Source organism: Liolophura sinensis, chromosome 12 (genome assembly GCF_032854445.1).
Source record: "Liolophura sinensis isolate JHLJ2023 chromosome 12, CUHK_Ljap_v2, whole genome shotgun sequence".
Lineage (NCBI taxonomy): Eukaryota > Metazoa > Mollusca > Polyplacophora > Chitonida > Chitonidae > Liolophura > Liolophura sinensis.
Window position 1 is genome coordinate 15,671,752 of NC_088306.1, and position 116,312 is coordinate 15,788,063.

The window sequence follows — 116,312 nt, forward strand, 5'->3', positions numbered from 1 at the left end:
GACATGTGAATAATACATGTACATGAAGGTGATGACGAAAATTTCTACATTGTACAACGACAACAGTGACTGCCACATCGGAAAGAGCGCTGAAAATGGAAATTAAAGTTAAAAAAGGGAGAAATTAAAGTAAAGAAAATATGGGCTGATATACATGTTTATACATGTATATAAGCCTATGTATTCATTACTGTACGTATTTTCTGATGGTGTCACAAATATAGTGATCGAAATATAGACTAATAATATGACTTCAATTTTCGGAGTTACTTACTTTCTATTTTATGTCAAATTGATCTGTGGAACCACTGGATTCCGCCATACAATACTCTCTACTCACTTAGATGCACAGCTTCTCCTAATCAATAAGATCATCACATGGTTTCTATAAACTAAAACGCAAGAGTCTTCAGACCAAGGGTTGCTACTTGCGGAAATTCTATAAACAATCGTTGTTGCAGGTTTTCGTTTATGACGTCACTAAGGACCGTTCTGGAACGGGAAATGCATGACGTTACACGCGTACGTCACAAACATGTCACGTCACTGTGTTACCCATACACAATATTCAACGTAATGCTGAACACAGCATCAAAGTCTGATATTTCGTGATCAGTAATTCTGTTGCAAAACAGTAGATTCAAAGTTGAAAACCTCAGTGCTTACAACTCGTGAATAAAGTAAGTATTGTACTTTGTATGCAAACATTTTACGAGCGACACAATTTCCCATAATTCTTTGCAGATTTAGAAGATAAAAAAAATATTTTTAACTTGACATTTGATTGTTTAGATCCATCCATTTTCGCCGACGGTTTCCGAATATGACCTACTTTTCCTCGGGATCAAAACTCACTGGTAAACGCTTTCACTCAATTTATTTAATTGTTTAAACACTGAGCCAAATAAGAGTGTAATTAGATGTATAACTGTACGTAGAGCTTCTAAAATGTCTGGTATTCCACAATGGGAAGTCTGAAATACCGCCGATGTATCTTGATCGCACTGACACGTGCTGGTATATAAGGAATTTCCCATAACCGATGGTGTTCAGTTTTTTGGGTATAGATGAAACCTGAGTTCGTAATAAACCAACGCCAACTGGCAAGAATAGAAAGAGCTCCCTACCATTCCATACGCAATGCGCGCTCAAAATGTCTATTTTCCTGATGGAATTAAAGCAAATTATCTACAAAGAATTTTATGTGTGGGCGCCGTTAATTGCCTATAGCCATCGAGACTATCAGAACAAGAGATATATAGTCAAAATTCTCTGCCCGAGGCTGGGATCGAACCAACATCTCCTGTGTCCCTTGATTTAAAAACAATCATTTTTTTTTGTTTTCATTTCTTGTTTTCAATATAAACTTTATTTATATAAATTGTGAACAAACGGTCAGAAAATATTAATTTATCGAGTTAACCTCAGTCCACGGGCTAGTTAATTTGAAAACTATGAAGAAACTGAAAACACTGCAGGGAATTTTGGATTTGTGTACAAAATAAAACTATTCGGTTGCTACAAGATCATGAAATACGGTGTCATTAATTCGTTAATAATTTTTGTATTTTGAAGTACATGTATACGTTTGCTGTGATATACAATTCATACGTAAATGTTAGCCCTGTATCTCCCAACTGTCAATGGTAAAAGTAGTCCCCTTGCTCGTTTTATGCTGTTGTAGAATAGTTACTCCAGTCACCCACGGTAACTACATTAATACACACAAAAAATTTATTAAATGTAGATTTCAGAGCGACAAGAAATTTTACCACTTCGTTATATATCAATGATGCGTATACTGTTCGAAAAATGGAGAGAATATTCCATGAAAATGTGTCGCATCTGTTAATAATCATTACATTTAATTACATAAACCGTTCAACAACATGAATTCGTAACCAAATGTTCTGTCTTGTGCCAACCTCCAAACATGCCAATAGCACACTAAAGTTCCTCACGTGACAGCGGTGTGACAGCAGCGTGACAGCAGCGTTACAGCGCCTCAAAACGATATATACGCACAGGCTTAAGTCAGGTGTTAATCAGTGACATTGTCTGGAATTTTGTCATGGAAAACGCCAGGGCGGTACTGTATGATTTATTTATTTATTGGACTGGTATTTTACGCCGTAATCAAGAATATTTCACTTAGAAGACGGCGGTCAACATTATGATGGGAGGAAACCGGGCAGAGCGCGGGGGAAACCCACGACCATCCGCAGGTTTCTGCCAGACCATCCCAAATACGACCGGAGAGGAAGCCAGTATGAGCTGGACTTGAACTCACAACGACGCATTGGTGAGGCTTCTGGGTCATTACGCTGTGCTAGCGCGCTAGCGCGCTACCAACTGAGCCACGGAGGCACCCGGTACTGTACGATGTTTTGACGATTATCACCACACGTTGTAAACAGTTTAATAGTATTCCGGATACGGAATTTTTCCAGTTTGACTTCTTTTATCGCTAAAGATAACAAAACGTTCACAAACGTTTAGTCCATTCATTTTCTCCCTCGTTCGTCTACTCTAAATAATTTTTTTTGTAAAACTTTTTTCTAACCTTCATGTTATAGTAAAAATAGTTGCCTAACATTTTGACAGGTCACATAATACAACAGAACTTTTTTACCCTTAGCGAAAAAAGGGTTCGACCACAATTCCCCACCTTCCCACCTCCATTCATTTACATTTGCATTTATGACAATTTCTAACTTTCTAAGTGTCCTAACGTGTAAAAGCCCAACAAAAATTCTCAGTCGTGTTCTTGGGAAATAAAAATGGTTCCGCTTATTCGATAAGTTCACCGATCATGTCATTTTCTAAAGACATATCCCAGGTTTGACGTAGTTTGGTAATTGTGAGACATTAAACATGCTCCCAAATTTTTTGTTTCCCTTTGTGATCTTAATCTTCGTTTTAAAGTAACGTTTTTCATGCTGGCTTCCTCTCCGGCAGTAGGTGAGAAGGTCTGTCAGCAACCTGCGGATGTTCGTAGGTTTCCCCCAGGCTCTGCCCAATTTCCACCCACTATAATGCTGGCTGCCGTCTTATAAGTGAAATGTTCTTGAGTACGACGTAAAACACCAGTAACTAGTTATAGAACTAGTTTACATTATGGACCTGCATTCGAACCTATATACACTATTAGTATGAGTAGAGGAATAGTATATATACAATAATAGAAGATAGAAAAATGTGTGAGGATTTTAAATCATCAGCAAATTTGTAAATCGTTTAAATAAATAAATAAAGTTACATTTTAGGAATCGTTTAAAACGTCTGCCTACTGTCGTCACAGTTTCCATATTTCACTGTTTCGGTATTCATGGTTCTGCCCGGCTGGTGTCTGAAGGCAAAACCCTGGCATCTACCTAGCAACATTTTATGCCACCTTCAGCTTGTGGGCCAGTGTTTGTCTACAGTGTCTTCTCTAGGGACAATCAGTTTTAACAATGTACAGGTTCCACACTGGTTATCTCACCTTTCATCATCAAGGGTCAGATTTCTTTATTAATGGAGCAAATATCTTCGTGATTGGTCACTGGATTCCAACACATGTTTCCAAAGCCGAAGTGACGTTGGGTGTTATCGATGATTTCACTGGATAATGGTTTCACCAGAAATGAAAACAGCTGAGAAAACTTGTGAGAAACTATTAAAATGTATGATCATCAGACAATTTTATATTGTACAAGAGAAATCTAAGCAACGAATAATCTTATATTATTCAGTTCCTTTGCAATGTATAACCAAAGAAAAAAAATAGGTCTAAAATTAGGTAAATATTGACAGTATTGGTTACAGTGTCGTGTATTTATGTAGGAACAGCACAAGCAGATCCACGAGATTCTTATAAAAGCATATATCGATTAACGTAGTCGATATTTGGTAGGTTTCATTTTGAGATATTTATTACCGCTTTTATCGGTAAGACTTCAATACTAACCCGCTTCATGTCTTCATAAAATACGACCTAGATATTGGGGTTGTCCTTCAGTGTAATCAAGGAAAGAAGCTTGGTCCACGGCAACGACAACAACACAAAGAGAACATGCAACTAACAGTACGTAATTATTTCTTATGATTCTGAATGGAGCCTTTCCACTAAGTAACGTAAATATTCTCAGCTCTTAATATATTTATTCACAATGAACTAGACAATTTTTTTTCACAACGCAAGGAGATTTAACCACAAAATTGTGGACTTATGTACTTGTCTGAAAACTTCATTTCGTGAGAAGCAATGTCCATTTCGTGAGAAGCAATGTCAGTTAAGTGTACAGCAATTGAATATTGATTCAATTTTAGCCAAAGGTCGTATGGTCAGATGCCCGCAAATCTCTTTCAATTAACCGTCAAAAGGTGTGCCACATACGAGGGATAACTTTTTTCAAGTCTTTTCATTATTATAGGAGTAGCTATAATAAAAACAAGTTAGTGCCAAGTGAATGTGATCAATCACCAAACTCTCACCGGGATTAGGCAATCCCCAGATATCGATCTTCCAAGGAGACGTTCTGTTTATTCTGAGCCACAGTTTCGGAACTCTCTCGGGATCAAACTTTCATCAAAATCCGTCTTGTTTTAAGATCTTCTTTTTTTTTTTCGACTGTGCCCATATCATTCAGCTGGCTTCAGTTAAATTCCACAGGCTACCTTTGTCGGATGGAAGTACTCTAGATAACAGACTAAATGATGTGGACGTACACGTGGGAATCATCCCCAGATGCCCTAGTCGGCTTAACAGTCAGTTCTGGAACATGTCTGTGTATCGTGAGCGTCAAGCATTCCATACATTCTTGGAATGAGGCGTGTTTATCTTATATCGATCCATGCAATCTTGCATTACTTGGGCCTGTTAAAACATACCAGTATAGTTTCAAGACATTGGAGAATCCCGCCAGGAAAGGTTCTCACACTGTACCTTTTATCACAAATGTTGAGCTCAAATGTCTGGCAAAGGTCGACGGAAAATCTCATTGCTATAATTACAGATTACAACTATCTGCCATTTGTATTCAACAAAATCTTGGGGAGAGGTGAAAATATTCCACTATACCAATACTAAGATGTCCACACTGGTTTAATTGCCGATATTTTTGTCAGCATGTCTTCGTTAGCATTCTGCGCTTGCCTAACTCAAACAACTTTTGTTTCGCCTGCTTTTGGATATGTCACCATCGCCGTCTTTCACAGCTTTCAGGGTATCTGAGGGTAAGGGTGGATTCTCCAAGGAGTCGTGTGCTGTGACGCCCATGGTGAAGAGATTTTTCCTATGCGTGCAATATTTATGGGATGACGAGAAACGTGGACAAGTGTAACTAGGCACTGGGGGATCCGTTGCTTACTAAAATGATTGGATGTCGGAGAACAGAAGGGGGCCTGCCAGCAAGCCTGTTTTACAAGTGGGTTTCAACTTGGCGGTGCGCGGGGATATCCATCTTGGATACACCAGCATGCATGACCATTACCACGTACTCTGCCGTAGATTTGCACAGTTCCATTGAAAGCCTCGTCAATGTATGTCTTAATGATCCATTATGCCTTTCTCGACAAAAGTGATTCATGCGAGAACCCCAAAGCGGTAGTTCTGTATAGATTGTATTGCTAACACTTCTTTATTATGCACAGTTGTCAATGGGCCGTTGCAGTGTAGATGGATATCATTTGCAAATTCTGTAACGCGTCACAAATACAGGGTTCGAATCTGTGTCATGTCCATTTGTTTAGAACACTTTACACCTGGACCATTCCATTCACCTTCAGTTTCGTGGTTTCTACTTGCACGTGCTCTTGGCCTATGTCTGAAAACACGACACTGCATAGTGATTGATGTATGGACTGAATACTTAAAATTGTATCGAAATACCAACTGCTTATTTTATACTCTGTTAGCTTACTAAATAATCTGCGGTTTAATGCCATGTTGTATATTCTGTAAAGCGGGACACTTTCAGCTTTTTACAAGATACACAACTCACTGGCTTCGGTCGTCAGCAAGCTTTGAGCTTGCAAAAGCTACATCAAAGAACTCTTTGCAAAAAGCTGTAGAGGGCAATGCATTTTCACACTGCCAGCTTTGGACGTGTTTTGTGCTCATGAATTCCCCATTTGCACTCGTAAACATAGGATTCCATCAACATTTTTCTCGGAATATGGAATTACACTTTCACCACTGTGACAGAGAACCATTTACATGCCAGCGCTGTACAGTAGTCTAATGTAGTCTAAACGAGCCACAGATACTCTCAATGTACAAATCCTTCTATAGTCACGTATGGCCTTCCGGTGAGCATTCGGGCTACGTTAAAACCGTCACGTGACCTCATCTCATCGAGTAAAGACGTTTTATCGATCTTAAATCTTTGCGGTCGTGAACACTAACACGAAGTAACATGTTTTATTCAAACTGATCGATATGCCATCCTTTTTAAAAAAAAATGTTCTGGAAGGCGGCGTGCTCTTGTTGGAACTGGAGCACGAATTTCCTGAAATGGCGTAAAATCTATCATTGGCCGTTAGAGACCGCAATAGGCCCGGTAGATGGGCATAAGCGTTACATGGCTTCGGCAATTAAGACGAAAAAGGCGAGAGCCGCATAAGTTACCGTTACACTACTAGGGTAATTTCTTGCGTCGATACCACAAAATCTGGCGCCTTAGTTCCAAATCTAAAAAACTTCTTTTGTGCCCTCAAAGTTTCTACTATGAAAGATTTATGTTAGCAACGAGCTCCTGGAGTAAAAAAATATCGATAAAATCACGTTTTAAATTTTGACAAGGACTAGTTTATACCCGTCTATTTATACAAGTACATGCATATAGTTTTATCCCGCATCTGACAAAATACTATGCCTTTTACTTGACAACAACGGTCACGTAGTCACAATGGTCACATCGCTGAAGCGATTCACCTATACATCGGTCTTCTTCACTGAACTGATGGGTCTTTGCATTATAAATTCATTACATGGTTACTCAGTGATATTATACGGAAATATAGGGTGTCAGAAATCTTCATACTGGGCTCGGCTGACGTCTCTCCCAATATGAGGATTACTGACACCATATATTTCCGTATCCTATCACTAAGTAACCATGTAACTAATAATATCGACTTTCAGCGTTAACGGTTCTCACAGCAGAAACGTGTCAATATGAGCAAATCCTCTTTTTTTGCGCTACTTGTCGCGCAACATGTCTGTCTTGACCTGAGGAGTTATAATCGCGCTTCCTCATTGGATAAAGATACTCTGGGAGGCGTAGACGTCGATCGGTCAGTGAACGTTTGGATGATTACCGTATAACGCCACATCGTCAGTGGGCAGGGAGCCGCCAAGTAGTTGAAATACTTCTGTCTGAACAGTCGGAGGCTGCAAGTTAGAAAAGGACGAGGAATGTTTGATGTCCCCCTGTTTTTATTCTCAGGGCCTAGCTAATTATGAACAGTCGACAGCCCTCCTATAATAAATCTCGGCGCCTAAATAGACATTCATATACCAACCGTCAACCATGATGAACGTTCCCGGTTAAGGCAACATTACTATGGTTATATCACGAAGGTGTCTCCCGATAGTTTTCCGGTCCCATTGCCCCACTTATTTATAGTGCTGCTCTACTGGAAAATCATGCCGAAGGCACCAGCTCTGACTCCCCTCCCACCCATTACATACTGCATGAAACCGAGCTAACCTCTATTTAGTCCATTCCCATTACGCTGAGCGCCAAGTCGTACAGAGATTCTCGTTGTCAAAGTCTTAGGTGTGACTCTTTTCGGTAGTGAACCTCGGATCTGCCATGTACACTACAGATGCTCAATCCACTGCTGCCTCAGCCGGTATGTTCACATAAAGACGACTATAACAGTAGTAGTACAAATATTACACTGAAAAAAAATAAGTTAACCCAATTCTGCTTAAGCCATGGTGGTAGGGGGCGTGTAAATAGCTACTATTTATGCATTTACATTTATTTGATTTTATTTGATTGGTGTTTTACGCCTTCCTCAAGAATATTTCACTTATAGGACGGCGGCCAGCATTATGGTGGGAGGAACGGGGGAAACCCACGACCATCTGCAGGTTGTTGACAGACCTTCCCACGTACGGTGCATTTACATGAAGAGTTGGAAACCTGACTGAGGTAAACTGACAACAGGTCGTATTTCACCGGTTATGTGTGGCCGTTTTCCAGCTATCACGGTGTCGTCGGTGCTCTGGTTTTATTCTCTATGCTATTCGTCTTTAATCATAACATATTTCTGTGTCATATTCCACATAATATACTTAGAGTCTAACAAACTTTTTACGTTGAATTAATAGAGTATGTGTGCTGTAATTGACAGAACTCATAGAGATCGCAATTGACTCCAGGGTTACTGTGCGGCGCTAGTACCCCAAACAGCAGGTCAAAGAGTCCCTTTCAGCCTAGTTTCTACAATAAGTTTTATAGCTGTTCGTGTTCATCGTTATGCATTGAATGAAACTTTTGGACGTAACATATGGAAAACTCTCACCTTTACATAGAGCCTGAGCTTAGAAAAGCTCGTCACAGTCCATCTTCGTGCCGTCGTGCCATTGCTTCTTGCCATCGTCCCATCGCTTCATACCATCACCTGGGACCATCGTGTCACCACTTCCTTGCATCGTGACATCGCTTCGTACCAAAGCACCATAGTCGGTCAAAAATCAGTGTGTTACTGGTGAATTGTGTGTCACCGTTTTGACGAGGCACATCGTGTCATCGCTGCATAAAATCGCTTCATCACTTCGAGCTATCGTCGTGCAATACATAGTGTAATGGAACGATGGTATACTCATGACCCTACCCGGCTTCCATAACACTTTGGATCATATTTTCTGGGTGCCGTATGGCTTAATTGTAATGGTAACGATTGACTGAGGCCATTGAGAGTATCGAATCAGTTACTTACATAAACTTACCCAGGACCTGGAACCACTTCACAAAACATCAGCTTGGCGCAGGAAGCAGGTCCGCTTACTTCAGTATTTAGTATTTAGTATTACTTTAACGATCTGCCACTACTGATGATATTTCAGTGATGGCAGAACTAATTTGGTGACATGAACCCGTTGTCTCACAGGAAAGCACAGTGTATATATACACACACACCTAATGAACATATGAAACATCAAATACACTAACGAAGTATATGTACACCTACCTTGTCGTCATATGACTGAGAAATTGTGGGCCCTAATCTCCTTCGACCTTCGTGTACGACGAAAACCCCAAACATACATACATGCTTCGTGCATCTCAGTTTGCCGATAAATGAATCCCACTATCAAAGAAGACTCACGTTGAATCTCTAGGGCAGCCCGGAGCGATGATGGCAGGTGAGTAAATACTTCGTCACTATATTGTGAAAGTAACATGGTGTGTAGAAAAAAAAAAACGAAGAGCATCAGTTGATCATCTATAAGCCCTTTAGTCTCGCCAAATCGGATTTTTCCCAATTACCTGCCTTTTTCCAATTCTTCTAGGCCTTAAGACACATCATGTGTTTGTGAGCAAAAGTTAGTACTTTTAAAGGATATATTAACTGCTTGGGTTTTATTTCTTAATGTGCTGTTTTGGAAGTATTTTAACGAGGAAAGTACTAGAAAACTGCTCATTTTTTTTCATTAGGGGTAAAAATGGCTTTAAGCTACAGCTTTCCTAAGGTTCCAGCAGGTCAGTTACGGAATTATGTACCCTACAGCCCTGTCGTCAACGGTGATAGCTGTCAAAATTAACATTGCTCAGCTGGTCTCGCGCTCCTTGTAAGTTCATCGGTAACATCATTTCCTAAAACCCATGACTTATTAAACGTTGTAAAATATGTCTCAAAATTGAAAATTTGTGTAATTATTAAAATGTTTTGTTTTTGACAGAGCCCTCTTTATTTTCCTTCAAACAATAATCCTTGTTCCACAGTCCCATGTATCCTTTAAGCTCTTTCTGGATATGTCTTTCAGGCGCTGTTTACCCTCGCTGGGGTAGAATTGTGACCTGATTACTCAATTACATTATACCCACATATGTGTTTAATATTACATTTATTTATTTATTTATTTATTTATTTATTTATTTATTTATTTATTTATTCACTCTTTCAATTTTCCTATTTTATTTATTTATTTATTTATTTATTTATTTATTTATTTATTTATTTATCTGGTGCTATATACCTGATATTGAGCATCTGCATCTGAGTCTTTCGGTGCACAAACATTTCGGCCTAAAATTGCTAGTATGCGACATGGATACATAGTGTGTACAAACAGATATCACATAAAGATATGTTAGGTTTCTCAGGCAATTCAAAGACCATGTAGTACAATTGAGTGCAAAAAACAAAACGTTCGGTCATTTCCGTACAAATTCCTGGTGTGACGTCATTTTACCTCATTTGAGGCTACTATTACATCACAAAACTCCAGCTGACGTCTCCTGTTCAGACCACGTCATCCGTGAATGAGTTTTAGTGTGATTGTGGACGCTGCAGGAAAAATGACGTTGCGCGAGGAAAATGACGTCACTCGAGGAATTTGTACGGAAATGTCTGAAAATTTTGTTTCTGTAAGCACTCGCTATTAGTAGGATTATTTGAAGATCTGAGAAAATTCATATATGGTATATGAATGAACTTATTCCTTTTCTAGGATACGTTTGTTTTTCCATTCATCAATGGAAGAACCTTGGCGGAAATGGCTCTTTAAAGCCAACCCATATAGTATTTGTATAGTATTTTCTAACTCATCGCTCCATGTAGTATTTCCTAACTCATCACTCCATGTAGTATTTCCCAACCCATCGCTCCATGCAGTATTTACCAACCCGTCACTCCATGCAGTATTTCCAAACCCATCACTCCATGTAGTATTTCCCAACTCATCACCCCATGTAGTATTTCCCAACCCATCACTCCATGTAGTATTTCCCAACCCATCACTCCATGTAGTATTTCCCAACTCATCACCCCATGTAGTATTTCCCAACCCATCACTCCATGTAGTATTTCCCAACCCATCACTCCATGTAGTATTTCCCAACCCATCACTCCATGTAGTATTTCCCAACTCATCCCCCCATGTAGTATTTCCCAACCCATCACTCCATGTAGTATTTCCCAACCCATCACTCCATGTAGTGTTTCCCAACCCGTCACTCCATGTAGTATTTCCTAACTCATCACCCCATGCAGTATTTCCCAACCCATCACTCCATGTAGTATTTCCTAACTCATCACCCCATGTAGTATTTCCCAACCCATCACTCCATGCAGTATTTATCAACCCGTCACTCCATGCAGTATTTATCAACCCGTCACTCCATGTAGTATTTCCCAACCCATCACCCCATGTAGTATTTCCCAACCCATCACTCCATGTAGTATTTCCTAACTCATCACCCCATGTAGTATTTCCCAACCCATCACTCCATGCAGTATTTATCAACCCATCACTCCATGCAGTATTTCCCAACCCATCACTCCATGTAGTATTTCCCAACTCATCACCCCATGTAGTATTTCCCAACCCATCACTCCATGTAGTATTTCCCAACCCATCACTCCATGTAGTGTTTCCCAACACATCACCCCATGTAGTATTTCCCAACCCATCACTCCATGTAGTATTTCCCAACCCATCACTCCATGTAGTATTTCCCAGCCCATCACTCCATGTAGTATTTCCCAACTCATCACCCCATGTAGTATTTCCCAACCCATCACTCCATGTAGTATTTCCCAACCCATTACTCCATGTAGTATTTCCCAACCCATCACTCCATGTAGTATTTCCCAACCCATCACACCATGCAGTATTTCCCAGCCCATCGCTCCATGCAGTATTTCCCAACTCATCACTTCATGTAGTGTTTCCCAACCCTTCACTCCATGTAGTATTTCCCAACCCATCACTCCATGCAGTATTTCCCAAACCATCACTCCATGTAGTATTTCCCAACCCATCACTTCATGTAGTATTTCCCAACTCATCACCCCATGTAGTATTTCCCAGCCCATCACTCCATGTAGTATTTCCCAATACATCACTCCATGTAGTATTTCCCAACCCATCACTCCATGTAGTATTTCCCAACCCATCACTCCATGTAGTATTTCCCAACCCATTACTCCATGTAGTATTTCCCAACCCATCACTTCATGTAGTGTTTCCCAACCCATTACTCCATGTAGTATTTCCCAACCCATTACTCCATGTAGTATTTCCCAACCCATCACTTCATGTAGTGTTTCCCAACTCATCACCCCATGTAGTATTTCCCAACTCATCACCCCATGTAGTGTTTCCCAACCCATCACTTCATGTAGTGTTTCCCCACCCATTACTCCATGTAGTATTTCCCAACCCATTACTCCATGTAGTATTTCCCAACCCATCACTTCATGTAGTGTTTCCCAACTCATCACCCCATGTAGTATTTCCCAACCCATCACTTCATGTAGTGTTTCCCAACTCATCACTTCATGTAGTATTTCCCAACCCATCACTCCATGTAGTATTTCCCAACCCATCACTCCATGTAGTATTTCCCAACCCATTACTCCATGTAGTATTTCCCAACCCATCACTTCATGTAGTGTTTCCCAACCCATTACTCCATGTAGTATTTCCCAGCCCATCACTCCATGTAGTATTTCCCAACCCATCACTTCATGTAGTGTTTCCCAACCCATCACTCCATGTAGTATTTCCCAACCCATTACTTCATGTAGTATTTCCCAACCCATCACCCCATGTAGTATTTCCCAACCCATCGCTCCATGCAGTATTTCCCAGCCCATCACTCCATGTAGTATTTCCCAACCCAACACTCCATGTAGTATTTCCCAACTCATCACTTCATGTAGTATTTCCCAACCCATCACCCCATGTAGTATTTCCCAACCCATCACTCCATGTAGTATTTCCCAACCCATCACTCCATGTAGTATTTCCCAACCCATCACTCCATGTAGTATTTCCCAGCCCATCACTCCATGTAGTATTTCCCAACCCATCGCTCCATGCAGTATTTCCCAACCCATCACTCCATGTAGTGTTTCCCAACTCATCACTCCATGTAGTATTTCCCAACCCATCACTCCATGTAGTATTTCCCAGCCCATCACTCCATGTAGTATTTCCCAACTCATCACCCCATGTAGTATTTCCCAACCCATCACTCCATGTAGTATTTCCCAACCCATCACTCCATGTAGTATTTCCCAACCCATTACTCCATGTAGTATTTCCCAACCCGTCACTCCATGTAGTATTTCCCAACCCATCACACCATGCAGTATTTCCCAACCCATCGCTCCATGCAGTATTTCCCAACTCATCACTTCATGTAGTGTTTCCCAACCCTTCACTCCATGTAGTATTTCCCAACCCATCACTCCATGCAGTATTTCCCAAACCATCACTCCATGTAGTATTTCCCAACTCATCACCCCATGCAGTATTTACCAACCCGTCACTCCATGCAGTATTTCCCAACCCATTACTCCATGTAGTATTTCCAAACCCATCACTTCATGTAGTATTTCCCAACTCATCACTTCATGTAGTGTTTCCCAACCCATCACTCCATGTAGTATTTCCCAGCCCATCACTTCATGTAGTATTTCCCAACTCATCACTTCATATAGTGTTTCCCAACCCATTACTCCATGTAGTATTTCCCAAACCATCGCTCCATGCAGTATTTCCCAACCCGTCACTCCATGTAGTATTTCCCAACTCATCACTTCATGTAGTGTTTCCCAACCCATCACTCCATGTAGTATTTCCCAACCCATCGCTCCATGCAGTATTTCCCAACCCGTCACTCCATGTAGTATTTCCCAACCCATCACTTCATGCAGTATTTCCCAGCTCATCACTCCATGTGCTGTTTCCCAACCCATCACTCCATGTAGTATTTCCCAACCCATCACTCCATGTAGTATTTCCCAACCCATTACTTCATGTAGTATTTCCCATACGTGTGAGTATTTCCCAGGATATAATATAAAAGACTAGAGCATAAAGAGTAAAACCCCAGCAGCGACGAGAGCGTGACAGTTGGCAATCGGCCATACGTAACGGATGCAATACTGTCTCTTCTCAGTTTACCTCAGTTAGGGATTTATTATAGCTTTTCATGTAAATACTTAAATACTAGTATAATATCCTAGAACCGTAGTTCAGACAGCATTTGGTAAAAAAAAGAGCAGCGATGGTGACGTCATTGGTCCAGAATTAATCAAAATACTGCATTGTCATCAGATTTTCTGATAATAAAGACTTTCGTGTGATAGAACAGAGATTTCAGTGTGAAAGAAAGAAGACTTTTATGCGACAGAACATGGAGTTTTATGTGAAAGAACAGATATTCTTTTGTTACAGAACCGAAACTTTTGTATGACAGATCAGAGATTTTTCTGTGACAGAACGGAGACTGTCGTGTCACAAAAGGGAGACTTTCGTGAGACAGAACAAAGGCTTTCACCTGGCAGAAAACATTCTACAAATATTTGTGATAAGGTTGATCGATCAGCAACATTTAAAATAAAGATGTTACTTTTAATTCATCAGACACGATAAGGGAGGTTCAAGATCGATAAAACCACCTTTATTCGGTGAGATCTGAGTGGAGTCAGAAAACCTGTGACAGGTTTTTAAAGTGGCCCGGATGCTCACCGGAAGACTGGAAGTAGCTGTGCAACGATCTGTACTTTGAGTGCATTAGGGGGCATTTTAAACTGCATTACTGTAGAGCACTGGCATGCAAACGGTTCTATGTGGGTCACATTTAACTCCATGGTCCGGGGATAAAAGGCTGATGGAATCATACGATTACATCTGCAAATGCGGAAACCTCGGCGCCAAAACATGTGGGTCTAAAGGCGTACCAAACACGCATTGCTTTCTAATGTTTCGCTGTGTTCGTGAGTTACATTGTTACTTTGAGACGGCATTTACTGAAAGTGTCACGCTAAGGTTTGTACCGTGGTGTATATAGATGCAGAATATACATTAGCGGTCTGTTTCATATTCTATAATAAGCTAGATGTGTTAACAGAATATATAATAAATGAGATAAAGGTACTGCGTTGAAGATAACACGTTTCAAAAGGGCCGTCTTTCAGTGTATACAAAAAACTGACTGTGTCGGCTTTAACCATGTTAAATGAAGGATATTATCAGTTTTAATTCAGTCAATAGATTGTCTTACAGTCTCAAACTACAAGAGATCACGCAATAGTATTGTTCATTTTGCAAGGCACAGTGGACAAGTTCCAGGGAAGCCACCAAGCAGACGCTGAAAGGATTGGAGAATATTTGCTGTATTCTTGCCAAATGGGCATGGCCCATATTCGTACTCAGATGTGTTTGTGATGGATTACAGAAACTGCTATTAACAAATGTGATGATCGATCTCAGACCCTGCTTAATAGGCAGTGTATCGATGTAGCTTTGATGTCACGCCAGGGGTTCGCATATGTATCGCCCCAATAGTCAGACGCAGACAATGGACTAGTTAGGCACATACTGATGAGGCTTTGAATGGAACTGTGAATACCTATGGCTAGGGACGTGCTAATGGTTGTCAGACATTCGAACTAGAGACGTTCACAGTGTCTCCGTGACTGAGAACCTGGACGGATACACTCCAAAGCGGCGTCCAGCTTTATCTCGCTCGTGGATTCCCGATAACTAACCCATTACCACCAATCAAAGGCGCTGATCAGATGGGCCGATATTCGACACTGAGGAAATGTTTAACCGGCTATTGGACGTTGATGAAAGCCTTTGCCTCCTTACTCCCTCCAACCGCAGCCGATCCCAACCGACTCATAGACGGGTTTTCCATGTACGCGTGCTTTCATGACTGGTGTTTTTTAATTGTTGTGTTTTCTGGATTGTGAACGCGAGCACTTGCCGGTAGAATCACTATCGATGTTTCGTGTTTAATCTGCCTCAGCAGCTGCGTGGCAGTGACCAAATATTGACTGGAAACGGTTTCATTGCAATACATCGTCTCGTGGGATTACCGTTAATAGAGTCTGTGATTTGTTATTTGGAACCTCGCTTTGCCGTGTTTTATCACATCTTAAGCAAGAATCACATACCGAGATATCGATGGTCTTTGCTTAACGTTGACAAAAACGAGAGCAGAGATCCCGCTAGTCTTGTATAACCAGGCTCGTTGAAATGTTTCGCACGCTGTCGCTTATCGGTCTGTTTGTTGATTGAGGTATATGGAAGCTCCATCCAAGCTATTCTTCTAGTCATCGCTTGTTCGAGGCATACCTGAAATTATCCTTGTTCTGGAGATGTGAAACCGAACAGTACATGAATTACACGTCACAGTAAGTGTATAACTTGACCCGCTGTCGCCACCCAGAGTCACACCTGCTGCTGTGTACCTCTTGGAACTTCGAACGCCCAGAAGAGTTGAAATCTTCGCCTAAAACAGTTTATTTTAGTGGAACCACCTTCAGTGCTGCTAGAAACGGTTTCTCCAGTGCCTACCTACATTGTTCACCATGACGTCACAGCCCATGGCACCTTGGAGAAAACACGAATTCACGCATAAGTTGCCAGGGGAGCACGTGTATAACGGAATCCTCTTCTTTGGGTTCTCGCCCCCAGATACCCTGAGAGCTGTGAGAGATTTTACCGTACGAGAAGACGATGTCTTTATAGCTACATATCCAAAAGCAGGTAAGAATACTTTCTGTAAATTAAAGAAGTGTGTGAATGTGATAATTGTTGAACGGGAGTATTTGACCATGTCGTCAAGATATCTCTACGGTTTGGGACCTATGCACCCAGCTATTGTCTCATTTTCACAATTCCAAATCCCCTACATTTTCATTTCGCATGCACGAGCGCTGAATCAATGGCAAAATGCGGTGCTTGTCTCTGAATGTGATGCTTGATTTCCAGCCTCAAGGGATTCCTCTGCCCCGGTGTTTGCTGCGCATTGGTGTTAATGAGCAGATCGACAGCCTACGTATTGAAGTTTAGACGGTTCTTTTTGAGATCAACTGCCTCCCACCGGTACACCATAAACACTGAGCTCATGATATATTTGAAAAAAATTTCATTTACCCCGTGGTTTATTCCAAGCGCTGTGGTTAAAGCCACCTCAGTCGTCTTATCGATGAGTTTTTGCTCCTTGTTCCCCAAAACAATGGAGATATTTTAATGGTTGGACGACAAGACGTTTGTCTAATTAATTAACTTGCCACATCAGGTGCTGGCTAAATAGCAGACTCGATCTGACAGTTTTCGCCCTGCATTATTTTGCTGGGCATTAACAATAAACAGTCGAAATCGCATGTACATGGGTTTAAAGGAAAAGACAACACTTGACCAAATGTATATATGTGCTGATAAAAGGTTAAAAAGCGTAAACCTTTTTAGTTTAGAGCTCTGTCTCAAGGCACACACCAAAACTTAAAACAAATACAGGGGCCTCGTTCCCATGCAAGACAACACAGACCTCAAGTTTGAGTGAATGAGTGATTGATTGGGGTTTATCGCCGTACTTAACCATTTTTCAGTCATATGACGACGAAGGAATCCTTAGTATGCATGTAATGTGCCTCCTTGTCGCAGGGCGGAATTTCCACCGCTCTTTTATCTAGTGCTGCTTCACTGACACGCCTTAACGAAGGCAAGTAAGGCGCCCAGCCCGAGCCATTACACTGATACGGGTCAGCCAGTAGTTGCACTATCCCCTTCATGCTGACCGCCAAGCGAGAGAGCTGCAACACCCTGTTTTAAAGTCTTAGGTGTGACTCGACCCAGGATTGATCCTGGGTCTACCGCTCCCGAAGAGGACGCTCTACCAACTGTGCTAGCTGGGCCGGTAGCTTAAGTTTGAACATAAACTACAAGAACGGTATAGAGGATGGTGAAATGGTATTCTAGTTTTTTAAACTGTTTGGATTCTATGTTGTTTTACATTTCTTATCATTTGGATTATACTAATATGATTACAGCGTCAGGCTCATCTAATATGAATAAATGGCTATACGACTACGCTACATCATATAGTAATATCACATGTCTATCGTAATACGTCCTAAATAATACAGGCCTAATTTGAGGTACATGGTGTTTAATACACATAACTGGCCGAAATACGGATTCGATTTATTACAGAGACCTGGCCATATCTATAATATATTCACGATTGGTTGCCTGGTAGGCTTCCTTTGATGAAGCCCGACACGAAAGGGGCGGTGCGGAGACTTGCCGAAACAAATATGTCACGAGAATTTCATCTGTTTCATCAATCTTTCTGTCAAACCGAAAAATACACAGCCTTTTTATTCCGCCTAAAACTTTTAGGGTATCAGTGTTGCTGGAACATACAGGTACAGAGGCCAGTAAAAGGTATTGCCCGACATTTACAGTCGTTCGGCAGCTGTCTCACATATTTACTTGCAGACATGGATGGCTAAGATGGTAAACTTTAGATTGCCAACATCTTAAACACAACCGTGAGGTTCCAAAAACAAGGTTCTTCAAGGGTTTCGCGTAATGTTAAATACAGCTGACGTCTTATGCAAATTTCGATGTTGAGACTTCGATTGATACATGTACATGTGTAAAGAGCACTGGTTAATGAATCTAAATACGTTATTTTCGTAACTAAAGACTTAAGCAGCGATTGGTTTGCACGTTGGTGATTGAATAGGTCACGGTTTAATGTAGATCGCATATGACGTTAACGCCTCTCATTTCAAGAATACAATACGAGATTACTCTTCCAACAAGTCAATTTATGCATAAATCAAACATAACGTGCCTCAAAGGCAAGACATCAGAGGAATGTGTTCAGAAATATACATCATATTATTTCTTTTTCACACTTTTCTTACCAAGACATTTCACACAAATCAATTATTTTCCAAGGTGGGCTTTTGAGACAATGTTTTTAGAGGGTTTTTCACATTTTTATTTTGAGCGATAAAGTTCAATGAAATTTATTGGAATAATCGTAAGGTAAAGTTCACCACAGATGATTTTACAGGAAATAACTGGTTTCAAATGTTCCGTAGGCAATAAGGGAAGTTCTTATAATAAAAACTGACCTCCAATTTCTTTATTATCTTACATGCTTTGTATCTGGCAAAACAATCTTCTAAAAAACAGTAAATGAAAACAGTTTTGGATACAGTGTTGTGCGGCGCTTCAAATGACACTGACTCTGTTACATCGCTTAGGTTTACTTGGGCATCAGTTTGGAATACAACTTACAGGAGCAAAACAAACTATTAGTCTATTGTCTATAATACTTCAACCTGACCACCCGATTGCACAGTTGCTAGAGCATCCGCTTTGGAGCGGGTAGAGTGTCCGCTTCGGTAGCGGTCGATCCACGGTCAATCCTGTCACACCTAAGACCTTGAAAGATAGATGAGGCACTAGATAAAAGAGAGGTGGAAATCCGTCCTGCAACAACGGAGGCACTCTAAGGTTTCCTTAGTCGTAATATGACCAAAAATTGTTAAGTACGACGTTAAACCCCAAGCACTCCCTTACTCACTCACTCAACCGGACCAAACTAGTCTTCTGAAATGAACATGGACCCGCTAAAGTTAGACTACGGATAAAAAAAACACGCACCTCGAAGAATAACATCGAATCGAGGCTCAGGATAAATATATCGTCTCCGTTGTAGATCAATATCTTGGGAAGGACTTATCGCGGTAAGAGTTTGATAATCGATCACAACCACTTAGCACTAAATTGCTTTTATTATAGCTAATGCTACAGCAATCAAAGGGCTTGATACCAGTTACCTCGCGTTTGCTAGATGACAATTACTATCGATAAGGCAGGTGGCTCGATGGTTAATAGAAAGAACTTTGAGAGCATTTGACCATACTTTCTTTCGTGCAAAGTACATATCCCAACATGGAGGCAGGGAAATTCTATTGCCTTACATTTAAACGATATTACCAGGAATCATGGAACCTTAAAAAAAGCCCTGTCTCTTTTTCAAAATAAAAATAAAGGTAGCAAACACTTTCTTCCATGAATCTATATGCTAGTAATATGTTAATGTAGCAACACCTTTCATGGATGGCACGGTTTCTGCTATGAAACTTTCGATGTTAAGAGGCGAATGATGAATCTTCTTGTTAAACAAACGTGTTTTGTCATGAAACGCCCATTACATGTGTATCAGAAAAATCACATGTGCTGTCAAAGACTACACATGCTATCTTACTGCATTCATATTGTTTATATCCCCAAAACTACTACAGAGATACGGAACGCACAATGTCCCTCACTATGTCTCATTAAGAGACATTTTATTATCCGGATAACTTCCTGGTGTAATTGTGATATTTCATTCACAGACAATAGTCCGGCCTGTAAAGCAAACCACGTAGTAAAAACTTATTTCCAAAGTGTTTGTTTTTCGCCATAAGCCTTCCACAACACACATGTACTCCGTCCGGGATTCAGTCCCTTATGGTAAATTACTTTAGTTGAAAATTATACTATATGCAAATTAGGTGTTCATAACACCAAACATAAGCCTATTTAAAACACATTTCAACTTTAAAATTTGTCCGCAGGAACAACATGGATGCAGGAAATAATCTGGCTGATCATGCACGATGGCGATTTTAAAGGAGCCAGTGAGACGCCTGTTTACTTCAGGTCGCCATTCTTGGAATTCAAAGATGAGATCTTGAACGAGGTTGGTTTAGAGCTGGCCAACCCGATGTCGTCCCCGCGAGTCATCAAGACACATCTTCCTTACTCAATGATACCACGACATTTACAGCAACACAGCTGTAAGGTAATAAGACTTAAGATTTATTTGGAGAAACATGGCCAAGCCAAAGAAAAAAACACATTTTTAAGCTTGTAGCTTAGAAGCAATAACTGGATTCGAACCGGTGACCTCGCTGGTCTAATACCAATGGTCTGGAATGAATGTTTAATTGTCCTGTCATTTTACGGCAATGGTAACAGATGGTGTCGATCGTTAACGCGTATGTATAATTCAGTTGTTGGTGCAAGATATGTGGTGGAGGAATTGTTTCCTTAATTAATTTGATACTTGCAAAAACACTCATCTTTGTTATTTAAATGTATTTATTATTTCCATAGTTTGTCACATGACCGTTGTTTAAGCTCAGTTTTGTTTTACACCCATTTTATTGCTTGATGTTTTCCCATCCACTTTTGCATTATTTGAATAGATCCGTTACCAAATATAAATGAACAATGGTTTGTCCCCAAGCAGTGTACATCAGTTAACGCAATGTGAGTCAGAATGGTACCGTGGCTCAGTTGGTTAGCGTGCTAGCACAGCGTAATGACCCAGGAGTCTCTCACCATTGTGGTCGCTGTGAGTTCAAATCCAGCTCATGCTGGCTTCCTCTCCAGCCGTAGGTGGGAAGGTCTGCCAGCAATCTGTGGGTGGTCGTGAATCAAATCTTTATGTTGAATTAATAGATTATGTGTGTTATATTTAACAGAAGAATCTGTTGCGATGGCAGAATACACTCTAGCGTCATTCAGACAACAGACTTTCTGTTGAAATAAACAGATTCATTTTTTGAGAGTAGCTTAGGAACTTGGGCCAAACTTGGGAACTGGCCTCCTTTAATCAAATTCAAAAGCGCAGTGGCGTCACACTTAGTAATGGCGGTTTTTTAATCGTTTGGCACCCTACATCCAAAGCACTGGTGTGTTAAACTGAATAGGGTAGACCTTGGAGGCCAAGTGGTTGTGATAACGCAGTAAAATGGCCCAGGAGGCTCTCACCAATGCGATTGTCGTGAGTTCAAATCCAGCTCATGATGGTCATACGCTGGACTGTCTGCCTGCAACACTACAGATGGTCCAGGGTTTACCCCTGGCTTTGCCCGATTTCCTCCTAGCGTACATGCTACTGAATACACACAATACTCCAATCAAATATATAACTAAACTGAAAACGAGGAACAATTTTACGCATATCGGTCAGATATCAATATCTTTTGTTTGTGTTTTTCTTACTTCAAACGTCAGACTGTGGTCGTGTTTCGGAATCCAAAAGACCTGTGTGTGTCGTATTACCACTTCTACAAGTCCAGCTCATCCATGGGGAATTTCCAAGGCAGTTGGGAGGAATTCTTTGAGATGTTCATGACTGGACACGGTACGCAATGAACTCGTAAAAATTTTCTGTTCTATTTCCACATGTGTGGATAAGGTTGTGATAAATTTCCACACGTGTAGTTTATAGGTTGTGATAAATTTCCACACCTGTGGTTTAGGTTGTGATGAATTTCCCCACGTGTAGTTTATAGGTTGTGATAAATTTCCACATCTGTGGCTTAGGTTGTGATGAATTTCCTCACGTGTAGTTTATAGGTTGTGATAAATTTCCACACCTGTAGTTTAGGTTGTGATGAATTTCCACACGTGTGCGATGAATTCCAACGAACGTGGTTTAGGTTGTGATAAATTTCCACACCTGTGGTTTATATTCTGATGAATTTCTCCCACGTGGGGTTTAGGTTCTGATGAATTTCAACACGCGTGGTTTAGGCTGTGGTGAATTTCCACATGCGTGATTTAAGTTGTGATGAATTTCAACATCCGTGGTTTAGGTTGATGATGAATTTTTTACTTGCATGGTTTAGATTGTGATGAATTTATGCATGTGTGGTTTAGGTTGTGATGAATTTCCACTCGTGTTGTTTAGGTTGTGATGAATTTACGCCCGTGTGTGTGGTTATGGTTGTGATGAACTTCCACGCGTGTGGTTAATTAAGGCTGTTATGACTTTGAACACGTGTGGTTTGGGTTGTGATGAATTTCCACACGCGATTTGTTTTTTGATGAATTTCCACACGCATGGTTTTATGTTGTGATGAATTTCCACACGTGGGTTTTAGAGTGTGATTGATTTCCCCTCGTGTGGCTCAGTCTGTGATGAATTTCCACTAGTGTCGTTTAGGTTCTGGTTCAGATAGGACTTATTAATCTTTACCATGAATAAAATCGCGTATTTTGTAGACAAGTTGGTCCACACAATTATTACGAATAATTCCACCTATATATGCATTTGAAACAAATCTGTTCAAAGTTAACAAATCACGGGGAATTGCGTATAAATCACCCAGCTTTACGTATAATTCATCCTCCATTGTGTAAAACTCACGCTGCATTGCATATAAGTCACTGCACAGTGCGTGTAAATCACCCTGCATTACGTATAAATCTCCCTGCACTAGAAAAAAATCACTCTGCATTGCTTAAAAGTTAATGTGCATTGCACAAAAGTCGCGCGACATTGCGTATAAATCACTGTACAATGCGTATATATCACCCTGCATTACGCATAAGTCATCCTGCATTGTGTAAAAATCACGCTGCTTTGTGTATATGTCAGTGTGCATTGTGTATATGTCAGTGTGCATTGCGTATATGTCAGTGTGCACTGTGCATAAATCAACCTTCACTGCTAATAAATCAACATGTTTAACACAAACTTCATTGGTACATTTTCAATATATACGTTACATGTTTCTTTATTCAGTTTAATCATTGATTTCAGAATCTACACTGCGAACTGCTTTATATTTGCCAAAAAAAGAAACAAACGATCTAAATCCAAAACTTTGTCTATTTGTTTGATATACATCATGATGTAACTAATGTCAAGGTTTCTACGCGTTGTTGTTGCATTAGGGAAGATGTGACCAATATTATGACCCCACCCCGCCTTAGCCAGTAAAGAACTTTTCTGTGGTTCTGGATTTATCTATAAATTGCTCTCTATGTCAGTGATATGTTGTTCTTGCAGTGGACCACGGCTCTTGGTTTGATTACACTAAAAGCTGGTGGGAGGTCAAGGACAACCCCAATGTCAAGGTCACTTTTTATGAAGACATGAAGCGGGTTTGTATTGTCTGAGCAACAAAAGAGTTAAATTTCTCCAAAACAATCTAAAAGCTAACATCCACTCGTTGTTGGACTTCGCTGATTACACGTTTATCGCTACACGTAGGCTATACATGAATGCATACATCTGCATAATTGGTGTATCTTTTCTAAGACACACCTCAGTTTCCACCTAAAGTGCTCCAACAGATACAGCTCTATTAACCTCCCAACATTTATATTTTGGGATACTTATCCTGAACTATCACGGTAAAATTATCGAAAATTATGCAATGCAACGATATATAACAGTTTATTTGTAAGTTTATTTGTTCCTTGGTCATATTTTCTCTTTTGAACAAGATAAACATATCTTTTGATTTACATGTATTTATATGTTTCAATAGGATCTGAGGAAGGAGGTTGTCGAGTTGTGTTCGTTCTTGGGGAAACCATTATCCAATGAAATCATAGACGACATCGTACGTCACTGCGGCTTTGAGAGCATGCGCCGAAATCCTATGACCAATCACGAAGACGTTTACTCCATAAATAAAGAAATATCCCCCTTAATGAGAAAAGGTGAGATTCCTTGCATGGGTCTTGTGTGATTTAATCTCGCTTGTCAACAGACAAAAGGGTTTCGACAACTGTTGTTCCACAAGCGGAAAATGACATCACGTTACCCTACGTGTGACCTTTTGCCAACTATCACACTATTGTCGCTGCTTTGGTTGTTCTATCTGTTCTGTAGGTCTACGTCTTAATTATATTGTATTCCTGCAAAAACCAGTATTCTGTTGGTGGACTATACATCCCCGATGCCTGGTCCCTGTGCATTGTTTTAATGTTATTGTATGTTAAATTTGATGACAACACCAAAGTTTAAACAATTCTGAACCTGTAACATTTAATAAATTGCAATTAACATCTCTGCTTTTTTTTTTACCTAATTTTGCTTAAGCCATGGTGCTAGGGGGCGTATAATTTATTTCTCTTTATGCATTTACATGAAGTTAGAATAAAAACCCTATCTGAGGTAAATTGATAAGAGACCGCATTTCACCGGTTACGCGTGACCATTTGCTAGCTATCACACGCTGCTCTGGGTTTTCTCTCTGTACTGTAAGTCTTAATTATATTATACACTTCCAGGTACAGGGCTGCGATGAGGCAGTATCATAACTATGGCGACATTGAAAAATGGAAATAGTAATTAATGGCAGTTGATATATAGGCTTATCGTAATATTCCCTAATATTTTATATCTTTGATTTTTTCTTTCCTCTTTTTATTTTGTTTATTTTTTAGGTACCGTGGGTGACTGGAAGAACTATTTCACAGTAGCACAAAACGAGCTTGCAGACTACTTTTATCGGCGACACTTGGGAGACACGGGGCTACAGTTTACTTATGAGTTGTGAGGCACAAAAGCTGCATGGTTATTCCACGATCAAAGACTTTCAATAATGAACAAATAACTTGTAGCCGTGTAGAGTGTAGCCCGTCGAGCCGTGTTCTACTAACGTAGTGTGTATAGCCCGTCTCGTGGTTGTAGTGTTATGTCACCCAGAAGGAATACCTACTGACGTTTCTAACTCGAATACAGCCTAGTGTTTGGTATACATTGAATGTACAGGTTATCAGAGTTTAAAACATGTCAACACGTGTACCAGTAAACCTCTTCAAACAATAAGTGAATCTGACGTCTGGGGGCCTCTGTGGCTCAGTTGGTTAGCGCGCTAGCGCAGCGTAATGACCAATGAGTCTCTCACCAATGCGGTCGCTGTGAGTTCGTCCAGCTCATGATGGCTTTCTCTCTGGCCGTACGTGGGAAGGTCCGCCAGCAGCCTGCGGATGGTCGTGGGTTTATCCCGGGCTGTGCCCGGTATCCACCCACCATAATGCTGGCCGCCATCGTATAAGTGAAATACTCTTCAGTACAGCGTAAAACACCAATCAGATAAATAAATAAATAAATAAATATGACATTCGCCATGTTTCACATTCAAACTTTAGGCAAGGTATTTACATTGGCTGTTTGAAAGATAAACTGTTGGCGCCGAAAATCCAATTATAGAATACCTTAATATTTGACGGAAGAAATTCTAATTCCAAACCGTCATAGCAGACGTTGATTCAAAACATTCAAAACGGCTGGGTTACTTTAAATTTTTGACACTGTAGCAGCGTAAAGATCCAGGAGCCTCTCTCACAGTTCGGTCAGCTCATACTGACTTAGTCTCCAGCCGTATGTGGGAAGGTCTTTCAACAACCTGCAGATGGTGGTGGGTTTCCCCCGGGCTCTACCAGGTTTCCTCTCGGAAAATTTATTTTATTTATTTGATTGGTATTTTACGCCGTACTCAGGAATATTTCACGACGGCGGCTAGCATTATGGTGGGAGGAAACTGGGTGAAACCCACGACCATTCACAGGTTGCTGGAAGAGCGGTTACTGTTAAAAGATAAACTGCTGATACAAGCTTTGACATGTCTACATTTCGAATCACTAAGACAGATTCAATGATCAGTGAAATGGTCCGCGAGGAATAGATATAGGCGACCCAGGGCTCTATCTACAGTATATGTAAGTATCCCTGTCATGCAGGATTACGGTTCTAAAGATCCCATTGTATGTGACAGCTTAACGCCAATTCGTTGTTCCAAGAATATCACCGATTTTAATGAACAAGCTTGAGCCGTGGCACAGCAGTTGAACAAGACTTGAGCCCGCATATAGTTGTGATCGCATACAGCTCGGAAACATACGACTGACTGCAAAGAAAACAAACATAAATCTGCATAGGAGGCCTTCACTTACTACGCGCTTTTGATATATGCCATAGAATGTAGGTGCCAGACCACCGTTACTGTCAACTGTACTTACTGTATAACACTGATTACATTTACCACATGTTGTAGTTACAATGATTTATTTATTTATTTGATTGGTGCTTTACGCCGTACTCAAGAATATTTCACTTATACGACTGCGGCCAGCATTATGGTGGGTGGAAACCGGGCAGAACCCGGGGGAAACCAACGACCATCCACAGGTTGCTGACAGATCTTCCCACGTACGGCCGGAGAGGAAGGCAGCATGAGCTGGGCTTGAACTCACAGCGACCGCATTGGTGAGAGACTCCTGGGTCATTACGCTGCGCTAGCGCGCTAATCAACTGAGCCACGAAGGCCCCTAGTTACAATGAAATCTTTGGCGGAAAAGAAGGAGTTAATGAAACAATCATTTTCAATGAGCATAGCTGTCTGTCGGGTGCAAACATCACAGGCAAGGAAAGAACATATCTTTACGAAACATATAGAATGTCAGTGCATTTGAAATACCGTTTTGTAGACCATTACACCGCTTTCACAATGTCAACAAGTCGACCACATGTTGTCTGTCGGTGTCAACGTTCACATCGCGCCGCAACACCTTCCTGATTGATGTAAAACCATAAAAGCGAAACAACGGACATTCATTACACGTTGAATACATGAACACATTAAAATGTAATTCAGAGCCAACAGATGTTATTTGGCCTTTACACCCATGTATATACTTGTAACCGTTAACTGAATGCTTTCGTTCACACACGTGCTTGTTTATAGTGTATTTGTTGAATCTTAGGTTGTTGTTGTTCTCAAGACCTAAATTTCTTCAGAAGTGCAAGTTTCCCTGACAATCACAATTACTAACTATACATGTATGCTCAACGTAAACACGTTAAACGAGTCTACGTCATAGATTCATAGAATGACTTTTCCGGTACGGGCGTGGCCGACCAAAATAATCTTGGTCACTTCCTTGACCAAGCTTTTTTGGGTCGAATCAAGTTTATTTTAACCAAAACATTTTTGGTCGAACAGACTACAACTAACTTGGTTGGGTTGACCACAAATATCTTCGTTGGTCAGAGTACAAATACCTTCTGACGAAGGCCTGACAAAGAAGAAATTTCAAATTTCAAAACTTAATATGAATATTCAAAAAATGTGCCTGTTTGTAGAAGGACAGGTGTACTTGCTTATATGGCAAATCGCTGCATGCTGTTGGCAGAAGAACAGTACAATCAGATTTTCCACACCAAAAAAATGCTTCTCCTTACAACAGCAGGACTTTCTTCTCGGTATCATTTGCAATGGAAATCAGTGCTACAACAACAACGACGAGAAAAATTTGTATACCACATGCAGAAAATGCTTAAAGTGTCATGTCGCTTTCACTATGCACCAACTACGGGAAATGTCTTTTGGCGTATCAGGTCGTGAAACTCTCACAAGGCACCACCTAGAAGTAGAGTGAAGTCATTTGGCGTGTGAGGTCGCTTTCTTCAGGCACTGCTTACAGGAAAGGTCGTTAGGCGTGTCAGGTCTATTTCGCCAGGCACAACCTACAGGGGACGTTTGGTGAGTCAGATCGATTTCACCAAGCACCACCTACTGTGAAGCTCGTTTGGCATGTCAATTTGACTTTACCAGGTACCATTTACAGAAAAGGTCATTTTGGCGTGTTACGTCGCTTTCACCAGGCACCACCTACATGTACAGGGAAGGTTGTTAGGCGTGTCAGATCGCTTTCACCAGAAACCACCTGACACGTTTCAACAGGCACCTCCTACAGGGGTCAGTTATTACCTACAAGGAGGGTCATTTTGTATGTCAGGTCGCTTTCACCAGGTGCTACCTACAGGTTAGGTCGTTTATCGTGTCAGGTCGCTTTCACCAGACATTTCCTACAGAGATTGTCGTTTGGCATGTTTCAACAGGCACCGCCTACAAGGGTGGGTTGGCAGGTCAGGTTACCGTGACAGGTTGTTTTTCATCAGGTACCATTATAGGAAAGGTCATCTGGCATATCAGGTCGCTTTCACCAGGTACCACCTACAAGGAGGGGTGTTCTCCGTGTCAGGTCGCTTTCACCAGGTGCTACCTACTGAAGAGCTCGTTTGGCGGGTCAGGTCGTTTTGACCAGGAACTACCTACAGGTTAGGTCGTTTACCGTGCCAGGTCGCTTTCACCAGGTACCACCTACAAGGAGGGACGTCCTGCGTGTCAGGTCGCTTTTACCAGGCACCACCTACAGGGGTCGCTTGGCGGGTCAGATCGCTTTCACCAGGCATCACCTGAAGGAGTTGCTTAGCGGGTCAGATCGCTTTCACCAGGCATCACCTGAAGGAGTTGCTTAGCGGGTCAGATCGCTTTCACCAGGTTCCATCTACAGGGAAGGTTATTTGGCATGTCAGGTCGCTTTCAACAGGCACCGCGTACACTGACGGTTGTTTTGCATTTCGGGTTGCTTTCACCTGGCAACACCCGTAGGGAAGGTCGTTTGGCGTGTCAGGTCGCATGCACCAGGCACCACCTACAGGGAAAGTCGTTTAGCGTGTCAGGTCGCTTTCACTAGAGACCACCTGCAGAGACGGTCATCTGGCATGTCAGGTCGGTTTCAACAGGCACCGCCTACACGAAATGTCGTTTGTCGTGACAGGTGGCTTTCACCAGGTACCACCAACAAGGAGGGTCATTTTGTGTGTCAGGTCGCTTTTACCAGGTGCTACCTACTGAAGAGGTCGTTCGGCGTGTCAGGTAGCTTTCACCAGGCACCGCCTGAAGGGTCAGGTCGTTTTCACCTACCGGTTAGGGCGTGTACCATGTCAGGTCGATTTTACCAGGTGCTACCTACAGGTTAGGTCGTTTATCGTGTCAGGTCGCTTCACCAGATATTTCCTACAGAGATTGTCGTTTGGCATGTTTCAACAGGCACCGCCTACAAGGGTGGGTTGGCAGGTCAGGTTACCGTGACAGGTTGTTTTTCATCAGGTACCATTACAGGGAAGGTCTCTTGACTACTCCGTCTGTCGGCGTCGTTTTCACCACATATTATCTACATGTACAGGGAAGGTCATTTGGCGTGTTGGGTCGCTTTCACCATCCATTCAGGTTATCAAAGGCTTATTGTTAGACTTATTTATTTGATTTGGCGTTTTAGACCGTACTGAAGTTTATTTAACTTATGCAACAACAGCCAGACTTATCGTGGGAAGAAACTGAACAGCGCTCGAAGGAACCCACGACCATTCACAGGTTGCTGCTTCTAGTACGCTAACCACTAGGCTACACATAAAAGGTTTTCGGCATCCCACAACAGTACTGGGCACAACGACACAACTGGGCAGAAGATCGGGTTCTCCCTCTACAATACTGAATCATATACTTATGGTCGCCCACGACACTACTGGGCACAGGATCAAGTTCTCCTTCTGCAATACTGAGCATATGCTTATGGTCGCCCACGACACTACTGGGCATAGAATCAGGTTCTCCCTCTACAATACTGATCATAGGCTTATGGTCGAACACAACAGCACTGGGCACAGGATCAGGTTCTCCCTCTACAATACTGATGATATGCTTATGGCCGCCCACGACACTACTGGGCATAGGATCAGGTTCTCCTTTTTCAATACTGATCATATGCTTATGGGCGCCCACAACACTTCTGCGCATAGAATCAAGTTCTCCCTCTACAATACTGACCATATGCTTATGGGCGCCCACAACAGCGCTGAGCACAGGATCAGGCTCTCCCTCTACAATACTGTTCATATACTTATGGTTGCCCACGACACTACTGGGCACAGGATCAAGTTCTCCCTCTACAATACTGACCATATGCTTATGGGCGCCCACAACAGCACTGGGCACAGGATCAGGATCTCCCTCTACAATACTGATCATAGGCTTATGGTCGAACACAACAGCACTGGGCACAGGATCAGGTTCTCCCTCTACAATACTGATGATATGCTTATGGCCGCCCACGACACTACTGGGCATAGGATCAGGTTCTCCTTTTTCAATACTGATCATATGCTTATGGGCGCCCACAACACTACTGCGCATAGAATCAAGTTCTCCCTCTACAATACTGACCATATGCTTATGGGCGCCCACAACAGCGCTGAGCACAGGATCAGGTTCTCCCTCTACAAAACTGATCATATGCTTATGGCCGCCCACAACAGCGCTGAGCACAGGATCAGGCTCTCCCTCTACAATACTGTTCATATACTTATGGTTGCCCACGACACTACTGGGCACAGGATCAAGTTCTCCCTCTACAATACTGACCATATGCTTATGGGCGCCCACAACAGCACTGGGCACAGGATCAGGTTCTCCTTCTGCAATACTGAGCATATGCTTATGGTCGCCCACGACACTACTGGGCATAGAATCAGGTTCTCCCTCTACAATACTGATGATATGCTCATGGGCGCCCACAACAGCACTGGGCACAGGATCAGGATCTCCCTCTACAATACTGATCATAGGCTTATGGTCGAACACAACAGCAATGGGCACAGGATCAGGTTCTCCCTCTACAATACTGATGATATGCTTATGGCCGCCCACGACACTACTGGGCATAGGATCAGGTTCTCCTTTTTCAATACTGATCATATGCTTATGGGCGCCCACAACACTTCTGCGCATAGAATCAAGTTCTCCCTCTACAATACTGACCATATGCTTATGGGCGCCCACAACAGCGCTGAGCACAGGATCAGGTTCTCCCTCTACAAAACTGATCATATGCTTATGGCCGCCCACAACAGCGCTGAGCACAGGATCAGGCTCTCCCTCTACAATACTGTTCATATACTTATGGTTGCCCACGACACTACTGGGCACAGGATCAAGTTCTCCCTCTACAATACTGACCATATGCTTATGGGCGCCCACAACAGCACTGGGCACAGGATCAGGATCTCCCTCTACAATACTGATCATAGGCTTATGGTCGAACACAACAGCACTGGGCACAGGATCAGGTTCTCCCTCTACAATACTGATGATATGCTTATGGCCGCCCACGACACTACTGGGCATAGGATCAGGTTCTCCTTTTTCAATACTGATCATATGCTTATGGGCGCCCACAACACTACTGCGCATAGAATCAAGTTCTCCCTCTACAATACTGACCATATGCTTATGGGCGCCCACAACAGCGCTGAGCACAGGATCAGGTTCTCCCTCTACAAAACTGATCATATGCTTATGGCCGCCCACAACAGCGCTGAGCACAGGATCAGGCTCTCCCTCTACAATACTGTTCATATACTTATGGTTGCCCACGACACTACTGGGCACAGGATCAAGTTCTCCCTCTACAATACTGACCATATGCTTATGGGCGCCCACAACAGCACTGGGCACAGGATCAGGTTCTCCTTCTGCAATACTGAGCATATGCTTATGGTCGCCCACGACACTACTGGGCATAGAATCAGGTTCTCCCTCTACAATACTGATGATATGCTCATGGGCGCCCACAACAGCACTGGGCACAGGATCAGGATCTCCCTCTACAATACTGATCATAGGCTTATGGTCGAACACAACAGCAATGGGCACAGGATCAGGTTCTCCCTCTACAATACTGATGATATGCTTATGGCCGCCCACGACACTACTGGGCATAGGATCAGGTTCTCCTTTTTCAATACTGATCATATGCTTATGGGCGCCCACAACACTACTGCGCATAGAATCAAGTTCTCCCTCTACAATACTGACCATATGCTTATGGGCGCCCACAACAGCGCTGAGCACAGGATCAGGTTCTCCCTCTACAATACTGATCATATGCTTATGGTCGCCCACAGCAGTACATTCCTTGGCTTACTGTCTCCCTTAACGGTACGGGTCTCAGACTGTAATGTGGTGTACGACAATAGAACTGGCCAAAGGCTGATGACCTCCCACAGCAGTACATTCATAAGCTGTCACCCTCAACAGCACTGGTCACACACTTTAATGTGATGTACGACAATAGAACTGGCCAAAGGCTGATGGCCTCCCACAGCAGTACATTCATAAGCTTACTGTCCCCCTCAACAGCACTGGTCACAGACTGTAATGTGGTGTACGACAATAGAACTGGCCAAAGGCTTATGGCCTCCCACAACAGTACATTCAAAAGCTTACTGTCCCCCTCAACAGCACTGGTCACAGACTGTAATGTGGTGTAGGACAATAAAACTGGCCAAAGGCTGATGGCCTCCCAGAGCAGTACATTCATAAGCTTACTGTCTCCCTCAACAGCACTGGTCATAGACTGTAATGTGGGGTACAACAATAGAACTGGCCAAAGGCTTATGGCCTCCCACAATAGTACTGGCCATAGATTTAAAAGGTATGGTCTTCAACAAGAGATACCATTTAACGCTGAGTCAGCAAAGGTTTTTGAACACTCTGTATAATTCCTACTAAAGAAATATCACATACACTACTCATTCTGATGATATAGGTTTATTAACAGTCCAGTTGTTCAATCACAACTCATCTGACATATATAATATATTATATATATATAAACAAGTATAGTATTAGTACAGTATATCAGATGGATCAGTAAGATCAGTAAACTTACACAGAAGTTCACAACGTCCTGACAAATTAATATGATCAAGGGGAAGTAAAATGGCACATCTTTTTGTCAACTTGGGTTTTTTAAGATACAAGCAGTTGTTACAGAGAATTCTTCCATGAGAAACAACAGTTGGGTAAGGGGTCTTGAATTCTTTATTTGTTGTATTACAAACCACACATAATCTACCAAACCCATAAGATTATCAACTGTTAATTATGTCTTCCCAGACTTCCCTATGGCCATTGGAGGTCTCACATGTTCCGTAGGTGAAGATCATTGCTTCATCATTTCTTTCTATGTCAGAGCATAATACCTGATGATCTACACCTTTCTTATATGTCTAACGCACTTGACTTTCTTCTTTTGAACATCATCGGTTTAATAATGAAGAGACTGCAAAACTGTTTTCTTTTTACTTTCCTTACAAAAGAATGATGTCTGGGTCATAGTACACTTGAAGCCTGACTCATGACTTAAATGTGCATGCAAGCGCAAAGCTCAGACTAAGATTCATTGGAGAGTTCCACTGGTGAAAAGTAAATACTCCTCAAATAACAAATCTCAATTTCCAGTACTGTATTATGACAAATCTGTGATTAAAAAGCAATACATGGATTAATTAAAATATACCAGTATGCCAAAATTAACCTTCATCAAATTGCAAAAAAATGTGTAAATTACATGACTGTTCAACTGTATCCTAATTAATTAACACCTGGTGGTAATAATTCCCAAAACATCAAGGTCTCAATCAGACTCCTAACTAACGAAGGAATATTATATATGCAAAATGGTAAGAGGTAAGAGAATTAATGAAAAAAACAAAAATTTATACAGAGTGCCTTTATAGCAGTATTTCAAATCTCAAAGGCAACACTAGATATCTCAAAGGAAACCCTATATATGTCCAAAGGAATCCCAGATATGAATGTATGAACACCCAGACAAATGTATTTCCAAAAAAATAAAAAATGTAAAAAAAAAATTTTTTTACATTTTTTACTTCTAATAAAAAAAAATGTAAAAAAAATTTTTTTACATTTTTTATTTTTAATAAAAAAATGTAAAAAAAAATTTATGTTTTTGGAAATACATTTGTCTGGGTGTCCCATGGACATATCTGGGATTCCTTTGAGTTACATAGGGTTTCCTTTTTTTATATCAAATCATCCAGCTTGAATATACTGGACACATTTTCTTGCAGGTTTGATTAAATTTGTCCAAACCAGGCTACATGTCAGAATGCACAAGGCCATTATGTTAATCTAACCACCAGCAGAGAAATTAAAAGCATGTACAGAATCAGACAACCAGCAAGCTCCTATAGCTTTTACATGCACAGATAAACTAAACAACTCATGAACGAACAAAAATTCTGCAACAATTACAATCAGAATAAATATTAATACTTACTGAGTGACTATTTTTACAGTGTATTACTTACTTTACAGTGTACATATATCAATGAAATTTTCTAATCGCATCATAGCTTCTGTCAGTGTAACTGTACACCTGACAATTCGGTCAGCAGACATCACTGTAACAATTGTACAAGTTACACTTCAGTCAGAAGACATCATTGTAATAACCGTACAACTGACAGCTCTGTCCACAGACATTGTAACAACTGTACAACTGACAATTCAGTCAGCAAACATCATTGTCACAACCAGTGAAACAGACATCATTGTAACAACTGACAATTCAGTTTGCAGACACTGTAACAACCAGTACAACTGACAATTCTGTGGACAGACATCACTGTAACAAATGATGTACAACTGACAATTCAGTTAACAGACATCACTGTAACAACTGACAATTCAGTCAGCAGACATTACTGTAACAACTTCCCATGATATATCCAGTTGTAGAGTGCACTACAATGTAATAAAAATTATACCAAATACTGATAAGGTTACGGACAAGGTATAACCTATTCCTCCCCAACAATATTTACTGTGTTTTATAAATTGCATTAAATGTGTACATGATATTAATACATGTATATAAACAATAAATTCTGGACATCTATTGAAGTTAGCATGTGAATCTTCTCACATCAAATTGGATTGCATTGCTTACAAATATGGATCCCAAGAATATCTGAATATCTGTATCCCACCTGCTCTAAATTCTTCCACACTAAAGAATGCTAATACACATATTCAAGCTCACCCACTCTTTACATACGCTATAACTGGACATTCCTTTCCACAAACACCATGATAAACGTGTATCATCAGGTGTCATTCAACATTCCTGTCCACAAACATCATGACAACAGTGTATCAAGTGGTGTCTCTGGATCTTGTGTACAGACACCATGATAACAGTGTGTCAGGAGCTGTCATTGGACATTCGTGTCCACAAACACCAGTGCAACAGTATATCATGAGGTGTACCTGGCCCTTGTGTACAAACACCATGATAACAGTGTGTCAGGAGCTGTCATTGGACATTCGTGTCCACAAACACCAGTGCAACAGTATATCATGAGGTGTACCTGGCCCTTGTGTACAAACACCATGATAACAGTGTGTCAGGAGTTGTCACTGAACATTCCTGTGCACAAACATTAATGTACCAGTGTATTATTTGGTGTCCCTGGATCTTGTGTACAGACACCATGACAACAGTGTCATGAGGTGTCCCTGGATCTTGTGTACAAACACCAAGATAACAGTGTGTCAGGAGCTGTCACTGGACATTCCTTTCCACAAACACCAATGTAACAGTGTATTATTTGGTGTCCCTGGATCTTGTGTACAGACACCATGACAACAGTGTCATGAGGTGTCCCTGGATCTTGTGTACAAACACCAAGATAACAGTGTGTCAGGAGCTGTCACTGGACATTCCTGTGCACAAACACCATGACAACAGTGTGTTATGATCTGTCAATGGACATTCCTTTCCACAAACAACAACATAACAGTGCATCGTGAGGTGTTTATATTGTATGACACAGTCACTGGACATTCCTCTAAACATAACTATGACACTGCAACCACATACACATTCGTAGTAAACATCTAAATATCTATCATGTACATTTCACCGGAAAATGAGCATACTAAAATAATACCAGTTACTATTATTATTTGCTGTCTTTAACAATTCTCCAAGTTACAGGCAAAGACACCATTTGAACTATTTAGAAAGAAACCAAGTATTACCTGTTTGCGAGTTAAGATTTGAAAATTAGAGTTGGCCTACCGTGCACGCATAACTTCTTTTGTAATAATGAAAATACATGTAGGTACTTATTACATCCCATCATTACATCCCATTATTACATGCATCCTGAATGAAATGCTACATGTACTGTATTGGTAGTGCAATATCTACAGAATGAACATATTTCTGTAATTCTGACTACACTTGCTGCAGAAATGTGGTTGTAGTACCAAGAGACACATACATGTGATGACATGCCTTTTTCTTTCAAGTAATAAAAAAAACTCTTGAGTGTGTCTGAGGTGACAGTCATGTTCACATGCAGTCGTCTCCCCTTGTTTTTTCTTAGACCTACACGAACTGCATTGGTTATTCAGAAACCATCAAAATATTTTCATGTACATACGCACCAATCCATGGAACTGAAGGTTAAATTAAAAGTATTAACTCATTCTTTCCTTTCAAAAACATAACAAAACATTTATTTATACGGTGAAAATAAAATGATTAAAAGTAAAGCACTAAATTGAAGACAAGTCAAACACTAAGATAATGTACAGAGTGTACAATGATAAAAAGAATACAGTTGACAACATACATGTACAGAAATAATGGGCTTGGCACATACTGTGGTTCTCCTCTCCTTGATTCTGATTGATTCATCCACTTTATAGACCCACTGAAGGGATTTTTTTTGTTATGTTTAATCGTAACTTTTTATCAGGAAAAGTTTAGTCTTGGTATCAAAATATGATTTTAGGGCCTTCATGTTCTGACAATTCATCTTACATACCAAGCTTTAGACGAAATGCATTAACTGAAATTATTTCCCACAAAAAAACATGCTATCATCTCACCTATTGGGTGATAAAGCGCCACAGTTCAGCTATTTACATGTATATAATTGGTATACTACTAGACGATGTACACCAGAGTTATGTTTATAGGTGAGGGAAACTGGAGGTAATTAACACCTGTCTGTGTCCAAGTACATGTGCCTAACATAGCACCTGACTGAAAGCCACAGCCAAACTAGAGTGCCTATACACAAGTCAGCGACCGCTTTGGTATTAAGGTGTCTGATGAGGAACCCCGTAAATAAATTAGCCTTCGTGGCTGGCTGATTATTTCTTACTTCAGACAATCGATACATGTACAATGTACAAGACCACGTTCAGCTGACACTGCCTGTGTTGCGACCATAACTGTGCTACTCTGCTCTGATACAATGTGTAATGGCATACATGTATATTGTGTTCCGCTACCTTGATATGCGAGCGATATTCACACTATATAGAGGTACATTGTTTGTATGTATAAACACAGACTTATTATGGATAAATTCTCTGCATGATATTACATGTGTTTAGCATGAGCCACAGGCACGTGCAGCATAACAGTCTAGACCAGAAACTGCTGGACAATAGGTATGTTGACTATTCAGTGAATGTCCCAGTAAATGATATTACATGTGTTTATCATGAGCCACAGGCAAGTGCAGCATAACGATCTAGACCAGAAACTGTTGGACAATAGGTATGTTGACTATCCAGTGAATGTCCCAGTAAATGATATTACATGTGTTTAGCATGAGCCACAGGCAAGTGCAGCATAACAGTCTAGACCAGAAACTGTTGGACAATAGGTATGTTGACTATCCAGTGAATGTCCCAGTAAATGATATTATATGTGTTTAGCATGAGCCACAGGCAAGTGCAGCATAACAGTCTAGACCAGAAACTATTGGACAATAGGTATGTTGACTATCCAGTGAATGTCCCAGTAAATGATATTACATGTGTTTAGCATGAGCCACAGGCACGTGCAGCATAACAGTCTAGACCAGAAACTGTTGGCCAATAGGTATTTTGACTATCCAGTGAATGTTCCAGTAAATGATATTACATGTGTTTAGCATGAGCCACAGGCATGTGCAGCATAACAGTCTAGACCAGAAACTGTTGGACATTAGGTATGTTGACTATCCAGTGAATGTCCCAATAAATGATATTACATGTGTTTAGCATGAGCCACAGGCATGTGCAGCATAACGGTCTAGACCAGAAACTGTTGGACAATAGGTATGTTGACTATCCAGTGAATGTCCCAGTAAATGATATTACATGTGTTTAGCATGAGCCACAGGCATGTGCATCATAACGGTCTAGACCAGAAACTGTTAGACAATAGGTATGTTGACTATCCAGTGAATGTCCCAGTAAATGATATTATATGTGTTTAGCATGAGCCACAGGCATGTGCAGCATAACAGTCTAGACCAGAAACTGTTGGACAATAGGTATATTGACTATCCAGTGAATGTCCCAGTAAATCTCAGGCATGAACAAAGTGATATCAATTCTTAAATTATGCTAAAAAATATCCAAATAGACAAAGATACAGTCATGTTAAAAAACGGACCAGTTCTAATATTTCAGCAGCATATTAGATATGACAATTGCATTCACGATACAAATATGTGAAAATATGCAGAAATATTCCAGTAAATGCTAACAGATAGATTTGGGCTTCTATGATTGTTCACAATAGGGCTTGACACATACATTAAAAAAAAATAGCCACACAAAAGCTACATGACATTTTAGAAAAATGTGAATCTCTTTTACAATCCATGTCTTACACAATCCATGTCGACTGGCTGCTAAGGGAGAAAGGTATTATCTTATTCACAGCATCTGTCCTGGTCAGGCTTCAATGAACTCTGAACTCTTATCTACACTACAGCAGTTAAACAGTGTAAATTCTGTTTCTCTTTCAAATAAGCAACAGGAGTCAAAAAGTAAAGTTTGTTCATGGCTATCATAATTTTGCCTCCATTTTCAGGCTCAGCTACTTGCTACACTGTAGGCATGTTAAATTGCATCCGCTCTACACATCAAGCAACATCCACAGAGTTAACCACACATCCATGCAGAAGGTATACATGTACCAACATTATACTAGGATGACATACTGTACGCTGTATACGTTTTAAAGTTCCCCCTGTGCAGTAATTAGAACATGGAATTTTCCCCATTTTGACCTGTTTAAAAATCAACCCTTCTGTCTGTGTATAAGTTATGTTCCAGCCCTGGTGCATGATTCATAAGGCATATGAAGTTTCAAGTTCACTAACAAATACAAGTTCCTTAACTTCTCTCAAGGTAGTAAAATTTTCCCCACGAAAATTACTTGCACAATAATTTCTATGCTAAAGATAAGCAATAGTTCCCGCTTTGATACAGCTTCCTAAAATATAAAGCAAATTCACAACACTTGCTTGCAGTGTCTCATGCTTTACAACAGTTTTTATGTGACGTACATCCCTGAAATAGATGTAGTTTATGCTTGCTTAATGGTTAGAGGGTTTTTACATGTAGGAACTATTTTGTCAGCCATGTTGGAGTACAGCTTAGATACCACGCCATGATATCATATCCTTCCAACATGGCTGCCAGTCTGTTTTCCCATTAAAGTTGACAGAACATGCAAAGCCTTTATTATCATTAAACACGGGACCACTGAGGTCACAACATGGAGATGCCAGATCTCTCTACAAATACCATTAGATCAAAACCAGCTGCAGTTAAACTGTGGAGTTCTGCTAAACCAGGGGACACAACTCCTCATTTACACACACAGTAACTAATGCGAAGAAAATTATAGCTAGGTCAACTACTCCAGTGCACAGTGCCTTTGGCAAAGATGCGCAGGAAATCTCCACCAATGCCAGTCAAAACCATAATGTTCGAGCAGGCACTACTTGGGTGCAGCTTTAGAGGTTAACTTGATTGAGGTTTTCACCGCTTTCGGTTGCGGAACATTGATGGAAGGCTGTGGTTTTGAGCTCGGGGAGATACTGATGGTTGACACAGCTTTACCGGATCCCGCATCAGTTCTGTTGGTTTCTGCCGTAGGGCTGACACGAGGGAAGGGCGCCTGGGACGCTTGTACGACAGGTTCAGCTGCACCGGCATGAATGGTAGCATCCAATTTTCTCTGAATATTGGCGAAAGAGTCTCTGCCCAGGTAATCGATCTGTCCCTTCTCCCAGGCAAGTTTTCGCTCCCAGTCATTGAGTTCCACTGATGCCCCGCCTCCCGCTGCGCTGGAGATTTGCAGGGTGCCCATGCCTCCTGTTATCACTGCCTAAAATCAGACAACAACACATTTACACCTATGTCATTCTGCATCACACTGTACAAAAGTGCTCTGCAAAGACACAAAAAAAAGAGAGTGAAGTATGTAACCATGGTGACAAATATTTAATTAAACTGAACTCTCAGTGACATTCTATGCTACAAATGCCTAACTGGTTCAAACTGGCGCGTGTCAACAGAAAGTGGAGTTAAGTTCACAGAGTAAAGTACTTAGATTAACACCTTTTTGGAATAGCATGCAAATTTGGCTAGGACCATAGTGACTTCAAAGCGAAGCCAACCTCTGTCATTCTTACTATAACTGTCTCCAATATAAACAATATGAAGGCGCTGTAGAAAAATATCAACAGCTAGAACTTTTGTTTAGACACCTCATTTATTTAATTTGTGTTAATTAAAACATCATGCATAAGGATTTTCACTTTAAATACGGACAACAGAGATGAGGTTTCTGGCCAGGCACCTGGCAAATCTACATTCCAGCTGAGGCCATATCAGGTCTTTACTTTCGACCAAATTCTTACTAAATTCTAGTTGATTCTCGCAAATGACATTTACGGGAAATTGCTAAAGGCAAGACCTTGATCTGAATCCTGCAGCCTGATGGTTCAGGTGCTGTAATGAGAACACTACCTTTGTGGAATGAGCCCACAAGGCCTCTACATGTACACCTGTATAACACGACAATTTAACACCAAAGAGAAATAGAAAAAAAAAAGCATGCACGAGCGAATTATCAGGTTCATACTGTACATGTAGCTGGTATTTTCTTCAATATTACTTTCTCACGATGTAACACTATGACTGAGAGAGGACTGAAAAGGATAAGGAAACACATTCCACTACAACAAATGAAACAGCTGTATTAAAAACTTTTCTTTAATAATAACAATCTTGCGAATTTGTAAATGCACATGCATTTATAATTGGAATAGGCAGTTCGCCATGAGACTGCTAGATGCAAAATGTGCTTTGTGCAAGATATACCATGACAGCAAGTGCCATTTCATGCAAAATTGACTCAGCAAATTAATGGATTTGCTATGCTAGTGCTTGATGTAACAAATACCCATAACGTTTAACAGGCAGGGAGCATCCTGTACCAACAATCATAGCCTAAGTTGACTGTAACTACCATGGCAAGACATCTTTTTAACATATGTTGCCGTGGTCGTTACAATCAACTTAGCCTACAATCACTTCGTGCAAGAGGCTCCAGGTATCTAAGTGTGCATGCACTTAAAAGATACAGAAGTAAGATAGAGGCATGCTGGACAACATATATTATCATTATTATAATGTACTACGTAACAAAGTCAACAAATTTAAGAATGGCAAGTATTCTTCTTTAACTTGATGAAACACATTACAAGTACATGTACAAACGAAACAAATGTCTTTGAAGAGAACTTTAAACAGATGCGAATGAAATGGAAATGCTCCACGAATTAGTACGATACTGTATGCAAGTTATAAAATTGCCAAATACAGGATAAAACCACACATAACATTCATATTTAAGGTTATCACTGTTGAAGAAAAAAAAAACAGATGAAAATGACCAAACCAAACATAGCATAGATTTGACAGTTCTGGCTTTGGTGAGAGAAAATGATAATGAAAAAAACTGCTACGATACCAGTTATTGTGGAAAAGCATATATTATGACATGAGCTACTGTGAGAAAGAGACTGCAACAGAATGATAGTGGTTGAAATGGTTGCTAAATGTATACATGAAATTAGCTACTGCCGTACTGCAGGGAAAGTGATTGCTACACAACTATAGTGGTTAAAACGGTTGCTACATGTATATATGAAATTAGATACTGCAGGGAAAGTGATTGCTACAGAACTATAGTGGTTAAAATGGTTGCTACATGTATATATGAAATTAGCTACTGCTGGGAAAGTGATTGCTACAAAACTACAGTGGTTAAAATTGTTGCTACATGTATATATGAAATTAGGTACTGCCGGGAAAGTGATTGCTACAGAACTACAGTGGTTAAAATGGTTGCTACATAAGAAATTAGCTACGACAGGGAAAGTGATTGCTACAGAACTATAGTGGTTAAAATGGTTGCTACATGTATATATGAAATTGGCTACTACAGGGAAAGTGATTGCTACAGAACTATAGCGGTTAAAATGGTTGCTACATATGAAATTAGCTAGTTTGGGAGACTGGCTGGTATAAACAACCTACTGGAAAATTGCTATGTCACAGTCATTTCTATGCTGCTAACTAGTCATTGCTGTAACTGTAGTTTTGTGGAAAAGCATATACTGTAAACGCCTCTTTATATTTTGAAATATTGCCGATGTGGCGTTAAGCCATTATCATTCATTCATTCATTCGCAGGTATAAACTTTCGCGGATTTGGTAAGGAGAAACATACGCTGGAATCAACTTTCGCGGATCTTAGCAGAATTTTTGGACAACTGATAAACGAAAATTAAACTTCAATACCGAAACATCAAGTAATAAAACAACTCAAGCATTCAAGTAACAATGTTATCATTTAAACTTGTTTGTACCTGTAAGATACGACAAAAATTCTATGCCATTCACTAACTTGATCAGACAAAGGAAGTTAATCCTCTTAAACTTTTAATCTTTTGAAGACTGTTAATCTTTATAAGACAAAGCCGTTACAAGCTGTGCGAGCAAATATTCGTGTCACTCACTCCCAGAGATGACGAAGGATGAAATGTAATAAATCCCAGAATTTTAAATCTCATGCATCAGCAGTGTGAGTGAAACTTTGAGTGAACTGTGACAGATTTGAGTAAATTTCTCAGAAATCATCATTATGAAAAAGAAGTCTGAAGTGCGGAAACCCCTGATCAATGTATCGGGCGTGTCGGAAAAAGTGATCTGAGTGGAAGTCAAGTAGAGTCGATAAAAAAAAAACCCTCTCTCATCATATGTATATCATATCATGTACACATGCTCAGTATAAATTATCGATTTGTATGTCTCTAACCATGGCAATAAATCAACAACAACCACATCGCAATGTGGCAATACTTAGACGGAGCTAAGTCTCCTTAAATGAAAGCAAGATTAACTGATGATCAATTAAGCTGGATTTGTGAAAGCCGGAATACATTCTAATTAGGTATTTCTAATTAAAGTGTTTGAAAAAGTATTAGAACTGTAGTGCTTGTTAAATTTATAACTGTAATGCATGCTACTTTAATAAATTACTTACATGGGTTTTATATTTAATGGCACTTATTTTCGGAGAAATGTGTTTGCAGCGAAATCCGCAAATGTTAGTACCATGCGAATAAAAAGGAATTTACAGTAACTTAGAATTAACATTTGCTACAAGGGTCTAGCTGGTGGGAGAAAGTTTTTGCAAATAGTACTGTAGTTGATGCAAGAAAGCATTAGCTATGGGGCTGGCTAGTGAGAGAAAGTTTTTGCCACATGTATGGTACTGTAGTTCGTGTGAGAAGTTTTGGCAATAGTACTGTTGTTGATGTAAGAAAACATTTGCTATGGGATAAGCTGATGAAAGAAAGCCTTTGCTATAATGCTGTAGCTAAGGTGAGAAAGCTTTTGTTATGGAACTAGTTATGGAAAGAAACTGAGAGCTATGGGACAAGCCATTGTGCCAAAAGCTGTTTGCTGTAGCAATGAAGCTGACATGAAAGCAAAGTAAATGAAGACCACAAAATGACAGACAATACGGATATTAAAATGTGTGAGAATGATGAATAAAATAGCATACCCCCGAATCAGTTTGGTTCATTAAACCAAACAGAGTTAGCTGTCGACAGGAAAAAAAAGAGTCAGTGGATTAATACAAATATAAACACATTTAGCCGTATACACACTCAATGGGAGGTAAATATGAGCATCCACAAACATCCAATCAAAATGCATAATACATCAAACACATCGTATGTACCCAAATGTACATACGATAAATGAACTCGCACATGAGAGATGTTCAGTACAAATTTATGCTTGTCAAATCAGATCCAATTTCAAACAAAGCACATATATTTATAGCAAGTTTCTGGAAATCTGTTTTGTACATGTATAAAAGACTGAATATTAAAAAGCTAACAAAATGTCAGTACATTCACAAACGTTTATATCACATGTAAATAATGACTAATACATGTAGTAATATTTAACAAGATAACCAGGCAAAATTCCACACGAAAAGACACACCATGTTCACAGCATACAGTATAACTAAGCATCTTCACACATAATATTTAAACCAGGATTTTCCACTAAGTCATTGTTTCACATGCATGTATGTATTTCCTAGAAACTTTCCAATTCTGTTCTTCATTTGTATTTATAGTCAATTTGATTCTCCAAGCACCACCACTCCCCCTTCCCCCCCACCCCCCCCCCCCCACCCCCCGTGGTATTTTGACTGTTCTACCATGTCCACCATTTATAAAATTGTAGACAGAATTCAGAATTGGACCGCAGTACTGAGGGAGAGATGTGTGTATAATACACATGGTAGGCAGTACTGGGAGAGAGATGTGTGTATTATACACGTGGTAGGCAGTACTAGGGGAGAGCTGTATGTATTATGCCTGTGGCAGGCAGTACTGAGGTAGAGATGTGTGTATTATACATGTGGTAGGCAGTATTGAGGGCGAGATGTGAGTATTATACACATGGTAAGCAGTACTGAGGGAGAGATGTGTGTATTATACATGTGGTAGGCAGTACTGGGAGAGAGATGTGTGTATTATACACATGGTAGGCAGTACTGACGGAGAGATGTGTGTATTATGCCTGTGGTAGGCAGTACTGAGGGAGAGATGTGTGTATTATACATGTGGTAGGCATTACTGAGGGAGAGATGTGTGTATTATACACATGGTAGACAGTACTGGGAGAGAGATGTGTGTATTATACACATGGTAGGTTCTACTAGGGGAGAGCTGTGTGTATTATACATGTGGTAGGCAGTACACAGGGAGAGATGTGTGTATTATACACATGGTAGGCAGTACTGAGGGAGAGATGTCTGTATTATACATGTGGTAGGCAGTACTGAGGGAGAGATGTGTATATTATACACATGGGAGGCAGTACTGAGGGAGGGATGTGTGTATTCTACACATGGTAGGCAGTACTGAGGGAGAGATGTATGTATTATACACATGGTAGGCAGTACTGAGGGAGAGTTGTGTGTATTATGCCTGTGGTAGGCAGTACTGAGGGAGAGATGTGTGTATTATGCCTATGATAGGCAGTACTGAGGGAGAGATGTATTATACACGTGGTAGGCAGTACTGAGGGAGAGATGTGTGTATTATACACTTGGCAGGCAGTACTGAGGGAGAGATGTGTGTATTTTGCCTGTGGTAGGCAGTACTGAGGGAGAGATGTGTGTATTATACACATGGTAGGCAGTACTGAGGGAGAGATGTGTGTATCATACACATGGTAGGCAGTACTGAGGGAGAGATGTGTGTATTATACACGTGGTAGGCAGTACTGAGGGAGAGATGTCTGTATTATACACATGGTAGGCAGTACTGAGGGAGGGATGTGTGTATTATACATGTGGTAGGCAGTACTGAGGGAGAGATGTGTGTATTATGCACATGGTAGGCAGTACTGAGGGAGAGATGTGTGTATTATACACATGGTAGGCAGTACTGAGGGAGAGATGTGTGTATCATACACATGGTAGGCAGTACTGAGGGAGAGATGTGTGTATTATACACATGGTAGGCAGTACTGAGGGAGAGATGTGTGTATTATACACATGGTAGGCAGTACTGAGGGAGAGATGTGTGTATTATACACATGGTAGGCAGTACTGAGGGAGGGATGTGTGTATTATACATGTGGTAGGCAGTACTGAGGGAGAGATGTCTATTATACACATGGTAGGCAGTACTGAGGGAGGGATGTGTGTATTATACATGTGGTAGGCAGTACTGAGGAGGGATGTGTGTATTATACATGTGGTAGGCAGTACTGAGGGAGAGATGTGTGTATTACACACATGGTAGGCAGTACTGAGGGAGAGATGTCTGTATTATACACATGGTAGGCAGTACTGAGGGAGGGATGTGTGTATTATACATGTGGTAGGCAGTACTGAGGGAGAGATGTGTGTATTATACACATGGTAGGCAGTACTGAGGGAGAGATGTGTGTATTATACACATGGTAGGCAGTACTGAGGGAGGGATGTGTGTATTATACATGTGGTAGGCAGTACTGAGGGAGAGATGTGTGTATTATACACATGGTAGGCAGTACTGAGGGAGAGATGTCTGTATTATACACATGGTAGGCAGTATTGAGGGAGAGTTGTGTGTATTATGCCTGTGGTAGGCAGTACTGAGGGAGAGAGATGTGTATTATACACATGGTAGGCAGTACTAGGATAGAGATATGTGTATTATACATGTGGTAGGCAGTACTGAGGGAGGGATGTGTGTATTATACATGTGGTAGGCAGTACTGAGGGAGAGATGTGTGTATTATACACATGGTAAGCAGTACTGAGGGAGAGATGTGTGTATTATACACATGGTAAGCAGTACTGAGGGAGACGTGTGTATCATACACATGGTAGGCAGTACTGAGGGAGAGATGTGTGTATTATACACATATATTTTCTGTCCATGTTTGCCCCAGACAAGTCCGAGGTAATTTTTGCTGATTGTTCACATGGAGTACTAAAGTCATGGGAAGGTCAACTAAAACACCATTTACACATGTAACAACAGTAACAGCCAGACGCCCGACAAAGCACACAGATGAGACTATGGAAATCTCCAGTCACCAAATCAGCCACATGTTCATGGTCGCCACATGTTCATGGTCGCCACATGTTCATGGTCACCACCTGATGATATATGGCATAAAATGTTTTAAAAAACATACCCCATGTACTGTTTGCCTGTAGCTTACATGGAAGTAGCAGACTGAGTAATGTGCAATGTGTGTTATGTGAACCACACACATACGCCTTAGACTTTCAAGTCTAATCTCAAAATCACTAATATGTATCTGTAGTTTACTGAAATGCCTGAAACGCACCCTTAGGTTATATATGGGCAACTGCTGACAATTCCTGTTTACAGTTTTAAATCCTCACCAGACTGGCGATGTAACTGTAATTTGAAATGCCAACAAAATCTGAAGACCTTTTTAACAGTGTCATCAACAATAAGCAATCAAGTGAAAATGACAATAAACAATCAACCTGCAGAAACTAGCATCGACATGGAGGATTACATCACAGAAAGAGCTGCCAAAGACCCGACAAAGACAAACTTGCAAGAACAGAAGCACTTGTCAAGCAGTAGCACTTGTCAAGCAGCAGCACTTGTCAAGCAGCAGCACTTGTCAAGTAGCAGCACTTGTCAAGCAGCAGCACTTGTCAAGCAGCAGCACTTGTCAAACAGTAGCTCTTGTCAAGCAGCAGCACTTGTCAAGCAGCAGCACTTGTCAAGCAGCAGCTCCGCTGGTAAAAAAAAAAGCTGGGAAGGCCTAGCGATTCTTAGCAGCATGGAAATGGGATATTGCTAACAACAGGTCACAAAAACCCGACCCCAGGCATGTTGCTCAGCCAACATACATGCACGACCCAGTATTACTTTCCCTGAGCACGCTGTGCATTTAAAGGTTCAGATATGGCTGTTACAGCTTAGTACCCAGTGTGAACAATCCACATATGAAAGTTGCCATTTTGGTAATATCAACATTACAGCAAAGAACAGTTTAATGTGTTGTGGGATGTATGAACAGGTAGGCCCACAAATCCTCAAAGTATAATGTCATGGAAAAACATTTTCCATAAGATTTCACAAATTAAAGCCATAGTCAATTAATAAACAGAGCTCCGGCCTGATGATGTCGGCATGGTTTGTTCCACTGTCCTGTCCCCAGGGTGTATCATTTGTACGTGTAAAAACAAAGCCTTGCCACTTCATGTATGTTTGATAGTGTACTAGATATATCATAGCTAGACTTCTGCAACAAGGTCACTCCAGGTTTCCGGTCTGTTTTTTAAGTCATTTTTAAAAAGTGTAATAAGTAACAGGTTATCAGTAATAATTAACGAGTTATCAGTACTAAATAACGGGTTATCTGTTATTTACAAACAATGCTGACTTTTTCAGTGCCACACACAACATACCTTATACCATAAAATGATAATCAGAATATGTCTCAAACATGTTAGCCTCAGATGTTGATAAAATAAATGGGACGGTTCTGCAAGAAGTCAGCTTGGGAAAATTAAGGTGGTTCCTAATACTTTTGTTCCTTTCAGATGTCAGTGAGTTTATATGATCATATGATGAAGAATTTATCAGAATCTTCTCTGATTCATAATATTTTTTCCCCCGCAAATAACAAACTGGTTCATCTATTCTAAAAAAAAAAAGCTGCCGCAGGCTACATGTAAATGCTGCTAGCACATCAGTCATGGCAGACGCTCAATTCCACATGTCCACAAACACAATCGACCTTCCTATTAACTCTAACAGTGACTTACCAGACTCTGATTAGCAATTTGCAGAATATCATGCACGGTGTCGCCACTTTCCTTTTCAGTCACATCCTCATTGTTCTTTGTAGGAGGCTGTGACTGACGGTCGGCGAGTCGCTCAAACTCCTCCGCGCTATACAGTTCCGGGGCAGGGTTTTCAGGGGTAATACTTGTTAGAGGGTCTTCACTATAGTGCGTTTCTAAATGCAAATAAGGACGCTGGCTCTCAGCTTCACGAATTTCAATGACTGTGGGCTGCTCAAATGTTTCTGCATTGGACGTGCTTGCAACATCTGTATCATGGGCATAATTGTTACTGGATTGTTCTGAGACTGGAGAACTATTCATCTCGCCTGCGCCAGGTGAGGAGGACAGGGTCATGTTAGTTGATGAAGTTACAGATGGGGTGTAAAAGACAGTTTCCAGTTTCGGTGGGGCAAACGGGTACACCACAAAGTAGGAGTCCCTTGGGGCATGCCCACTGGGTGGGCAGCTTGTACCCGCAGTCTGATATGATGAATATGAAGGATGAAAGGCGTCAAAATCAGTGCTCTGCTCTAAAGTCATATATGGGTTCTGTAAACAAAGCAAAACCGCAAAACCGTGCTTAGAAACAAGAGCTAAGACAGAAGGTTCAACCAAACACGACCTTCCTCTCAGATGTGGGCTTCTAGTGAAGGGCAAGGCATGGGATGAATGTCCTCGAACTAGACAAGGCAAGCCAAACAGCAAAACCATGCACAAAAATTGGTCAAAATGTAAGATTTCATATGAAAGCAAAAGTTGCATGCTTGCCACAATTTGGAATTTTAGTTTTTCGTTGACAACTGGATATTAAAACTTTCAAATATAATTTAGTTATGTATTTGATTGGTGCTTTATGCCGTACTCAAGAATATTTCACTGTAATATGACCGCAGCCAGCATTATCAGTAATTATGCTCATATAATTTAAGAACTAATCTTCCAATGTACAGAATTATCAGTAATTATGCTTATATAATTTAAGACCTAATCTTCCAATGTACAGAATTATCAGTAATTATGCTCATATAATTTAAGAACTAATCTTCCAATGTACAGTATTATCAGTAACTATGCTTATATAATTTAAGACCTAATCTTCCAATGTACAGAATTATCAGTAATTATGCTCATATAATTTAAGAACTAATCTTCCAATGTACAGTATTATCAGTAACTATGCTTATATAATTTAAGACCTAATCTTCCAATGTACAGAATTATCAGTAATTATGCTTATATAATTTAAGACCTAATCTTCCAATGTACAGAATTATCAGTAATTATGCTCATATAATTTAAGAACTAATCTTCCAATGTACAGTATTATCAGTAACTACGCTCATATAATTTAAGACCTAATCTTACAATGTACAGCATTATCAATAATTATGCACATATAATTTAAGAACTAATCTTCCAATGTACAGTATTATCAGTAACTATGCTTATATAATTTAAGGCCTAATCTTCCAATGTACAGCATTATGTCACAGTCACCTTGAGTTTATCTCTGCACTGCAAAAAATGCAGTTCTACATTTACAATGATCAAAATAATTCAGACAAGTGATCACAGTTTCCAAGGTAAGAGTCTAACAGTGTGGGTATGTTTGTTGCAATGCCCTGTGGGTGGTCAGTGCATACAGCAGGAGAGGGAACTGTTTTAATAGTTGTGGAACTATCGTAAGATTCACCCTAACATACATCTACCAAATACATTGTATGACTTTCACAATATACTCTTCTACTGGTTTGAACTGGAAGTCAAACTTGATCAGTAACACACCAAGGTGAGACCACATGTCAAAGTCCACCTCCCAGACAAAAACCGCCAGAATTTTATTGAAAATGGACAAAACAGTTTGAAACTGAACTAGATCGGGATGTCATCATGTTGAAACCATGTACCAAGCTTCATCTCAATTCGTTATGACTGTTGATAACAAACGGAGGGACATATGAAAGCAAACATGACAAACCGTGTACAGCCGAGGGCACACTGGGCCAATTTTCTCAGCTTATGAACTTAAATACACTAACGGTATTCTCAGCATAGTGGCAGACACACTTGGCAGATTTTTCCGTTGATCGTGATCTTTACCTTATGTCATGTGACCTAGTAAACCATGTGACACCAAGAAAATTTCACAGTTCAACACAATTCAGTGCTTTTTGATTGGTCAGCTCGATCATCTTGATCACCGAAATTCGTTGGAACAGACTCATGATGCAGACTGAGTGAAATCTCCGGCGTATTTCTTCGCTAGTGTCTGACATGTTTGATACAAGCTAATTTTGGGGCAGACAAGACTGATTATAGAAATTCACAAAATACATCTATACAAGTGAAAAAATCCACCTAGTGTGTACCCGGCTTAAAGCTTTTTGACCCCTGCCCTCACTAATGCATTTGACCTCCTTCTGTGACTCCAATTGTTCTGTCTTTTACGTTTATAGTGTGGCAAAATGGACCACAAGTGCTGCAGTATGTCTGGTTCTCTCCCCCTGATGTCAGATGGCGCCACTAGCTTCAGTCCCTATCAATGCATGCAGAATATGTTGGGTAACGACACTTCCCACCCAGTTTGTATTTCCAGTTTTTGATGGAAGTTTGATTAAATACATGTAGCTTACTGCAGCAAAAATAAAAACCCTCTCTGTCAAACATGCACATTTTCTAGTGACATTGATTCACTACAAATGCATGTTTCTTGTTCAATGGCAAAACATGAGATGTGTGCTAGACAGCACTTCAACTTTCGGTTGTTGAGATCCAGCCGTAATTGTCACGGAACTAGTCACAGGCCATCGTCATTGATACACAATGTAGCAGTGTACTTCATCTCTCTAAATACGTAGCGTGTATATTTAAAAACCATTATAACTAATATTCCGTAATTATGTAATTGTACATCTCTTCATTTTCTCACTGTCGGAATTTCACTGTAATCTGTATGTGTACGTACAAACATCTTGAGCCAGTTTGCCTGGAGTGAATTCTTCGCTTATTTTTGCAAGTGAAGAAAATGTTTCAAGAGAATTTAAAAAATGGACAGAACATTAACCAAAACATGAACGATCTGTTTCTAGTACACAAATAGATGTACACCATAAGGTTATTCATCATTTTTAATTATACTCTTAATTTATACAGTTGTTTTGTTTTTGTGTTTTTTTTTTTCTTTCAACCTTAAACTTTATCATTTTTGATGTATTCCTTTACAGACTGAAAGTGGTAGCCAAACATTCCTTAAACGTACACAACATATGAGTTCAGAATGCCTGATCTCCAGTCACTGAGACAGCCAATCTTAGACACTGAAATACAAGCAAAGATGACAGCAACAAAAGAATCTTTAACTATTCTCTTATGTCCAAATGGCCCATCATTCTCAACATAGACATATAACCCAAGTCTCCACATGACAAACATTAACAATGTACCTACATGTACTATCAGATTAAGCAAATATTCCAGGTGTTCTGACTATCCTAAACTAATAAATGCCATGTACATGTACGGGTTTCCTCTGAATTGTACATGTACAGGGTTTCATCTACCATGTACATGTACAGGTATTCCTCTGAATTGTACATGTACAGGGATCCTTCTACTATGTACATGTACAGGGTTTCCTCTGAATTGTACATGTACAGGGTTTCATCTACCATGTACATGTACAGGGATTCCTCTACAGTGTGCATGAAGTTCTAATAGCTAAGTGTACATTGTTTCCTCTACCATGTACATGTTCAGGGTTTCCTCTACCATGTACATCTACAAGGTTTTCTCTACCAGGATTTTCCCTAAGATGTACAGGGTTCCCCCTACGTCTATGATGTAGCTGTAAGGGCTGTTCTGTACAATGTGTTATTACATAACAGGCAAGGCAGAAGTCTCTCATATTCAATTTTGTATTTAATACAAGTGTGGAAGTGATGTTGATGAGAAACAATCTGCTTCAAATGTATTGTTGTACTCAGCAAATGCCCAAAGTGCATGTAGCTTTACATGAAGGACCGATGTGAATGAAACCAACAGTATTAAAGGCTTGGCACAGTTGTGTTCTAATAGCTAAGTGTTCAACAAAACAGCATGCACAGGGTTGGGAAATCACATGTAAAGTGATTAGAAGAAGATAAAAATTAAAAAAAAAAGGTTAAAAAAAATCCATCCTGTCGCAACAGAAAATAAGAAACACACATCTGAGAGGAGGTGAAGGGCATAGTTACAGGGCATAACAATCACTCAGTGAACAAAACTGAGAGAAAAACCTTCCTAACACCATAACAAACACTCACAACAACTGTACAAATTCAAATTCCTTCATTCTGATTGGTTAGAAAGGAAGTTTAGTACAAATAAGCCAAATCCAATTAACACAAATAAAGAATTGAGTTGTGCACATTACCAAGACTAAGGTTTAATCTCTTTATAGATTCAGAGTTACATTAGAAATGCATGCATGAAACTTAACATAGAATATGTCATGTTAGTGTTAGAATCTGTCACTATAGACATAGATGTATGTGTAAGAAACCTGACACCGTACTACAGTCAGCATGAACATACATGGAAGAAATCGGACATGTTTAGAACCAGTATAGATATGTATACATGTTAGAAATTGGACATGTTTACAGCCAGTATACACATACATGGAAGAAATCGGACATGTTTACAACCAGTATAGACATGTATACATGTTAGAAATTGGACATGTTTACAGCCAATATAGACATACATGGAAGAAATTGGACATGTTTACTGCCAGTATAGACATGTATACATGTTAAAAATTGGACATGTTTACAGCCAGGATAGACATACATGGAAGAAATTGGACATGTTTACAGCCAGTATAGACACGTATACATTTAAGAAATTGGACATGTTTACAGCCAGTATAGACATACATGGAAGAAATTTTACATGTTTATACAGCCAATATCACAGATATACATGTAAAAAATATGATGTGTTCATACAGCTAGTTTAGACATACATGCAAGAAATTGGACAAAATAACAATCAATATAGACATACCTGTTACAGCCAGTGTAAAGGTACATATTAAGAAATTGGATATATTTATGCAGCCAGTATAGACATATATGTTAGAAACTGGACATCATTCTACAGGCAGTATGGACATACATGGAAGAAATTGGACACGTGTACAGAAATGTATATATGTAAGAAATTGGACATGTTTGTACAGCCCATATCATAGACATACATGTACATGTAAGAAATCTGATGTATTCATACAGCTTGTTTAGACATACATGCAAGAAACAGGACATACTCACAGCCAGTAAAGACAATAACATACATGTTAAAAAACTGGACATATTAATGCAGCCAGTCAAGACATACGGGAAACTGAACATGTGCAAATTATGGCTAGGTGTCTTAGAATAGGGTCTGTAAGTGTACATGTATACTGTAGGTGAGTCTTAGGGTAGGGTCTCTAAGTCTTAGGGAAGGGTCTGTAAGTCTACATGTACACAGGTAAATCTTAAGGTAGGGTCTCTAAGTCTTAGGGTACATGTAGACATACATGTACATGTATATTGTACATGAGTCTTGGGGTAGGGGTAGGGTCTCCAAGTTTTACGGTAAGGTCCCTAAGTCTTAGGGTAGGGTCTGTAAGTCAACATGTACATGTATACTGTAGGGGAGCCTTAGGGTAGGGTCTATAAGTCTTAGTGTACATGTAGGTTCTGTAAGCCAACATGTACATGTATATTGTACATGAGTCTTGGGGTAGGGTCTCCAAGTTTTACGGTAAGGTCCCTAAGTCTTAGGGTAGGGTCTATAAGTCAACATGTACATGTATACTGTTGGTGAGTCTTGGGGTAGGGTTTACGTTTACTTACTTATTTATTAGATTGGTGTTTTTACGCTGCACTCAAGAATATTTCCCTTATACGACGTTGGCCAGCATTTTGGTGAAAATGAACCAGGCAGACCCCTGGGGAAACCCCAGACTATCCGCAGGTAGCTTACAGACCTTCCCACTTTTGACAGGAGAGGGAACCAGCATGAGTTGGACTACTAGCGAATGCGTGGTGAGAGGCTCCTAAGCCATTGTGCTACACTGGTTCCCTAACCAATTGGTCATGAGGTAGGTCTTCATAAGTCTTCAGGTTTCATTTACCTAGTTACCATGTTACAAATTCTGCTAATGACAATGAGAAGCAGGTGACACAACATTATCAGTACATCATTATACATGTAAATGTGTGTTCCACACAGCTCTTCCTACATCCACATCTTTGGCAAACAACTTTCACACAAGTACAGACATCCATTTGTGCTGGCACAATCCACAAGCTAGAAATGTTGTCATGTACTCTGTAACAAGTCAACACAGAAGTCTGCACAAAGTGCTGTCACAAGCCAACAAAGAAGTTTACACAAAGAGCTGTAATAAGTCAACACAAAAGTCTGCACAAAGAGCTGTAACAAGGCACCACAGAATTTTGCACAACTAGCTGTCACACGTCCACAGAAGTTTGCACAAAGAGTTGTAACAAATCACTGTAACAACTGAACACAGAAGTTCGGACAAAGAGCTTCAACAAGTTAAGAGAGAAGTTTGCATAATGAGTTGTAACAAGTCATCACAGAAGTTTGCACAAACAGTTGTAACAATTCATCACTTCAGCTTATCCAAGGCTCCACAACACATTAACAAATAAGTTTATACAAAGCCCAGTAGAAAGTTACACTTCGAATGTTAATAATGAATCCAGGATTGCCAGAGACTGATCCACACAGTAACCGTCATGTCTGACATGTACATCAACTCTGTCTATACACCCCACCCCCGAAATTTCTCAGTCCATTATGGAAGCTGTCCTAAACTGTGTCTACATGCACAAGTGTTATCAGCATGTATATGTACACCAAGTAGATAGAAGAGACACAAAAAACATGAATTCTACACAAGCAGGACATTTACATGTAGTCAGGGAGTGTTGTACAGGACTGTCCACTGTACATAAGGTCATGACTGAGAGCACTGACGCAATGCCAATATGAACAGCAACATACTAACATGCACAGTTTACTATTGCAGATTCTTGCTACCAGCTGATGGTGTTAGTAGAACTTCACAGTTCATCTATAAACCGTACTGACACTGATTGTCTATTTTGTGTGACTACTATGTCTAGACTGATATACACTGTTGCTTTGGTATGTGTACTCGTGTTCCGCAGGTAAACAACTGTCATGACAACAGAGGCCTTCACCAAGAATCTCTCATCTTGGTCAGCCAATCAGCTTCCATTTATATGGTGAAATTCATATGTAGGATTGTCTCCCTTACATGTACTTTCAAGAAGTCAGCAAAACTATTCTTATACAGACATGAAAAAAATCACATCAGAAATTAGCTTCAAAGACCTTGTTCCTTACACTTTTGTTACTGATAGGGTTTTTTACAATCAAACTTGTGTATGTATTGATCAGAAAAAAAACCCCAAAACAAACACTTAAGAGTCCCTTAATCCAAAATGTGAAATCTGGCATCTGCAAAGATTATTATAGTAATTCACCACATAAATATGTAAGAGATAACTTGGGGTGAGAAAGACTGCCTTTACGTGTACGTGGTGGTGGATGAGGATTGGGGTGGGGACAGAGGAAGAAGACCAGTGTGTTGAGGAATAGTGTCCTAAAAACACAGTTTGATAGAATTTATTATGCTCTTCACCTAGTCTGTTGTAAGCTCATTTAGCAAGATGTTGGTCAGAGTATGGGTTCATTTAGTCAATTACACAAACCATGCATGTTCTGGGCGATAACAACATCCACCCATGCTACACCAATTACACAAGGATGTAACCATCCCACACGAGAAGCTATCGCATGCCCATCCTACGCCATGCAACCTGCTGCCACACACCTACAGGTACATGCCGGATGTTAAACTGTATCTCTAGGATACCGATAGGGTGGTACTGCACATGCCTATGCTGATATATGATTACGTAGAGTACAGTACCTTGGAACACATCTTGTCTGCTACATGTACATACATGTATGTGGCTACATAGCAAAATTCTTTGTTTACAGAGTTGGTTCAAACTCTTTAGACCGCACATTATCAATTCAAATGGCACAAGGTCAATTCAAACAATGCGTAGTAGTTTTATTTTCCAAGACACACTGTGGGCATCAAAGACGCAATTTGTTGCTATGGGTTTCAGTGATCTGTAAGACAATTACTGCAATGTGGAATTTTCTTAACCTTTGAACTCAGTCACACTGCACATGCAAAAACTGTAAACACACCAAGAATAGACTTTTTCATGATCACACACTGAACAGAAACTGTAAAAGACAGCATAAGTCACCCATGCATGACCGCACACTTCAGACAGAAACGGTAAAACATGGCACGAGTCACTGATGCATGACCGCACACTTCAGAGGGAAACTGTACAAGACAGTCAAGCATGACATAAACATTGTAAACCACAGCATGAACCAACCTTGTTTGACCGCACACAGCACAAGTAAGAATTGTAAAACACAACATGAGTCACTCTTACATGACATGGAACACTTCACAAAACAGAAACTGTGAAACACAACACTCTTGCATGACCTGCTCGGGAAGTGGGGGGGGGGGGGGGCACACATCAATCAATTTGAGAGATCACTCACCAGTTGTGGGTCCAGAGTGGCCTGAATATCCTCCATGAAGATTGTCCACCAGAGCTGAAGAAAGGCCTTGCTGTGGCCGGTGCCTGGAAGCGGTGTTACGGTGCGAGTCACCGTGTTGTATGTATGATTCCACGGCTTCACCGCACCAATGAAATGAACTATTTTCACAGAATCCTTAAACCTGAAAAATGAAAAATCACACACATCCTAACCTGAGACTACTATCCCTGACATTTTATACGGCAATCTTGTTCCCTCGTATAAAGGTGAATCTCAACTCCTATCATTTCTATCTTAATCCTTCAAACAGACAGGAGACCTTGAGAACATGGGATATACATATAAGTGAAAAACAACTTTTTAAATCATCTTTGAATTTATCACAAATTGTTGAACAAACCTTTTTGATGCCCATTTTCCAAAAGCAGAGAGGAATGTAGAAAAAATGTGAATTCTTAGAGGTATCTATTTAGTCAACTGAAAGAAGTGTAATGCTAACAATACTTAAGCACATTGTATTTTCTTATTACACTGACGTTCTGGACAGGCCTTCCCCTTCTCAAAGGAGAATCCGTGACCACGCGGGCCCCAAGCCAATTCATGACGACAGACCCCAAGAAAATCCATGGTCACAAAGGCCCCAGGAGAAGCCCTGACAACAATGATCCCAGAAGAAGCCCTAACTACAAAGACCCTAGGAGAATCCATGACCACACAGGCCCCAGGAGAAGCCATGACCACAAAGACCCCAGGAGAATCCATGACCACAAAGACCTCAGGAGAATCTATGTCCCTGTAGACTCTGGGAGAATCCATGATGACCATGCAGACTCCAAAAGAATCCTTGACCATGCAGACCTCAGGAGAACCCATGACCAGGTAGATCCCAGGAGATTTTATGTTCATGTAGTTCCCAGGAGATGCCATGGCCATGCAGATGCCAGGGGAATCCACCACCGTGTCATGGACCTGTAACATGTCCCTGACAAAATGCCTCACTTAAGACATCATCTGAAGTACCAACAACTGGATTTGACCATGCAACCTCAATAGTCCAGGGCTGATTAAGGATAGTCATGTCAAGTCTGTTCGCTACTCACTTTGTAAATGCAGGGAGGTAACTATAGAAAGCCTGAGAGACGACATTATAAATAAAGGGCAGGTGTTTGGAGATGTCACGCGTCGCCCAGTCGCTGAAGTAAGAGTTGAGTAAGCCCTGGTCACCTCCTGTAAACAAAAATGAGACCAATGAGTTTCAAACTTCATCTGTGTATTAACATAAAATGAAAACATTGTGCATTTATTAGACACCATGGTTTCTGACTAGTCAGTCCAGAATATCAGGCACAACATTCACAGCACTTTAGCCAGCATGCCTGAGAGCCGAAGTGAGCCAATGAATTTAACCAGCAGGCGTGACAATCACAACCAGCCACTGCTTGAACATCTCAGGAAGTGAATTAACCAGCAGCAGGAGTTATGTCAGCCACAGCTTTAACCTGTTGAGCAAGTGTTTAAACCATCAGTCACAGCCACAGCTTTAACCTGCTCAGCAAACGTTTAAACCATCAGTCACAGCCACAGCTTTAACCTGCTGAGCAAGTGTTTAAACCATCAGTCACAGCTACAGCTTTAACCTGCTGAGCAAGCGTTTAAACCATCAGTCACAGCCACTGCTTCAACCTGTTCAGCCAGTGTTTAAACCATCAGTCACGCCCAGTGCTTCAACCTGTTCAGCCAGTGTTTAAACCATCAGTGACAGCCACTGCTTCAACCTGTTGAGCCAGTGTTTAAACCATCAGTCACAGCCACAGCTTTAACCTGCTGAGCAAGAATTTAAACCACCAGCCACTGCTTCAACCTGTTCAGCCAGTGTTTAAACCATCAGTCACGCCCAGTGCTTCAACCTGTTCAGCCAGTGTTTAAACCATCAGTGACAGCCACTGCTTCAACCTGTTGAGCCAGTGTTTGAACCATCAGTCACAGCCACAGCTTCAACCTGCTGAACAAGCGTTTGAACCATCAGTCACGGCCACTGCTTCAACCTGTTGAGCCAGCATTTAAACCATCAGTCACACCCACAGCTTTAACCTGCTGAGCAAGTGTTTAAACCATCAGTCACAGCCACTGCTTCAAGCTGCTGAGCAAGCGTTTAAACCATCAATCACACCCACAGCTTTAACCTGCTCAGCAAACGTTTAAACCATCAGTCACAGCCACAGCTTTAACCTGCTCAGCAAACGTTTAAACCATCAGTCACAGCCACTGCTTCAACCTGTTCAGCCAGTGTTTAAACCATCAGTGACAGCCACAGCTTCAACCTGTTGAGCCAGTGTTTAAACCATCAGTCACAGCCACTGCTTCAACCTGCTGAGCAAGCATTTAAACCATCAGTCACAGCCACTGCTTCAACCTGCTGAGGTTAAAGCATTTAAACCATCAGTCACAGCCAGTGCTTCAACCTGCTGAGTAAGCATTTAAACCATCAGTGACCGCCGCAGCTTTAACCTGTTGAGCCAGCATTTAAACCATCAGTCACAGCCACTGCTTCAACCTGCTGAGGTTAAAGCATTTAAACCATCAGTCACAGCCACAGCTTTAACCTGCTGAGCAAGCGTTTAAACCATCAATGACCGCCACAGCTTTAACCTGTTGAGCAAGCGTTTGAACCATCAGTCACAGCCAGTGCTTCAACCTGCTGAGCAAGCGTTTAAACCATCAGTCACAGCCACTGCTTCAACCTGTTCAGCCAGTGTTTAAACCATCAGTCACGCCCAGTGCTTCAACCTGTTCAGCCAGTGTTTAAACCATCAGTGACAGCCACTGCTTCAACCTGTTGAGCCAGTGTTTAAACCATCAGTCACAGCCACAGCTTTAACCTGCTGAGCAAGAATTTAAACCACCAGCCACTGCTTCAACCTGTTCAGCCAGTGTTTAAACCATCAGTCACGCCCAGTGCTTCAACCTGTTCAGCCAGTGTTTAAACCATCAGTGACAGCCACTGCTTCAACCTGTTGAGCCAGTGTTTGAACCATCAGTCACAGCCACAGCTTCAACCTGCTGAACAAGCGTTTGAACCATCAGTCACGGCCACTGCTTCAACCTGTTGAGCCAGCATTTAAACCATCAGTCACAGCCACAGCTTTAACCTGCTGAGCAAGCATTTAAACCATCAGTCACAGCCACTGCTTCAAGCTGCTGAGCAAGCGTTTAAACCATCAGTCACAGCCACTGCTTCAACCTGCTGAGCAAGCGTTTAAACCATCAGTCACAGCCACTGCTTCAACCTGTTCAGCCAGTGTTTAAACCATCAGTCACGCCCAGTGCTTCAACCTGTTCAGCCAGTGTTTAAACCATCAGTGACAGCCACTGCTTCAACCTGTTGAGCCAGTGTTTAAACCATCAGTCACAGCCACAGCTTTAACCTGCTGAGCAAGAATTTAAACCACCAGCCACTGCTTCAACCTGTTCAGCCAGTGTTTAAACCATCAGTCACGCCCAGTGCTTCAACCTGTTCAGCCAGTGTTTAAACCATCAGTGACAGCCACTGCTTCAACCTGTTGAGCCAGTGTTTGAACCATCAGTCACAGCCACAGCTTCAACCTGCTGAACAAGCGTTTGAACCATCAGTCACGGCCACTGCTTCAACCTGTTGAGCCAGCATTTAAACCATCAGTCACACCCACAGCTTTAACCTGCTGAGCAAGTGTTTAAACCATCAGTCACAGCCACTGCTTCAAGCTGCTGAGCAAGCGTTTAAACCATCAGTCACAGCCACTGCTTCAACCTGCTGAGCAAGCGTTTAAACCATCAGTCACAGCCACAGCTTCAACCTGCTGAGCAAGCATTTAAACCATCAGTCACAGCCAGTGCTTTAACCTGCTAAGCAAGCGTTTAAACCATCAGTCAAAGCCACTGCTTTAACCTGCTGATCAAGCATTTAAACCATCAGTCACAGCCACAGCTTTAACCTGCTAAGCAAGCGTTTAAACCATCAGTCACAGCCACTGCTTCAACCTGCTGATCAAGCGTTTAAACCATCAGTCACAGCCAGTGCTTTAACCTGCTCAGCAAACGTTTAAACCATCAGTCACAGCCACAGCTTTAACCTGCTGAGCAAAAGTTTGAACCATCAGTCACAGCCACAGCTTTAACCTGCTGAGCAAGCGTTTAAACCATCAGTGACAGCCACTGCTTTAACCTGCTGAGCAAGTGTTTAAACCATCAGTCACAGCCACAGCTTTAACCTGCTAAGCAAGTGTTTAAAACATCAGTCACAGCCAGTGCTTTAACCGGCTCAGCAAGTGTTTAAACCATCAGTCACAGCCACAGCTTTAACCTGCTAAGCAAGTGTTTAAAACATCAGTCACAGCCAGTGCTCCAACCTGTTCAGACAGTGTTTAAACCATCAGTGACAGCCACTGCTTCAACCTGTTGAGCCAGTGTTTAAACCATCAGTCACAGCCAGTGCTTTAACTTTCGCAGCCAGAATTTTAACCATCTCATCCAGTCAGGGCCCAATGCACAAAGATCAACTTAAGGAAATTTTTTTTACATTACTAAGATTGTTTTCTGCTTCATTTCACAGTGGGTTCTATTTCTTACCATCGAAACTGCCTTGTGAGACTGCAAAATCAAGGAGAGATTGATACGTTTCAAGTGACGGCCGAAAGACAAAAACGCCGGAATTGAAACAATCTGGCCATCCAGCATCTGGGGCTGCTGATAATTCTTCACGGTCAAACAGTTCATCTACATTCTGTAAAACCTGAAAAACAAAGCGGTATACGCAGATCTGTAAAGTTACAACACTATCACAAGGGAGTTACCTCCCCTTTGTTCATGTTCACTCTGTACAGGAGCACAGGAGAAAATTATGCGGAGTTTTAATATTATTACAATGTTATGAAACCTGAGGGATATACACTGCTTATGTCCTGATATAATAAATGCACACATTGACATATTTCCTAATTTAGAAACACTTTATTATTTATATGACAGGAAGCCTGTTCCCTTTAGCCTCACCCAACAACGTCTAACATCATTTATAGTGATCATTTCCTTTTCCATGCATGTCACCTTAGTGATCTCTTCTGCTATAAACAGTTATATTTTACACTTCTTACTTCATGAAACATTAATCTTGCTGTAAATGCTCAATTTATAGCTTTATTGTGACTTTATCGCCATTATTTACTGGCATCACGCCACTATTCCAGCCAAACACAAATTACATGCACCTTCCAAAAACATGAGTATATTTACCAATGTGTCTGCATCTAAAAAGACGCATTTGTTGAACTGTGTCAGACACCAGCAGTGAAGCTTGGTGAAGGTCACATTCAGGTCAGGTCGACCCAACAGCTGCAAGTTGATTGGATCCTGGCTATCCAACAGATTTACAGATTCTACAACATCAAACACTTGATGCAACTGGTTCCTGCAAACAAAAAGCAAACAGACAAAAGTTTAATTTTACTATTTAGAAATTTAAGACTCTAAAATACGAAGTTCACTGGGCAGTAATGACCAGCCTACTAACAAAACAAAGAGCATTACTTATTCGTTTATTTGATTGGTGTTTTATGCCGTACTCAAGAATATTTCACTTATAAAGACCACAGCCAGCATTATGGTGGAAGGAAACCGGATAGAGCCTGGCAGAAACCCAGAACCATCAGCAGGTTGATGGCAGATCTTCCCACGTACGGCTGGACAGAAAGCCAGCATGACCTTGGCAAGAGCATACATATACATACAGTCATGGAAAAAATTATTAGACCACCCTTGCTTTCTCCCATTTCTTGTTCATTTTAAAACCTTGCACAACTGAAGGAACATTTGTTTGGGCAAAGAAAGTGATGAAAACAGAAATAGTTCATAAGGGTTTTATTTAAGAGGTGATATCTATCAGTTCTCTATGACTTTCTTGACAATTACCAAAATCACTTAAGTTCATACATCTGTAGATGTGGCAACTGTATTCTCAAAAACATTTTGGCATTTCATTTTTTCTCCTGTCTCCTAGTCACGTAGTCACATGACTCTCAGTCTCATACGGGAGTTAGTACTTGATTGCATGCCCATTGTTTTTGATGACTGCAGCCATGCACCTTGGCATGCTCTCCACCAGTTTGTTACATTGCCCTGCAGTCACAGCAGCCCATTCCTGTTGCAAAAATTCGAACAAATTTGCTTCGTTTTTGGGCTTGTGGTTCTCCATTTTGAACTTGATAATATTCCACAGGTTTTCAATTGGATTCAGATCAGGTGACTGAGCAGGCCAATTCATGGTTCGAATGTTCCGGTTCTCTATCCAGGTTTTAACTGACCTTGCCGTGTGGCAAGGGGCATTGTCTTGTTGGAAAATCCAGTCATTCGAGCCAGGAAAGAGTTTAGCAGCTGATGGAAGAAGACTGTTTTCAAGAGTAGCTCTGTATGTGACTTGGTTCATTCTCCCTTCACACAACTGCATCTGTCCTGTTCCACCCATACTGAAACAACCCCAGATCATCACTGATCCACCCCCATGCTTTACAGTAGGAGCAAGGCAGTCTGGTTTGTAGGCTTCCCCAGGCTTCCTCCTAACCAGTAAGTTGGCTGGAGTAGGCATCAACTCAAAATTGGATTCATCACTGAAGAGAACTTTAGCCCAATCATCAACAGTCCAATTCTTGTGATCCCTCGCAAAACGCAAGCGGACCTTCCGCTGCCTCTCGTTGATGAAGGGCTTCTTCCGTGCCCTGTGCGACTTTAGACCAGCTTCAAGAAGTCAGTTTCGAACTGTTCTTGCTGAACAAGTCACATTTGTTGACAATGCCAACTCATTTCTAAGGTCTCTGGAGGTCTGACGACGATTCTTGATACAGGACTGGATGAGTGCTCGGTCATCTCGTGGGGTAGAAAGACGTTTCCTGCCTCGACCAGCTAGCAGTTTTGTAGTACCATGTTCGGCTTGCTTTTTCTTGGTGTAATGAACTGCTGTTTTAGAGATCTTCAGTTTTTTGGCCACTCGTCGCTCGCTCAATCCAGTATCCAGCTGTGCCAAGATGGCTGCCTTTCTGGCTCCACATAATTCTTTCGTTTTAGGCATTATGGGAGCTGACAACTACCGAGTTGTGCTGCGTCTTAATATATAAACAAGAGACCCCTATTTATGTAAGCCTACATGTAAACAGGAAACCACTCTTTATGTAAGTCTGCATGTAAATGGAAAGCATGAAATTGCCTCGCATACACCCTAGGAATACAACTGACCTTAAAGCATATCAAATACGACAAAGTATTATGGAATCAGCTGGATTTTTGTCGTATTCATTGTAATCTTCGGTTAATACACCTTTAGGGTTGCCAGGCATTAAAATGAACAAGAAACCAAAGAAAATATGAGTGGTCTAATAATTTTTTCCATGACTGTATACACACACTGACAGTAATAAAAGCATGCATGAGAGCAACGGCATGTGGTTAACGGTCCTTGTCTTTAACAAGTTGTGCCATTCAAAATGCTACTTGCTACTGAGAGGTTAGAGCAAGGAAACAGGACTAGATGGCTCGGTGTTAGTATAATGTGCCTGGGTGGGGTGTTATGTCCAGTGTCTTCAGCAGCACTTTGGCGGCATGGACTCGCCCTTCCAGAAGAAGACACATTATATATACACATGCCTAATGAATCGTCATCGTCATATGACTGAAAACTTGCTAAGTACGATGTTAAACCCCAAGGATTCATTCATTCTTAAGGATCTACAAGGTGCAGGTTCAAACCCAATTGTGGACAGCCAATTTGAAAATCCCCTGCTCCCACTGCTTCAGTGGAAATGGGTGGCAATAAACATTTGATGGAAACCACTTAATATCTTCCACCAACATCTTGTGTATATCTGTAGGTCAAACTGGCTAATGTTGGTGGTTTACCTTGGGCACTGCAAAACAGCCATCTACAGAGGTTGACGTAATGCCATCCTCCCTGTTGCTGACAGGCAATTTTTATCAGCGACAGGTCACAAAAAAATTCACCTTTTGCAACAACAGGTAGGCCCAATAAGATTCCACTCATGTTTTAGACAATATCTATGCATGTCTAAGTTTGTAAAGTCTGTATTTTTACTTGGCATTCCCATAAGCAATATGTTGTTGCAAGACTTTTTTTGGCCAAAACAAGTCAACACTCTTAGGACATCATTTAATGAACAAGGCTATCATCAACAAGTCTATCATAGAACAGTCAACACAGAGCAGTGAATCAATCAAAAATTGAAGTGTTCCTCACAACTCGGGAGTCTCTCACTATTACACTTCCATTTGTAGTCCGTGAGAGTTGCTGGCCACCATCATATTAATTAAATCCTCTTGAGTACAGTGTGAAAAACCAGCCAAATAAATAAATAAATAAAATGTGCCGTTAATATTTACTGTCCCAGCCCCTTCCCATCGCCCAAAAGTGTACAGCTTTAGGACCCCATTGCTAACTCACTTGAGGATTATGCATGGCATCGCAGGCGTAAAGGGGAGCAACTCAAGACACATGCATACAAATCTAAACGCGCACTGTCCGGATGCTTTTCCTTGGTTGTTTCCTGCGCATGCGTACACAAGTACAGATTGAACTCCTGTAAGGAAAAACTTTTCGTTTTGATGATCAACTGTGCAAAAGAATATTGAATAAACAGGAAATGCTTCTGAATTCAAGCATTCTTGTAACACAGCAGACTGATATTACTTTGCCAAGACGTTGATGGAAAATAATTTCGCCAAACTGAAATTATATGTTCACAAAATGCGGCAATGCATGGTGATTGGTGGTGCTAGCACAAGTTATAGACTTTCTAAAAGTTAGACTGATGGGGACAAGTAGATACCTGTAGCTGACAGGTACAAAAAAAATCTACTTGGCTCTGTCACAGGCGGTTTTAAAAAAACATTTCTACATCTGAATTTATACCTTCAGACAGTGCTTTTCTGATGTATCGTTTGCTGTAGTGTGTTTCTGACGTATTGTTTTAGTCAGCATGTTTACTGATGTACATGTGTTGTTTGTAGTTAGCAGATTTACTGATGTATGTATTGTTTGTAGTTAGCAAATTTACTGATGTATGTATTGTCTGCAGTCGGCAAATTTACGGATGTATGTATTGTTTGTAGTCAGCAGATTTACGGATGTATTGTTTGTAGTCAGCAGATTTACTGATGTATGTATTGTTTGTAGTTGGCAGATTTACTGATGTATTGTTTGTAGTCGGCAGATTTACTGATGTATTGTTTGTAGTCGGCAGATTTACTGATGTATTGTTTGTAGTCGGCACATTCACTGATGTATTGTTTGTAGTCAGCAGATTTACTGATGTATTGTTTGTAGTCAGCAGATTTACTGATGTATTGTTTGTAGTCAGCAGATATACTGATGTATGTGTTGTTTGTAGTCAGCAGATTTGCTGATGTATTGTTTGTAGTCAGCAGATTTACTGACGTAGGTTTTGTTTGTAGTGAGCAGGTTTTCTGATGTATGTATTGTTTGTAGTCAGCAGGTTTACTGATGTACAGTTTGTAGTCAGCAGGTTTACTGATGTACAGTTTGTAGTCAGCAGGTTTTCTGATGTACAGTTTGTAGTCAGCAGGTATTATTTTGCTGTCTTCAGACTTTTCCTCTCATCCTTGCTAACACACACTATTTGTGTATGAGGTTTAGCAGAGCCTGGGTGTCAGATCACTTGGGCTGAACATGCTATTATTGTACATAGGTTCACATCTTGAGGTATTTCTGGCTGGTAGTTTGGTAAGATAAATCCATTAGGGCCATCCCTGGTTACAGTAAATCTTCTAATAAATGAGTGGTGTGCCAGTGAACTATTAATATTTAGAACACATTATTTCTTACCTTGAACCCATTTTATTATTTTGCACATGAAAGATTTAACAAGAGTACTCTATAAATGTGTATATGTATAAATATGCATTTATTACATAATACTACGAAAACATTGAAATAAATGAAAATATACATTTAATTTTTAACACTTCATCTTTGACATTTATATATGTCCTCTCATAACACAATATCTATGGTATGAAAACTTCAATTCAAAATTTGCTCTGTATCTGCATGTACATGTACCTGTGTACAGACCATTGAATATTTTCACAAGAGTAGCTATTAGTTACTTCTGTTTATTATGAAAACAATAATGAATATCAAGGCTCCAATACACATTGTCCATCACACTTTAGTGGTGTACATCTTGGGTTCAATCCAACATTTAGACACTTTTCATGAGTTTATCTTTTTCTGGTCAATACCAATTCTGATTATTCGAACATGGCAATTAGCAAAGTTTGGCTGGCTGTTGTAACAATTTTGATGTTTGGGTCTTAAGTCTTAATACTTCACAATTACTTCAGGATAAAAGGAAACCTGTTTTTGACATAATGAGTTCAAGGTTAGTGAATGCAAGACCCTTTCTAATAGATAAGCTTGAAAGAATGATACAGATCTCATATCAAGGAGAACACATGTATTGTTTATGTGTACACCCAAATTCTTCAATCATTTCAATCATTTATGGGGTGTAGATAAATAATTTGCTCATTTTTATGAAACTTGAATCTTTAGTTACACAAAAACTCATTTTTAGCCTCATTTTCATAATAATTGTATGCACAAATTCCACTGAAAAAAGTGCATTGGTGGTCGTTTGAAGATTTACAATAAGCACATATTTTATAACAAAGACACACTGCTCCACCCCTCCCTCCTCCCCCAAAACAAAAAAACAAAAAAACAAAATGGTAGAAAAACATCAACCGTGTGCTAGCAAGCAGTTACTGAGTTTAGAACAGGAGAATGTTGAACAGCACGTACAACCACACATGCTCATACTTCTGTGTTCTAAACAGGTGTTCCCTGCTTACCCTAATTGCCACATGCAGTATTGTCATGAAACAAACAACAAGTTATAACTTAACATTACAAATATATATGGGAAACTGTCAACCTGGTGAGGTAGTCAACTGCGAAGTTTACAGGGCAAACAACCAAGTCTGATCCTCAGGAGGGCACACAGCAATGTCTGTGTCCTCTATACCAGTACATGACTACCCTAATCCCTCCGACCTTTTCCCACATGAAAGGGTAAATTTCAGTACAATTTATGAACATTTTTAAGTTGATTTTGGAGACAAAACTACACTAGTTGGATTGGCCAAATTTCTGGGCTTCACAAGAAGTATAACTTTATCAGTCTACACTCGGAATATGCTTGAATAAATTCCTTATAAACTTGTGAAAAGGTTGAATTACAAAAGTATGTGTGTACCATATAGATTTACTTATTTCATTGGTGTTTTACACTGTACTCGAGAATATTTCTCTCATAGGACGGCGGCCAGCATTATGGTGGTTGGAAATTGGGCAGAGCCTGGGGAAACCCAAGACAATCCGCAGGTTGCTCGTAGACCTTCCAGCTGGATGTATGGCTGGAGAGGAAGCCAGCACGAGCTGGACTTGACTCACAGCGACTGCATTGGTGAGAGGCTCCTGCGTCATTCCCTGCGCTAGGCACGCTAACCAACTAGGCCACGGAGGCCCCTTGTATCGTATAGAGTCTGGATAGAGGCGTTTAACAGATTCCCCATTAGTATACTACAATCTTTAAATTTCTCGAGCCTAGAATTACTAATCAAGCTGAAGCAGGTTTAACTGAGCAATTAATTTCAGTGAAACTAAATCAAAAAGGAAGAGCTTAGTGGTGACCTTGGCTGAGATGACAGCTTTCCTTGTGCTGAACAAGCCACAAAACACCTAACCAAGAGAATAAGCCTCTAAGAAAGGCACATGTGGAGCATTACCGACCACCTAAAGTGCTTTCAATAATGTGGTACTGTCCTTCAACCTTTTCAACCTCTAAAGTACTTTTTTCAGTGGAATTTATACAAGTATTGTGTACAACATATGTACAGTGGGCTTGGGGTAATGTCGGTTAATGTCGTATACAAGTATTATGAAAATGATGCTAAAATGATTTGCTTGTGTCAATAAAGATTTATTTCATTGGTGTTTTATGCCACACTCAAGAATACATGTACTTCGCTAATAGCGATACTACAGAGGCAAGATTTATCTTCAGAATTATTTTTCTATCATGTCCATATCCCATAGTTCCCTTAGAATGTTTAAAATATATTGGTCACAAAGGACATTGAAAGCACTGAATTAAAAGAACTATGGTACCCCATTTTTATCAGAAACATGAACTTGCGATGTACAAATATGACAAGTACGTGTACCATTTATCTTCATTTAACACTTACGTACATGTACACTCTTACAGAATATTCTAGAATCTTGAAATCTAACCCCATTTGTATACCCCCAGAAGATGAGAAGATCAAGGGAGGTCACTGTGAATGATCCTCCCCCCACAGCAGCAGGTTGATGTCTGCCTTACTATTTTGCAAGAGACCACTGCCTGACTTCATATCACATGCTCCAGGGCTATTTATGGTCCCATGTCTCTACAGCCTGTGTAGTGTGTATTCCCCCACCTCTACTCCATCCTCTCGCTCCCTTATGTGTACTTATAGCCTGGGTAATCTGAATGTACACACACTTCCTGCTATTCTACATATACATAAATGTGTAATCTACAAGTAGATGCATGTACAAGGATATGTACTTGTTGTCCTGGCCAATTACAACTGACAACTGCCATAGTGATTAGGCTTTAATGAAAAACAGTAATTACACTAGAATGAATGACATTAAATCCACACTGGGGGAAAACTTATTTATTTTTTGATTTGATTGGTGTTTTAAGCCGTACTCAGGAAATCACTTGAGCAGAGCCCTGGAAAACCCTGGACCATCTGCACGTCGCTGACAGACCTTTCCACGGAACGCCAGAGAGGAAGCCAGCACGAGTTGGGCAGAAAGGCCTCCATAAATTGCAGTGTATATGAACTGTCCAGCATATGTTTGTAATACTGCGTATTTTACCATACATGTTAACACCATATAGACCTTAACTCAACACATGTATTTACAGCACTCAGGATTTGTGCAAGAAAACAAAGGGAACTTCTAACTTGGTTTACACTTGACTGGAGCGAATGTGAGTTCTGGAAGCACATAAATCTTTTGCTCTGGTTTTATCCTAAATGCTACATGAAGCAGCCTGTAACTAAAGAAAAGAAAACTCTCAAATTATCTTGCCTCACCAAATTATCAAAACTTTTAATTTAATCATTTGATCGGTGTCTTATGGTATCATATTTCACTTGTACAAAGTGGCCACTATTATGGAGGGAGGAAACCTGGAAAAGCCTGGGAAAACACACGACCACCTCCAGGTTGAGAAAGCAAGCATGAGCTGGACTTGAACTCACAGCAATTGCACTGAGAAGAGGCTCCCGAGTTACTGACATATGGTGACACGCTAACCTCTCAGTCACGGAGGCCCGCTCAGGCTCGTGGTATCTGATTTAAATTATGATCTGGTATACAAAGTACTGTTGCAAAAAAACACAGCACATACACTTGTGTGAGCGCTGCGATGTTCGTCTCATGGACACAATCTTGACATGTAAACACATCCTGAACTCTTCAGTGTCTGGAGATGACATTCTATAAACCTTCTGTTCATTCTCCCTCACTCTCCATGTCTGCTCCCTCACATCAGTTACAGGTAAGATAGGGTGTGGTTAACTCATGTGCACAACCAACCCACCGATGTACAAAAGTACCTTCTCACTGGCTCACATCTGTTATAGGGACTACCCTAATTCCTCAACATTTGCGCATTTGATTGGTGCTTTAAGCCGTATGAAAGAGCAAGTATCAGTACAATTTATGTTAGTCCGAATAATCTGACAACCTTACAGCAGATATTGTGAGAGGTCTGACGAAAAAAATGTGAAAAAAATGAGACTTTCCAAGCAACACTGCTGGTGCTAAATTACCAACCTTACCCTCTTGTTTTAGCTACATTCACGCATCTATAGTTCTTCTCGCCTCCACTCCAGTCTAATTCTCCCATGTTTGTCCGCAGCCAACAATATTTTGATGAATAGCAAAGTGTTTGCACCAAGGACATCTGGACAAACACGACCATTCCCCGGTTTATCTTTCTTGGAATTGTTTCTGGGGTGATTTGTTACCCTCAATTGTCTCTGTCCACCAGCGTTTTTTTTTTTTTTTTTGGTCTGCAGTGCTCGTGTTTGTTCGGATGTTCTTGGGCGATGTCTACGACTTGTGTGACGTAGGGAATTCGAGCTAACACATTGGCGGCCATTGCGATAAGAGTGAAAGTGTGAATAGCCAAGAGTTGTGGCAGAATCTGTTTGTCAAAATATCCATGACAATGGGCAAACAAGGTAGAAATTAGACTGTAGAGGAGGACACAAGGATCACAGGTGCACGAATGTAGCTAAAACAAGACGATAAGGTGGGCAATTTAGTGTTAGCAATGTTGTTTGGAAACACTTTTTTCACATGGAACGGCCTATCATAATACCTGCTGAAAGGTTTAGTCAGAATATTCAGACTAAATTTATGCATGTTTTTAGTTTGAATTTGGAGACAAAACTACATTGATTGGATTGGCCAATAATTTCCGGACTTCACAAAAAGTATAAATTTATCAGTTTACACAGAACAAAGTCCTCAGAATTTGCTTGAATAAACACCTTGTAACCTTGCGAAAAGGTTGAAGAATTACAGTACATGTGTAAAGAAATGGGCCTTTATTAGGGGACTCACCTCATGGCCGGACTCACGCCCGATGTCACCATGACGACCAATTTGCGAGTTGTCCTTACTCGCCGCAACGAGCGGCCTAACGTCAGACATCCTATACTGTATGCGTCATTTGTCGCTAAAGTCACAAACGCTTCTGGAAGAGAAAGAAAAGAAAGACATCAAAAACTGTCTACAGATAATAAGCTGTACCCACAAATATGCAAATGGGGTAAATAACTGATATTACTGAACTTAAAACAATATAATGAAATGGAAGTCAGCGACAGAAAATGCAGCTAAATCCTGTATCTAAGGTTTCATCTTACATATACTCTGGAATAAATGCATAAAAATTTCACAAGCACAAGAATTTTAGATCTTTGTGATGATTTATTTGGGCAGTACACAATATACAAGTGCATGTACACTATATGTACACTGTACGTGTACCAGCAGGATACATGTATCACTTCATGTACATTGTACCTACCAGAACGATACATGTATCACTGCATGTACACTGTACATGTACCAGCACAATACATGTATCACTGCATGTACACTGTACATGTAACAGCAGGATACATGTATCACTGCATGTACACTGTACATGTACCAGCATGATACATGTATCACTGCATGTGCATTATTCGTGTAACATCATGATACACTTATCACTGCATGTACATTGTCTGTGTACCAGCATGATACATGTATCACTGCATGTACACTGCACATGTACCAGCACAACACATGTATCACTGCATGTACATTGTCTGTGTACCAGCATGATACATGTATCACTGCATGTACACTGCACATGTACCAGCAAAACACATGTATCACTGCATGTACATTGTCTGTGTACCAGCAGGATACATGTATCACTGCATGTATGTGCATGTACACTAATAACAAATAATGGTGATATTGTACAATAATTTGCGTACACAAGGAAATGCTTACATACACAAAGAAATATTTATGTATGTGAGTGTCATTCTCTTCCACCTTATACCAAGGTACCAGCTTTGTGAGTGGAGAAGGCCTGCAGAAACCATTTATGTACATTTTGGTGAGTTACCTGCATGTACATGTAGCTAGTTCGGTTAAACCCTTTAATATTTTCTTAACTTGGTGGGTAGAGTAAACCGCTGACATTTTGGAGAGTTACAGTACCTGGGTGTATAGGGTAAACTTAACTGACATCTTGTTGAGTTTATCTGGGTGTCTAGGGTAAACCACTGACATTTCAGTGAGTTACCTGTATGGGTAAAGCAAAGCACCGACATTTTGGTGAGTTACCTGAGTGGTTAGAATAAACCACTGACATTTTGGTAAGTTACCTGGGTGGGTAGAGGAAACCACTTATATTTTTAGTGAGTTACCTGGGTGGGTAGAGTAAACCATGTACATTTTTAGTGAGTTACCTGGGTGGGCAGAGTAAACTGCTCAATTACATTTCAGTGACTTACCAGGGTGGCTAGGGTAAACCACTGACATTTCAGTGAGTTACCTGTATGGGTAAAGCAAAGCACTAACATTTTGTTGAGTTACCTGGGTGTCTCGAGTAAACCATTCACTGACATTTCTGCATGTTACCAGGCTGGGTATGGTAAACAACTGACATTTCAGTGAGTTACCTGGGTGGCTAGGCTATGCTACTGACATTTTGGCGAGTTACCTGGGTGGCTAGGGTAAACCACATTAACTGACATTTTGGCGAGTCACCTGGATGGCTAGGATAAACTACTGACATTTTGGCAAGTTACCTGGATGGTTAAGGTAAACCACTGACATTTTGGCAAGTTACCTGGACGGCTAGGGTAAACCACTGACATTTTGGCAAGTTACCTGGATGGCTAGGGTAAACCACATTAACTGACATTTTGGCGAGTCACCTGGGTGGCTAGGGTAAACCTCTGACATTTTGGCAAGTTACCTGGGTGGCTAGGGTAAACCACTGACATTTTGGCAAGTTACCTGGATGGCTAGGGTAAACCACTGACATTTTGTGAGTTACCTGAGTGGCTAGGGTATACTACTGACATTTTGGCAAGTTACCTGGATGGCTAGGGTAAACCACTGACATTTTGGCAAGTTACCTGGATGGCTAGGGTAAACCACTGACATTTTGGCAAGTTACCTGGATGGCTAGGGTAAACCACATTAACTGACATTTTGGCGAGTCACCTGGGTGGCTAGGGTAAACCACTGACATTTTGGCAAGTTACCTGGATGGCTAGGGTAAACCACATTAACTGACATTTTCTCGAGTCACCTGGGTGGCTAGGGTAAACCACTGACATTTTGGTGAATAACATGGGTGGGTATATTCTTGAGTACAGCGTAAAACACTCATCAAATAAATAAATAAATAAACTTCTCTCGGCCGCTAAGCCAATCAGGTTTTACCTGTACCTCTACATGTGGTTTATCCTACAACTGTAAATAAAACGTCAGTAAATATTATTTAATCACATTTCGGTGATTTTTTAAGACAAGCCAGTACATTATTTTTCTTGCTGCACATCTTTTCAGTAGCTACATACAGTCATAAAATCCTTCTAGTGACGGTCAGGGTGGTAGCCAAATGTACTTGTACACTCAGCACATTGTACTTGTACACTCAGCACATTCACGGTATGGGAGTACTAACCCAGATATATATACATGGTGGCATTTTGCCCCAGGACTCACAGAACATTGACATCTCTGCTGGCTATTTTTTGCACACCCCAGTACAAGCATGCAGCCACAGATATACATGTGGATTCAACCCTAGACAGATGTACAGAAAACACTGCTTGATTGTAGAAAGTCAATGAACAGTACATGGATCATGGCTACTAACTTCTTATCCATGCACTATAAAGCATATTTGTTAATCCAGGCAAATACATGCACATCATCAGGGTTCATAGACACTGAAATGTTAACTTCTCGGTCAGAAATACTGACTGTTTTAAAGGTCGTTTTGAGTGTTTTTTCAGATCTAACTGCCCTGTAATAGTGCTAAATTAAGTTTTTTTTCAATATCTAACTACCCTTGGCCAAAATTAAACTACCGTTTGCTTGATGTTAGACGCCCTTTATAACAAAAGAGGTATTTTTTTTATATATTAGGTAGGGATTTTTTTTGTTTTTTTTTTTGGTAGAAGGGAAGAACAATCGTAGAATCCTGTTCAAATGATTGATCGCGATTAAACTTCCTCAACATTGATCAGAATGCAGTAGTGTGCTGAATTATGTAACCCAATATCTGGCAATTCACAAAATAAATATCATTAAACCTTTCCAGTAAAACTAACAAGTAAACATTAGTTAAGCATATTTATGAGATTAGAAAAATCTATACTGAGATTCCTGCTTTCATTTTCCTGGATTTCCTAACTTTAAATAAACTTTGCCAGATTTAGGGGATTCTTCCTTCATGTGAAGGATCAAACATTTTTGTCCTCAACACATTATTCAATGTACCCGCTTGTCATATCCATATCCATTTGAATACCTGTAAAATAGTGTTGCCATATTTTTCACCTATAATCACGGTTACAAATTGATACCGAACTTACATCATAACTTTTCTCCCTGTCAAAACCCTATGCTAGGGAGCATGTAGCTGGGAATATATTGGTATAACTTCTTGAACTGTCATAATATCAGCCCTGCCAGATGCTTTTGTGGGTAGAAAGTGTATCTGTTTACTGATACATTGTTGTGAAGTGGAAACATTGGTAGTGACAATAGATAGGGCATGTGCATTTTAGATGCAAAAATGCAAGACAAAGCTGATATGTTCCATCTTTTAATCTTCATGTAACACGACGTGATTTTGGCTTTCCTCTTCCTGGTGTGTAAATGTTTAGGATAGTGTAAATTGCGTGGTGATGTGAGTTGGAACTTGCTTGGGTGCTTACAACTGCTCATACTTTTAGACACTTCACAGGTAGGCCCATCTAGATCTACGGGTATCTGATATGATATGCCCGTCAAAGCCGTCACAGCGGGAGAGGAAATTATATCTCGAAAGAGTACCTGTCACCTGTTCACCGAGTGACATTTTAATCAATCAGCGACAAAAAAAAAACAAACAACAGAAATTAAATTAAGCAGAATAAAAATATTTGGCATCTGTAAAAAACACAAAAAAAGAATTTCCATCAGGGCTTCTTCGAAAGGTCGGTCATGACACATCAAACATACTGTATAATATTTTAATTTGGGCCCTATAGAATTAAAAAGACAAACTAATATTAATTTCCATGTCCCACCACACTAGACTTATGAAGAATCAGCTGCCCCAGTAGCTCAGTCTGTAGAGTTTCCACTTCGGAGCAATGAGATCCAAGTTCAATCTAGTCAGCTATTTATACGAATGACGTAAATGACGTGAATACATAAACAAAGAATATCAAATGTAATGTAATGATTAATATTTTAATTAACACCATTTCCTTGCTAACATCAATATTAAAAACAATGTATATACATGACAATTCTCTGTATGAATTTTTCCTTCAAATGGGATAAAACCTGATACTTTTAAAACGAAGAAAACATATAGCTTGTAAAATGTCAAGAGTCCTCTATCAGTACACTGATTGTGAATATATATATATATATATATATATATATATATATATATATATATATATATCAAAGAGTTAACTCCATGGTCATTTATTTCTCTGTAGTCAGTTGGAGAAGTTAATACATAGGTTTGGGGTTCCCATACCCCTTTCTAAAGGGTGATGTCACCCAGATTTACATAGAAGTACGAAGAAAGCTGTAGTTCATGTACAACTTGGAGCAGAGATTATGATGGGGTGATTGCCATCTTAGCAGGGGAGCGTGGTGCAAACACGTACTCAAAACAAAAGTTTCAGACAGAACTGATTCAGATGTCCTGCTCTCCGCATATTTCAAAAGAAGTGTCTTTTTCAGAATTGAGTTTTACTGAAATATTTTCAGTTTTTCTCTAGCTTATAGTATACTTTTGATTTATTTATTTATTTATTTGATTGTTGTTTTACGCTGTACTCAAGAATATTTATCTTATACGATGGCAGCCAGCATGATGGTGGGAGGAAACCGGGCAGAACCCGGGGGAAGCCCACAACCATCTGCAGGTTGCTGGCAGACCTTCCCACTTAAGGCCGGAGAGGAAGCTAGCATGAGCTGGACTTGAGCTCACAGCGACCACATTGGTGAGAGGCTCCTGGGTCATTACGCTGCACTAGCGTGCTAGCCAACTGAGCCATGGAGGCCCCTCAGCATACTTTTGAGTTTTTAAAACTCCGTATTCAGTATTCTGAGGTCTATAAACCCCTCATGATCATGTACAGTTTATCATTTACAGGGAAAACATTGTTCAAAAAGTTTGTTGCAAAGACCTAATATTATTCTTTTATTAATATTTCATCATTACCACCATCAAGGAGGTTATCTTCTTGTCAATGTTTCTTTATCTGTCTCAGCAACTTTTCAAATAAAGTTATTCAGGCATTAGCCAGCAAATCTACTGTATGCACAGCTTGGTCTTGGGCCTTGCACCAAGCATCAATCTACTACATTCTTTGGGGTATAAATGTACATTGTAAATGTGGATCGACTTTTTAAAATGACTCTTAACCACTGCCAGATAGGACACAAATGCATACTATTTTTTTCCTGTACCTGTAATACCATACTTCACAGAGTACTGTCCCTTTACTGAAATTCATCATATGCCTGAGGGTGACTGTGCAGTTGTGTGGGACTTGGCACTTTTAGCTTTGGTGTTGGTTTGTGTTCTGAGAGTGTTTTCAAGTCTGTTGTTTTTTCTTGAGAAGTGAACAGCACTTCTAAATTTGACTTCTTAACATGAGCATTAAATTTATTTATTTATTTAACTGGTGTTTTAAGAATACTGCTCAAGGACATTTCCCTTATATCCCGTTTGGTGGGAGGAAACTGGGCACGGGGAAACCTACGACCCTCAGCAAGGCTGCTGGCAGAACTTCTCACGTACGAACGCAGAAGATGCCAGCAAGAGCTGGACTTGAACTCACAGTGATCACATTGGTGGGGGGCCCCTGGTTCATTATATCATGCTGGTGTGCTCCCTCAACCTAATTGTGTGTGCTTCATTCATCATTTTTTAATTCAAACGCTGGTCTGTATACGTACTGTCCTGTCGACAGTTCCTTGGAGATGCACGAAAAGACCAAAATAGAAAAATAAGATACATGGGATTGAGGATTGTCTGAAAATGTGGAAGGCCTGTCTACAAAGGTAGGAAAAGTAGGACAGGTGGAAGGCCTGTCTGAAAAAGTAGGGAAAGTAGGACAGGGTGGGAGATTTGTTTGTTGAAATAAGCAAAGCAGTCAGGTGGGAGGCCTGTCTGAAAAAGTAGGCAAAGTAAGACAGGTGAGAATGAGGTTGTGTCAAAATATAAGAAAAGTTGGACAGTTTGGAGGCCTGTCTGAAAAAAGTAGAACAGGTGGGCGGTCAATCTGATAAAATAAGAAAAATAGGACAGGTGGAACGCCTGTCTGAAAAAGTAGGAGAGGTGGGTGACCTGTCTGATAAAAAAGAAAAGTAGACAGGTGGGAGATTTTGTCTGATAAAATCATAAAAGTAGGACAGGTGGGAGATTTGTCTGATAAAGTACTTGCGGAAACTAGGACAGGTGGGAGGGGGGGGGTCCGTCTTAAACCATAACCTACATGTACATGTATACACTTGATAATTAATAAATTAATAAACTAATTAAAAATGCATTTAGAGATATAGCAATTCCATGTAGTTGTCAAACTCAAGCATTTCTTCTTTAGTATTAAATCTCGAAGGGGTTTATTTATGAAATACCAGTATGAAATCTTGCATATATATACATGTACATGTACATTATTGGTAAGACAACACATTTACATTAATGGCATGACCTGACACATTTAGTGTAAATCAGGTACTGAGGTCAAGGGGAAGAACAGCTCCTCCCCTACATACCAGACCATGACATTTCCCTCAAACTCAAGTACAATGGGAGCCCCACCGTGCCTGCCGCCCATATGTCAGCCAGAAGTCTGGGCATACATCTCTACAAACTGACAATATGATGTGGACGTGATATCTCTGTAGACCAGATGTCAAACACCTACTGAGGTCAGGCTGTAACAAGCAAGGGTATGCAAGTACATGTGATGCACATGTAGGTAACCATGCCAAGGTTACATGTAAATGTCAGGTCAAAGGCCAAAGGTTACAGACAGATTTGATGGTTGATACAGGGTATAAGCATGCATGGTGTTCCTACAAACATATAATTTAAATGTATGGTTGACAGTTTCTTGAAGGGAAAGACAGCACCTGACTAACGTTTATGTCCACTGAAAGACTACCATTCACAGTAATATCTTAAAAACTGAAACTTCGTCATGACACAATACCTCTCCATTATCGAGGTCAAGGTGACATCACATTTACTCTAGCTCTCTAACACAGAAGGTATTTTCTTTTGATAGGTTAAGCAGTGGCAGATAAAGTTGTGGACTTAGCGATGAAGGCACAAGTGATAAATAGCCTTCTCAGAAATTGGACATACTGTATATAAGGATAGTTCTTTCACTGCTTGATCTGTTGATACAGTAGGCCTACTATATCATTTACAAGGAACTGCAGTGACCCTGTTTAAATAGCCTGCAGATGCACAGCCGGGGTATTCCCGGTTTAGGTCTTAGGGTCGTAGCCTCCAGAGGGGGTTGTGCTGGTGATTTTGTTTACAAATTTACAATAAGATTGTTGTACAACTAGATTCATCCTCAATTCTAAAACAAGCAGAAATAAATCTAAGCACTACTGGGGCTGCATGATTCCAGCAATCGACTGTCGCTGGGTTTTATGTTTCAACTTTGTAGCGGTGGTTTGTATGAGAGAGCAGTGCTAACCTAGTTATCACGGACGTCAGAGAAAGCACCTAGACTGGAACAGGGTGTTTCAATAAATTTACTGTATTTTTATGAAAGAAAAAGAAAAACAAAAAAAAAAATTCCTTGTATGCGAAAAAGACAAATTTCAAATTCATCAGTCCTAATCAATTAAGAGAAAAAAAAAAGATTTATATAATTTCAAACGTTATGCAGTGAGTCTTCTCATTCCCACAAACCTTTGGCATCCCCAAAGAATTTTCAGTGTCTCTGATGTAACATTAATATCATCACACTAAAATCAACAGGAGCTCATGTCTACATGAACATGTATGACAATTAGAACTGACTACAGCCAATGGCTATGTAATGCCAAAAATACTGGTTGCCACGGAAGATACGTGCACATAACGTTACGTGCGCTTTGTGAAACCAGTCCCTTGTCTACACGTATGATAACCAGTGTTGACTGGAACTAATGCCTGTGATAATCATTCAGTTTTTGACTAGAGCTCATATCTTCATCTATGATAACCAGTGTTGACTGGAGTTCATGTCTGTGATAATCATTCAGTTTTGACTAGAGCTCATATCTTCATCTATGATAACCAGTGTTGACTGGAGCTCATGTCTGTGATAATCACTCAGTTCTGACTAGAGCCTCATGTCTACATGTGTGATAACCAGTGTTGACTGGAGCTCATGTCTGTGATAATCATACAGTTTTGACTAGAGCTCATGTCTACATGTGTGATAACCAGTGTTGACTGGAGCTCATGTCTGTGATAATCATACAGTTTTGACTAGAGCTCATGTCTACATGTGTGATAACCAGTGTTGACTGGAGCTCATGTCTGTGATAATCATACAGTTTTGACTAGAGCTCATGTCTACATGTGTGATAACCGGTGTTGACTGGAGCTCATGTCTGTGATAATCATACAGTTTTGACTAGAGCTCATGTCTACATGTGTGATAACCAGTGTTGACCAGAACCCATGCCTATGATAGTTTTTTGAGAGCTGAAAAAACATGTGATGGCCTCACACTCAACCCCACTTCCCCAATATTCTTTTACAGTGATATAAATGGAATATAATACATTTCACACCATTAAATCTCATGGGTGACCTCACTTTTTGTTGAGGTCATCACTCTCTCTCTAAATATCAACCATTCTGACCCAGATGGTCAGTGATTTACAACCACGGTTTCACAGTTACAGTGTACACTTTATGCATGTAAATTTATGTAAATCCTTGATATCCATGTTTAAGTCAAGCTTAAGCTTACTATTTATTTGTCATCCTGTAGTATCACCACTGAACCCCCTCCTCATCCCACAGCTTGTCTCCTGGGAAATCAAATGAATTCATCTCTCAAAGGCCTGACTGCTAACATGTACATCAATGCAGACCTGCATGCCCAGATTAGACAACCATACAACACACTGCATGTCAATACAGTGTACATACAGTAGTTATACAGCAGTCATGTACACTGTAGGTATAGAAGTCAAATATAATTATTCATCCAAAACCACTATATTGAAAATACATGTGCAGGTTGATGCACATACTTAGGCAGTTTATTCACAGGATCAAAGTCTTTAATATCTAATATGTAACTGAGATTATTTGACCTAAATAGCCACTCTGCACTTTGATTTTACTAATTTCCCAAAAAAACGATTATCAAGACAGAATCAAACTGCTGGTGAGTAGTCAAAATCAAAAGTTCTATGCAACCATTAAACAAATGATATTTCTGTGTTACAATGTAGTTTTGCTGAAAACCTTCAACAATCTTCTAAACTTTGGTGTGCTGTTATAGCATTCACAGAGCATCAAAGTTTGCAAATCCCACTGAATTCCAATGAAAACCGTAGCAGCTCATTATGGATCATGAATTTTACAGTACATGTATGTGTGTCAGAATCCAGATTAGGTACAGTACTGACATTAAAACTACATGTACAGATGTGCATCTATAAAACTGCACAATTTAAGCTGGATTATCTGTAGTAGAAACACCCCCGTCCCCATCCTAGGCAGCTCACAGACATTATCCAACTATTTAACTCTGGACTTTGTTCCTCTTTACTTCCTGTACCTACATCGAAATTTCACTGAAGAATAAGCGCCATATGCAGACAAACATAACATCAGGATACAAAACAACTCCAGGTAACCGTGATGTTTAAATGATTCCATAACAGGGTGCCTCAATTCATCCAATAGCCAAAGAGGACCAAGCAATGAAAACACCAAAATTCTTTATGTCTTATCAATTCCATGATATTTGCATTAAAGTTGTACCATGTGACCCTGAAAGGATAGAAGAATGCAGGCAGCGAAATTTGGCCTGCCGGCGAAACCCAGAAATCGGTTACGTCTTTTCCGCCTCGCCTAACCGATCATTCGGTTACGCCATGTATGTTTATCAACCCGATCGGTTACGCTAATTGTTTACGTGGTTTATGTTTCAGGCATCATTCTGGATCATTAATAAAAGTATTCAGCTCAATGTTATGTTTGTTTTTCTTTTCTATATCTAGCAGCTCATACCGTAAGGTTGGTGAACATAAGAAAGAGAAATTTTACACTCACACGGTGTTTCAACGTTGTGTGTTGCCTGGTTGGTACTTGACTCCTGTGGCACATTTTTACGTGAAATTCCGTTATACAGGCTTATATGTGAAAAGATAAGTCGAAATGAATAATTTGAGTATTATCTCAAAGCCTATAAAGCATATATGAATGATTACATTTCCATGTGGCCAGCACAGGCAGCTGGCTGTGGCTGACCGCATACTGGCCGCGTTGTGATTATGAAAGCTGTTCAGTCCAGTTTATCTGTAGTTACCTAATGCACCCTGACTCTAAGGACGTTCTCGTTGGACAGTTGGCCTAACCGATTTTCCGGTTAGCCAAATTGAACCGCACGTAACCGTTGCGCGACCGACGGTTTCGTTCGCGCCAAATTTCGCTGCCTGAGAATGGCAGCCTAAGAAGCTGCATTTGACCCAGAATGTGTTAAGTATTCTTTTCACACCTTTTGAAATACCAAAACCAAAATCTTCAAGTGGGTTTTACAATGCGTTATTGCTAGACGGATTATATAATCTAACGGATAATGGGATTTAACGTGTCTTTCGTAAAATGTTGGAGCACATTGCCTTAATATGGCTATGTGGATGTATATAAGACAGTAAATAGTATTTACGTTATGTAGCTTCTCTGTATATCAGATGGGTAAGTTATACAGGTTTACGGTTTCCCATACATCTCTCTAGAAAGCGGCCTAGCTCAGGTAACAGAACTGTAAGTTTGGAAAATTAGTCCAAATAAGGAAACAGAAGTGGCATCCCATATTAAAGGACTGTATGTATACCCAAGTATCTTACACTTCACGCTTCATGCCAGCAAAATTTCATTTTGCAGAAAAAAATGCAACAGGTTAACTAACAAAACATAACTTCGTTGAAATCAAATTTTCCCAAATATTGTTTTTAAAAAATTCAAACTGTGTTGCAGGATTTGTTTGACTGATAGAATTAAGAATATCTGTAATATTGGTATGGTACATGGAAACTTTTGCAATGCTGACAAAATTTCTTCCTTGTTTAATACATTAGCCACATTAATGACCATCCTGTTCTATATCTAATATACATGCATACCAATATTATACATGAGTTAGTTACAGCCCTGAGTCCCCATTCATTGTGGCAGATTACCAGAACAGTGTTTTCAGGTAGATTTTGCTTTCAAACTTGCATTTGTTCAACACTGGAAACCATTTGGATCCAAAAATTTTAATATCAAGTACTTTTTTGCAAAAAAAAAAAGAGAGAGAGATCATCCAGTTATGCAAGATATATATATATATTCAGTCTAGGATCTACCAAAAAATCATGGTATATGTCAGCCTTATTGCCTTGTACTTCTGCACCACCACTCCCCTCCACCCACCCCGACTCACAACATGCTTCAAATCAATGGACTCTTAAAATGCTGATTCAGCTTACTTATATGTTAAACTAGCCTACATGTACACGTTTGTTCTCTTTGTAAACCAACATCATCAAAAATTCAAGACACGATAAAAAGAGTTCTCAGCCAAGTCTGTTCCGTTTTTGTTACCTGACAGCAGAGTTGCTACACAAGGCATAATTTAAACTATGTTACTACTTTTAACATGTATGTGTATGACATGTCATCAACATGTCATTGATCAGTTACAACTTAGTACGTGATGCAGTCCTACATGTGTCTTAATCCAAAAAGATGCACGTGGTAAGGATAAGTATTACTATTAGTAGACTACTAGCCAGTTGTGCCTTTTGAATGACACTATAATTTGGAGATTACCATTGCAGCATTAGCAAAACATGAATTTCAACGGCAAATTTGTGCTTGTTTGTGTCCAGCTTGAGAACAGCTGTATGACTGTACAACGTGGAGTACGTAGCCTTATAAGTCAAGAAAAGGCTGGTCGGGATTTTCGGAGGTAGGGTTCCACTAAAACTAGGCATGCCAACTTGACACAGGTGCAAATGACATTATATCGATCCGGTACAATCTGAAATAAAGTGTAGTTCGTAACAGATAAGACATATCGAGGTGAAATGAAGAAAAGCGATTCTGTGAAGCAATAATTTACCTGTTTCAACCGCAGCCATCCTCTCGATCACTTTCGTGTTCAACAAGGCCGTCTCGTGACCGCGCGACCTTCACAGTTTTCAGCCAATCAGCGTTAAGGACATTTAGTCATGTGACCGGTAGTAGTTTGAGTTAAAATGGCCGCCCGGCACGGAAGATTTTCGTCACGTAACCATCGGAATTTGCTAAACAGTCACGCATGTGTGAGTTGTGACCGTTACACTTGGTATCGGCTGTTACAATAGCACATTTCCCACACAAAGACAGTGGTAAAATCACACAACTACCCAGGAAATTGTGGAAAAGTAGGTAAACATTCACGTTACTATCGACGCCGTTCTCATTGAACACTAGGTTGTTGTTGACACATCATGTCTACGGTGCCCTCTTTGATGCGAAAAAGCACCAACTATCATTGGTGTGCCTATTTGCTCAGAATATCACATAAGTTTTAGTTCACGCCGTGATCAAGTTGAGCCATCACAGTATCCATTCCATTCCATTCATTGTTTCAACATGGTGGAGATGTCGACGTTCCAGGGCTGATTGAGTGATGTGCAATCAGCTAATTTAGTTTTAGTTTTACTTTTAGATAGAGGTCCAAACATACATGACTTAGAGATCAGCTGCTGAAAACCATGTATGCACAAGCTCTTAGTTTAAACCTTTTGGTAACCCTGCATAGCAGTGGATCTAGGTTACGTCTGTAAACCCAGTATATGACCCAGCCCCCTACATATCTATAAGAAGTAAAGGTATGAAACGACTTTCGACCAGCATCCCACAATGTCTCCAAAATTTAAGAAATAAAGCCTTCAACCTCCAGTTTTTCCACTTGTTTCCCTACCTGGAGCTATTATCTGCTCATGTCTGTCGTTAATGTTTCTAAATCAGTTTTATTTTGTCCCATGGGCACTTATATACTGAAGAAAAATATAAATGCAACACCCAATATTTTGATAAAATTAACTGCATTATCAAATTCCTTTCAATACCGTTTTTCAGGAGGGCATAAAATGGTCTCTTAGTTATACATTTTGTTAACTGTTTGAAACAGACAACTGATGGTAATGATGAGGCATGTTTATAGGAATCGGGGGTGGGTTCATTTCGTGAGATTCCACACTGGAGTTCGGTGTATGTCTGCCATTTGCCTGCTGCACTGCTACACATCGTCAAAGCGTAGAGCTGATGAGATGGTCAATTGTGACTTGTGGATTGAATGTGGCAGCCTTGCTCGAGGATCGCTACACCTTGTCGGCGGGCAAACTCTGCAATCTATAGACAGCCTGCATTGACAACTCAAGGCAGACAGATTCCAAAGTTAGAATGTTAACTCTTAAGTGGGTTAGCAGGGTCTCGAATCTAAGAGACTCCACTGCCCTCAGGATCACCTGTTATTATGGCCAGGATTTACTTTCTGCTCGCATTTGTATGACCCGTTCAAATTCAGGATAGTTATGTAGGCTGCCATTTTTTATTTATGATCTCTGAAAATATCATGAAAATTATAATCCTCTAAATCTTTTTAAATACTAGCAGTTCAAGTTTAACCTGACCAGCTACTGACTGTTCATTTTCTCTCTTTTTTTTTTTTTTTTTGGTTTTGCCTGCTTTTCTCCTTAAGCTGGCCCCTAACATGCCTTGCTACCCCTGACATGCCTGAATATCCTGCCCTCTCAGGAACATCAAACTGTTTGACATGTCTCCCTAACCCTTGAATATACACTGCTCCCAGAAGCATCTCAAATTGATTTATGTCTCTGGTTAAGCCCTGAATACCCTGCACTCTCAAGCACCTCACACTGTTTTACATCTTCCTAACCCTTGAATATACACTGCTTCCTGAAGCACCTCAAACTCATTTACGTCTCTTGTTACCCCCTGAATACCCTGCACTCTCAAGCACCTCAAACTGATTTATGTCTCTTGTCTCATGTAATTTACAAAAGCCTGCAATGTTCTGTCTCTGTCTCTGGTTAACCCCTAAATATTCTGCACTCTCAAGCACCTCACACTGTTTTACATGTCTCCCTAACCCTTGAATATACACTGCTTCCTGAAGCACCTCAAACTGATTTATGTCTCACGTTACCCCCTGAATACCCTGCACTCTCAAGCACCTCAAACTGATTTATGTCTCTCGTCTCATGTAACTTACGAAAGCCTGCAATGTTCTTTTTTTTTCTAGGTGAGATTGTAGTCAAAGTAGAAGGGAAAGCAATGTCTGAAGAAGAGGAGAACCCTAATGCCCACTGGGTTGAGTCACTCTTTCCTCCTGCTTATGGAGTGACACTGAACGAGGTCTTGGAGGGGAGAATGCCAGATGATGAGGAGCATGAATCCAGGAGGGTTCAGAGGGTGTCTGCTTACAATCCTGAAGCTATTCAAAATGTCTATGAAAAGGTCCGCATGACTATGGCTCTCGGGAAAGAGATTAAGAAACAAAATCAGCAGTCAAGTAAAGGTCTGTCTAAATCCACTAAATTTGTTCACAGTTTTGTGGTTGAATTCTCGATGCATGTATAGATATAATGTACATGGTACTGTGTTTATTTATTTATTTGATTGGTGTTTTACGCCGTACTCAAGAATATTTCACTTGTACGACTGCGGCCAGCATTATGGTGGAAGGAAAACAGGCAGAGCCCGCATTGTACCGTGTGTCTGGATTATCTACCTGTAATGTCTGGATTATCTAAATGCATACTGTAAATTTCTGTATGGCGTAACCCAGCAATCAATCATATAAATTCCTCAAATAATTTGACATGATTATTTTTAGGATATGCTGGAAAATTTTTGGCAAAAAATCCATAATTGCTAATCGAATCAAATTCCCTCCCCTTACTCCTACGTGTACTGTTTATATTGTTAAATTGATTCTAAATTTTGAGGAAGTTAAAAAATTTATTTCCAATTTTGAACATCAACACATACACAGATGAAGTTCATATTTTGTGAAAGGTAATTAATAATAACAATAATTTGATTGGATTTGTGCTGATTGATTTTTTTTTGCTAAAATCTCTGGTATAGTGTCTTGTATATTTATTTATTTATTTATTTGATTGGTGGTTTACGCCGTACTCAAGAATATTTCACTTATAAGACAGCGGCCAGCATTAAGGTGGGAGGAAACTGGGCAGAGCCCGAGGAAAACCCACGACCATCCGCAGGTTGCTGGCAGATTTTCCCACATACAGCCTGAGAGGAAGTCAGCATGAGCTGGACTTGAACTCACAGCGACTGCATTGATGAGAGGCTCCTGGGTTAGCGCGCTAACCAACTGAGCCACGGAGGCCCCGTGTCTTGTATAACATGTATGAAGAGGTTTTAACCTTTCAGACATTTACAGTGTAAGCAATGCATGTAATATTTGTGTTCTTGTTGCCTCTAACAGGAACTAGAGATGTTTCACAATCCAGTAACAACCGGTCTCCAGAACAAGGCACCACGGACAGAATGGAGAAGCATGTTGATCTGAGTCATTCTTGTATTTGGGACACAGAGGAGATATCTGTGCTACGCAAAGTGTACAAGGCAGCCAAAGAGGAAATAACTCAGTTAAAAGTCAGGATTCATGAAATAGAGGATAGAAATAAGAAGCTGGAGCAAAGGGCAGTAACTCTTGAGACTCAACTTCAGGACAAGACATCCAAGCACACCGAGGCCAAGAAGGCAAATCGCCGACTGAAAATTCACTGTGATACGCTTCAGGAAGAAGTGGGAAAAGCTACAGCCAAAGTTAAAATGCTTCATGAAATGTACGAAGAAGCTAAAAAGGAAAGGGCTCGTTATATGATGGAAGCTCATGAGGCCCGGGTGGATCTGGACAAGGAAAGGCTGAAGAGAAAGGCTTTACAGGTGCAGTTCAGTAGTCAGAATCAGAAATTTGCTGTAGATAAAGTCCTGGCAGAAGAAAACATCAGGCTATCTTATGAACAAGAAATGGCCAATTTACAAAAAAGACTGGAAACTGTCTCCACTGATTTGGAATGTGAAAGAAACCAACATTCTGTGACCAAGAAAGGACTGGAGCAATTACAGAAACATTTTTCCTCTTTACCTTATCAGGCAGGAGGCTTTCCTAATGCTGTAAGCAAGGACGAGATCAAACGATTTCAGTATTAGAACTTATGTGTTGGATGGGTGTCCAATATAGGTAGCATGCATGTTGATTTACAAATGTGGGATTTTTTTATGACATATGTAAGGCCGAAAGCATAGGAGTCAAATAACTATAGTTATATGGGTTTTGCCATGGTGTGAGGATTGTTATTCCTCTCTTCCTCATATAGGAAAATTGGTATGCATATAATGAAGTATAAATATTCGATGCATAACTGGAGAATAAACTTGTTCCATGGGATACCGAAAGTTATTTTGTGATTTTTCCAGTAGTGAGGAAATCTATTTGTAGATGTATGAGTATTTCCTTGACACACACATCTGCTCTAAATCACAACTGAGTTTGCTAATTGTTGTAAGGAGATGGTTATGGCTAAGTGGTTAAAACGGTTGTTTTTGAATTACTTGACTCACAAGATGCGGGTTCAATCCTGGCTGTGGACAGCCAATTTGTAGAATCTCTTCTCATCCTGCATACTTGTAATAGTTAGCGGCTGTTTGAATTGCCTTTCCCTAGCATGGTGTACATATCAGTATATTACATACGAGAAACATTATCAGTAACTTTACAGCTCTTATGCCAAAAACTATGCTTTTTCTCCAGACTCTCCAGTTTTTTGCACCAGAATTATTTCAGCATCATTTGATGATACTAAGAACTAGTATAGTAATCAGTCTTATTAAACGTCTTAAACCTTCTTTGATTTATAGAAATACATGCAACTCATACCTGACCGGTGAAAACTGATAACATGGTAGTGCTTTAGATTGTCTTGTGCACTATTTTGCTTACATTGAAACAGTGAAATCTCTGTCGCTGTTTAAATTGATTATGATATTTTATGTATGTGACGTGAACATTATGGTTGTAAACTGAATGACAAGATGAAAATTGGCCCAAAGGACAAGGTCATGCAGAAATTTTGGGTGAAAATGGCTTTGTTCATATTTCCTCAGTTTTCTGTCCTTTTGCCTATTTCATGTGCGTGGTCAGTGTGTTTCTTTATTTCATATCTGTGACATTGACCTGGTTAGTTTGTATCATGCATGTCATTCTGAGGTTACAGTTTCAAGGTAACTCATGCTTGGTATTGCCGAATGTTTTAAATTTCATGGAACTGGGTATGAATCATCTATACACCAAGGTTGCAATCGGACTGACTTTCTGACGAACATTTGTCTAAAGGTCACGGTCATGCAGAAGTGAAAAAAATCTGAGGACTGCTTTAGTGTTTGCCATTCGCAAAGACATTTTCTAGTTTTGCATCTATATATATTCTTGGTTCACTGTAGTGAGAAGTTGTTAGAACCATGGTAAATGGTCAGCTACATTTGAACAGTATACATGCATCTACAGATGATGTATCATAACATATATTTAACGTCATTTGTAACTATCTTCATGCTATACCTGTATGTGCACATACATGTATGTTAAAACTGCAGTGTGAAACCAGCCAAATGTTGAAGAAGCAGGAATTTATTTTTATACCATATACATAAATGCAGAATGACATTAAACTTCATACATATACTTTTTGTCAGTGTTCACATGTATAAGTCTCATTTAAATGTAGAAGACATATTACAGTGCGTTTTAAGTATATCCTTGGAGAAAAATACAGGGCCAGGTTGTTTAAAAATGTCTTAAAGTAAAGCCAGGCTTGCTTTATGTCTTAATACGAGTCTTATCCTAATACAAAATCAATGCCGCTTTAGTCTGGTTAATACAGGGTTTAAGTCCTAATACTGTTTTGAACAACTGAGCCCTAGACTATATATGTACATGGATATCAGAATGGAGTGTTTGTTAACATTCATTTCATCACACGTCAGTTCTGTAAAGAAAACAAATAAACGTTATTGAATTTAAACTCATTTTCCTTAACTTATGACTTCTTGTTTTTTGTGTGTACTCATATTAAAGAGGGTCTAAGTTTCATTTAATATAAAGCTTTATACCATATATTTCTTGACTGTGTGTTGTGTGCAGTGAACACATGAAGCTGGTGCATCAACTTTTACCATTGCTTTTATTCCTCTTTCATAGTTTTGATTTGCATTCCCCCTTTGTTGTTGGGATGCACTTGTTTTGTCTTTATCTTGTCTCTCATGCTCTTCATCTATTGATATGTCCTGCTTCCTAATCACCTTTGTCTCGTTTCTCACTGGGATGGTCTTCTTCCTCACCAGCATTGTCTGGTTTCTGACTAGGATGGTCTTCTTCATCACTGGCATTGTCTGGTTCCTCTTCAGCATTGACTGGTTCCTCACTGGCATTGTCTGGTTCCTCACTTGCTTTGTCTGTTTCCTGACTGGCTTTGTCTGCTTCCTGACTGGCATTGTCTGGTTCCTCACTTTGTCTGGTTTCAGACTGGTGTTGCCTGGTTCCTGACTGGCTTTGCCGGGTTCCTCAATGTGTATGGTTTCTCTTTTTGTCTGATTCTCAAGTGCGTTGTCTGGTTCCTCACTGGTGCTGTCTGGTTCCTCACTGGTGCTGTCTGGTTTCTCACTGACTTTCTCTGGTTCATGACTTCATCCCTATAAGGACTGGCGTTTTTCTGGTGGCACCATTGCTTTGTTTATTTTTGCTGTTAGTATGGACTCCTCTTTGTGTTATTGCATAATGGCTTTGTCAGATTCTGCACCGGTTTAGTTTGATTGCTTCACTGATGTTTCATAGCTTCTGCCTGGTTCTACAGAGTGCCTGGAGCAAACAAGTACCTGACCCAACTCCTTACTTAAAACAACATGGAAAACAGCAAGATTCACTTTACAAACATCAGTAACAAGACATGGTGTGTGTTTTACACGCTTTCATCACAAAGCACTTAAAATTCGTGTCATAGATCTTCTATTAGAAATTCCATGTGAAATCCTGTATGGTTAGTAAAATGGTCAGGAAGTCTGCACGAGGTTATAGCTCACTGAGTTGTTCTCTGTGGCATGGCTTGGACTCGTTTTTAACTGCAGATTGTTGGCTGGTGTAATTGCCATTTTTTGCCAATCTGCTAGCGGATTGTCCGCAGGCCCTCGGATAACTCCCCACTTACCCGGTAAAGTCATGATTCTGGTACTGCACTTCTATACTATAGTGCCCATGTGAACCATGAAATACTGCCAATGTGGAGTTAAGCCATAATGATTCATTCATGAAAACCAAGTGACACCATGAAGCCAACACAACGGATAGTTTTAACCCAGACGGTTTTATTCGCACAAAAGCAGATCCTTACAACGCAATTAACATGCAACACTAAACAATATCTTCACAGGATTTGTGGAATCCAAACATGGCAGAGCTGCTAAAATCAATTTAAGTACACATCACCATCTGTGTATACATTCATGTATATCACTAAACGCTGAGGTGGGAGAGGGGAGATTATGACCAAAGATATCCCCTGTGCATATGAAGAAACAATTACATTTGCAAATACAACCTGGGTGGTCTGGGAGAGTTTGAATTAACATTGGAATAATTACACTGATAACTTGTGCCATCATTTTGAGTCCACAAATCCGTGAACTACAAGTACAACTGGTCGTAAGCATTGATGTCATGCCATTATGACACCGATGGTAATCATTACACTAATGTTGTCATTACAGTGACTTGAATCTTTACATTTGTTACCAATATAACACTTCGGATACTCCATGAATTTCAGCATTGTAGGTAATCCATGAATTACACTTACAGACCTCTTTGTAATCCATGAATTACACTTACAGACCTCTTGGTAATCCATGAATTACACTTACAGACTTCTTGGTAATCCATGAATTACACTTACAGACTTCTTGGTAATCCATGAATTACACTAGCAGACCTCTTGGTAATCCATGAATTACACTTACAGACTTCTTGGTAATCCATGAATTACACTAGCAGACTTCTTGGTAATCCATGAATTACACTTACAGACTTCTTGGTAATCCATGAATTACCACTACAGGCTTCAAGGTAATCCATGAATTAGAACTAAGACTTCTTGGTAATTTATGAATTACAACTACAACATTGGTGATGTACATCCATTTTGACCCTCAGGTAATTATTATCAAGTACATCTACCACGACATTACCTGTAGCCCTGAACTTGTCATAACAACATTGGTATAGTGACCTCTGATTTACTATTTAATAACCTTAAGACTGTAGTCTGTGTATATATAGCCTGACACATTGAAACTAACAAAACTATCCAAGTAGCTGTCAGTATACAAATTTAAACACTGGTATGACACTTTATACCTGATGAGCAACGAGCAATGGCAAAGTCCACCCTTTCTCCTCACCATTCACAAAATTTCCCTCCTTTTCATACAACAATAACTTCTCATAGTGCGTTCTACTGAATAGTTTGCATGACCTAATTCTCATAGAATCAACGTTCACCTTTCATTCTTTGTATAATGAAGAGTTGGCTGCCAAAGAGGCTTTCCCGTAATCCTTAGGTACATCACTCATGTCAATACACTAAGAAGCTTAATTTGTTTATATATGCAGCTAGCACACAATGATAATCACCTTTGTTCACTACCGAATGAGATTTGATTGTGCGCTGCATGTTTAAACTACAAATCAAATTGTGTGAATAGAGTTCGTACATGTAGATCTGTCTAAAACTTCAGGATAAAATTCATTCTCTTGGATAAATCAATTGCCAAAAACATCTCATTACACACTTCTGACTGACAAGCAGCCATCACAAGTACAACAGTTTTCTTATGTCTGCGACTTTTTCTTGCCAGCATAGTTCAAATATCCTAGCCCAAACCTAATCTGACAGTAAAACAGTAAACAATTACAACACAAATCACAGTTACAAACAATACATTTATCATGTCTGAGCTATGTACAAGGGATTAATAAGAATTACTTATCATTTAAATTTTTCCATAAAACATAGCAAAAAGAAACAATAGAGAAAGCACTGCTATTTCTGACTGAAATGTTCAGAGCTAGCCTGGCGTGATTAACTTCCTCACAGGCTTTAACATAATCAACATAACCAGTCAGTATTTTAAAACAGCTTGTTCATTAGGCCACATTACAATGCCTGTAACTGTTACAATCAACTCCTTGGAATTTGGGGGGGAAAAGAACTCAAAAACATTGAATTATTCCACTTCAATTCATATCAGACTGTACAAAAACAAGTTAACAACGGCAATGCCCTCTCAACTATATCCAGTAAATCAGGGTCTCTAAGCCAATCAAACATAAGCTGCAGTTTCTCAGGCTGCATTCTATTTACTGGGGATTCCCCTTTTGCTCACAGACATGTGACTAAACATCCTGCAATGATTGGTCAGTGGTGATGTTGCAGGTTAACATAAGCTACTGAACATAATGTGCCAGGGAAATACATGTGCCAGGTGGGTATAAGTTTGTTGTCAGCAGAACAGCTTTCTAAGCCACTTCTGATTAAGATGCACCCATTTCCTACACGCATTCCAAGAAAAGATTATTTTGATACCACCGTAAACCATTACATTTATGACCGACAGCTGACTGCTTGTTTCCAAAAAGGTTCTTGCGTCATGTCAGCTTTTGTAAAATCTGGTTGTGTTCGGTGTACACATGCCTAATTTCCTGCACATACGACGTGTACTATGAAGCCCATTTAACTATTTGTAACTCTCGGAAACCAAACAATCTTCAGTGGCACACACTCAATGTATACTTGTGCGTTAATATGCTTTCACAATTCAGGGAGGTGCACTAAAATGTTCAGTTCCTGCGTACATGCAGTACGGATCTGTAGCTGATAAAAGGGGGAATTATACATGTAGAAAATGATGGAAAGAATAAAATATTTATCCCTTAAAAGAAAAACTGTAGTTCTTATTCTCTACCTCATCACTCCCAAAGCTTAAAATGAATACAAAACACTTCCATTGCAAGTTAATAATGCACTGAGCTGTTGTGATTTTCTACGTTCCTAAAAAATAACAAACATATCAGTGTTAGGGGTAAAATGTTGCAAATGGTATATTCATAGAGGTTTATAAAATGAAATCACAAACACAAAACAATATTGTCAACAACAAAAAGAAGTAATTACAAAAGGCATCATTTACATTTGGCCTTCTTCAAAATAGTGTTTGCCACAGTATTTAAAATGTAACGATAAAAACCAAAAAGAACAACATTTACAGGTGTTTTCCAGGAATTTAGACACCTGTCAATCAATCTACAGGCATCGCCCACTTTAAAACACGATCTCAAATTTGGCTAGGTTGAGTTCGTGTGCCCCCTTGTCCATCTGTCCTCCAAGGAAGCCATAGTAATGCGTTTCTCCGTGCACACCCGCTGTACCCACTGCACTGCGCTTCCATACACCTGATGAATACAACACAAGTCACATACAAACCGTCTGCATTTTGTTTTACTATGCAGTTTTCAATACAAAACTGGAAAATCCAGTCCAGAGACATTGTTTGCACACAGGTATTTCAAAAGCATTGGAACTGGACAGTTTACAAATAGAGAGGCTGAAAACCCAAATACCTTTCCCATCTCAACGGGAAACTCGAGGACGAGCTACACAGGTCCCAGTTGCAGTAGAACACATTATTTTCTTCTGTGATGTTGTTGCATTGCTTGTCTACTTCACATATGCTCAGCCCACATGCTTCAATAATTGTGTTTAACAAAGACAACAACAAAAGAGTTCATAGCCTTGGACCGTTTTTGTTAAAGACTGAGTTTTATGAGGTCTCTATTGTCCTTTGATATGTCATCGTTTGGAATTGGTAACATTTGTTTTTTGGTTTTTTTTCCTGTTATCTATGCAGGCGTACATGTTGTCACAACTAATGATGTTGGTACTTTTAACCTTCTTCCATATACTTACGTCTATTGCCGACGATCCGCTCTAGTTTGTAGGTGCGCAAGCTGCCGCACTCCACTGCAATGTTTGGTCCCAGCTCGCTGAGGTCCTTCATGGGTGGGATACGAACGCGGTACTTATGACGGACAATCACAGCATCCGGCACATAGTACCCACTCTGCAGAAATAAACATACAACATGACTGACCACCAGTGTGACTAAGTTTTCACTGATTCCCATACGCCAGAGCCCATTATAATCAAACATCTTAAGTCAAAAATTCAAATACAGCTACAAATAGAACTGTTTGCTCTAGAAAGCTACAACTTGTAAACTGATTCTTTATTGCAGAATGTACCAACCACAATTTAAGCCCTTTCCTTTGCTGATTTTGGCTTTTTAAGGATTTACAAATTATGATTTAAGTCTTAAGTTGGCTGATAAATACACCTCCAGAAAGCATTTTTTGTCTTGAATGAAAAGTGTAAATCTGAAACACAATCATTGATTTCAATGCTTTTGGTGAACATTCCTACAGTGGTTCAAGAACAATACAACCTATACAACATTATCATGACACACTTAAGTAGCAGTCTTGTACAGAGAGAAAAACTTAAAGTTTGTGTAAATCTAAATGGGATAAATAACATATATGGTGACCAATTATATCACTGTTCACAAACAATGCTACAAGGACCACTGTAATGTGGTAGTCATGAAAAGCAGTCGAGAGAGACAACTTTAAATTCTGAATGTACCGACATACTGAGATAAAATTTAAAATGAATTCATTGGAATTATTAAAATGCAGTGTATCATTGTGAGCAAACAAACAAGGAGTAAAAATCTGTGTCAGTAATATAAGACATAAGAAGTTGTCAGTATACTTTAAACTATCTGCCATGCTGCATTCCTTTTATCAATCTCAACTTCAGACACTGGATCTGACCTGCAGAAGTTGGTGCTGATTAAATGACCAGATTGGCATGTTCTGTGATTTATTATAGGATTGTCCAGTTTACATCAAAGCTGAAGGCAAAACCAGTTTATTTCCTTATTGCGAAGAAGTTTAGTTACCTTTGCAATTGAATGTTTGTTTCTCTGTGTAGGATAAAACATTGCCTAGTTGTCATGGATTTACAGAAAATCCCATGTACTATTAATTATACGATGAAATTTAATCTCCAACAATACTTTTATTATTTTTTTTTTCCTTATTCATGTACAATTTGTGTGATTAAAGTCCTGTCAGACTACCTAAATTCTAAAAACGTAAAAGTTCTCGCCTTACCCTCAGTTTCCATATCAGGTCAATCCAGTCCTTAGGGGGCGCCACTAGGGTCCTGTTCAGATGCATCACGAAACATCGCTGCTTGTCTCGGTCCACAATGGCAGTGAAGTTCTGCAAATACCATGTTAAACATATTACATACAACTTACATACTGGACTACAACATAGTTCTGCAGAAATTTGGAAATCAAATGCAAACGTATAAGATTTGATCTTACAGTATTAAATGTATGTGTTCAATGTGGAACTAATGGCTGTTATACAGACACATCTAAAACCACACTGCTGCAATAGGCCTCCTCTGAATTACCTCCCTTGTTATACCACGGCCATTATGACGTAACAGGCGTTTGAGGCATGAAACTGCGAGAAGTGGGACCTCACCTATTAAAGCATGCAGTATGTACAAGTAGCTCATGTCACAATAGTGACAAATACTTTCTGGGCAACAGAATGTAAAAACGCAAGTCTCACAAACGTCGCAAGATCTTTAATGAAGTCCATTTTTTTCCCATTGAAACTGTCTACTGTATTTAATTAGCACAACGATTTAAACATTACCTCTGAATTTTGCAAAATTAAAATCTGTCATAAAGCTAGGTCTTCCAATAGTTCCTGCCCCTTTATCTCCACGACTTGCCATTAGCCATTTCCTGATGTCCCACCAAACCACAGCTTACTCCTTACAACCCACTTTGTAAACAGCAGTGACCTCAAGGGAGGTGCAACGGGTATCTAGAAGGACACATACTTACACTTTCAAAATCATGCAGTACCAGTGCCTTTTCGCACTCATCAAACTCCGGCACCTCAATCTTCTCCAGTCTGTTGTTGGTCACTTCTACTGACTCGCTCATGTAACGATACTTCTTCTGCTTGTGATTTTTCTGCTCCTTCATGCGATGGTATTCTGACTTGGGTTGTCCGTCCTGTTCTAGCTCAAATTCACTTTGGTCATAATATCTCACTCCATATACACCATAGGTAGCCTGCAAATGGCAATGAATCAATGATAGTGATCAAAACCAGCCTTAAATGCTCTACCACATGTACATACCCCATCCCGATGTCACCAAACCAATGTTGATAGCCACACTTCATACCCACCAAAAGTAACATGCAAATCTGAATGAATCAATCAATGACAGTGATCAAAACCAGCCTTAAACATTCTATCACATGTACATACTCCATCCTGATGTCACCAAAACAATGCTGAAAGTCACACTCCATACACACCATATGTAGCCTGCAACTGGCAATAAATCAATGACAGTGATCAAAACCATGCTCCTTCATGCGATGGTATTCTGACTTGGGTTGTCCGTCCTGTTCTAGCTCAAATTCACTTTGGTCATAATATCTCACTCCATATACACCAAAAGTAGCAATAGCATGCAAATGGCAATTAATCAATGACAGTGATCAAATCCAGCCTTAAACGCTCTAGCACATGTACATACTCCATCCTGATGTCACCAAAACAATGCTGAAAGCCATACTTCATACCCACCAAAACTGGTCTACAACTGACAATAAATCAATGACAGTGATCAAAACCAGCCTTAAACGCTTTAGCACATGTACATACCCCATCCCGATGTCACCAAAACAATGCTGAAAGCCACAATTAAAACACACCAAAGGTACCCTACAACTGGCAATGAATCAATGACAATGATCAAAACCAGCCTTAAACGCTCTACCACATGTACATACTCCATCCTAATGTCACCAAACCAATGTTGAAAGCCACACTTCATACACACCAAAAGTAGCATGCAAATCTGAATGAATCAATCACAGTGATCAAAACCAGCCTTAAATGTTCTACCTACAACTGGCAATGAATCAATGACAATGATCAAAACCAGCCTTAAACGCTCTGCCACATGTACATACTCCATCCCAATGTCACCAAATCAATGTTGAAAGCCACAATTAAAACACACCAAAGGTACCCTACAACTGGCAATGAATCAATGACAATGATCAAAACCAGCCTTAAACACTCTACCACATGTACATACTCCATCCCAATGTCACCAAACCAATGTTGAAAGCCACACTTCATACACACCAAAGTAGCATGCAAATCTGAATGAATCAATCAATGACAGTGATCAAAACCAGCCTTAAACACTCTACCACATGTACATACTCCATCCTAATGTCACCAAACCAATGTTGAAAGCCACACTTCATACACACCAAAGTAGCATGCAAATCTGAATGAATCAATCAATGACAGTGATCAAAACCAGCCTTAAACACTCTACCACATGTACATACTCCATCCTAATGTCACCAAACCAATGTTGAAAGCCACACTTCATACACACCAAAGTAGCATGCAAATCTGAATGAATCAATCAATGACAGTGATCAAAACCAGCCTTAAATGTTCTACCTACAACTGGCAATGAATCAATGACAATGATAAAAACCAGCCTTAAACGCTCTGCCACATGTACATACTCCATCCTAATGTCACCAAACCAATGATAAAGTTCACACCATAGGTACAAGTACCTATGATCCAAACCAGCCATAAACCATCTGGCAAGTCTGGTACAAATGTACATCGTACTACATCCGGGTGTAGCTAAAATAAAGGTGAAAGTCACACTCCATGCAACACACACGTGCAAGTGAAGAGGAGATATCCAAGGCACCTGGAGAAATTTTCTTTACTGCCTTCCAACATGTACATGTGTAAGCAAGACAAATGTAAAATAAACATTTTAAGAAGCCTATTCTTCCATAATAAAAGTAAACCAAAATGCACACAAAACATCAACGATGGAACATCCCATTCGTAGCATTGTGTTTTACATGTATATTTTTGTTTTATTCCTTTCGGTATTATTAGCTTTTAGACTGAATTTTTCCAAATTATCTTATGTTTCAGAAAATCATTATGTGAGGCTTCCAATCAACAACCCTGAATGTCATCGTATATGACACAAATTCTTCACCTCAGCATTATACACAAGCACCAAGTTTAAAATACCTCCGTAACTAAAAATAAACAAACCAGCACACGAAGACTTTATACATGAATGTTCGATTCATTTCCACATACTGTTTCCTGTAGATCTTATATTGTATAGCATAATCAGAAGTCGCTAGTCACACACATCTATGTACAGACATACGTGTGCACTGGCCTTAATTCTTCTAAAATTTGGGACAGACATTAGTAGTGTTGAAAGTAGACTATTACAATTCTTTACCACCCTTTTGGAACAGTTAAGATATGAGTATGTTATTTATTAGATTGTCTGACCAGGTGAGAAAAAAGAAACTCAATATTTCTGCTAGAATTACATACATATTGGCTAAAATGGGTACACCAGGTGTCCCAAATAGGATAAGAAATACGGTAGTGTGCAGTTTATAGTATTTATTGTGTAACATTCATATTAAAACTACATGTAAACACTACACATCTGATGAACCAGTACTTTTTGACGTACATGTACTACTAGGCAATCCTAACAAATATTTCTTATTGGTCATAACCTGACAACCTATCACAAAAATTAGGTTTCATGGTACCTAGGAAATTCTTTTTTTATTATTTATCCTATTATTCTGTCTAATGAAACAGATAGGGATTTTAAAGAATTAGATTTCATCATACATGTAAACATGCAGAGAATAATACATGTAGGCTTAGGTTATACACATGTAGAGTTCTACATGTATCCACATCCCAATAAAAACTTTAGTTAGTTATCTTTTTAAAGGATCTGTTGCGTTACATATACCAAACTGAAACAAACATATTTTTAATGATGGCCACAGTAATGTCAAGCCACAGCATACAGTGTGTTGGTTATGAATAAGGTGCATGAATGTTACAGGAGAATGTCAGGTTGACTAGCATGGACTGGGACTGCTGACAACAAATGCTGGGTTACGGCATGTAAACAACAGACTAAAACATGCTCTTACAGCAGGACCTATAATCAATGTATGTTAGCATTCTTTACAGGCTTGTACAATGTACGGTGCATGCATGGCTGTTATATAAACAGCAATTGTATGGGCAGTATGTTGAGTCATGTACATGTATACACATACCTACCTAATGGCCCTTTCATGTACTCGTGTTATGTTAATACATGGCTTGCATAATATCTGCACAAAGTGTAACAGACCCTATATTATGCTAATAAGTGTATACGCAGTGTAACAAACCTGGTGTTATGTTAATAACTGAACGCATAGTGTAACAGAACAGGTATTATGCTAACAGGTGTCCCACATAGTGCAACAGAATGTATTATGTTATTACGTGTACATGCAGTGTAACAGAATGTATTATGTTATTATGTGTACACGTGGTGTAACAGAATGTATTATGTTATTATGTGTACACGTGGTGTAACAGAATGTATTATGCTAACATGTGTACACAGTGTAACAGGACCTGTATAATGGTAATACGTGTTCATGCACATGATCGTGTATGTGCACGTAAGTTACATTACACAGCAAACTGCTACAAATGTACATGTTTCTGAAATCTCCCAGTTTCTTCTGATGCTTTACTTCGCTGGCAGGCCATTTAAAGTTGGTTGCCACGATCCTTAGTGCGGCCATACCTGGGAAGGTCTGCCAGAAACCTGCAGATGGTCATGGGATTTCCTGGGCTCTGCCCAGTTTCCTCCCACTATAAATGATGTTGGCCATCATCGTATATCAACGTATTGAAGTGAAATATTCTTGAGATCGGCATAAAAACACCAATCAAATAAATAAATCCTTAGTTCAGTATCCAGTAACATAAAAAATTTCCCATGATAAGGTTGTACATTTTACCTCATTCTGACAGTTCTACTGATCTTAGAAAGGTGTATTAAAGTTCATTTGCAAGGTAGGATGATTTAAACAATAAAATTTCCTGACATTTTATTTTAAGTTTCTAAAAATGCACTTTTTATTATTAAATTTTAGGTTATTTACTGTATGTACTGTCAGATAAAAGATATTCTTAGTAAGCTTCCTACATCATAAACATTTTGCTGAGTGTAAATGTAACTTTTGCAACTTCTGGAAAATGTGCGGAAAACGGTTTGTTTTCTGCCTCAGCCTCAGCATTAGCCTGCCACAAGGTGTACAAGGTACAAGTATGTCCCATAAGGACACATCACAACATTCACTGATGATACCCCACTGGATGCCTTACTCGTAACTCAGGATTTATTGCCTTGGGCAGTAATTCAATGAGTGAAGCTAACAAATGCTTTGGCATTATTCCAGCAAAACTGCACAATGTACATATACAGAAAACCTCTATGCTGACATCATACAGTAATCTGAACCTGTGTCATTCAACATCACATCGGGCTACTTGTTGTAGAGAACTTTATAGAGAAGACTTTGTTCTGGAGGGTGTACTAGTTATCAAAAGGATTGACAGCATTCTAAACATACCTTGTGCAGAATCTGAAATCTTTATTATTAAACTGGAGTGTCATTACGCTTCTTTAAATTTTCTTAATGGTCTGCCATTTAAAAGTTGCATCTCCGGCTTGACCACACAATCTATCAGTCTATCATTCAGGGAGATACAGTCAATTTAAATATGCTTATTTAAAATGTCTTTCATCCGACACTCAAAAATTATTTCAACAACACTCACATTTACATGACGTATGAGCAAATAGTAAAATTTGGCTGAAGTTCCCCAAATATGAAAGATCTTAATAGTTAAATACCAAAGTTTTTGGGTTAGCCCCCACTTACATGTATGCCCTCTTCAAAATTAGGGGTAGAAAATGTAGAGTAACATCGGTACATGTACACTGTTTTTAACTTGAAGTATGTTCTTTTGAAGAGCTTCATGATTCTTTCGAGTCGGTGAAGTTGATGATAAAACTTCCAAAATTCATGATCATTACATTTTGTGTCCTTACAAACTAGTAAACCTTCACCATTGCTGCTCTCAATGCATCTAAAGGTCCTCAGGGTTATCCGACATTTAGTTGTGGTCTGCCATTTAAAAGTTGCATCTCCGGCTTGACCACACAATCTATTAGTCTATCATTCAGGGAGATACAGTAAGTGATGATGTAGGTATGGCTATAAACTGACTGACCTTGTTTACCAAGTGTCTATACAGGTACACAATATCTAAAGTACAGTTAGTAAGTTGTGATGTTGGTATGGCTATAAACTGACTGACCTTGTTTACCAAGTGTCTATACAGGTACACAATATCTAAAGTACAGTTAGTAAGTTGTGATGTTGGTATGCCTATAAACTGACTGACCTTGTTTACCAAGTGTCTATACAGGTACACAATATCTAAAGTACAGTTAGTAAGTTGTGATGTAGGTATGGCTATAAACTGACTGACCTTCTTTACCAAGTGTCTATACAGGGACAGTGTCTATACAGGGACACAATATCTAAAGTACAGTTAGTATGTTGTGATGTAGGTATGGCTATAAACTGGCTGACCTTCTTTACCAAGTGCCTATACAGGGACACAATATCTAAAGTACAGTTAATAAGTTATGATGTAGGTATGGCTATAAACTGACTGAGCTTGTTTACCAAGTGTCTATACAGGTACACAATATCTAAAGTACAGTTAGTAAGTTGTGATGTTGGTATATCTAGCTGACTGACCTTGTTTACCAAGTGTCTATACAGGGACACAATATGTAAAGTACAGTTAGTAGGTTGTGATGTTGGTATATCTAGCTGACTGACCTTGTTTACCAAGTGTCTATACAAGTACACAATAAAGTAAAGTACAGTTAGTAAGTTGTGATGTTGGTATATCTAGCTGACTGACCTTGTTTACCAAGTGTCTATACAGGGACACAATATCTAAAGTACAGTTAGTAGGTTGTGATGTTGGTATATCTAGCTGACTGACCTTGTTTACCAAGTGTCTATACAAGTACACAATAAAGTAAAGTACAGTTAGTAAGTTGTGATGTTGGTATGGCTATAAACTGACTGACCTTGTTTACCAAGTGTCTATACAGGTACATACTATCTAAAGTACAGTTAGTAGGTTGTGATATTGGTATATCTAGCTGACTGACCTTGTTTACCAAGTGTCTATACAGGTACATAATATCTAAAGTACAGTTAGTAGGTTGTGATATTGGTATATCTAGCTGACTGACCTTGTATTCCAGGACAAGGTGTCTGTACAGGTACATAACATCTAAAGTACCGTTAGTAAGTTGTGATGTTGGTATGGCTATAAACTGACTGACCTTGTTTACCAAGTATCTATACAGGTACACAATATCTAAAGAACAGTTAGTAAGTTGTGATGTAGGTATGGCTATAAACTGACTGACCTTGCTTACCAAGTATCTATACAGGTACACAATATCTAAAGAACAGTTAGTAAGTTGTGATGTAGGTATGGCTATAAACTGACTGACCTTGTTGACCAAGTGTCTATACAGGTACACAATATCTAAAGTACCGTTAGTAAGTTGTGATGTTGGTATGGCTATAAACTGACTGACCTTGTTTACCAAGTGTCTATACAGGTACATAATATCTAAAGTACAGTTAGTAGGTTGTGATATTGGTATATCTAGCTGACTGACCTTGTATTCCAGGACAAGGTGTCTGTACAGGTACATAACATCTAAAGTACCGTTAGTAAGTTGTGATGTTGGTATATCTAGCTGACTGACCTTGTGTTCCAGGACGAGGTGTCTGTACAGGTACATACTATCTAAAGTACAGTTAGTAGGTTGTGATGTTGGTATATCTAGCTGACTGACCTTGTGTTCCAGGACGAGGTGTCTGTACAGGTACATACTATCTAAAGTACAGTTAGTAGGTTGTAATGTTGGTATATCTAGCTGACTGACCTTGTGTTCCAGGACGAGGTGTCTGTACAGGTACATACTATCTAAAGTACAGTTAGTAGGTTGTAATGTTGGTATATCTAGCTGACTGACCTTGTGTTCCAGGTGTCTATAAAAGTACATAATATCTAAAGTACAGTTAACTGACTTACCTTGTGTTCCAGGTGTCTGTAAAGGTAGATACCTCCAATGATCCCAGCTGCCATGACAACCAGTGCTAGGAACACCACGATGACATTTGCACAGGCACGGGAACGGCGAGGTCGCACGAAGATGTATGCAGGCGTTTGGGGTGCAGCCTCTTTGTTCTCATCAGTCTACAGAAAAAACAAACAAACAATCTGTGAACAATAAAGTTTGACTTCAGTTAGAATCACTTTTGAGATGGAGCACTAGAAATTACATGTACATGTACATGTATACATGGAAGCCTCTGTGGTTCAGTTGGTTAGCGCGCTAGCCCCTCACCAATGCAGACACTGTGAGTTCAAGTCCAACTCATGCTGGCTTCCTCTCCGGCTGTACGTAGGAAGGTCTGCCAGCAACCTGTGGATGGTCATGAGTCCGCCGGGCTCTGCCCAATTTCCTCACACCATAATTCTGGCCGCGGTCGAATAAGTGAAATATTCTTACGACGTAAAACACCAATCAAATAAGTAAATAAAATAAACATACATACTTAAAAACCTTTACTTTTACCTTTGCCTTTATTCACTTGGAGCTTCAGTATGACATCATATGCAGAGGAATGTAAAAGCTTACTGTTCATGACATGTATTATGACGTAATACGGCTAAACTCAGATTGGAACATCATGAAACAAACATTTCTTTTTCCACATCATAGCATCTAAGTGTAAAACATCAAAAATGGAAGAAGAAAAAAAAGCGATATCCATAAATTGTGCGAAGTAGCACGTTATTCACTGAAGGAAATTCTGATAGTTCACCTTTACATTATAGACCATAGAAGTCAATCTGACGTAAACAAACACAAATTCTTTTAATTATAGAAATAAACGGCATGAAATGACATCATTCGGGGAGGTGAATGTACCGTCTTGTGTGTTGCGTGCTACACTTGAGACTGTTTGAAAGGTCATCACTATTTAACATGTATATTTGCAAACAGCCCACAGCTAAGATTGGGGTAAAACTGAAAAAACCTGGCTACACTGCATACTGACAACAAAGTTTGCATCTTCAATGAGATAAACAAATCATGTTAGCATCATTTTCATAATCATCATATGCACATATATCCCACTGTGAAAAGTGCTTTAGTGATTGAAAAGGTTGAATATTTATTTAGTCTCTTGTTTTTCTGTCAATTCAGCGGACTCCTGGTACAGTATGTTTAATAACGTTGAGCACTGACATGATTATAATACTGACACATTTCTATTGCATTACATTCAGCATTACATAAAAATGCATCACCAAAACAGGGCTAACTTGTTCCCTATACAGACACATGTACATGTTGTATATGTATCACACATATACAGTAAGACCGTCACATTTGAAGCATAACAAACATTGGACATAAATCACACAACCTTGTAGAAGCGTGTCCGTCTGGTTTCTGTGTGTACATTGTATATTAACAGTTATAACGTGTACCTGTCCTATTTTCATGTATATGTATGTACACACACACACAGCAGCTGTCCTGTTTGCCACGAGAGGACAATTTATTTATTTATTGGATTGGTGTTTTATGCGGTACTCAAGAATATTTCACTTATACAACAGCAGCCAGCCAGGATTATGGTGGGTGGAACCAGGCAGAGCCCGGGGGGAAACACCCACAACAATCTGCACTTAGATGGCAGATCATCCCACTTATGGCTGGAGAGGAAGCCAGCATGAGCTGGACTTGAACTCATACTGGCCGCACTGGTGAGAGGCTCCTGGGTCATTGCGCCCATGTTGGCGTGGTAACCTCCTCGGCCATGGAACGCCCCCCTACTTATTTCAGTCAAATTTTTACATATCTACAGGATGACATTTGTGGCTCTGGTAGAATTCATGATTAACTTCCCCATATTGCACACTTAACTACACGTCTCAAAATTAAACACGTGTCTATCTCTCCCAGTTAGGCGCAATTTCCTTGTGACAGAGCTACAGCTGAAGAGATGACTGCTCTGGGACTTCATTTCTACAATTCTAACATGGAGAAAAATAGTTTTATTTTGTGGACAGTTAACAGGTAAAGGAGTTGTGACAACCCAATTGAAAATTTAATTCTGAGCCGTGTTAACCCTCCAGGTATTTACTGTACATGTTATTAAAAGCTGATGCTTTCTTCAGATGACTGAAGCACATTACACACTGTATGGACACTTTATAAATATACATGATGTACACCTTTTCTTATTACTAAGTAAGCTAATTATATATTTAATTATTTCATTGATGAAAAGTGACATTTCTTCATCCATGTTCTACTTGTCACATTCAGGGGTACATTAACATGCACTGTAAGCTTCCAAAGTCTACTCCTTAGAGGGGAAAACAGCTTTATAGAGCTCCATCAACTTGCAGCTGTCAGCATGAAAGTTAGTGCCCTGGACACAGTTCACGTTCAAAAGTGTATTAGCTAATACTGGTAGTCATATTTCAGATTCAAGATTTTAGCCAAATTCAGCAGCCAATGCAATTGTCTGATCAGAGTATAAAAGCAGAAGATGTTCATACTTAATGTACTGCTGTATAATTTTTTTAGGCAAAGTACAAAACTGAAGACTTAGTCTAAACTTACATGTAAATCTTCTTTTATTTATATATTTCATTGGCGTTTTACGCAGCCAGTACTCAAGAATATTTCACTAACACAACAGCGACAAGCAGTATGGTGGGAGGGCAGAGCCAAGGGGAAACCACAATCTGCAGGTTGCAGTTAAAACTGGTATTACGTCCTCACTTGTAAAACAGTTCTGAACAACCACATGTAGGCCACCCAGCCATTGACCTAGATGTACATTGCGAACACTGTCAAAATAACTACACGCGAAATAAATGTGTACACAGCTATTGCACCCTTGTGATGGACAAAGAGATCAAATTTAATGCTGTAACATAAATTTGGGTTCTATAGGGGTGCAAAAATTGCGCTGCCCATGGCAATGAATAGAAAATATTCTTCTATCCTGCACACATGCCTGGTTACACAGAAAATGCACAGTCACCGAGGTCACCAAGATATGAAAGTGTTCAGTGTTAAATCTCATATTTCATGAATACAGTACTCCACCAATTATTTCTACGAAATTTGCATGAATTTAATATGCATCCTACTTCAGATGTGATTTAGAAAGGTGACTCACTGGTGGAAACTCATGTGAAGCGATCTGTGAATTACTGCAAATTTTGTAATTTCCCGTCATTTTTGCATCAAGTTGGTGTGCATACAGTAGCACGGTGGTTAGTTGGTGAAAAAATTGCAAGAAATATTAGGTGTTTTTCTCTAATCTTTGTTCACCAGAAAAAGGCCAATTTACAGTGCACATATTTATGTCATTTATTTGCAGAGTAAAATTTTGAAGGTGTAGGCTCTGGGGTCGGCCAACTTTTAAATAAAGTTCAAATAAACTGATTGAAAAAAACTGTTTCAGATAATGAAAATAAAGACCGCCTTCTTTTGCACTTAACAATGTCAACAATTTAAATACGCATTATTGCCGTATGCACCTTCTATAGTATGTCAAATTTTGCTCAAACTGGAAAATCAAGCTATAAACGTCGAGGCTGTTTACACGTGAGGTGTTTTTTCACGAGAAACTCCTTCATCCCAGGTGTTTGAATTACAACGATTAATTGGTCATTGATTGTAGAAATCATAACATATTGACACCCTGCTGTGAATCCTCAATATTTACTCATCTAATTCTGAGCACCCAGGCTTTAAGTCTACATTGTTTACAGTTACATTTTTTGAAAATAAATGTAGCCTCAGAAGGATAAAACTGAAAATGTCCATTTCAGTGCCCTTAAAAACAAAAACAGACCAACTGATTGACCTGTAGGAGTGAGTGCTTAAGAGTTTAACCATTTTTCAGTCATATGACGACCAAGCCAGGCCTCAAATTTAACAAGAAAATGGTCAAGGCCAGTTTGGCGTTGGGTAAGTGTCAAGTGTTTAGGGCATCAAGGCCATTGTGAAAGCCATGGAGGTCAAATACACAGTGATAACCAGGCGATCAAGGTCAAATGCGCAATCATGAGGAGGGATTTCAGCAACCCATAATGACACTGCCTCTTTGTCTTTTATGACTGCTTAAGAACCTTAAGCTGTATTACGATTGATTGATGTTTAACACTGGACTCACATTTCACTTTCATGACAGCAGTATGGTTTATGGCTGAAGGAAACCAGACAGAGCCCAGAAGAAACCACCATACAGAACATCTCCATTATGACTGATTGCCATGTGACGGCATGGTTGACAAAAAATAAAGTTTCTCATTGGCGCCATTCCACTAACCAAATGGTGAAAATATTAAAAACAGTCTTTAGAATCAGAATAAAGTGCTCTGCTTTCAGGCAAGATAGTCTATAATCTATCTCTTTATTTTCCTTTAACTAATTATCGTACATGTATATGTATATGTATATGATGAAGGATGATTTTTAAATTCAGCAAAATCCAAATGATCAATATGAATTAGAAAAAAATGCAGGACTTGCTCGTGTGAGTCCTGCAGTGGGCTAAAGTTACCATTTACACCTAATAAATACATGAAATGGGGGAGGAGGAGGGGGAGGGCTGTACCTTATTTTTTATTTGTAGTGGAAAGTTAAGACAACCACATTGTTCTGACATGTGATGGTCGTGTTTAAAGATGTTATCACCACCTTACTGTACTGGTCATTTCCAAGGTTGCCAAATTAAAGCCAATACAAATGTTGTTGTTGAAATGAAATTAAAGTATATACATTTAAAACAGAAATAATTTACCTGGTTATACGAAAAAAAGCATCCAGATTTGGGTTCTTTTGTGCTCCTTTTATCCACGTTTTGAATTTAATTTGCTTTAGTCTCTCGTGTGACGGCATTTTCCCAGACGAACAGTTTCACAGAGCTCTATACTTCATCCTACAGCCACGCCGTGATTCATACATTGCTCCCGCAAAGGAAAGGTAGTATCGGAAACCTTCATGTGTACACACTCACAGTTTAACTTAAGAGGGCATGGTTTCCGGATCCAGGCTAGTAAGGCATTGACGTAAATTATTGAAAAGATCAACTTACTGTGAGAGGTAAATGGTGCGAGAACAAAACACAAAATCAGACAGACGTGATAAAAAGAAATCGATCCTTTTATTGTCAAGGGCACGTAGGCCTGTTTTACGGCAGCCAGATAGTGGCCGTTGATTAGGCACCATTTTCAGGGACATTACGGCCATGTGACAGGGCAGTGGCGGCAATGGCCGTTGTGGCTGCCGTTAAATTCGAAAGCTGCAAAGCAGTCTTTAAAGTGCACATGCGTTTACTATGCCTCCTTGTTGCAGGACGGATTTCCACTGCTCTTTTATCTAGTGCTGCTTCACTGAGACAACTTACCGCAGGCAAGTAAGCCGCTCAACCAAGCCATTATACTGATATGGGTCAACCAGTCAAAGCACTATTGCTGAATGCCAGGCTGGAAAGCTGCAAATTCCCTTTTTTATAAAGTCTTAGGTGTGACCTGACCCAGGATTGACCCTGGATCTACTGCCTCTGAAGTAGACGCTCTACCAATAAGTGAATATTTCACTTATACGTCAGCATCCAGCATTATGGTAGGAGAAAACCTGGCATAGCCTTGGGGAAACCCACGACCATCCGCAGGTTGCTGAAAGACCTTTCCACGTATGGCCAGAGAGGGAGGAATGGATAGGACTACGTCAAACCATGATGCCATCAAATAATTGAATTTGACAAATGTAACCAAGTTCTTGGATGACACAGACAGATGGTGTTCTTCTCAAAAGGCAAAGCCTGGATTTCTTTACTACAAAACGCAAACTATAACATCAGCAGAACACATTCTAACTTTTAAGTCAAATTACAAGGGAGGTCTGACTTTTCCAAACAAGGAATGTAAAACACAGCGCAAAGCCTTTTTTTCTTGAGGTGTAAGTTAAGTGACATCACCCATCAGTTTCACAGCAACCGTCACTTGCACTACTGGCAGAACGCATCCTTACTTGATAGCAAAATAACACACACGTAATGGTTTAATAAGGCATCGGGAATTGATTTGTTAATATACTATCCATCGTGTGAAGCAAAATGTTGACATTATCACTTCAGAATTAGGCCATTGTGGTTAGTTGACACCAGTGGTAATTCCTAGAACGTAAAAGCAGAAACAGAAAGAAAGTCTCCATGTCAAGCCAAAACCATACGATTTTCGTCAAACATAACAGCGTTTCCTTACCAGTGGAACCGTGACTACGTCTGCAAAGTCGTCTTTCTTTTCGGGCTTCTTCTCGATCGTCGTGAACTTGTAAATAGTCATTTTTGCAACTTTTTGAAGGGCGACAATTTACCTTCCTTATCAAATGTTATCATCAAAACACCAACAATGTTCGGATAAAATCGGACGGTGAGATGAAAACTTCCGACTAAGCTTTAATATTGAAAACCCATTATTCATACATCACAAAATATGATTTTTGGGGTCAAAAATATATAGAAAATATCTTTCTGTAAATTGAAGTAACTGAGTTTCATCTGATAAAGGTACAAAGACGGATAAATATGTTTGATCCTGAATCTTTATTCCCGGTTTTGCAGTCAGGTTATTACAATGTGTCAGTCCGAGTGGTCAGAGTAGCACTGGGCTGCCTACATCCATGAGCAGCACGTCCACGAGGAGAACGGACATCCATGAGCAGACTGGAACATATAACTTGTTCGTTTACAAATAACTGGGCAAGGTACGAGACTATAAGCCTGTATATTTATATAGGCCTACATCCGAGCAGATCAATTCTCAACATTTTAAACCCCTTAATATCAGATAACACAGACATTACTATAACCTTGTAGACCTTCTTTAATGTGTCATAGTTAATTAATAACCTAATAATCCTCCATCACTAACTGGAAAAAAAGATATTAAAGATCCACGAGGAGGACCTTGCCTAGTTCACCTACATCCATGAGGAGGACGGTGGCTAATTTACCTTCCTGCAGGTATAAGGTACAATATCCATGAGGAGGACGGTGGCTAATTTAACTTCCTACTGGTATAAAGTACAACATCTATGAGGTGGGCGGTGGCTGATTTACCTTCCTGCAGGTATAAGGTACAATATCCATGAGGAAGACGGTAGCTAATTTAACTTCCTGCAGGTATAAGGTACAATATCCATGAGGAGGACGGTGGATAATTTAACTTCCTACTGGTATAAAGTGAAACATCCACGAGGAGGACGGTGGCTAATTTACCTTCCTGCAGGTATAAGGTACAATATCCATGAGGAGGACGGTGGCTAATTTAACTTCCTACTGGTATAAAGTATAACATCCATGAGGAGGACGGTGGCTAATTTACCTTCCTGCAGGTATCATGTACAATATCCACGAGGAGGACGGTAACTAATTTACCTTTCTGCATGTATAAAGTACAACATCCATGAGGAGGGCGGTGGATAATTTACCTTCCTGCAGGTATAAGGTACAACATCCACGAGGAGGACGGTGGCTAATTTACCTTCCTGCAGGTATAAGGTACAATATCCATGAGGAGGACGGTGGCTAATTTAACTTCCTACTGGTATAAAGTATAACATCCATGAGGAGGACGGTGGCTAATTTACCTTCCTGCAGGTACCAGGTACAACATCTATGAGGAGGACGGTTCCATCCAACATGCATTGGTGTTCCTGAAACCTACGAGCCGGATGTATTTGTTTGACCAAGTTGCACGGTAAGTTCCACTAGAAAACATGTCAATGCATGTCAATGCTAAAACTGTTAAAAACCGTCTTTGACGTATCTCTACATAATGTGAGGTTTGGACACTTACGTCTGGCATAAGATACACCATCTTTTAAAACAAGCCCCTAAAGGGCATGATTTCCTGCAAATTACCTTTAGTTTGTCAAAGCCTTTATTTGTGATTATTTTGTGTGTTTATATATATGGTAAAAGTGAAATGAATTGGATATTAAAAAGCAAGGTGCATGACAACGTTTATTATGTATTATATTTTAATGACCATATCTATGTCTCTGTTTACAGAAACACCAATCCCCAGCAAAGCTTTGATTTGGGGAAAATGGACAACTATGTTGTATCTGCAACAAAGCGTAAATGTGGTGTAAATTATGGGATATTCTTTTAAATATTCCCAACTTTTTTACGGCCAGCCATCGTTGTTCGGCAACATTCCATTCTGAATGAATTTTATGACTGATTACTGAGATATCAATTCTTTAAGCAAAACAGATATCGTTGGTGAAGTGAGAGGATGCTCACAGTTATGGAGCTGATTATTGATGTTTGCTCTTCAGGACATATTGGCAATGTAAAGCCTGTGCAGAGTGGTTTCACCCAGACTATATGGACGACAATGAAGACGGCAACCCTACCAATTTCATCTGCGATACCTGTGTGGTAACTATACTTGCTTTATAAACTCATGCATGAATATAATTTATAAAAATTTTCTCCCAATCCACCAATATCGTCAATGCCAAAAAGAAACATTGCATTCCACGTTTCGTCATTTAAAGTTTTCTACCTTTTAATCACAATCTACCTAAAAAACCAAGGCAGACGAGGAAGATCGGTAGATCTGCAGTAGTACAAGTATGTATACATCCAATGGTTCACTTACTTTCCTGCGCATTACTGTATGGAACTCTAATTCAGTTTTCTCATATATTTCATAATTTTATTAGGGAACCCTCCTCCGTACATGCGTTGACTGTAATTGAGACCTCCACAACACATACAAAGCATTTCCAACTAATTCGCAGTGAGGAAAAATTATGCACAATATAACAGATGACAAAGAACAAAGTTGCATATTGCAGGAATTTTTTGACAGTTTTATGTTTGTTACACAGGTGCCCTGTAGAGAAGAAGATGACAAAATAGCATCACATGAGCTACACGAAGGGCTCCCACAGCAAGGATAACCTTATTACTACACGTAGCGCAGCGCAATGACCCAGAAGCCTCCCACCAATGTGGGGTCGCTGTGAGTTTAAGTCCAGCTCATGCTGGCTTCCTCTCCGGCCGTAGGTGGGAAGGTCTGCAGCAACCTGCGGATGGTCATGGGTTTCCCCTCGGGCTTTGCCCGGTTTCCTCCCACCATAACACTGTCGTATAAGTGAAATATTATTGAATACGGCGTAAAACACCAATCAAATAAATAAATAAATAAATATTACTACACGCTGATTGAGTGAGTGAGTGCTTTGGGTTTAACGTCGTACTGAACAATTTTTCAGTCATATGACGACGAGGAGTCCTTCTAGGGTATGCATATGTAGTGTGTCTTCTTGTGATAGGGTGAGTTCATGCCGCCAAAGTTTGCCGCCACTAGAACATCATGCCGAAGACACCAAACGTGACACCCCCTCCAGTCACATTATACTGACACCGGGCCGAACAGTCATGTTTCCTTGCTCTAACCTCTCAATGCTAAACGGCAAGCGAGGCAGCAACAAGTACCGTTGGTATGACCCGACAAGTAGAAAAATACAAGTAGAAAAATACCATTAAACTATGTCTGATAACTTTTGGATTTTTAATCTTAGTAAACACAATGTTTGGATTGTATATATATGCCGCATAATGTTGATATTTCAGGGTGGTGTGATAGACCAGTATGTGGAGGGCTTGTTGACACACAAAGACTCAAAGTGGTATTTTCAGCTTAAGTCTGTACATTTCATTTAATTTCTTTGTCTTTTACATATTTTTCTATATTTCCTCATATGCGTACGCGCATTGTGGAGTTTCGCACAGTCAATGGTGTGAACAACAATTAGCTTAGGAATACCTACACATTTTACTGTGAAATTATAATTTACAGACACAGTGTATTTAATTGACACTTGTATTTGACTACATACAGTAGTTTTAAACATATGATCATCTCTGCATTTCCCATTTCTTCTATATTGACGCGCAGCACGCTGTACATTCATGTCACACAAACTCGAAAGATTTCGCTGCTATTTGAGGAATAATTGCTGGGGTACAAATAATTAATTTGTTACATGACATATAGTTTAATGTATTGTTTCACATCATATAGCCTGATGGTAGCATGTGATTTCATAAAGATCTTCATGCTCTTCATCGCCCGGGATATATTATAATGTATCTAAAAAGAGTGGTTTAGAGTGTTTTATTGTGTTATATTGATATTTTCTCATAACCCCTTGCTCGTACAACTGTGTACATAATTATGTGTTTATCTAGGCCCGAGAGCTCTGAGCTGGAGATTTTCTTGACAAATCCGAGAAGGGAATTTCTAACCGGCTTTGGTTTCGGTTATGTCCTCGACTTGGTACGTAAAAGTGTGATTTCGGTGTATAAGTTGTTTATAAACTGATATTGACTTAGCTTGATCTATATGTACTAAAAATACTCTTTGCATGGAAAAAGTTTTTCGTTTCTTGTTTTCATCCAGTTTTCATCCTTATCTACTTCTGGCTGAAAGCACATTTGCTTATTGGGCAAGCCCTGTTACTATATTTATGTATGTTTTACGTACCAAAAACAACGCTGCAGGAGTTTGGAATTTTGTAAATGTTTTGTGAGTAAATTATGGTAATTCTGGGTGTTATTTCCAACTGGTATGTGTATGGTACTTAGTAAGATTTTCTCTTTTAGGCTTATACATATCTCGAAGCCTATGTGGCAAAAAGTTCTTCAAAATGAAGCTTAGGGACAAAAGGTACGTATAGGTACATGTAGGTAGGGTGGTTACCAGTAATCCCGGTCTACT

At 39.8% G+C, this 116,312-nt stretch overlaps 4 protein-coding genes across 7 annotated transcripts; 2 read left to right on the top strand and 2 right to left on the bottom strand.

Annotated features, from left to right (window-relative positions):
- Nucleotides 1-16,566: 16,566 nt before the first annotated feature.
- Nucleotides 16,567-25,608, top strand: LOC135479654 (sulfotransferase 1C2-like). The gene is made up of 6 exons (XM_064759549.1): nt 16,567-16,729; nt 20,611-20,837; nt 22,058-22,187; nt 23,841-23,935; nt 24,325-24,499; nt 25,229-25,608. The coding sequence occupies exons 1-6, from the start codon at nt 16,567-16,569 to the stop codon at nt 25,339-25,341; spliced, it is 903 nt and encodes a 300-aa protein (XP_064615619.1). The 3' UTR covers nt 25,342-25,608.
- A 9,435-nt stretch (nt 25,609-35,043) lies between these two features.
- Nucleotides 35,044-85,257, bottom strand: LOC135479673 (glycogenin-1-like). Of its 2 annotated transcripts, XM_064759572.1 has the most exons (9): nt 85,226-85,257; nt 72,672-72,804; nt 63,185-63,359; nt 62,522-62,684; nt 59,017-59,143; nt 57,917-58,097; nt 49,214-49,783; nt 44,444-44,482; nt 35,044-40,690 (listed from the first exon to the last, which is right to left on the bottom strand). In XM_064759572.1, exons 1-9 carry the CDS (start codon nt 85,242-85,244, stop codon nt 40,301-40,303), a joined length of 1,797 nt encoding a protein of 598 aa, XP_064615642.1. In that variant the 5' UTR covers nt 85,245-85,257; the 3' UTR covers nt 35,044-40,300. The 2 variants fall into 2 exon arrangements, with proteins under 2 accessions (XP_064615642.1, XP_064615643.1); XM_064759573.1 differs by lacking the exon at nt 49,214-49,783.
- A 120-nt stretch (nt 85,258-85,377) lies between these two features.
- On the top strand, nt 85,378-91,200 carry LOC135479404 (coiled-coil domain-containing protein 160 homolog). Of its 3 annotated transcripts, none has more exons than XM_064759228.1 (3): nt 85,378-85,427; nt 87,416-87,691; nt 88,628-91,200. In XM_064759228.1, the coding sequence occupies exons 1-3, from the start codon at nt 85,424-85,426 to the stop codon at nt 89,356-89,358; spliced, it is 1,011 nt and encodes a 336-aa protein (XP_064615298.1). In that variant the 5' UTR covers nt 85,378-85,423; the 3' UTR covers nt 89,359-91,200. The 3 variants fall into 3 exon arrangements, with proteins under 3 accessions (XP_064615298.1, XP_064615300.1, XP_064615299.1); XM_064759230.1 differs by having other exon boundaries at nt 85,384-85,533; XM_064759229.1 differs by having other exon boundaries at nt 85,384-85,529.
- A 1,345-nt stretch (nt 91,201-92,545) lies between these two features.
- Nucleotides 92,546-111,924, bottom strand: LOC135479097 (integral membrane protein 2B-like). The gene is made up of 6 exons (XM_064758818.1): nt 111,777-111,924; nt 105,501-105,665; nt 98,245-98,478; nt 97,490-97,600; nt 96,222-96,375; nt 92,546-95,707 (listed from the first exon to the last, which is right to left on the bottom strand). The coding sequence occupies exons 1-6, from the start codon at nt 111,855-111,857 to the stop codon at nt 95,577-95,579; spliced, it is 876 nt and encodes a 291-aa protein (XP_064614888.1). The 5' UTR covers nt 111,858-111,924; the 3' UTR covers nt 92,546-95,576.
- Between the last annotated feature and the right edge of the window lie 4,388 nt (nt 111,925-116,312).

What these genes read in the sequence shown, in the direction of transcription:
- LOC135479654 (XM_064759549.1), top strand. Translation starts at nt 16,567, where the DNA reads ATGGCACCTTGGAGAAAACACGAATTCACGCATAAGTTGCCAGGGGAG. An exon ending in AGCTACATATCCAAAAGCAG is followed by an intron (nt 16,730 to 20,610) that starts GTAAGAATACTT and finishes ATTTGTCCGCAG; the next exon opens with GAACAACATGGATGCAGGAA. An exon ending in GATGTTCATGACTGGACACG is followed by an intron (nt 22,188 to 23,840) that starts GTACGCAATGAA and finishes TTGTTCTTGCAG; the next exon opens with TGGACCACGGCTCTTGGTTT.
- LOC135479673 (XM_064759572.1), bottom strand. An exon ending in GGCGTGAGTCCGGCCATGAG is followed by an intron (nt 63,360 to 72,671) that starts GTGAGTCCCCTA and finishes TTTTGTTTGCAG; the next exon opens with GAACCAGTTGCATCAAGTGT. An exon ending in AAATTGCTAATCAGAGTCTG is followed by an intron (nt 44,483 to 49,213) that starts GTAAGTCACTGT and finishes TCCTGTCGACAG; the next exon opens with CTAACTCTGTTTGGTTTAAT.
- LOC135479404 (XM_064759228.1), top strand. An exon ending in AAATCAGCAGTCAAGTAAAG is followed by an intron (nt 87,692 to 88,627) that starts GTCTGTCTAAAT and finishes TGCCTCTAACAG; the next exon opens with GAACTAGAGATGTTTCACAA.
- LOC135479097 (XM_064758818.1), bottom strand. Translation starts at nt 111,857, where the DNA reads ATGACTATTTACAAGTTCACGACGATCGAGAAGAAGCCCGAAAAGAAA. An exon ending in ACAGACACCTGGAACACAAG is followed by an intron (nt 98,479 to 105,500) that starts GTAAGTCAGTTA and finishes TGCCATTTGCAG; the next exon opens with GCTACCTATGGTGTATATGG. An exon ending in GCGGATCGTCGGCAATAGAC is followed by an intron (nt 95,708 to 96,221) that starts GTAAGTATATGG and finishes TGTATTCATCAG; the next exon opens with GTGTATGGAAGCGCAGTGCA.